Source organism: Lipophrys pholis (assembly GCF_963383615.2).
Source record: "Lipophrys pholis genome assembly, chromosome: 10".
NCBI lineage: Eukaryota > Metazoa > Chordata > Actinopteri > Blenniiformes > Blenniidae > Lipophrys > Lipophrys pholis.
This window is the reverse complement of record NC_137640.1, coordinates 13,856,746-13,997,426: the sequence shown is the minus strand read 5'-3', so window position 1 is coordinate 13,997,426 and position 140,681 is coordinate 13,856,746. Positions and strand designations below refer to the sequence as shown.

Here is a 140,681-nt window from a genome sequence, read left to right as displayed (position 1 = left end):
GGTGAACTGCTGTTCCTCCTCCATTCAACAGGTCATGTGGTCTGTTCCCCTTTGAAATAGATTCTGTATTTTTTTCAAATAAAAGTCTGGTGAATTTAGTACAGAACTGTTTGCATAATTAGCAAATGATTCCGTCACTATGAAATGGATCATATACGTTCACTTTTTTGCATTAACTCTGTCACTAATATTTTCAGAAATCTTTATTTTTCCAACGCTCACCCAAAGACACTTAACCTTAACTCACTGTCCTCAGACATGAAGCTGGGCAGGAATGTGGCTCGAACATTTTTGGACTACTACAAACTCAGCAACCTCATCAAGGACAACAGACCATCTCTCATTCAATGGTGAAAAAAATATATCTTTAAGATAAATAAACATTTTATTGCTTTATTTGCTTCTGATGTGTGTGTGTGTGTGTGTGTGTGTGTGTGTGTGTGTGTGTGTGTGTGTGTGTGTGTGTGTGTGTGTGTGTGTGTGTGTGTGTGTGTGTGTGTGTGTGTGTGCGTGCGTGTGCGTGTGCGTGTGTGTGTGTGTGTGTGTGTGCGTGTGTGTTTCACTTTATTCTCTGAACTTTGTTCCACCATATTAATCAATCATAATGATGTTTTTTATTTTCCAGTCCTGAGGTGACATCCCAACCAGCCAAGGGTAGCGGAAAGGGAGGCGGTGTTGGTAAAGACACAGCGGACAAAGAACAAGAGCTTGGATAACATGCAAAGCATGTGGCAGGACCATCCTTCACACCTTATTGCATTTAGAAGCTCCAAATCTCAAAGAGACTGTTTGTCCCCACCACACATTTGTCACAGTGGGAAGACTGGAAACATTGGACTGAAATCTCAGCAGTTTCACTCCCGGGTTGTTGCATGGCAATTCAAAAGTATTGAAAGCAACAAAAACACAAACTGGTTTTCCATGTAAACACCATCTGAGAAATCCATTTGGCATCTCATTTCTTCTTATTAAAAAACATGTGCTTCCTCACTGATTTTGTCATATTAGAGAGTGTTACAATATTAGCATGTCAGTTTTTCATTAAACACTTGACCATTTATTCATGGTGTTGCTCTCATTGCCTTCTTATCACCGAACTGAAGACATTACCAAACCTACATTTACAAGCTTAAGCAAAACGATATATGAAGAATAGTTTGACCGTGTTTACCTAAGTTATAGCTGCAGATGTGAAAACTTCAACTCAGGGGTGTCAAGCTCATTTTGGTTCTGCATCTGTCCTTCACTATCACTAATAAAAAAGGACCTCAGGGGGGAAATTATTAGCAGCTGTAATTTTTATTGAAGAATGTCCACGCTTTTCAAAAGTTCTCCCATTGGCTGGATTGAACCCTCGGGCAAGTCATTTTTATTTTAATGGACAAATGTTTTACTTCCTTGCTTGAGATGAACGTGTGTGTGCGTGCGTGGATGAGGGGGGTTATGATTGGTTGCTCCTTGGTCACGTGACTCTACATCCGCTTGGTGACTGTTGCTGTTGTGATAGCGCGGTGTAAAAGTTGAATGGATGGGCTCACGCTAGGAAAACGATGTTTTTATCCTCCAACGAGCCCTCAAAGTCTCTGAAATGTACCGTTTTCCTGGAGATTCAGAAAGTAAGTGTTGCTGTTTTAGGTTGAAATTCAGTGTGTCTCTCGGAGCTTGGTCGATGACGCTAGCTCGAGCTCGAGCTCGAGCTCACATCCTCTTCTGTTTCCCAAACTAACCAGACCGCAGTCAACACTGCTACAGACACCAAATAACACACACAAACACTTCAACATGCACGTCCTTGACTGTTAACGTAGTTGTGGAGGGCGACGTGACTAATAAACCCAATCACTCGGTTTAGGTGTAACCCTTTACCATGGAAACCAACGTAACATTAAACCAGAGAGATGTGCAGCTCCTTTGGTCCTTCTCGAGTGGCTCCCCGGATCTCTCACAAAATTATACCTAAATAAACTTTTTATCTTGTTTTCATTTACACACAAAGTCATTTCCAAAAGGACTTTAACTCTTCGCTAAAAATGGTTTTATAAAAGACACAACTAAAATGAGTAAAAATAGCTAAAATCACAAGAAGTGACACACGCACGCACGCACGCACACGCACGCACACTGCTGAAACAGCTTAAAGAACAAGCCTACAATGACTAGGATTTCTAAAAGAAAAGAAAACCTTAAAAATGTGGGGGGAAATCAAAAACTGCTGAAAATCTTAAATTGTAATTGAAATATAATTTAGCATAAGATACAGTTTATGTTCATAAATCAAAACTATACATAACACTCAGAGCTGTGTGAGCCACATTGAATGTGTCTTTCAGCTTCACTTGAATTTAATTTGGTGGAAATGGTGGAAAACAGCTCCTTTGGTGGTAAAGGTTGCAGACCCCTGCATTAAACCTTCACTGTTCCCTGATTCCAGTCCAGACTGTACCCTGCCTTCACCACCAGTCAGCTGGGATTGGATTCAGCCATGACCCGAAGTTTATAGAAGAAGGATGGATGAATACTGAAAGCTAAAATAAAAAAGCAGAAAATATGTTTTTCTTTTCATGCCAGTTATCGTGTTGTGAACTTTGTATAATCTTGGAAAGACGTGGTCTGCATCCCCAGACTTGCAGACAGCAAGCCAATAACTTTCACATGTGATGGATGATGTTCCCTTTAAACACATTTCAACCTGGTATCAAATGCATGGATGTTAATGAAAAGTTGTCACATACAATCAGCTGCCATAGTTCTTATATATCCATGTGGTAGATGCACTCGGTCACAATTTGGTCCTCTGGTCATGAGGATGATATTTTGGGCACAAACAATGACCAAAGTTGCCCACTCCTGGCCTACCACTATACAACTGTAGTTAAACTCATTTTAATGGTAAATGTACAAAGTTGAACCTTCTGCAGAGTTCAGCTCGAACCAAAATACAATTTCCTTTAACATTGATTGTCTATTAGGTGGTAATGTGTCCATTATGTATTTCCTCTTATCATTCATTCATCTTCTATATTGCTTTATCCAATTCAGGGTCGTGGGTTGCTGGAGCCAATCCCAGCTGACGAAAGCAGGCCCGCATAGGTAGAGCGTGCACACCCCTCATAGAAATGTCCTGCAGCTATCTTCTCACTATGTGGCGAGAGTGCTGCTAACCACTGTGCCTCTGTGCAGCCCCTCCTTAGTATGTTAGAGGAGTTTAAGTTCTTTAATAAGGCATTTTCTAAATACCTTTTCAAATATGTCTCACAAAAGGAGAATTGGCAACCTCTATCCAACATGCTTTAATTATCATCTTGTCATATTTTCTGCTTATTTAAAGCAAAAGTTTCTGTTGTATTGAAGTTAACATACTTTTATCAGAACGGTCCAGTGGCAATGTGAAAAACAACCATTTTCCATATGTGCACATTGTCGATGTAGTATATTTACATTTACTGCATTTAGTAACACATCAAGTATTTAGATATAATAAAGGTTTGAAATATCATCTTTTGATATATCAGCAGAAATGTTCATTTCAAGTCAAAGCAACGATTTTATAACACTGATTGGATCAAACTCACGAGCTATGAAGATCGTGCATCTCAACATATTGATTCCTGCAGAATCTGTATATAATTATTTGTAACTTTGATTTTGAATGGTCTTTATCTGTTTTTGTTTTGATATCCACAACATTTTATGTGTGATGTGTGTGCTGTAATATTCTGTGAATAATCTGCATTTTTAAATCAACATTTTTTTTAAAAAGAATGCACAATCCACTGAGAAAGGAGTGAAACAGCCAGATGTTCAACACATGCCACTGTGTACAGATCACATGCCCGGGAGTGCTTCTCTCCAAGAAGAATGAGATCTACCTCAGTGTGTGCATCATGGGCCAATTCAAGAAGACCCCCTGTTTGCCTCCAGTCTTCCCTTTAGTGTTCCACCACAAAATGGTTTTTGTCAAGGTAAGAATAATGCAATTCATCACAGAAAAAAAAAAAGTCTTCCTGGGTCTGACATAGGATTGCTATTAGTTTGTGGGAGTTCTGTTTAGATTTTGCAAAAAGATAAAAGAAATGCTCATGGGTTTCTTTTCGATGCCTCTTAATGCAGTGACATTTATTGACTGTACGTGTATTTAGATGTTAACTGTAGAAGAAATATTTTCACCTTTTCTATGTGCTTTGTTGTGCACCTATTAACCAGAGGAAGTTTTCGTTTGCAGATCGGAGTCAAAGGGTTATTATGCTGCCGAGCAGCGTTTTGAAATGGTCAGGATTCTCACCAGCAACCCTCCACTTTGACCATTTCCTCACCAGGTCCTGATCAAAGTCGTTTCTCTTGAGGAAGTGGCAACACGAGATACTGGCCTGTCTGCCAGATCTTCTTATCAGAATTGATCGGCTCTGTCTGTACTGTTTGTTTTACCAGACTTTCCCCGGTGCCGTTGACCCTGCTGATGTAGCTGACCTCCTTGAAGGTAAATGGCCGTCTGGGATTTTCTCCCTCTTCTTTCAGTCCTGAATCTTATCCCATGCAGGCTTATAGGCTATTAGCTGTGATACCAATCATTAGCTCACACTCATTTTATTCTCTCCTTCCTCTTAGCTGACACAACGTCTTTTGAGCTGATTCAGTCGGTGCCTCCAGGTATGTGTTTAGTTGGTGCCGTATGGGCTTGTTCAGTCCCCACTGTATCGGGGCGTTACACTGCAAAAACAGGGTCTTCGCCTTGGATTGTGTGTGTGTGCGTTCATGTGTTCTCTTTGTGTGCGGTCTCTAGAGGGTGAAATCCTGGCCACAGTGGAAGAAAACACCAGAAGTTTCCTGTACCCTGATCCCGGAGATGGAGCAGCAGAGGGTGAAATACTGATGAAAAGGTCCTATTCCTTTTTTGTAAGCTGCTCTCTATTTATTCATTGAATCTTCATCGAATCATAGGTCGGTGGATAAAGATGTCTAGAGAGTCACCGATGTCTAAGTTGTTTTTTTTTTACATAGAGCCTTTGGATAAATGCAGATCAGTTTATACATCCTATTTTTCCTTCTCTGTGAACATAGCGGACATCCAAATAGTATACCACTGACTTAATATTCCTGTCAGTCAACATATTCAACGTGAATCAAATGTCACAGAGTGCAACGTGGAGCTCACCATGCGATCCAGCTTGATTGGCACCAGTATTACCTTTGCTCTCAATAACTGGAGGCGACTGTTGATTTTTCTCAGTGAGATTTCAGAAGCTCCACTTGTTGTCCTCATGACAGGCAAGTACACTTCCAAGACAACCAATTCCAAAGGACTGTCTTGTTTCAGACATTGCAGATTCCTCTGAACGATGGCATTTTTCATATGCAGCTGTCGACTGTCTCGGCTTTGCAGACTGGAAAAACAACTCACTCGTCATCTCCTCTATTTTTTCTGCTTCTTTTTCTGTCCTCCTCAACTTATATCATCCCTCTCTCCCTCGACCTCCTCCTTGCTTTCACTCGTCTCCCTCCTTGACTGGAGATAGCGTTTTTCTTTTCTCTCCTTGTCCTCTGAGGCACCAACTGCCATTTTTAAATATCCTAAAACACCATTTCCCTCACCATTGCTTTTATGTGTTTGTGTTTGGGGGCGACGTATCAATTTAGGTGTCCCTCTTCAAGTGCTTTATTATTTAAACATCACTGGAGCCTTTATCTTTTCTGCAATTTGTTTTTCTCAACCGAAGCATAGATGGGAGATTTGCAGTTGTAAATTGGTGTTGGAGGCGGTGCTGTTGTCTGTCCTTTGTCTTCATCTCCCTGTTAAAGATGTTGTGTTTGTTCTATTGTTCTTCTCCCTCCAGGGAATCTCCCCTAAACTAGACTTTACCACAACATCCGTCATAGAGGAGAGTGATGGGAGAGACAGCTGGGCTGCCTTACCAGTAAGTATGTCCTTTTATCACATCACATAGGTCCCGCACACACACACACACACACACACACACACACACACACACACACACACACACACACACACACACACACACACACACACACACACACACACACACACACACACACACACACACCCTCACATCACCATCAACCCTCACTGTAACCTTCACTTTAAAGTGACCTTAACATTGATCTGATTTTAAAATGTGTCATCCCATAAAAATGTGATGATCCAGGCATGAGAGTGTAAACGGATTGTTGTCCCTCTTAATAGAAACAAATACCGACTCACGCGTTCACTCGTGCAGGGAATATGTTGGTCTGGGTCAGGGCTGGACAGTCCTGGCCCTGGGGCGCCTCATTCCTACACAGTTTAAATGTGCCGTCACTGCCAACACACCTGATGACTACGCTGATTGGTCTGGGTGAATGACAAAATTGCATTACTTTGCTTTTTAGACTATCACGTCACGTCCAAGTTCCTAAAGTCTGACCCAAATCCTAACAATCAGAAACTCAGCACTCAGACTGTCGTAGGGACGGGTAAAGATTTCTTTGTTGTTGTTTTTTTGCGTGCTTCAGACAACAGATGAGCAAGCGTGATAATACCTGGCTCCTGGCAAGTCTTTGTCCAGATAGGCAGAGATAATCTACAGACAGTGTCAGAAATACAAGGAAGGCTGTCTCACTACACCTCACAATGTGACTGCTGCGACCACCTACAGCTGCTTTTTGACCAATAGAAATGCATCAAAGTCACAAAGATGAATGTGAGACTGTGTCAGTGTTCCTCATCTCCTCCACCTCTTAGCTTGGACATCAGCAACATCAGCTTCTCATCTTCATCTCACCCGTAGACAATGTCATTCTGTTATTCTCAGTGTATATTAGTATATTCAGTTTGATTTAAACTTTAGCTGTTGTCTTCTCTGATTCAGTGGACGGTGACAGTGTGGAGTCATGATCTCCAAGTTGCACAATTTAGCATGTATATGACTTTTGGCATTGCTAATATTAATCATTGTTCTGGATTACATTATATCAGTTCTACAGTTGAGGTTAGACCCCACAGGGTTAATCAGCTCATGAGTTTTGACCTCACAATAAGACTGGAAGAAGGGCATACATGCACGCACACAAGCTGTGTATCCCACTTCCTTTTAACTGTATAGTTTCTTGCTTTTAACTTCTGTGCTGTGTGTCTGTTGTTGATTTGTAAACATATTGGAGGAGCTGTTTGTCAGTTTGAAACACTTGGACTTCAATGTGATCTCTGGAGGGCTCTAATGAGTGGCATCGCTCGCTCACCATCACATTTGCCTGTTTTGTCCCTACATGCCCATCCTCTATTGTTGCCATGGCTACTGCATCTATCTATCTATACTGCCGGTGTTTCAAGGGTATCTGTTCTCTCCTTGTAAATATAATTACAGACAAGCAGATCTGTGATGGTGATAACAAAGCTCTTCTCACACGTCCGAGTAGCAGAGAGTTTTGACTGAAGCTGAAAGCCTGTTAGTTCTTCAACATGTGTCCAGACAGTGTGTTACCAGTGTGACCTTTTTGTTTAATGTCTTTCTTTTGTCTTCTTTATTTCTTGTACAAGGACCCCCGGTATTATTAATATTTAAGCTGCCGTTATGGATAGAGACTATTTTCATTTCATGGCAGGGTCGAAAAAATGCTCATAGTTTCAATATATTGCTAAAATATATAAATGTTTAATCAGTTTATCAATTGGTACAGAACAGAAAATACTCACTCTGTGTTTCTCAATCTCGTGATTGTCTTTTCTCATGTTTTAATGATACTATTAATCACTGAGAAACAATTTCACCTCGGGTGAGAGGAAATTATGATGGAGGTTTATTGATACTCTTTGACTTTATATGGTCCAAGTTGTTGCTTCAGGATCATAATATAAAGGTTAATTATTAATGAAAATATCATAAACTTAAAAAAAAAAAATACATTAGCTTAGGCCTTTGCTTAATTCAATTATGATTTTGACAATTTCATTTAACAGATGACTTAATCCGACACAGATCTGATAATACATATAACTCTATTGTCCCAAGGAGCAAGTGTGGAAATATGGAAATATTCTCAAGAGCAACTTGGAGAAGCACACGACTGTTGCAGCATTTGAATCTGCGACCAATTCTGACACTTTGACTGCTGAACCGTCAAGCTCAACCAGCCTTTATTTAAGACAGTCAGAGACAGAGACGGAGACGGAGACGGACTATTCTCTCTCAAATCGTCCTGCTCTGGAAAGATGGAATGAGATGTTATATGTATCTAGATCACCTTAAAGATAAACAACATTTGGAAATCATTCATTTGATCAGTGTGTAGCAAGATAGTGCACTCTGTACCTAAATACGTCAATCCTAAATTAAAACTATGATGATCACTGTCTTTTTCTGACAGAATCATTTTCTGTCACTCAAAGTGTCCTCTCTTCTTAACCGCTGGGATGAAAGTTACTCTGTGTTTCACTTTTGCATCAGTGTGGTGAATTGGAGGAACTCTTGTGAAAAACTCTTGCAATGTCTATTTGAGATGGACCTTCGTCAAAAAGAGCAGCTACAGTTCGCCCGTTTAAAGGTGTTTAACTGGGGTTCAGCGTTCATATGAAGCATTCCATTAATCCAGTGGAGTAAGGCTATGAAATGTGAGTCTCAATTCATGTGGGCTGGAACAGAAGGACACTCATAGAAGATAGTGCTCTAATTGTTGCCAGAAAATCTTCAAGAAACAAGATGAATGAAAATGTTTCACAGACAGTCCTGTGAGTCACATTTGATCCATCACACAACAATGAGCACGTTGTGTCGGAAACAGTACCATACATTTCCCAGGTGCGGTAACCTAAGCTAAGCTATTTGTTTAAATGCGATGTCACTGACAGCCAGGCAGATTGTCAGAGTGTTCTCCGGGTCCCTCAGGGGGACGTCTGGATCAGAGCACCACTGTGGCTGTCAGACAGTCGAAATAATCCATTTTCTCTCTCCTAATGGCTCCTCGGCAGAGGTATTTCCCTACCTGCCCACCGGCTGACAGTTTATGTCCTATTCTGAGAGAGATGTAGTGGGACAGCAAATACTGCAAAAGTTCTAAATCGCTACCAATAAATTTGTGGTCCGACTCTGGCAGTGTGTTATTTTTCAAGAAATGCAGGTTAGTGATGTTGTGTTCAAAGATCGTTCACATTAAAGCCACCATCAGGTTTATGTTTGCAGCTAAAAGTAAAGTCATTGTGAAGGACGTTGTGAAATTTTGTCACTGTGATATTTGATTATTTGTATTCATGTATTGATCATAAAGCAGTACTGAACAGATTTAATCAAAGTTCTCACTTATGGGGCTATCGATACGCTTCACACCACCGCCAGTTCAATCTGATGTCAGAGAGACAAAACTGCATGTGCATTTCAATAGTATCTGTGGTTAGGAAATTCCTTCAACAGCAGAATTAATTATTAGACATTATGCAGAAAGGAATTTTATTGTTGGTCCTTGAGCCATTTCAGACTTTCTTCTGGTCTAATTTATGTGATATCTGTGTGTATTTCCACGTTACCAGCAGGCACAGTTAGTCTTTGTGTCCAGTGACATTTAGCAAACATTATCTTGTGAATTGCAGTATCACTGTCATAAATACTGCAACTGCCTATACTGCTTACATGTTTGCTTCCTGTGAGTGCTCAGCATCTTCATGAGTCATTATGCTGATACACCTGCATGGCTGTAGACAATTAGCCTTGTTGTTATTTATCAGCATCCCGCCCTTTCGTTGAACTGAACGTCTAAAACCAATACTTAATCACCCGAGGCCCCGCTTGCTGGTGACGGAAGAAATTTGTCTCAGTCTCTCAGTGTTTGTCCAAGACTTGAAGAGAGAGCCGAGCTGAAGGAAGTAAAGAGATGTGAAGGGATTTGGGGAAGAAGGCTTACTCTTCTTAATTCCATTAAATGAGATCGCTCTAAAATGGCAGTCTCGGCGTGGCTTTATTCATCATCGTTTTTCTTTATAAAAAAAAAAAAAAGAAATGTTTTAATGTGGTGTGATTTTCCTAATTAGCATTTAGATTATCTTGGTTTTACAGCCCGGCTATGCTTCTTTATCATATTAGACTGGAGATGGACATCAAATGCAATTAACATTTTACCTTAACTTATTTATCTCCGCTTGGCATTACCTGCAGGAAGTGGGATATTGCATTGGAGAATAATGTTAGGCATCATTACAGTTATTGGGGTAATTCTGCAGAGGTTGTCTCCATGGCAGTGCTGACTGTCGCTGCTGTAACGCTCAAGCTGAATGATTTAGTTTATGCTTTAATGGCTCTGTCCACTGAGAGTGAGTCTGTGGCTAAGAATGGCTGACACTGTTTGAAGAGATTACACGTAAACTATTGAAGTGCTGCGTGTCGACTTAAAAAGGGAAGTATGAGGACACTTCACCAGGTTTAAACAACATGTTCTGTTTTTGCTTTGTTCCCCCAGACCTGCAGCCTTTCTCCCGTAAGGCCGTCTTTAACCCCGTCCAGACAAAGTTCAACAAGGAAGCCTCCGCCATCGACTGGGCATTTCATCAGACCAGGTGGCGGAAGCAGAGTCTCTCTGAAGGGAAGGAAAGAAACGTTAAATGTTGAGTCGAGAATTACAGACTGTGCCCCATTAGCGACATCCAGACGCTCGGCCCTTTCATCGCCGTCTGGTCGTAGCCCTCAACGAGACGGCAAAGGAAAGCGACGCGGTGTTACTAGAGCTTTCGCGGACTGCGGATACCAGCAGCATACAGTTTCTTCAAGGGCACGAGCCTTGTCCCCTTACACCCACCGCAAGATGTGCCAGCTCTCCGAGGACACCAGGCAGAGGCTTAGCCACCTTCAGCTGGGGCCTCACCACTTCAGGAAGGAAACGCAGAGTCAGCCGCCATTTTTGGTAACGTTAGCTGTATTCTTCTTCGCCAGCGTGTTCAGCGCTCTGCGATTAGAAGATTAATAAGGTCCAGAGTTGATGTACGGTAGTTCAAGCCTCTTTGGGAGCGTCCCAAAATTGTTCTTAATCTGGTTGGCAGATTAAAAGGAAGGCATAATAAGAGAGCAGGGTTTAATCTTTCTTCCTGAGCCGTTAATGGGTTTTGACGTCATGACAATGTTTGCATGTGTTTGGAATATGGCTTATTATCCTCACTGAGGGACTCCAGCAGGCTCTAATAGCACACATCCTGTATTTGGGCTGCAACACAGTCATTTGTTAACGCTTTAATTATGACTGTATCACTGCAAGGAGATATTTGCATATAAAAGAGAGTGATTTTCTGATCACCCAGCCTTGGGGAATGTTTACAGTCGATGGACAGGAACGGCGCAGCCTCGGGTCCTCTGCTCCTCCCTCGCTAAGCTCCCCGCCGTATTTTGTATTTCTGCCTTTTCATTTACATCAAATCTAATCTTGAGGTATGAATTTCAAATTGTACTTGCGAGCTTGTTATTGTGAGAAACGATTAAGTGCCGTGTTTGTTTTTGTCACACATATGAATGGAGTTTGACTGAAGACAGGAGCATTGCTTCACCGTCACTAGATTTCCTGAGGGAATCTTCTCACCACAATTAACCCTGATAATTGAGAGTCAAGCTGCAATTAACAAATAGATACCTAATGAAGTAGTTGAGCCCAATGGTGAATGCATTATGAGCGCATGCTTCAAGCCTCAGCTCCTGCTTTGTGTGTGAAGGGAACCCCGTGTCTATAAATATCAGAGTCTCGGTACGCGGGCGAAGGCTTTAATGAAAAAGGCTGTTATTGTTTCCTTCGTTGTGATTTTCTCTACGAAATGACTCGAGGTTGAGATGACAGAAAATTACTTGACGGTGAGGTTCTACTTAAACGTGCTCAGGTTGAAAGCGATGATCCATTGTGAATGATGTTGACTTCATTTATGCAATATAATGGCAAAACCACTTGGTAAACTTTTGGACCAATTAGCAGGTCAAACTGAAGAAAAGTGGGTTTTCGGCCTCTTTCAATCTTTTCTAATCGGTATAAAATAAGTTGGAATTGTAACAGTAACTCCATTAAACATCTTTTTGCTGTTCTGCCAGGTCTCTCGCTGCAATAATCCCTCTTCAGTGGCGTCTCCTTCCTCCTCCACACTAAATGGAAGTGCACTTCGGCGGTCTGTCAGCTTCTCAGCTGATCACAAGGGTAAATTACCAGAAATAAAACATGTAGCCCCATTTGCATAACAGTGTGAGATAATTTTATGCAGGAATAAACTTGGCTTCAAATTTTCCAGGACCAGATGACAAGCTGTGGTTTGTTTTTTTGTTTTTTTTTAAAGGGCAGCCAGCTGAAGTTGCTCTTGTTGTGGTCTGGTGCCTTTAATAACATCCTGATGATACCATCATTAACCGTAACTAATGCTATTATTCATCTCTGTTTTGTTTGGCTTGTTAACAGAAATCAGTCTCGTTACTAAGATGCTGAGATTAAGGTTTTTTTTGTTGTTGTTTTTTTCAATTATTTCGCTGATCTCCAATTTGCCTGGTTCTGTAAACAGTTGGAAGCCGTTAAGTTTACCTGTTAAGTGTTTTTTTTTTTGTATTTAATGGTGTCACTGTGTAGGCTAAATACTACTCTGAACTTTCTTCATTCATTAAAAAAAAAAAAACCAACCCTTGTCTTTGTTCATGTAGATTCTTCTCTCCGGCAGAGTTACAGACCAAACTCAACAAACGTAAGTCCAGTGATACGATTTCATTATGAAACAAGTTTTTGTTTTGGTGCATCCATATTATATTGGCGATTGTACCTGAACAATGAACTTAAAGTGTCATATTTCAAGCTTAACTTCAGTCTTTTCTGCACTACAGCGTGTTTGTTGGTCAAAGTAGTGCAGCATCAGAGAAATAAATGACATGTTACCTGCTGTTAATATGTTGTGCTTCATTAACTGAAACGGATTTCGAGTCCCTGAGGAACTGTAAAATGTCTTAAAAGCGAAAAGTCTTAATTTGTGATTATAAGGTTGTAAGACTATATTAAAATGTGTTAAACTACAATTATTGCAATGCAGAGTGTATACGCATCAGGATTTTCATCAGTTCCTTTTAGTGTATGTTTCACATGAAAAATACTTTACTGTACTTTACCTGTACTCTCTCTTTATTTTTGTGTTGTTGACTATCATTTCATCAGGGTACTTTTATCATCTGTACTAGTTTAACTTGTGTTGATGTTGAGGACTCCCTCCAGCAAGTTTGTCAGGTGGAGTTTGTTCAAAACAAAAGATGATATCAGCTCTCAAAAAGAAGCAAACTATTTTATCATGAAGACAGTAAAACAGGATAATAAAGAATGATACATTCTGGACAAAACGTGTCCAATCATGGTGTTATTGGGAATTTCTCTTCCAGGTTGAATCTGGCTCTGCCTCCGTCCGATCAGCCATCGACTCATCGTCCAAACATGAGCCGCAGATCAGAAGTCCGACAAGACGTCCGTCCTCGGCTCACGCCAACTTGTCCAGAAGTCCTTCATCGGCCGTCAGCTGTTCCCTCCGAGAAAGGTCGCCACTTACTGCTTGGAGATTTAACAAAAGTAAAACCGCAAAATGTGTAATGTATTATATTCAATGCATAATGCAATTGAATTGTTTTTTATAAAAAGTTGAATATAGTTAAACAATGCGTACCTTTAGATGACAATAAAGTTTAAAGTAAAAGAAAATTGTACATAAGATGGTTTTGAAGCTTTTGCATATAGACCCTGTTTTTTTTTTTTTTTCTTTCTTTTAAACAGATAAAAATAAATACTTCTATTCCAGACGAGAGAGTAAAACTATGGTTTCAGTCCATGGATAACTGAGGAGCTGATGTATGATTTATTTCCTTACAAGTTTAGCTTTTGAGTAATGAAACATGGTATATTCTCAAAAAAATTTAATAATTAGATCATTATGATCTTATGAGCTCAGCGATCAAAAAGTAAAGGTCGTCCAATAAAAACTAAACATTTTCACCAATTCTTAAAGAGAAGTTCTTCGTCTGTTCAAACCAGCCTGCACTAATTTGTCTTTTCATAAGCTTTTTATTGTTATTGTTAATGTAGTGGTCAATATGGCCTTGGGTTAAAAAACAAAAGGAAAAAAGAAAGACTTTGTGAAATATTCTAATATTTTGATATTAAGCTCAGATAAAGTATGATACTAAAAAGCTTGAAACATTTCAGTTCTATATACTGAATTCTTACATAAGCAATCTTTACGTCTGTAGGCTAGATAATAAATGTTAGAAATTAGTGAACTTTGTGTTTTCACTTGCACTTAAATCTCATAATCAGCAGATATTCACCAGCCAAACTCTTTCAGAATCACCTCTGAGATCTGAGTTTGACTTTATTGGCCACAAAACAAACAGCTTGTCCTCACACTCTCGCAAGAGCAGGAGCGAGCTTAATCCTCTTTTCTTTTTCTTTTTCTTTTTTTTTTGTGGTGTTTGCCCTGAATTTATCCGGATCCATCTGTGTAAATCGTCGTGTGTTTGCTGAAAAGATCTTAAAAGCAAAAGAGACACCTGTATGAGTTTCCAATTACAGTCCACAGCAAATATATGGAAATCCCCTGAGATGTTGGCCATACGCTGCTGCTGTTGCCATCGTCTGTTTGTCTGCATGTGTGTGTATGTGTGTGCGTGTGCGCGTGCGTCCTTGTGTGTACATACACATCCAATCTTTAATTCTGATCACACTCGACGGGCAGGATAAATTCCCCTCCACCTTTTAAATTACAGAAGCTGATGTCTTGTCATGTTTGTTCATTACGGAGGGAGAAGAGAAAACAAAGAGGAAAATGGTATTGATTTGTGTTTGAGCTTGAGACTGATACATTTGACCCGACGCACACTTTAATACATTCAGAGAGACCTCGTCATCGATCACAGCAGCTGTGAGTGGAACACAGCAGCGGCGCCGGCGCTCCTTTGTTTGTTTGTTTCTGCTTGCCGCTCCTCTTCCCTTCTGCTCAGTCCACGAGTAAACATTAAAAATCAATGAACAATCTTAAACTGAAAAATAAATTGCGGGAAATGAAGGATAGTTTCCCCGGGTTGGAAACGCGACAGGTTCTGCTGGGTGGGAGATTAGAGCGGGCCTTTGTAGATTCCCTCCGACAGGCAGAGGGGCACGTGTTTCCACCAATCTCTGATCTATAAAGAAAATGACAGATGCCAGCGGTGACGTTTGCCCCCTAAGCCCTGAAGTCTCAGTCTATTCATGTCTCCGGATGATTTGTCCTTGATGACTTTTTGAAGCAGGTAGTGAGTTTATCTGATAACAGATGAAAAGCCCCCGTTCCTGCACTGCCAGCCCAGCCAAGACACCTGCCACTCATCTCCCCTCCACTCAACTAGACGTAGATGAGAGGAAATACAGGAATTTATTTCTGTCAGAGCAATCTGTTGTTTCATAACTGCCTTTGGCCGCCTCGCAGACACACTCCTATCGCACTGATGAAGCACATGCAGGAGGCTTCCCCCGTTCAGAAGGCACAACTCACAATCGTGGAATATTATTTGCACTAAAAAGTTAGGGAGTTGTTGACAAAATCTAAATGAATATTAAGACGGAGGCGCCATCAATTTCAGAGCTTATTTTTCAACACAAGCGGCTTGTCCTTTCTTTTCATCTTGTGTTTGGCTGCAGCACCGACTAGTGGACAGAAGTGATATTGTGAGCGAATCCTCAAAAACCAGGAAACGGCGACTCTGATCAGACTGAGGGTCACGGAAACGTCTTCCTCAACCAGAGGGCCAAATGGAAACAGACCATTTATTTGGTGGCTGAAAGTGAAGCTACTCATTTATCAAAAAGGGTTAAGAAGCAACGAGTAGCAACAAAACTGCATTTGATTGTTTCCAACAGAAAAAGCCTCGAACCTTTCAAACCTCTGAGAAATAATTGCAGTTCCATTGTGGTTAATAGACATTAGACATTCCTCCTCACATCAGCGTGCTTCGGAATGTCTTCACAGGCTGCAATGAACGGGATCCTGAGCTGAAAACAAACCTTCTTTAACAACACTGTTCATTTGTCAATAAAAACAAAAACTCGAAAGATGTTTTCAAAAGTAAGAACTTAAATTTTGAGGTTCCGAGAAAGTTGATCAGTAATTTAAATCCGTATCAAATCTGAATTCCATGGTGCGTAATAACATATCAATTTAAGATTGGAACGCCGTTACAACATTACAGTAACTATATTCAGTTTAGAGCCTCTCAAATGTCTTTTAAGGGGTGTTTGGCTTCTACTTTGATATTTGGTATTTTCATTGCTGTGATGATTCAACGTGTCCCGGCCATTTCACACTTTGACACTCAAGTCAAGTTCAACATAACGTTCATTCGTAGATTTTTCTTCTCGGGGAGTTTTAATTCTCTTTTCTTGTTTAGATGGTCGTCTGCATTAATGTTGAGCTCGACTACAATATATTCTAATGTGAAGAAGAGAAGAAAACAGACCCAGGTCTCATTTATATCACACTCCAACTCAGTATCAATGGAAACGATAACCGCAAAAATAAACAAGAGTTGGACGTGTAGCTCCATTTATCGCCCCTCCTGGGTTCAATTTATTGGCAATTCTATCAATCACTTTTTAACTCGTTAGTTTTTGTAATAATTTGATGTTTTATTCCACCTTTTTTGTCACTTTTCATAATCTATGTTGACCAGCAGTTCTCCCCCTTTTTCCCTCAACCTTCACTTTTGTCTTCCTTTTGGCCAAGAATGTCTTATATGATGTTAACTTTATCTCAGGGATAAAAACTGGATGTTTAACTACCGTAGATGTTACTGATGACCAAGAAGCCAAATCTAAGTAAAGAAAAATAATTGTATAATAATTAATATTTCAAAAATATTATGTTGACTAAAAAAAAAAGTTCCACAATTAAAAGACACCGATGAGCAAAATACTACAAAAGAAAATACATTTAAAGGTTTTCTAACGGTTTTATTTGAGATTCTATTTGGGGACGAAGGCGGTGGGAATGACCCAAATAGACGTGCAGGGGACTCGGGTTTGTTGCAGACGGCAACAGTGCAAAAGCAACATGTGAAGCGTGAACGCGCCGTGTGAAACCAAACTTCATGTTAACGACTTTGTTTTTGCTCCGCAGGCTTCAGCCCAGTTCGTCCTACGGGGAGCAGATCCACAGCCGGGTCCAAAGGATTTTACAGACACACAAAGCCAGCAGAGACCAGCCCTCTGACCTTTGACCTTTGAGCAATACCCCAATGTATTTCATATAACACAATATTCACTATCGAATAACTAACTGTAATGATGCATATTTTAATGTTAATGATCAATCTTTGGTGTCGTCTGTGTAAACACTCGCACTCACCCTCATGGTTTTACCGTTGGAACAATTCATGTTCATCTCACACTGATTAAATGTTGATTTTTCAAAACTCGCTGAGCCGCAATTCGTGCTTGTTCTTCAAAGAGGCAGGAAACTTGCCGGGTTCACATTCAGCAGCACAGACCATCGGCTGGGCTGCATTTTAAAGAGACTTGGTTTAATTTCTCCAAAGCTCTGTTTGAAACGGGCTTGGATAGAAACGAGCAACATTTATTTATTTTTTTTTAATGGTGTGTGTGGGAAGTGGATGTAAGCTGCAGCTGTTAAGGGCTCATCTCTAGCAGAACAAAAGAAACAAGAAGGTAGCCCAGAGCCACCGGTGGGAGCCAGGGGCTACGAGAGACTGAGGAGATTTGAGAGGGAGAGAGAGAGAGAGAGAGAGCGGAGGAACTAAAGTAATCCTGAATGAAAGAGCAGAAGACTCAGATTTACTGAGAGCAGGAATGACGATACACAAGTGTGTGTGTGTGTGTGTGTGTGTGTGTGTGTGCTGCTGTCGGTGAGGTCACCGTCACTTCAGTCATTTCATACATTTTACTGTACTTTATGGAGCAGAATCACAGCTTTACCACTGCTATATAAAACTGCAGCTCCGCACAGATTAGCTTTGAATGACACTAAATATAAGACATCTCCCTTTATATGAGGGCAATAATTTACACACTTTTTGACGGTACCTTAGACGACTGAGTAAATGTGCAGCAGGAGTCTCATTAGCTATCAAACTAGACTCATATTGATCACGTCTGTTCAGAGGACAGTCTCATTTTTTACAGTGTACGTGTTAAACATGCTCCAGAGCTATAAAACGATGCACGCAAGATATAAAAACAGACAATGGAGAGGAAAAAACCGTGACACAGCACTGACACTTCTAAAAGAAAAAAATATATATATTTGTATTTCTTTTAAACAGCAGGCAGTCTATTCAGAGAAGATTACTCATACAATTTGTAAAATGCAGTATTCTATGATTGACAAGATTACATACCTCAGATTAAACAGCAGAGCAAATTAAGTGATGGGCCGGCCTTTTTTTTTTTCTTTTAATTAAATGCAAAGGAGAAAAGCATAGATTAACAATATTTAAAGCATAAAGTGCTGCGAAAGAGTATTCTTCTCAAACTCTATGTTTTCATACTTCCCCCACTTTAACGTTTAAGATCAAACAAATGTGAATATCAGACAAATAAAGTAAACAGAAAATGACGTTTTTAAATAATTTGGTTTAAGGAAAAAACTAATCAGAGCCACCTCGCCCTGTGTGACATACTACTACTACTTGACCCCTAAAGCTAATAACTGAAATCCAGCGTGTTCCATCACTCTAGAATAGTTTGTCTCACTTCTTTGCAACATTTAAATGTTTAAGCATTAACAGCTTTTTTAAAGTCGTACTACAGCATTTCAATCAGGCTCAAGTCCGGCCTTTGACGAAGCCACTTCTGAATGACCTACAAAAAACAAAAAGAAGTGGCCTTGGTGTGTTTTGGATTGTTGTCCTGCTGCAGCTCGAGCTTCTTGAACCGATGACCAAACATTGTGGTCGAGCAGAATTCATGTTCCCGTCGATCAAAGCAGCTCCAGACCGCCACACTTCCACCACGTTTGACTGTTGGTCTGATGTTTCTTTTACACCGGATGTAATGAGACACACTCCTTCCAAAAACTTGTGTCTCGTCAGTCCATAGAATAATCTCCCAAACGTCTTGATTGAGATGTTTGTTTGCCTTTATGGTTGTTTTCGGTCAGCAGTGGTTTTTACCTCGAAACTCCTCGTTGTGTCTTCCTTATGGTTGAACCATGAACTCTGACCTGGACTGAGACAGGGGAGGCCTGCTGTCCTTTAGATGATGTCCTGAGTTTGTCTGGGACGTTTTTTTGTACTAGATTTTGATTGACTATTACAGTTTCATGCTTGTTACACTGCCCCCTACAGGTTTGGCTGCTCATAGTAGCTCTGCATCAGTGTAAATTACGATTTTTAATTTTTTTAAATGTAGAAGGGGAAATATCTGTTTTTGTAAAAAAATTTAAAAAAAATTTAAAAAACTGGAAACGTGGAAACATGGCCTCAGTGATTTCTTGACTGAACACGTTAGGAGAGTCAATTCATGATTTGTCGATTGGGGCAATTTCTTTTTCACACAGGGCCAGGCGGGTTTGGACAGCTGATTTCCCTTAAAACATTCAAATCATTTAAGAACTGTATTTTGTGTTCACATTCGTTGCCTTTTTGTCCAATTTTATTAATTTGCTTGATGGTCTTATACATTTAAGCGGGTGAAATATTCCAAGTAAGAATTTGAGAAGGGGGCGAATACGTTGTCACAGCACGAACAGCAGACTGGCCCTCTGTCAAGCCCACATCTGCTTCTGTTCTGCTGAGAGTTCCACTTCAAACGAGGTTCATTCCACGTTTTATTTTCCACAGAGAAAGAAAAACTTCACAGCTTTCCTTTTCGAGACCGTGAATCCATAATTTACAACAAATGTTTGCTAAAATAATCCCTCAGTAGTTTTTGTATCCAATTTAAACAGGAGGCTGAATATTGTGAAGGAGGGAGTCTTAGTTACATTTGGCTGCTGGCCTCTGCCATCGTCGCTCTTATTAAAATTGGTCATTCAGATACATGTTGGCTCCGACTGTGACCGATCATTTTGGTGTACAGCTGAACGAATGTCTAACGATTCATCTTCTTACTCCTCTTGCTCGATGCTGCTCTCTCCGAAACAATGTGCTGGTACTTCTTTTTGTTGTTTCTGAGGAAGGAAGGAAGCAAAAAAGGAGGGAGAGAGGGCGAGAGATGTCAGTTACACATTTGTTAATTCTTAAGGACTATTCTGCAAGAAGTAAAAGATCCGACACAAAAGTCAAAATCTTTTGTTTAAAAGTCAGCAAAGTCTTCAGAATATTGACTTCAAATGTCTATAAATTAACCCAAATATTTTGTCTATAAAACTGTTCAATATTTTGGTCATTAAAAAAAAAAAAAAAAAATCTAAAATGTGGTTCCATATCATTGCATGTATGAAATATGTTCTAAAATACTCACAGGCTCAAAAGGCAACCGGATGCATCAAATTAATACTGTAATCAGTCGTAGACATATTCTGAAGACTGAAAAAAGAAACGCCTGCTCTAATGTGTCTGATCAATTTCTCTCTTTTTTTTTTTTTAAAGCAGAAAAACTGCAAAAATACATTCTTATCTGAATGTAAGACATTACCAGACATTCTTATCTGCATTATATACCTCATCTAAGTTTAATAACTGAATTATGTGTTTGTTAAGTGATATTCATTCAAGTTTTACTGTTTTCAAATGAGCAGCATTCGTGTTTTTCAATGTTTCCCTTCTTGGATATTATTTGAACGCTCTCTATTCCACCTTAATGACGTCTGAACAAAGTAGGAGGTGGGATAATGAAACCCTGGCGGAGACGTCGAGTCATGAAAACACCGCCAGCGGCGGCGTCGTGTTGGACTCACTGTCTGAACTCGGCATCGGCCAGCAGCTCCTCCACCATTGTGCGCTTCCTCTCCTTCCTGGGGATGCGTGAATGAAAGTCCACTGCGCTGTCCACCACAGTACCAACCTGTGACGCACAGAACCAAACGGGTCAGGCTTGTAAACTCGCCGCAAAATTCCTGGAAACTTTAGTGAGGTCAACGACCCGAGTGTCGTGTTTTCTGCAGTACAATGACGGTACTACTGACCTGGAAGTATTTCGGGAAGCCGTCCCTGTCGTTCTTCTTGTAGAACCTCTTTGAATCCAGGGAGCCTCTCATCTTCAGAACTTGCAGGTCTTTTTTCAGTTCGGGGGTGAGCTCCGGGGCCTTCATGTTGAACCAAGCCTCTCCCGTTGACTTCGCTCTTTCCGCCTGGGGGGTGGGGGGTGGGATTGCAAGACAGTGTATTGAATGGAAAATAGGAAATGTCATCTTTTTCAAATGTAATGTACACAAAGCATCATTTTCTAATTCGCAAAAACTCACAGATTTGAAGACGGGTTTGACACATTTTAACATGTTCTAAATTCTGGTAAACTGTGTTGGAGAGACCCAACAATAAACGGGTCAATTGCAAAGAAACATTCTGGAACGCCTAGAAACTCTATCTAGGCAGTGAGACAGGACATTCAGCAATACTGCAACGTCCAACTGGACAAAACCGTGCCTCTCCAGTCTCCACCAGTCAGTTCTAACTTGTTCAACGTGCCGTTATTTACCTGGTTTTACGCGACAGCCTGCGTTATTGTGCCACATCAGTTTCAGTCCAAAGCAAAATATGCAAATCGATTATCCTGCACGAAGTCAGGCGACTGTAAAGCCAAACTGCAGGACGCTTCTAAACATAAAACAGATCAGCGATCATCTGAAATCTCTTTGTGTGCTCAAACTCGTTAGATTAAAAACACATGTAGTACTACGAATTCAGATGGCAGCGTTCATACTTCAGTCTGGTGTTCAAAAGCACGTCTGCTGTGTTGACAAGTGCCGCACCGTTGAGTTTATTTTAAAATGAGATGCATAAGGAATCAAATCCATTGTAATCTTGAGGTCTTTGGATGTATAACCTGTTAGTGAGCTTTAGAAATGAAAAATAAAAAAAACCACAAAGATGATTCAACTGTTACCGAGTATACATCTTCGTTTTAGAGGTTATATTTCAGCTAATTAAGCTCTTATTGTGACATTTGGTCTCGGTGGTTTCAAGTTGATATGGATCAACTTTTACATTTATGCTTATTTTGTAAGCCAGCGGGTTGTTTCTATTTTAGTTTGTTTTTTGTATTTTATATCATATCATTATGGTGAGAAAAGTTGAATGAAATAACAGTAAATAACAAGGAGGTGCCGAGGGAAAACTTTTTAAACTTTGATTGGACCAATGAACAACACCTTGTCTGTCGGCACTGCTTATATATAATCAATTGATTTAATAAACAACAACAACAACAACAACAACAACTCCACTTTACTGGTCTTATAGTGTTAACTTTGAAAAATAAAGTTGTCCTGACAGCTGAAGATGGAATAAACCAGTTTTCCACACAGCAGACAAACTAATAATAAATCCGTTTTGTCTAACTCACTTTACGTTTCGACTTCAAGGCTTGTTTGGATTCACTGTATGGAGGCACTGCGTCCTTCTTCTCATAATCTGGTCCAATCACACTCTTCTTCATCACCTGTGGACACAAGATGACCATGTTAAATAACCAATTCTACAAATGGTAAAGAAACCATCAGAATAGCAGATGGATTGATTATTTAATTGGATGAATATTAAACTATTCATCCTGGAACATGAATTTGGAGGGAGAGAGAAAAAGAATAAGGGTTACATCATCTTGGCTCTTCTTTTCCTTCTGTTGTTGTGAAGAAGAGCTGCCGGGTTTAGATGAGCTGCCATCAAAAGAGATGTAGAGCCTCCCCACATCTTTGACTTTGATGCCGGGGTCAATCCTGCTGGACAAGTCCATCCTGAAATAATAAAAAATAAATCATTGAGGCTCCTTTCTCACTGAACCCAGCAGAGTTCAGCTGTCTTGCTCGTCAGGACGTCATAATTACAAATAAACAGAAGCAACGAGAAAATGTAACAACAACCAAACAAGCTTTGTGTCCTTAAATATCATTTCAGTCCGATTCCACTAGAAGCCATGTTTTTTTTTTTACTACAACCCAGGATGACACTATGCAAAAATTTAAATTCTACTTTATAGCGAAATACAGCAGTTTAAAAACAAATGAACTTACAATGTAAGCGCAGCAATGTTGAATATGGAAAAATGTTTAGCCAATAATGGTTTACTGAGATTGACAGCTGTGCTACCGTGTGTTCGTCCCCCTCAAGCTATTTTTTTTTCCCGCCGTCTTGATGCACACCTATAAAGACGCGGCGGCAGCAGGAAGGTGTTTGATGTACATAAAAGTGTTTTGAATCCACACTGCTGCGACGAGCACAGACTGATGTGTTTAGTTGCATTTGCCATTCAAACCTTTATGTAAATGTGATACTTACAAATGAGAGCGTCTCCTTGGGAACAGGACGAGCGCAGTGTCATCATCACCATCATCATCTCCTTCCTCATCGACAAACTTGTCTTCTTCCACAACTCCTTTACTGGAGCGCGCCTCTCCTCCCTCCCGCCCTTCCTGGTAGTATTGAACGTCCACGTCACTCCCCGATCGCGTGTCGATCATAAACAGCCCATCAACAGAAGCAGCAGACACGTTGATTGATCCGCCTTTCTCCTTCTCTTCAGACACTTCCATCTTTGCTTCCTCTTCATCAGATTCCTCATCTTCATCACTGCAGTCCAGCAGACTGATAATCTTTGTTTTTTTAGGCGCAGACTCGGCTACGGCGTCGTGCTGTTGGTCTGGTGTCACATGAACAGAGTCTAGCTGGAGCTCAACCACCTTCTGAGAGTCTCCTGCTGACGGGCTGATCTCCACACTGGGCTGGATTTCTACAACCTCAGGGAGAGGCCCGACGCTCTGTGCTGAGTGGGCCTCCTCGTCAGCTCCATCCTCATTCTGCTGCTTCTCTTCTGTGTCCACTGGGATTTCAGAGGCCCTCTTACATATTGTTACTCTCACAGACTGGGCAGGTTCTGACGGCTCTCCTGAAAGGACCAGTTTCTTCATTTCTATCTCTGAGGTGTCCTCGGCTTGGTAATCAGCAGGTGGCTCCACCTGCTGGTCTTCCTTGATCATGACAAGCTCAGAAACGGCTCCTTTGCTGCAAGCTGGAACGTCTTCTGACAGAACCACTTCAACTTTTTTTGAATCTGCATCAGCAGGCGTGAGCTCTACGACTACTCCTTCAGACATTGGGATCAGTGTGCAATCTGAAGAGGAATAGTTTGACGCTTCATCCTCTTTGACGGCTTCTACAGCATCATCAACAACAGTGGCGCTCCTAACTGAGCTACTTATGGACGGAGCGCCACAACTGCTGTACCCCGAGCCTGTGCGACTGCTGCAGGGAGTCCCTTCACCTTGCGTGGAGCACAAGCTGCCTATAGGGGAATGCACATCAGTCAGCTGAAGTTTCTTCCTGGATCTCGTTGATCTGCGGCTGGAACAATCCGTGTCTGAGACATTGCTGTTCTCACTTGAAGACACCGACTGCTCAATGTTAGCTTTGGCCCGGGACAGAGCGAGAGACATTTTCTGCTGACTCCTGGTGACTCTGTGGCTAATTGATGGCACAGGAGTGTCACAATATTGCCTGCTTCTGGTGGTACGTCTGCTACTTCTACAAGATACAGAGGAGGCGCAGGAGTCCACCTCAGATTGAACAATGGGGCAGGAGGGAGTCGAGCATATTCTTTTTGAAGAGATGGCAGAAGAAGATGAAGCTCCTTCATCCGAGTTGTCGGAGGTCTCCACACGGGCATGATGAGTCGAGTCATCTGCTGGTTTAGGGGCCTCAGTGGTTTTTCGATCAGTGGAAAAAGTAACCTGTGGAGGACACAGCATTCGGTATTAATCATAAAGCTGCATTATCACAAGAAAGAGCTGAAGTGATGATGGCTTTGGCCACTGGTAGAACAAATAAACTTCAGTCTGTGCACAGGAGAAAAGACCAAGAATATTTTCTCTTAATTGACAACAGACAGGATAAAATTAATTTCCCCTTTGATTCCCTTTCAATGTGTCAAATACATAATCCATACTGATGCTATGGTCATTTGCAAAGTATTTTTCAGTATTCAGTTTGTACAAAATCAAGTAGTCGTCATAAATCATATTGCTGTAATAAAAGAATATCCCTTTATAGGCATTTTTCCAAGTCTAATTTTGCTTATTATATATATAAAAATAAAAAAAAAATTGTATTCCAAGTTACAAAAGCTTAGACCTTAAAACATAAAAAAAAAGATGGCAGTTTAGACTAAAATCTATCCTTTATGTGCTAATATTTAACATTCAATATATAATCTAGACTAAATTATTGAGACAACAATTAATGCATAACCATAAAACTACAAGTTTAACAGACAGGAGCAATGTTTGACCTGCAATTGACGTTCACCCATTCTCAACTCAGTTAATATAGCAATATCTCACTGAAACCAGTTGCACAATATAACCGCTATGGGTTTGGTATTTTTTTTATACAGAAATACATCTGTTTCTATTTGGCGTCTCCAAGTCCAATAACTGGAGTAATGCCATACGTGGTTTAAACTAAAATGCCTGTTTACATCGCGTATTACGGTAAAGCAGTCAGAAGCCAGGGAGCTTCATGGTGCGTTCAAGAACAACCTCAATTGCGAGCATAAATCACAACAGTACTGTACAGTCGTAATGTAAGAAAAATTCATCAAAATTTGAATTGTTTTCAGGAAAATCCATGACATTCTTGTTCTACAGGCTCCCGCTGTGCCCATTTTCAATTAGAATTACTGTCGCATTTTCTCACAATTACACAATGAATTCACAACAATATATATCTTACTGTACATCCATAAATAATAAAATTGTTTTCAGCAAACTCCACCACATTCTTGTTCTACTGGCCCATAGGTACCTCTGTTTCTCAGTGTCACCCTTTCCTTTTGCAGAATTTGGTTTCTTTAAACCATTTTTGCTTGTACTCCATTCATAGCAGTCCAACTCAGCTGGTCATCTCCATCCTCTCTGCAGCTCATTAGTCAATCATCTGTTTACCAGTCAGTGTGACGATCTGAGAGTCTGTACCTTATTCTCATGCTTGTACGCTCTTTGTTGTTGTCATCATTTTTAAATCAGATTTATTTTAACCTTTGGCTGGTTTTGGGGCCACCAATTCTTCATCTGAACCGTCTACTGTATTTTGATGTTTGGGGTATTAAATACTTAAATTCTTGTCATGCCTCTGCCAACAACAGGTACAGAAACAATTAGATTTTCTATGAATTTTTTGACAAACCTGTACAATATTGTTTGTATTGGGTGTGTTTTGAGCAAGGTACCCGGGAGCCTGTAGAAGAAGAATCTGGTGAAGTTTGCTGAAAACAATTAGATTTTCGATGATTATTTGTTACAACACACCTGTACAGTACTGTTGTGATTTATGCTTGCAATTGAGGTGTACTTGAACGCACCATGAAGCTCCCGTCAGATTCTGACTGCTTTACCGTAATACGCAACGTAAACAGGCATTCTAGTTTAAACCGCGGATGGCATTACTCCAGTGTCCAACATGGCGGAGAAGTTGGTCTCTTTTCAACAGGGCTCCTCAAACATTACGATTTCTTATCTATTTTCACCACATCTACACTAAAACCCGATTCAGAGTCTCAAAGTCGGAGACAAATCGGCTCCAGCATTGTTACCTTTGGTAGTAATGTAAAGATATGCGGAAGTTGCAAAGCATAGTAACTTTAGATCATGTTATTAATATTATTAGGTGGACTTTTAAGTGGCCAAACTGTACAAACGGAACTCATACGTCAAGCTAGTTTGCATCGTTGCTTCAGTGTTTTTGTTTAATCAGAAGCCAGAAGGTTTTCAGTTTTCAAACAAACGTGGAGAGCGTTTGGTCGGAGTGAGTTTTGATCACAGCCCCGCAGCGGTTTGACGTGTCAGGACGTCCCACCCGCACGGAGCTGTCACGCCGTAAAACTCGGTCTCGTTCACGCACTCACCTGAACACGAGGAGTTTTTGTCGGGGTCGATATATCTGTGGAGCCCACGCGACCCGCTCTCCTAGTGAGCACCATGTTGCACGCGCTCTCTTGCTTTCACTTCCGGTATTTGTGTCATATCCGGCGTTGAGGGCCACAGGACAAGCAGACGATCGCAGAGCACCACTCATCCAACGACTTGTTGGAAATGTCGTAATAAAATACCTCAGCTGAAGTTGGAGAAGTGTATGAGAATGTAGCCGCCAGTGCGGGAAGCAGGGTTACACGTCAGGACAGGTAGATTTAATCAGGCAGGTAGAGAGAGAGCTGTCTGGGGTCCTACCTGGAAATATGTGAACACACTACCAACAGTGAGCTTTGAATGAAGCTTTTGTGAGAAAAGCTCTTAAGACTGAGATGCACTGACAATCACACACATAAGGGTGACAGAAAACGTATGTTTGGATACTTTTATTGAGCCAATTCATGAACAGATACACTATATGACAATAGTAAATGTTTACAGTACAAGAGAGAATCTGAGGATTTGCTGAACTCAAACTGGAAAAAACAAACATGACTCATAAATAACATCTTAAATTGGGTTAAATTATTTTTAAACACCCAGTTGTGTGTAGTTTCAAGTGCTATAAAACGCTGGACTCAAAATAATCTCATAAGCAAGAGTGACATCCACGTAATGATCAAATTAAATTAAATCCTGTTTAACTGGATAAAGTCTGACAGAATGTGTGTAGTACAATATATTCAGGTTTGAACTCATGGATCAGTCTTCTTGATTCAGGAATGTGGATGGCTTACTGTCCAGCAGGTTAAACAAAGATCTGTTCCATGAATAAATCTGACTTTTTTTCATTTCATACTTAAAGTGGTTCCTCCTTAATTTTTAAAATGTATTTATTCCTGCATAAAGGTTTGTCTGGTTTATATGTACTTGTAATTATCTCACTCTAATTCATTATAATTCAGACCCAGGGGAGACAAAGCAGGAATCAGAACAGAAGGATAAACAAGTGAGAGGCACTTTACATTATAACATGTTCATGAAACCTTCGCATAGAATCAAAGAGTAGCGGCAAACATTGTCCTTCATAGTGTCAAACCTTACATTGCTGATAAGCTGCTTATCCATCGACCATCTCACAAAGACATCAATCTTTCTCTCTCCAACTGACTCTGGACTTCATCTCCTGCTTTTGGACCTCAATGCCGCTACGGTAATGAATACCTGCATCTGATAAACAGAGTGAATCATCTGTGAGATAAAACAACTTGAGGTGATTGGTGGCTTCCATTTTTAAGAGTTCTTACTTGACATGTTGTGTATTGACTGAAAATGTTGGGAAATGGCTTTGTCCCTGTGTCTTTTTTTGTGCTCTGCCATTCGGCTGCTAGGGGCTGGCCTTTCTTGCACTGACAAGGTAACCCTTGGACTTTATGATGCCTCTGCTCTTGACAATAACAGAGTAACGCAGGACCCACTCCAGCCTCCAGTCTCCGATGTTTAGGTCCTGCACACCCTCCTGCACTGCTTCCTGGAATGTTGCTGCAGACATGAGCTCTAGTAAGGGGAAAAAAAAAAATAAAATATATATATAAAGACAAATATAAACATGAACATTTAGAAAAAGAAAAAGAAATAAAAAGAAAATCACAGACTGTTGAACCACAGCCAGGAACATTTGCTTAGAGCTCAAATCAATTCAGACACTTTTAACAAACCAATCATAAAAGAAGCAGAAATAAACACAACATGAAACATACCTGACAGAAGTCATTTAGCAAAAGTTAAAAATAATAGCAAAGAAAAAAACAGAAGTCATTAAGTCATTATTATATTCTCGTCAGTTGCATTATTCAGTCTGAGTCACATGACAATCAGCAAGAGTCATTAAAGTGGATTCATTTCTCCTATTTTGTTTCCCCTGCCGTTGCAGAGCAGTGTGTTCCTTCTTTAAACCGCAGACATTTTCATGTCATGGAGACGCCTGGAATTTTGTCATTTACAAGCTCAGTGTGTTTCCAAAAAGAGTTTTAAGATGTAAAATATTTGATATTGACTTATCTGAAAAGTGATTTCTAAATTAGTTTGTATTTGATTACTGACACTACTTTGCTTGTAGTAATCCTTTAATGATACAGGATCAGTAAAATGAGCCACAAGCTTCAGCAGATTGCTTTTTCAGTTGCTGGATGGTTAATATTTTGTAATAATGTCCTTGTTTGCTGCTTTGTATGAATGCAACTGAAAAAAATGAACTATCTAACTAACTAACTTCCTCAGAAGCTGGTCAACCTCTCATTAGAAAGACAGATACATACAGTAGCACTGGATAGTATTGCTCTGACCTCCAGTACCACTGTGAGAGACTTTTGAGAGTCTGCAGGATTGCTTTTTCTTTTTTTTGCGTATTGCGTAATGTCTCTAAAATCAGAGACATGTTGAATTAAGAGTGACGCTGAAAAATTGATCCATGCATTTCTTCCTTCAAGCGTAGACAATTTTAACTCCCTATTATCAGGGTGTCCAAATGACTGCTTAAGTCAATTCAATTAATTACAAATGCTGCAGCGAGAGTCCCGACAGGAACCAGCAGGAGAGATCACATCACTCCAATAGCTTCTCTTCCTTGACTTCCTGTTCAATCGAGAATAGAATTGAAAATGATTTTAACTTCTAAAGCTCTTAACAACCAGGCTCCATCATATCTTAAAGAGCTGTTAGTCCCATATCACGCCAGAGGAACACTTCATACAGAGTGCTGCTTACTGGGCCATTGTCTAGTGAAGCTTTTATAGGCTAAACCTGCTGGCAGCGCGACACTGACAATATTACACGTTAATACATTTTGGAACACAAAATACACCGAAATCAAGCGACACACTTTCTTCTCTATGAATAAAATGAGAATAATTATCAATAACAAAAAACTTCTGAAACCGTAACAAGTAAAAAAGGGACTCACCTTTGGGATCATTGTGTGTGAGGAGCTGGATGTCAAACTCTTTGGCGAAAGCGGTCAGGTCAGGAGGCATGACACAGCAGGACGCCAGGTTGACCTGGTTACTGCTGGGCTTCACCTGGTCCGACAGAAGAACAATCTGCTGCTGACTTCAGTTTAACAAAGACAAACTGCTCAAAGGAAGAACTCTCAGCTCCAATCATGCAGCACAGTGCATCCAGAGCGCTTCACTTTGTCTTGCATTTTGTTATGTTACAGGCTGATTTCAAGATGGATTCAATTCTACACACAATACCCTATGATAACGCGAAAAAAAGAATAATTTTAGCAAATTTATTAGAAATACAAAAAGGTCTACGAAGTCACATGTACATAAACACTGACAGCCTTTGCTGAATATTTTGTTAATGCACCGTTGACATAAATTACAGCCGCAAGACTTTTTGGATACGTCCGCTGCTGCAGTGTAAAAACTCACTTCTTTTATTATTTTTTTTTTAAATAGATTAGGTGTTGTCACGTGAGACGCTGTTGTGTAAACGGGCCTTAGACACATTCGTGAACAATATTTGAGAGAAATAGGCCTTTTGTGTACAAAGAATAATGGGAGCAAAAACTAAAGTGTCGGGTTTTTATTTTTGTATAATGCAGATATATTTTATTTCGCAGTGTAATGGCTTTACACACAACCAAATAACATTGATTTGAAAACGTTGTTTTTAGACACTCATTCTTCTCACCCTATTGACACACTCATTACAGTTCCCATGGGTCCCGGGTTAAAACTGCAGAGGATGGATGTTGTGATGTGATCAAAAGGCACGTAGTTTGCCGTCTGGTTTGTTTGAAACTTGCTGTGACAGGAAATGACAACATGTGGTTGTATAGTCGCACACATCAAGCCAACACTGCCCTCCTGCAGCCCAAAGGAGCAGTGAGCTGCGTTCATGCTGGTTGTCGAGAGGATTTAACCTGCCTCCGAGGATAACCTCTTAAACTGAACGATTTTATGAGACGGAACAAAGTTCAGCCCCGTTACAGTGATTATAACTTCTAAAGCAACACATCAAAACACAATAAACATTTTGTTATGGCTCCAAAAAAAATCATCACACAATCAGACTTATGACACAATTTCACTTCAAAAGTCTTTGTGGTTAACGACTCTTGGGATGCATCAGACGTTACGATATCGGTAATCAATGTAAAAAGAAGAAAAAACACTCGGTGCACTTCAGGATTTGAGACTTGTAGATACAAGAGTCCCACTGACCTGAGCCCAGTTGTGGAGCTGCTCCAGCAGATCTTTGTCCAGGTCAGAGGTACCGATGGCAGCGATCTGTTGGCTCCTGACGAGTGTCTCCAGCTGCTCCCAGGCCGGCTGAAGGTGAGCCAGAGTTTGGTTGTCATCCTCCACGGACACACAGGGCGCTATTATGACCGAGTCCAGCTGAGACACTGCCAGCGTCTGGCAGGCTGAAGAAATAAAGACAAATACGGCCAAATTATAGAAAAATGGTTAATATTCAAAACGCTGTACCTCACATTCTGATTTAACGCGTTGCTGGAAAAACAAAATCTCACCTAACTCCACTGCATCTCCGATAGACGACTGATTTGACTCACAAAGGAACAGCTTCACTGCAGAAACAAAGCAAATATCAACATATCAAATTTGGAGAAGTTAGACAAGGAAGCACAAATGAGCACCAAAACACAAACATTTTCAGGCATAAAACAAGGACAGGAAGCATTTGGAGATTCAGTCTCAGATTCTTCACAGATTTCCCATCAACATCCCAACCGACACTGACCTGATACCTTCACCTCCTCCCTCTCCTCAGGTGTGATGGCATCTGTTGCCTCAGTGATGAAGCAGTCCAGCATGTCTGGAAGATCCTGGAAGGGCCAGAAAGCACTTGGATTTGAGACTGGAACAGTGGCACTGCAGTGTTGTTATCATCCAGATAAACCAGCTAAAGGAGGTGAACGGTTGCGATAATTTATACAGGCTGTAGCACTAACTTCAGATGATTCTGCAAACGGAACCTTTGCTTTACAATCATTCAGAGGGAGAGACTTTCTGTGGGAGTAGTTCAAGGTTTTGTCAAACATAATCAACATGCACAACTGCAATCAAACAGAGGTTGTGCAATTTTGTTTATTGTCAATCATTCTTGTCAGCATTACGCTGACACAGTAGAAACCTAAAAATGTCCGTTCATATTACAGACTACTGATATATTAGGTTACTAAATATTGACTGAAACCATGGATGGTCCTTTAGCAGTAGAGCACAATAGATTAGTACAGTGTGGTGGGATTTTCTTCCTGGTGGGCACATCAGGACCAAGAGTTCCCACAGGATCTCATCTCACAACAGGACAAAGTCATTTCTTTTTGTGTTGAAGTAGTTTCCTGATGAAACTGTGTTTTTTTAAAAATATTGATTGGTGGAGCTCAAACACGGCTTTAATGGAAACAGATTATTTCTTAAATGTATATTACAGTATCATTTTGTCATACAAGACCCATGTCTTTTTTTCTTCCACCCCATTGTCGAAAAAACTGTACCAATAACTCAAACATGCCATTCTCACTGCAGCCTTTGTAGTTCAACTTTACGACATACTGAAATACGTAGTTTAATATTACTACCTTTTGTGATAATCACCCTCTCGGTCCCACGTTGCAGTTATTGAACAAAACATTCTTCACTAAAGTATGTACATCAAACTCCATCCAGCCCCGCCAGGCTAACAGACAGATGCACATTGGGAATGGCGCCTTTGACAACCAACATGGCATGAACATTCAACATGACAGCTTCTTTTCAGTAAGCCTGCGAGTTTCTTTGATGTACCACTGCAGTTATTTCACTTTCCCATTCATTGAAATCCTACTGAAAGACCGTGTGGCAGCAGTACTGAGCAACTCATTCATGTCCTGCTGATCTGACCGCATTAAACACCGTCAATACAAATCTACGCCACTTATTTCACACAGTTACAAAACACACAGGACAATGTTTGATGGTGCATTTTGCCATTGAACTCGGGAAAAGAAAACATGAGTCAAACTGTAAATTTTCCCACCTTGGTTGAAGGTTTGTTCGTGGAAAACCAATTGTTCAGGGTGGCCTGGATGCAGTCTCGAAGCTGAAAAACCAACACACATCATGGTGGTGTTTAATGTTATTTCCATTAAAGTTTCTGTTGCAAATGTGTACAGTTTATGTTTCGCTGATGCAAGATGTTTTTGCCCGTCCCTACAGATGGAATATATTATCATTGCCATTCCTAAAATGCACAAGAAATTGAGCAGTTGACTTAACAACAGCATTTACATCCCTGTGATATGCTGACTGGGAGATGGACAAGTCACTGTGAGTTTTCAATCATGAAACCAGCTGGACTGATGAACCGACAAATAAAAGAGTGTAATTTCAAAGTAATCTGTTACCAAAAGGATAATGAATGAGTACTGGTCTGCTGTATCATCAGTTTATTGATGAGTGAAATGTAGGATCAAAAAATGGACATGTTCATTGTTGGACACAGAGAGAGACAGAGCAGGACTGGCCACAACAATTATAAGTCTTTAATTGGTGAGAAACATGCCTCATTAAATTTAAAGTAACTATTGTAGATTTAAGAAGGTACTTTGATGTGTACAATAAGTGTATGCAGGATAAGTACAGACAAACAGGTTCCTAAACAACTGACTGCAGCGTGTTTATTTGCAGCATTCAGGGTCTATGCGAGCCCCAGTGGATCCTTATGATTTGACAATGTGGATTGAAACGGTTTAAGGTGTACTATTCACAACAAACCATAATGACAAACAACTGTCAGTGCAGAGACCACCGAGTGAAATCTTTAGTAATTGCTGATGAGCCCACAGGTTTTTGACAGGAGGGTTCATCAGATATGCACTATATAAGATAAGATAAGATATCCCTTTATTATTATTTATTTATCTCGCATGTGGAGAAATTGTGGTAATCGTGTCTGGTCTGATCACACAACACAAAGTGTAACGAGTGTCTGAACCTGCTGAACTGTTTCTGGTGGATGGCGTTTTACAGAGGACAACTTGACGTGAGATACTGTTGGGGTCTGATCGGACCCAAGACACCATTTTTGTTTGTTGAGAAGCTGTCTTCAGTGATTAGAGTCAATGTGAGTCAAAGGTTTATTGTGTGGGTGACAATACCCAGTACACTGATTGGTGAATTATTTTGGGGCCCATGCAGACCCCAGGTGTACAACAACATAAGTTTGGAAAGATGTCCCGATGAAGGTTAAACTGAGGGATTTAACTCATTTTAAAGTTAAATCCAGCATTTTCTTGTCTGCTCATACTAATATTTCACCAGTGTTACATCCCTTTTACAAACAAACAGAAATGAAGGTCTGGACACTAAGCACTTTCCTCAGCTGATGATTGAAAGTTGCCAAACACAATTATACAAACTTGAACCATTAATCACCACTGAGGTGTGAGGAGTAATTCTTTATTTTTTGTAAAAACACTTGTTAGAGATTTGAACGTGGTTTTGTTCAGGACTGGAGGTAGTAATAGATTACAAATACTCAAAATACTGAATACTTTGAAAAGTCTTTTTGGTCACTTCGACTTTTACAAGTATAATTGTATTTATTTATAAGTAAGTACAATTTACACCATGTCCTCTGCTTTTCAGGTTTTTTTTCTGTTTTCCAGAGAAATATGCTTAAAAAAAAGGTAAACATTTATTTTATGCGACTTGAATAACTATTATAAACAATGCCATTATATCGACTGAAAACAAGAGTAGTTTCAAGAAGTAGTTATAGATATGTAACTTCTTATTTTTAACTAACGTCTTTTTTACAGCACTAAAAGCAGCAGGTGGACTTTCCTCCGCAGCTTGGTTCGTCATTACCAATAAACAACAACCATTCGACACTGCCTGTAAACTATTTACCCCACGTATGGAAGTTGTTTACACTGCTTGGACATTAAACTACCGGTGTTAACCGGAGACAACACGTGGCTGCTCGCAGGTCAGAGGATGTCGAGGAATAGTTGGACCGTGTTTAGGTGTGGTTCCCTCCCGTGTGTTGGTGAAGTTAGCAGGTTAACAGTTAAACCAGGTAGTTCAACCTGCGGGCTAAGAGCTAACGGGCTACAGGAACCGACATACGCCGCGGCGCTGGATTAACAGCTTCCCGGTTCCTCTAACCTCCTCGCTGGGAGAACCGGGACACTTCTTCTTCAGCCGGCTCCGGTTCACCAGGTTCCCGGTGTGCAGCCGCAGAATCCCGGCGTGGCTCAACAGCATCCTCGCCTCGGTGCTGGTGTTGTGGGGGTCCATGTGGTCCGTCGGTGGCTAAGCTAACGAGCTGCTCACACAGCGGGTGTCTGTGTCAAGATGTGCCGGCAGGAGTGTCTCTTTCTTGGCGTCCCGGACCTGCTGCTGCTGCTGCTGCTGGAATGTCAGTGAAACGCTGTAGTCAGGATGACTTGCACTCAGAGGTGCTGACTGACTTGACTTGCTGGTTTGTTTGTTGCCAAGTGGCTGTTAGGGAGTTAAGCTTGTGGGACACGCCCACGTATACATGCACGGGGCTGGTTAGCAAACCTGGTGAGGATCACCCGGAGCGGTAACTCACGGTGAGCCTCTGACCCTGGACCGGATCACTGGAGCGGCTTCAACACGAGCGCTCTAGTTTGACCGCGAGATGGCGCCTCGCCCTATTTTTCTGTTTCGTTAGTGGCAATAAGCACTGATCTGGGTTCAAATCTCGGCACGGCCTTTCTGTGTACAATTTGCTTGTTTTCCCTGTGTGATCGTGGGTTTTCCTCTGGTTGGTGACCCTAAATTGCTCTTTGGTGTACATGTGAGTGTGTATATGATTGTCTGTCTCTGTGTGTTTGCCCTTTGATGGACAGGTGACCTGTCCAGAGTGTATCCTGCCCTCCTCATGGGATTGGCTCCAGCGCCACATGACCCTGCATAGAATACAGGATGGCTGGATGGATGGATGAATGGATGAATGGATGAATGGCTGGATGATTACCAGTGTCATCTCACTGTGAGGAGATCCCTGGCACAAGTTTTGACCTTTGAAAGTGCAGTTTGCATGCCCTTCCTGTGCATTTGGGGATTTTTTCTGGTTTTCCTGTATTTATGATGCACACATCGTCAAATCATCAGTGAAGCAACCTCATCATATGACTAAATCATTTGCATTCAGGCTGGCCTGAGCTCAAACATTTCTTTGTTTTTGTAACAGACAAGCAAATACTGTTCATGACGCCTCATAATTGTATTATAGTGTCATAAAATTGCTATTAACAATACACAATGCTGTCACTTCACCTTGAGTTCACAAAATCATACTTTAGCATACTGCTGAATACCTAACATCTTTCCTTTTAATAAAATATTTGTAGGATTCATTTTCTTTAATGATATGTTTGGAATATTTTTAATAACATGGCTTGATTTGCACTGAAGCTATTTATTACTCTGGAAAAGTTGTCATTAATTGCAACGGATAAAAAGATGCTGCAGAGCAATGTATCCATAAGAATATTTCCAGCCTAACTTTGACAGTGGAGACTGAAGAAGTAAATGTATACTCATTCCAAAGAGAATGAAATAACTTACTCTGATCCCCCAAATTTTAAACTGAATAAGCAAATTAAATAACTGAGTTTTACGTAATCTCTCAGTGACAGCCTTCAGTTATATCACTCTCAGTTGGCCCCAGTGTTTTAGTGTTAAGTGAAAACATGATTTGTCATATAAATGTGAGCAAAGGTTCCCTCTTGTTTAAACGGAGGGTTTCTAAAGAGGCGACCCGCTGGAGGCAAATTCTCAACACATGTAAAATGCCCCGCCGGCAGTTCTGCAGAGTTCTGCCACAAATCCTTTTGTTGATATAATTGGGACAATTGATTTCAGGTTTTCATTAGAGATAATATAGATTATTTTGTCACCCAAATTCTTCCAACTGCGATCAAACAGAGATCCTTGTACACTCTCTGTAAGCATGATTATGTTGGTCACAAACATGTAAAGGGTATCTTGACCCGTTAAACGAGGAAAAACATCTTTCATTGTATTTGTGGGTGTTGTGGTAATGAAAGTGGCGCACACATCCATTTATTTAAAAAAAAAGAAGAAATTGTCGTTATTTGTTTTCACTGTAGAGGAGTCTGTTTCCTGTTTCAAAACTATGGTGTGTGGTGAGAACAAAGCAAGGTCAACAAAGTCAAGTTTTGTTTCTTGTGTTAGTGGAAACATTTGGAGGTTCTCCATGAAGCCATGACCCAATCTCCATCCATCTCTGACTCCAGGCCAAACCTGACCTGTGCTCCTATGTTCTTTCAGAATGACAGGAAAGAACAGCAATCACACTTTAAAATCTCTGAAAAAAAGAAACACTTTCACAGCAGCATAACCCCTACTCATATGATGAAAACATTATCTTAAACCGATTTAATATTAACCTGTTAACCTCCACTTATAGCCATAATCCCCACATCGCTTGTACCTCTACACACTTATCCAAACAACAGCATCTCCTCATATGGAAAAAAAAGAAAAAATACATTTAAAAACCAGCAGAAACGAGTAAGAGTACCAACGCAGGCAAGCAGTAAAAATGTAGTGATACACAAAGCAGCCAAGAGGAACTTCAGGGTGGTCGCAGCCAAACTCTGGTAAGAGCTGCACTTCATTTTCTTGTCTCAGGGGAGGCTCCTAAAACAGTGTAACATTCCTATTTAGATCTGAACATCAGTTACACATCACTTGCTTGTTTCTTCTAATTAAGAAATTAGAGAGAGAGAGAGAGAGAGAGAGAGAGAGAGAGAGAGAGAGAGAGAGAGAGAGAGAGAGAGAGAGAGAGAGAGAGAGAGAGAGAGAGAGAGAGAGAGAGAGAGGCAAGACTCCTAAAACCATCATGACAGCCACCGGCTCAACAAGCTCTGCGTCAGTTTCTTAATGGAGTCAGGGTAATCAGATAACAGATGGAACAAATAGTAACATAAGCCATCCCAGAGAGTGGGTATATGCAGAAAATATGAATACTATTCTATATGGATACTACTATGGACACTTTGAAACTTAAGATTGATAGTAAGAAGCATCTCGGAGCACAGTGTTCTAACATTTGTCACTGCCAATTAATACCACGACTAAAGATCAGTTAACTAGAACAAAAATGGCGGGAGATCCTCGTCAGCAAAGGGAGGCCACCATCACACACATTTAGGAACCAAGATATGCACAAGTAGATATGCACAGCCACAATGACAGAGCAACTGACTTGCTGAAGTGAATACAGTCCTGAATACAACACCGACAACAACCATCACTGAAGCCAACATGCTTGTACACAGTACAGCAACAGTACTCCTGAAGGAGCTTGGACACAGGATGGACACGGTACGTGGGAACCAGCACCCTCCATGGAATAGACAGTGGGAGGCAGAGACACATAAAATTAACTTTCCAACTTTTCAAGGCACTTGAAACTGCTAAACAGAGGTTAACAGCTCGAGCCACCCAGCTGAAGAGATTTACCAACCAGGAGAATAAACAGGATGTTTCCCAGTGAACATGCTGTGTATGCTCAATGGCAGGAAAATGATAACAGCAACGGATCAGATCCACTAAGAGTTTAGATGGACAAGCAGGAACAGGAAAAACATAAAGAATAGAGAAGCATCACACAACAGATCACACACAAGTATCAAGAAAGAATCAAGATTCTAACAATGTTTGGTTAATAAAATAGTCATCATGGTGGCCATGTAAATGCTTACAGCTGTAAAGTGACATCAAGAGTGTGATAAGAGATAAGAGATCGATTAAAGAAAGGGTAAAATGTGGTTAGCTTAAGTACTTTAGTTTGTTTGAAAAAAAGTATAGGGACAATGCAGGTAGAAGCTGAAGTCGATCACTTTACACAGACAGAGTTTTTATATTTCATTTCATTTTTAATGTGTAACATTTTCACTTTTTCTCCCTAAAATATAAACACGTGTCGGTCAAGAAGACAACAATCAGAATGTGACACCACTTGAATCCTACTGGCTACTCAGAATGAGACTGAAACAATCTAAGTATACTTGTATTTAGTAAACTTATCTCTGTACAGAGCTGATGCAGGGCCAAAGTTGGCCCCAAAATGATTAGTGTGCATAAGATATGGGTTATATAACAACATTTTTATTAGGGGGGAAAAAAACAGTGAGATGTTGGATGCCAGAAGAAGACTTTTTTTTCCCTTTCCCTGAAAATTCCCCCGAAGGAATTCAGTGATCAAATTTCACTCCATCTGAGCAATTGTAAAACGTGGAGCCGTGCCAAGTCAGAGGAGGTGTTTCAAAGAAGTGTTCATGTCAGGGGAGGGCACATCTCACACACTATAAGACTACAGAGCCACCACGAGTTGCACAAGACCTTCTGCTACCCAGGACACTTTTTTTGTGAACTCGTGGATGTGAGCAGGTATGTTTCGCATGCATACGAGACAGTTCCTTTGAGTCACTCTTAATGACTCTTTAATTGTGAATTTGCAAAGAAGTTGCTGTCTGTTCCCAGTTTTAAGCTTGTCCTGGTGTCCGTGAGACTTGTTCTCACTTCTGGAGTGTTTTTGGAAGAAACAGCTGCAAATCAGAAACATTTAAACTGTCTCAAAACACAACATTTTTGTTTCACAAGAGCTCAGAAGAAGGGGTTTGTGATGGAAAACATTAAATGAGTGTCCAACATTCGCAAGCTGGGAAGGATTAGGTCTGTTTCCGATTTTCTGTTTCGCTCCGCTCCCGGGCTCACTTCCCTTCTGTCTTTGCAGGGAGCAACACAGCAAGATCAGCAGCAGCCATGAAGTTTCACGCTCTTGTCCTCCTTCTGCTCTTCACCTGCATGTATGTGAGTCTGGCCCAAGGTAAGTTGAACGGTTTAGATTTGTTTCATTCCAATCTGCATTATTTATTCCAGAGCAGTGATGTTTGAACAATTCAGATGCAGACTCGCTGACTGCACATTTCATAAAGGAACCCAGATGCTGTGGATACTTGCATTTATTTTATCAGTAGATGCAATCTGAAAATAAAATACATAATAATCTTTGTTAAAATGTTTCACTTCAACCAACTTTTGAAGAATTGCAAAAGTACTATGATTTAAAGTTGCAAAGCATTTCCTCTTTGAATAGCAATTATATAAACTATACTTTCTGACCATGTCAGCGGTTGCAGACCACTGTTGGGATAGAACAAAAAATGACCACAATACAGTTTAATCAATTTGAATCCCTCATGTTTTATAAATGTTTCTCTGTCAGTTCACCAGCAGTTAATTCTTTATTCTCTTGTTAAATCAATAAAGACAAGTTCTGATTATATTTGTAAAAGATCAGTATTGTGCAAACACTTATTTAACTGGCGTCATACAGCGGATCATTGTGGCGCATAAATATTTCTGGGGTGTTGTAAGTACTGAGATGCTGATGAATCAGATGTAAGTGAACTTGAAGCATTGTAGGCAGGGGGTCTGGGACCAGACCGCCATAGCAATTAGTCCTCAGTTAATCGACAGAAGATGCTTTTAAAAAATAAAAACAGCAAAAGTGAATTTCTTTTCTTAAACAATTTTCTTTTTGCATAAATGAACAAACAAAACTGAATAAATAGAGTCGGAAAAAATACAAAGCGCTTTACAAATTTTAATAAATTAGTCTCCAAAAATGTGACAATACTATTGTGATGAGTGACAAACCCCAAAACAAAAAAACAAAACAAAACAAAACACATTCAGCCTGCTATAAGCAGCAAAACTGAAGATAAGATGCAGCCACATGGTCCATGGTCAGTTTGTGTGATGTGTGTGTGGATGTGCACGCGTGTGCTTGTGTGTGTCTGAATTTATATAATTTGGTAATTGTGATCTTTAATTATTCAAAATCAAGATTCAAATTGACTTAACAGGTTTGTTTTTGTTTAACAAAATACTTAAGCACATGATTTCTATTCTTTGCACACACACACGCACGCACGCACGCACGCACGCACGCACACACACACACACACACACACAAAAACACTTGCTTTTTAAATGTTTTTAATGTCTTTTTTAATGCTTTATACTCTTTCTCTCTTTCCTCAGGCTCATATGAAAACTGCTGTCTCGGGTACGTTGTCGAGCTGCCTAGAAATGCAAAGAAAAACATCGTAAGTTACACGATTCAGGAAACAGATGGTGATTGCAACATCACAGCTGTTGTGTGAGTTGCCTCTTTTTTGGTATCATTTATTTGCCGTGTATTGTTAAAATTCTTCACAATAATAAACTGGATCAGAGTATTCCTTCAATAACATCAAACACTGAATCTGGTGTGTGTGTGTGTGTGTGTGTGTGTGTGTGTGTGTGTGTGTGTGTGTGTGTGTGTGTGTGTGTGTGTGTGTGTGTGTGTGTGTGTGGCAGGTTTCTGATGAAGAAGCGACGTGGACATAAAAAGCAAAGGACGGTTTGTGCCAATCCAGACGACATGTGGGTCCAGCGGGCCAGGGAGGCAGTCGATAGGAGAAAGCAGAATTAGGTAGAAAAAAAAGATCTAAACTTTAATTTTTACACAGACAATCATCAAGAGTGTTCTTCATCATGATACTTGTGTCTTCGTAGATCACTAAACGGAGAAAACAAAGAGAGGGGACAGCGGCTGTTTCACCTTCCTGTCAGGCATCATTTATCATCTTTAACAAGGTGGATTGTATTTCGGTAGATGAGGTATTTCCTGTCGCTGACAGTGCATGTAAATCATTTAGACGCTTCTTTATAACATAAACATAGAGCACTATCGCCGCACTCATGTAATTGAGCCATACTGTTCATTTGTATGTGAAATGTAGAGCCTGCAAGGTTTGAGCCAGTCTTTGGCAGCTTTTAAATGTGAATGTGTGTGTGTTTTTTTTATGTGACAGATTTCCTTATTTTTGTATTGGCACTCAAATCTTACATTGTATTTTCCTACAATGAATAAAGAATAAATGCAACAAAAGCACTGGATTTTACAGTTAATTGTTTCTTCGAAACTCCTGATTAGAACAGGGAGAACATCCCCAGTTTCATTCGGAGCATGGGTCCTTTCTTCAATCCTAAGGTCTCAGTTGTCTCCAGATTGATCATTGGTGTGTGAGCTTGTGCTTTTTTCTCTGCGTTTGACCTTTGTTGAATTGGTGAATCGCTCCATCTAAGGTTGACAAATAGATCAGCTTGATCTGATCTGCTAAGCTCATGTTTTATACCAATGAAAGACGGCAGGCATAGCTTCAGTCCCTCTATCTCTCTGTAAGATTCTGGCATCATCATCACCAACTGAAAACATGATCTGTCTGTCAACATTAAAAAAAATAGGTCAAGACAAATGTTCAATAGCACAACGGCAGACTTGGCACAGAGCCACTGTTCACTGGTGAATGTTTGAGGCGTGTTCGTTTCCCAGCCTTTCAGTCCAAACGGATTGGATTAATGAATCATGAAGACTTAATCGTTCGTGTCTGTTTTACAATAGCAATCAGATGCTCCTGGGTGGTTGAAACAGGATGATGCTTCACTTGAGATTTCAAAGTCAATCTGCTTGAGGTTGCCATTATTTTCAAGTAAAATTGTGAATGTTTTTGTGCAGAGAATATACGGCATCTGCTGGTGAGATGGTGAGACAGAGAAAACACAGTGAGGCAGACAACGACACACTCTCATATTCATGTTCACATTCACAAGGACTCTAAAGCTACAAATCGACCTCAAATAGATGTTTTTGAACAGTGTCAGGAAACCAGAGTACCCAGAGAAAGCTCACAGATCTTTGGTGTGAACATACAAACTCCATATCCACAACTGGGCATCGTTTTGCTGTGAGGTCAGATCATTACCCACAACCATCACGCGGCCCAGCTTAAAACACATTCAAGTTAAATCTAAAATAGAGTTAGAGATAAATGTTCATGCGGGTCAACTCAGCAAAAAGAATCTTAAATTCTCTAAATAACAGCTTACATCTTTATGGTATTTTTATTAAATAATGATATGACCAAAAATGAACTATGAACTCAGACAAGTGGGCCTTGGGAGCTCAAGGGCCTCAGGGTGGCCTTATTTGGCAGCTTTGCAAGTCCAGTGACATCTGGAGGGAAACAATAATTTGTTTCCTTGAAGATGGATTGTGAAACGTCCTCAGATGGTTTCAGTTTGTTCACCAGACATCTTCGTTGCTGGCCCACATCATATTTCACATTTATTATGTGTCTCAGCTAATGAAAACATGCATGAAACAACAAATCCTGCTGCCGTCGAACCCATGTTACAGGAAAACTACATTAGCATTGACTGGTTGCACTGTCACGGGTTAATATCTGTGACAAACAAAGCCAACATGTTTGTTCATTTTGTATTAACAGGAATGATGTCAAACTGAAACATCTGTCAAACATCAGTATTTCAAGCAACAGCTCATTAAACTTCATAATCAGCCAGTAACATGCTTCTCCATAATTGCATCATCAACCATCAAGTGATTTGAGTTATTAACCCAGCCGTGTCAAGGAATCTCCCCTCCTGGAGTATTGGATACCAAACTATCAAGTTAAGCTGAACATATAAACCAACTTTAATTCGATGATGTTGAGATTAATATTTCATTTCATGATAAAACATGTTCCAACACGGATTACAATGTGTGCTGGATCATACTGATCTTTGCAAAAATGAAGGTGCCTTCTGATGTACCATTCTGCAAATATGCGTCTTATCTTCCACCGACACACAAGGTCCGCATGGCTGTTACTTTCATACATGGGTTTCCCGTAAATCAGGTTGTTTTTTTTGTTTTTTTTCCCACATCCGGTAAAATTCCGCCATCACAGGGTTGGACATGAATCCTCCTAAGTCTTTCTGCCATGAATTTGTGGGCTCAGATATAGTTACATACTTCAGCGGTGAAGTGTTTAACGACGAAATTGAGTTCATGTCAAAACAACAGGGACGATGAGCCACACTGTGAGAGAAAACACAGTTGTAGTCAGTGACTACAGACCACATTTGATTTTGGTGGGGGGGTTCACTGGAGTGAGACTGAAAACAGCTGCAGTCTGCAGCTTTTGACTGAAGCTCTGAATGTGTCCATCTCCTTTCCTGTGACTCAGTCAATGAAACATAGAACAAAGGAGAAAAAAGACTAAAAGATAGAAACCAATGCATGTTTACAGTTTGATATGAATAATAAAAGGGCACTTTCACTATTTAAGATGTTACTCATTGTAGGTAGTAATAATGTGGCAACTGGTGGCTTCCTATATGTATTCAAAACTGAAGTTCATGGCCCAGTTTGTGCCGATATCAATATTAAAGACAATGACCTCAACATTAAGGCACTTTGAGTATGAAGCTTGAGTATTTCATTTCATGAGACTTTATTTAGTCAGGAGAATCACACTGAGGTTAGTAATCTTTAAGTGTGTCTTGGACAGAAGCATAAACGTCTGGCTGGACAGATGCTATAACATGATCACTCATTGCCAATAAGATCCCCTGTGAGCAATACAACACAATATTTCTTATATTTCCTGTTTTCTTCAAAACCGCATGTGATCATGTTGTGTTCCTTGTAAAAGAAATTGTCTTTTTCAGGCAAAGCAGTTACTCTTTCACAACCACGTCAACCTTTATGACCTGCATGGATTTGTCATTCATCCAAAGCTCAAGGCTGCTGCTTCACTGCCAAACACAATTACAAACAAATGCTGGCTTGCTTCGACTGCCAATAACTTGAATCCTCATGATTATCCCAGAGGATGAGGAAGCTTATGAGTAAAACAGAACATGGTTTATATGAAGGTAAAACATGAGATTAAGGAATAAATGGGTTCAGCTTTACTCACATTCCTTTGTTTTTCTTACATATTTTCACCACTTTCGAAGCCTATAAAGGATTTACACTTTAATTCGCATTCACACACGTTGGTGAACACGCCTGAGGACATTTTAAGACATCGACAGGTGAGAATCCTGACATTTCGGAACAAACTGTTCTACTACTCTCTTTTTTGCTGCCTGGATCAATCCTGTTCATAATTATCTTCTAAATACCCATACTTTATTAATAACTTTTGTAAAAAATTCCCTTTTTTCCACCTTGACCAATCCTATTTCTAGGATACAGAAGTGCAGCCACTTTAGAGCACTTCAGGGAGCTGATGGGGGCCAGGGGTCTTGCTCAAACACCCACAGTGGATTCAAACCTGTGAACTCCTGATCTCAAGTCTGCTTCTCTGACCTCAGGGCCACCACTGCCCTGTACAACCCATACCTCATACTATGAACCCAGTGCTGTGTCCAGGGAGCTGTTAGGGGGCTCGGGGGCCCTCGTTCAAGGTCTCACAGTGACTTTAGCGATCAAAGGATTTGTACCAGCCACTTTCCAATCAACAGCTGGTATCTTTAACCCTCCAGGCAGTGGTGCTGTCTGCATTTCATGAATTAGTTCATCTTAATGTTTCTGTAAGGTGCTGAAACAAAACTATACATCAGAAAGAAAAATACAACTCAAACAAATCTTTCTGTTTTGTTGAAGGGATGCATCTCTCAATGTTTAATAATACTTGTCCATATATCATGGACCATTTATAGATTAATATTACTTTATTAAAGCAACTTCCATTTTTCACATCAACTTGTGTGCATGTGACCTTAGGGCGATTGTTTCAAAATATGCACTCGTGATTCTTCTTTCTGTTTCCCAGTTCAATAAATAGTTTTAGGTGGTTCTCAGTAAGAAAGGAGACAACTGTGGTTTGTGGTGTTGAGCAAGAACAGGAATCCTAAATAAACAGCAAGTTGAGACTTCTCCCTGGGTTTCTTTTAATGAGCCTCAGTGTCAGCTCCTGCCCACACAATGTGTTCACATTTTGTGTGTGAACAAGCTGCGGTTTGAGGGTTCAAAATCTTATTGCAAAACATAAAGCTTATCATTTTTCTAAAGGCTGATCAGAAACAGAGCAGGTGCTTCCAGACACTGGTAGAATTGGCATTAAAATTTCAAGGTGAGAGTGATTAATGGTCCAATGAGGCATTTCTGCACTTGAGGCCAATTCACATGTGACAGGTGAAGACGAACTGACAGGCCATTATGTAAAGAAACAGGTCTACTCTAACAAAATTCACCTGTCAAAGTTCACCCCCCAGGTGGAACAAAATAAAGTGTCTGAATCATGGAGAAGTTAAGTAAACATGAATGCATAGAGCTTCATATTTCATAATCAGCTCCCTTACGGAAAATGCTTGAACTGAGTCCAAATTCACTGTTCCTGTCATCAAGCTCAAGAGTCAAAGTTGCACTGCCTTTTGACGCCAACAAGTGAGCAAAGAGTAAACTGTTTTGTAAACACTCAACATCCACACTTTTGGATTCGGATAAAAAAGGCTTTGTATTATTTTTTAATAACACGTTTCCTGTTTACACAAGAAGGCCAGAAGAAGTTAGAACTTCATTGCTGATTCTGGCCTCGTTGAATTGCATAATTGCAAGTACAGAATGGCTTCATGTTAAGCGTTTAACAACGTATTGACTCAAAATATATTCAAACATGGGCACAGTGTACAGTTGTACAGTAGGTATGAACAAATATCAAAATTGTACAAAACTTGTAAACTTGAGAGTCTTCCAAACATTTTTTAATCACATCATGGATATACATTTCATCTGTGGTATCATTCTACTGTCCAAAGAATATTTATTTTTGAAAAAGATTCCTTCTATAGTTTTATTTCTGTCCTGTCCAACAATATGCTCATGTGGCTTTCTTGTTAGGATTACTGGCCTCGGATTAGTTCAGATGATCTGTATTCTGACTAAAAGGGATTGGAAGATGCTGATAATCATTCAATGATCGATGAAAGTTTTGCGTCAGTGAGCTTACAGCTTCTGTTGATGTAATCAGTATGGATAGCCATAGCTATTCATTAAACGAATGGTCCTGCAGTGTATGAGCAGTAAACTGTCTCATTGAAAGGGGGGATGTTGATGACCCTGTACTTATCTCGACCCCTGTGCAGGACTGTTAACCAGCTTATAGGCATTTACAGGCATTTGACAAAGTAAAGACAGAGACAAATAAAGTTGCTTTTCTTAATATAATTGTTGAATCAAACAAACAATAACCTTTTACTCTATTGATGGCTTTCATGTCCAGTTTGGACATAGTGGGTTTTTATGCCTCCCATGCAAGTTAAATTAGTAAAATCTCTTTCTAATTGCAATTGTATGCACAAAGCTGCAAGGTGTTGCTGTGACAACATTTTGGGGTAACTTCATTTTACATTAAATTAATGGTTTTGGAGCTGGGTTTACTGCAGACATGATAAAAAATATTACAAAATTGGAAGTTTATGAGAACTGTGGTTCAAAATGTTGCCTGTATCTTTGAGAACTGTTTTGAAGAGGTTCAAATACTCAGAGGTGGTACAGGCCTTTTCAAATGTACATACAGCAATTGTACATGTGTTATAAAGTGTCAGTGCTGCACCTCATTTGGGAGCAGTTACTTCTCACTATAGTATAGCACAGACAGCAGAGGGATCGTGTTTGTCGACTGATGCAGACATGTGGAAGGAACTCCTGTACTCATCAGGTCGAAGCAAAGAATAACCCACAGCCTCAACTGACCTCCTCTTCTGCACCCGATGGAGGAGGATTCGGTAAGTACCCGTCAGGGGGCTTTTAGAGTCTGTGCAGGAGTTATTTTGGAAATGAACTGTCACAACACCGAGATCTGCCAGGAGACTTTTTACCTCTTCCTCCTCCACAGACAAGGCCTTACCTTTCTGGGCAAAGTGGGCAGGACAGAGGGGCAACAGTGCGTATGCATGCGGGTACTCGATCCCTTTCATCCAATGGCTGTTGATTATGTGAGTGAAAGAGGAGCGATCTGCAGGCACAGGCCGCAGCATGCCTTTAATGACCAACTGGCATGAATCGGGTACATATGCAGGGATGGTGTAAGCCCCCTGGAGGATGCACCGCTTCAGCCTTCCCAGGTTGTCCCCGTGAAAAGGTAGAGTTGCAGTCACTGTGAAGTACAGCAAGATGCCTAAAGCCCAGATGTCTGAGTAACGACCAGAGTAACCTTTGTCCTTAAAAAGCTCAGGAGCAGCATAAGGTGGTGAGCCACAGAAGTTGGTGAGGAGTTCACTGGGAGTGTTCTCAGTGCTGAAGCCAAAATCACCAACTTTGATGCTGTAACTGGTGGTGTAAAAGACATTCTCTGCCTTAAGGTCTCTGTGGATGATGTTGTTGTCGTGCTGAAATATCACACAAGAGATTAGAATTAGACCAGGAGAAGGCTTAGCTGTAACATCTTCTTTTTAGCAGAGCATGTGATGAACTGTTGAAAAAGGAAATACTGACAAATGAGTGAGAGAACCTGGATGGTATAGGTTTGACGTTGGTACAATAGTAATTTTAATTTTAATCATCATGCAAATATCAATGTATCAGCAAACTGTAATGCAAATATTAGATACAACTGTGTTTAGAGTAAATCAGCAGGAAATGAATGGAAGTCAATAGAATCTTCCTTGAAGGATGAAAACACATATTTATGTGTGCATATGCATGTTCAAACACACATAAGTGTGTACTCATGCAAACATAAATGTCCGTACTGCTTTGTTCAACCGCACGTGAACATTAAACTATATTTTATGTCTATATTTTGGGGAGTCCTGGGCGGGGATGTGGGGGGGGCTCTGCTCTGGGCCGGGGTCGGGCCCGCTGGGGCGGGATGGGGGGGCTGGGCGTCGGGCCCCGGCTGGGCTGTCGACTGGGGGGAGGTTGGGGGCGGGTTGTCCGGGCCCTGGGGGTGCGGGGCCTCCCCCTTCCCGGTGGGGGTGCCCGCTGCGGCGCTGGGGGTGGGTCCTCCCTCTGGCCCCCTCCCCCGGTGGGGCGGGTTGGCCCCTGCTGCCGCGCTCCGGGTCTGCCTCATTCCCGGATTGGGGGGAGCGGGGTACGGGGGGGGCTCCGGGTTCTGGATGGACGGTTAACTGAGAGTGACCTCCAGGGCCTGATAGGGGTGTGCGTGTGCGTGTGAGTTGGGGTGTGTGAGTTGGGGTGTGTGGGTTGGGGTGTGGGGCTGTGTGGAGTGGGCGAATGAGGGGGGGTGCCCTGGCCACTGGCCTCCGGCTGGGCTCGCACTGGGCCCTGCGGGTCTCGGACTCTGCTGTCTGGCCGTTGGGTGGGGTGGGGGCTCCCTGCCCGGGTCCCCTTGCGGCGCCTTGTTTGGGGGGGTGTGGCCCCCCTGGTCCTAGGCCGGCCGCTCGGGGGGTGGGGTGGGGCAGCGCGGGGGGTCCAGCTGGGCCAAGGTCCTAGCGACGGGGGGACCCCCTCCCTCAGAACCCTCCCTGCCTTACCTCACCTTATATTACCCCACAATAGGGAAGAGTGGGGCGGTGCCTAGGTGGGGGGTCCAGGCTACTTAATTGCGGTCTGGGTCCTCCCCCGACTTTGCACCACCCACAATTTTAACCACACTTAGTCATGCAGGGTCTTGAGGGGGTAAGCCGCTTTCGGGGTTCTGCCGCTTGTCAGCGGTAGAACGCCCGGGCCCCGCTACCCCCCAATTTTAAACCGCACCATAGACACACACATCGCATCCACCTTTTCAAAACACAAAAACACACCCTTACATACATCCAACACACATATAGGGCAGGGGAAGGGCGGGAGACGTGGCTCCCCCCAGCACCTCCCGCTGGGGTCCTGCCCCGGCCCGGGGTGAGTGCGGCTGGAGTACGGGGGGCGCGCTCCCTCGGGCGCGGCGCTTGTGGGGGGGCTGGGGTGCGGTGCTCCTTCTCCACTTGCTGTTGGATTGGTGGAGGTTGGGATACCGCGGTGGCCGGGAGGGGGCCCGGCCGGCGGCCTGAGGGCGCGAGAGTCATCACTCCCCCCCCCGTTCCGTGTGTGTGTGTGTGTGTGTGTGTGTGTGTGTGTGTGTGTGTGTGTGTGTGTGGGGGTGTGGGGGTGTGGGGGTGTGTGGGTGTGCGGGGTGGGTCATGGGTTGGGTTTCCCAATCAAGACCCGGGGGGAGGGGTTATGGGGCGGGTGGATTATGAGGCTCCTGGGGGTGTAGAGTTGACTGTTCTCCGACCGGGGCCTGCGCCGGGCTTCGCTTTCCTGGGTCTGGGGGCGGGGCTGGTCCGGGGCGCGGCGGCTGGGGCCGTCTCTGCCTTACCGGGTTGGGGGGGGCGGTGGGTGGGCCTGTTCCCGGGGGTGCGGTGGGACTCGCCGCCGGGGTTGGGGGGGCTCTCGGCCCGCTCGGCCCGGGGGCCCTGCTCCGGCCTTTTCTCGGCTTGGCGGCTTGGGTCGGGGCCTGGGGCCCTGTGCCCTTTGTCCTTCTCTTGTGGGCCCCTCTTGCCTGGGGGGGATTCCTCTCTGCATTCTCCGTCGGGTGCTTTTTGGGCGGGGGCGGGGCTCTCTGGGGTGGTTCGCTGGGGTCTCCCCGGGCCTGGGGGGCTTCTGTCTGCCGGGGTGGCGGTGTCCGGGCGCGGTGGCCTCGGACCCCGGGGTGTCACCACGGGTCCCCCCACAACAGTTCCGGCCACACCCAGTGGACAAGCCACACACACTCACATACACGCACACACACACACACACACTTTCACTCCTCACGAAAGGTGCTTCTGAAGTTGCTTGTTGTCTGTCATCATTTGCTCAAACTTTAAAAATCATGTTCCTCTTTTGTTGTTGCCTCTTTGTTATTTCATGTTCCTGCTTCACGTTACTGTCTAGATAGAGCTGCTCAGGCTGGTTAAATCTAGGAAATCATCTTACTGTCTAGATAGAGCTGCTCAGGCTGGTTCAATCTAATAACAGTTGGAAAGTATTTGGATGAGTGTGATTATTGCAAATAATATATGTAGCACAACAAGGACATTGTATGTTATCCCCTTCCCCCCACCCCCCTCCCCCCTCCCCCCTCGACTTTCTTCTCTCTCTTCTCTTCTCTCTCTCTTTGTGCGTTCCCCCCCGGTCGTGTACGGCAGCCATGCCAGCTTCTGACGGAGAAGGCAACAGGAGGAGACTCCAGGTCTCTCCCTGTTGCAAGACCAAAAACTGTTCTGACTCCGAAGGCTCTCAATCACATCATATTGTTGGCCCAAGCTGCCGAACAGGACAAGGGCGAAAAAAAAAAAAAAAAAAAAAAAAAAAAAAAAAAAAAAAAAAAAAAAAAAAAAAAAATAAATAAACTATATTTTACTATCTGGAGAATGTCATATAATTAAAAATGGATTTGGTCAAAAAAGTATATACAATTGATCATTTCCTGACATATATGTGAATCTACTCAAACTACATGTGGTAAATATAAAGTAGTGAATAATGAACATTGTGAATGAGACAGACACCCACACAGTGCAATAAATGGCTATTAACAATGAAGCTCACCATGTGTTTAACAGCAGAGATGATTTGGGCGAATACCAGCTTGGTATCCACATCGTTGAGTTTCCCTCTGGTGGTGATTCGACTGAAAAGATCCCCTCCACTGCCATATTCCATCACCAGATACATCCTCCTGCTGCTCTCGATCACCTCATAGAGGCGAACTATGTTGGGGTGGCTCAGCTTCTCCATACAGCTGATCTCTGAAGAAGTCAAAGGCTTGCTCTTCTTATCCAGTCGCAGTTTTTCCACAATTTTGACAGCTACTCTCTCTGAGGACGAAGAGGAAGGGGAGGCTTAGCTGTCTTTAATAGATTTAAAGAGGGGCTGATGGGGATGAAGGCAGGACAGAAATAAACTTCAGAGGTTTAAGCAGAAGCAAAACAAAAACTGGGACATGATTTTAGAGAAATATTTTGCCAACTAATATAATTAGATGGTTGCTACAGCAATCAGTATTTGAAGCTATGGCGGAAATGCTGATAAGAACCAAGCCAAATAAACAACATGCAGATGTTTTTTTCAACATGCACATCATAGTTATAAACAACTTATCAGCACAAAATCTACAAAGATTTGGAGAAGACATTAAATTGTATCCATGAACCCAAAAGGTATTGGCAAACATGACGACAATCCCCTCTAATCTCCTCAAAGTCAGACTATACACCACAGAAAAGGTCAAACACAATTTGCAGACTGGACAGAAGAGAGTCAATAAGTCTAGAAATGAACTTTGGAAAGTAAAGGAATAATGGAGTCTTAATAATAAGAATAAAACAAAAAACACAAAGTTAAGTCTGGGGTCCTCACCTTTGGTCAAAGCGTGAATGCCCAGCTTGACTGTAGAAAAGTTGCCCTGCCCGATCTCTCCTCGGAGTTCATAAAATCCAGCCCTTCGACCAAGCATCAGGTCATTGACGATCTTCTCGTTGTGGGCCATGTCATAGACAACCTTCTCAAATGGAGAGTGCCTCATTCTCTCCTCCTCAGTCAGCGGTGGGATTGCAAAAGCCACCAAAGGCCTGTCTCGTTTTTCCACTTTCACAATCTCATCCTTGGATTTTGGGCTCCTTTTCTGCTTTGGCCACAGACGTGTTTTGATGCCTAAAGACAAGAAAAATGGTATTAAAAAGAAAAAGCCTTACAAGCCCCTGTCAAGGTCTGACGAAATGTGGCACCTCGACCACTTGTGTGTGAAGCTGCGTGGGACGGTAAGTAATGCGGCTGTTCAATGCACAGAACATTGGTAATGAGATTAACCATGTACTGCTTTGCCTTGTAGAGGATCAACTGTCTGTCAGCTTACGCTCCCTATAGACTGTTACATACATACATACATACATACATACATACATACATACATACATACATACATACATACATACATACATACATACATACATACATACATACATACATACATACATACATACATACATACATACATACATACATACACATACACATACACATACACATACACATACACATACACATACACATACACATACACATACACATACACACACACACACTATAACATAATACGTTGATGTCTATTGTGGTTCTGTCATTTGAATCATTGCTCAGTATCTAATTACTTTTTAGGTGACAAGACGCTTGTGATCTCAAGATCATGACTTTTAGTTTATTGGTTGTTTTAGTCACATGATACAGTTTGCATTGTGTCACAAATATTTTAGTTTTAGTTTTCAAATTTACATTTACAATAGCAGACAATAGAGCCCTGTGATGGCCTGGCCAGTTGTTCAGCGTGTACTCTGTCTTCCCACAAAGTTAGGTAGGATCAGCTGTGGTGCCCTGTTACCCTAAGTTGAATGAGGTAAAGTACAATATAGAAGACAAAAGCAGGACATGTTGAAATTTCAGTTTCTTATTCCCAGATCTGGGAACCTCGGGATTAGTCTTTGGATGCAACCTTCAGCAAATTTTAAACAGCTGAAAATGCTCTTTTATTTCCTAACAATGCAATGTTTGAACTTACGGTGAAAGCTTGCATGGGAGTCCTTTTGTTTTGTCAGGAAACTATTGAATGCAGAGTCAGTGTTATATAAAATGCAAAATAAAAAACAGGTCAAGTGTCAGACAGTTTGTCAGAGTTTAACTCTTGTGTGGAGTATAAAAGAGCACATATAACCTCCTGAAAGGACTGCAAATGAGATATTTCAGTTAGTATTGATGGTAACAGTGAATGATAATCAAATTTTACTATTTACAGAAATTACATCTTTATAAATCTTTACTGAGATGTAATGTGCTTCTTCTTCATAGTAGCAGGTTAAATTTAGCTGAGGTAAACTTGATCTAAGAATGGACGGATTACTTCCTTCTTTGAGAGTATTAGTGGGTCACTTCTGAACGTTGAAGGCTATTTAAAGGATATTTACAAAGGACAACTGTACTACCGGAAGATGAAATAACAGAATGGTATTCAAGATCAATATGGCCTTGAATGTTATATATGTCAAGTCAAGTCAAGTCAGCTTTATTTATACAGCACTTTAAAACAGTTGTGGCTGAGGCCAAAGTGCTTTCCAATAAAAGAGTAAAATAAAAAGGTACAGTAAAGAGTAAAGAGTAAAAACAGTGAAATACAATAAACAAACAATAGATTGGCAACAATAAAACCAGGGACAGAGTCTCAAACATGGTTAAAAGCCAAGGAATAAAAGTGGGTTTTAAGATTAGTTTTAAAAGTGGACAGTGAGGAGGATTGTCTGACGGGCAGTGGTAGCTCATTCCACAACAGAGGGGCTGCAACAGAAAAGGCCCTGTCCCCTCTGAGCTTTCGTTTGGACCTCGGTACCTCCAGAAGAAGCTGATCAGCTGACCGGAGGCACCGAGCAGGGGTGTAGGGGTGGAGCAGCTCAGAGAGGTAGGGCGGGGCAAGACCATTCAGAGATTTAAAAACAAATAAAAGAATCTTAAAACGAATTCTAAAATGCACAGGCAGCCAGTGGAGAGACGCCAGAATGGGTGTTATGTGCTCCCTCATACGTGCTCCAGTTAGAAGGCGGGCTGCAGCGTGTATGTAATATAGATGAATGTAAAAAAATACATTGAAAAAAGTAGATTAGATAGATAGATAGATAGATAGATAGATAGATAGATAGATAGATAGATAGATAGATAGATAGATAGATAGATAGATAGATAGATAGATAGATAGATAGATAGATAGATAGATAGATAGATAGATAGATAGATAGATAGATAGATAGATATCCAAAATGAAAAATCACTAAAGTTAAGATAGAAATATTACTCAGTAATCATGCTTACAACAATAATCAATCTTACAGATGGTTTAAAACATTAAAAACACAAAGCATGTCTCATGTCTTCTCAGAAATTTTATATATATATATATATATATATATATATATATATATATATATATATATATAATGATATATAATGACTAAATAGATATTGATGAATTGCTGTGAAATCTCAATTTAATCATAATACTGCACCTTTCTCACAAGTAAAAACCATATGGTATAAAACCAAAACACTGTAAAGCAAGATAAAGTGGCCGTTTTACCTGGGAACTGTGGGTCCTTCATGTCTGTCACTCAGTCTGTAACACTGACTGCCACTGAATATGTGAATGGAACCTGAGACTGGGGAGCTCCTCACAATCCTATTAACACAGTGTATTAGAGGAGTCCTCATTATCTCCTCTGACATGGACTGACTCAGTGGAAATGCTGAAGACACACCTTCAAAGAATAAAACAATAATTCATTGTCACAGGGGCTAAAACTGAATACAGTCTATTCCTAATTATATTATATTATATTATATTATATTATATTATATTATATTATATTATATTATATTATATTAATACAATAAAATACAATACAATACATAGAATACAATAGACAATGGATGAATCAATAGTGTTAAAGTTTAGTTTATTTGATAACATTTTACAAAGGAAAGTATGTAAGTTGTTGCCCTCTGGTGAACCACCGATTATTATGTGATAAAAGCAATAAAAATAGTTTGCTGAAAATTGGATTTGGGTAAATATGCTAAATGTTGACGTAGTCGATATCAGGTTGGGCTATGGGACAATGGTGAGAACAATGTGTGTGTAGTTTTCTGGTACTTCTGCTTCCTGACACAACATGAAGGCATGCTTGTTCGATTGTTGTGTTTTCAGTGTGTGTTAGAAATGATTTTCGGCTTTACTGTGTTATTCCATCTATCCATTGCCATACACGTTCTCTGCATGTACACGTTCTCTGCTTTAAAGACTCTGTGGATGACTTTGTTGTCATGTTGAAAAACTACAAGAAATTACACTTTTAGTAGAAAGTGTAGCTGTAACATCTTCCTTTGAGAAAAATATGTGATCTCTCAAGAAAGGGAATACTGACAAATGAGTGAAAAAATATATTGTATAGGTTTGGTGTTGGTTGATGTTATGACTAAAATGTTATTCATATCCATAGATTAATGTACAAGCAAATGTTAATGCTGGTTTGTTTGAGTGTAGTGACAACAGCTGATATGCTGCCTTGAATGCAAAGGGGTGGTCTTTCCAAATATTGATGTCTCTACTGCTGCTAATTCACTTCGCAATTTACTTTTTGTGAGAACATCTAACTAAAAATACATATTTTTTTGAAGCACTGTTGCATCCTTAACATTTCCACAGAGCTGCACAACTCTAAATGGCTGGGATTGGATTAATAGATAAAGCAGGTGAGAAGGCCAACAGCTTCTTTATCAGGTCAATGGGGAGGGCAACGTTTACTGACTGTTTCTACTGCCCCCTGGTGGACAAATTGTGGACAGCGATATAGTTTCACCTTTTCCAGCATATGTTATTGAACATGGATATTTTCAGGAGGACCTTCTGAACAAATGTATTGTCATATAATCATAGACATTACGCATAGAATATAATATAGCTTTTACTAAGTACCACACGTTGTATGCGCGTGGTGGGCGGCAGTGAATTTTGACTGATGTGTGGTTTTGGCCAATGGGAAGAGTCCGAGTCATAGTCTGTCCAATCAGCGACGAGTATGAGTTGGCGGGGCCTGCACCAAAAGGCCGGAAGCACATGGTGGCGCGCGCTGCAGCTCGTGTTGTTGTTGTCTGTGATATGTGACCAGAAGTATTCATCTGTTCTTGTTTTTTTTTTTAATTTGAGGAACTTTTGCATAATAATCTGTGTTGAAAACGACCAGAGGATGGCGGCAGCATTGGCAGCGCCCATTACCCCGGCGGAGCACGACCCCAAACGGTGTGTGGGTGAGAAGGAGAGCCGCGGGGCTGAGGCGGAGGACAGTAGTCCGCGGCAGAAAGGCCCCGCTGCTGCCGCTACTGCGAACCACAGCCGCATCTCCAAACTCCCGCTGGCCCGCATCAAGGCTCTGATGAAGTCCGACCCAGACGTGTCCCTCGCCAGCCAGGAGTCGGTGTTCATCATCGCCAAAGCCACGGTAGAGGCGGTCAGACACACTCAGGCTGGATCCACACGCAGAGCAGCTGCTGCAGCGCAGCCTTCAATATGTGTACAAAATATCAAATATACATCAGATTCAGTCAGTCCTCTCTTGTACTTCTCAGACCGAAGCTGTCCGAGCATATTTAAACTTACCTTTGTTAAATACCTATTTAACTGAATGGAACTTCACTAGTATTCTTCCATCACTTTGACTTCATGTATTACTCTTAAGATTCCCATGATATCCCCTTAAGTTTTATTTTCAATTTGCATTTGTGGGACTTGCCCAAGACAATGACATTTAATTGCATTCTATTTTATATATAGTCTAATGTATATAAAAGGTTTTTGTGAAATTGCACCATGATTGTATCTGAAAAAGAAAATTGCAATATCAGTGAAACTTAGAAGTGTTGATAGTTATTTCTTCACTCACAGCGCATAGACTAAAGTTTAAATGTTAACACCAAAAATTCGTGTGTGTAATTTTAGAACATTTTCTAATACTTAGATATATACTACATTTTTGTTTAATTTCCGTGAATCAATAAACTACAACGATAAAGGGTAAACGGGATAAAACATCTATGCTGCTGTTTACAAAATGACAACACCTGCAGGGCAGTAGACTGTTTACCTCGAGTTGTTCTGTCACATTCACCCATTCAAGTACACACTTGCACAGTAATAGTGGCATTTGGCTTGCAAGGTGCACCACATTTGTAGGAAGGTAAAGCTACCAAGATCAATACAATCAATACCTTGTTGTTATTAAACATGTAGCAGTTAGCTTTATGTCATGCTGCTTTCAACCTGACCTTGTGTTTGGGAAATTATTTAAATTCATCAGTTTCTCCCTGCATACTGTTAAGCAGGGGGATTCATGGTGTATACTTGATACCAAATTAATCTTGCAGATGTCAAATATATTTTCCCTGTTATCTGGAATGGTGGACAGGCTGTCATTGTGACAGATTCAGTCAGTCATGCTTTCTTAATCCAACATCTGTCAGTGTCCAAGATGATTTTTAAATCCAGGTTTCATCATTGAAAATGGTGCTTGTTGATTATGGTCTCTTTGACTGAGAAAACTAGTCATCACGTGACTGAAAGTAAAGCAAATGAAATGGACAACAGCAGATTGACGGAAGCAACAACAAGATTTTATATATATATATATATAAGTCATTGCTCAATGAACAAAAAAACTGTAGAAATGATCACTGACTAGTTCGATTCACAATTAAATCAGCTGGAGATCATCACCAGTGAAATAGAATGTGGGATATTTTGCATGTAATATCACATTCTCAACCCACCAGTTATCCCACCACCAGGGGGAAAGCCGGAGGTTAGTGCTTCATTGAGCTGCTTGAGTGACTTTTATAACTGGCAGGCGACTGTGGACTGATAAGAGACAAGCCAACAGAACAGTGCAGACCATGACGGCATATTAATGGAATGTTTGGAGCCGAAATTGGCTTCAGGTGAGGAGAGGAGTAGCTCTCTGTTCAGCAGTGCTTTTGAGTTAAGGAAAGTGACGCTGAACAAGTTTCTTGCGTGGCACCTGAGAGGAGTGTGTGTTAGAATGAATGGCTGAATGTGACTGATTGTGGAACGTGTATTGAGAGATCGTTGAAATGCACCATAAAAGGAAACTGCGCTTATCATTAAATTGGAAAGGCTCCCATGATGTGTGGAAACCCCCCATAAGGGTCCGGGCCCGCTCCAGATTACATCTTGTGTGTTTTTCTCTTCTTTCTCCAGGAATTATTTGTTGAGATGATTGCCAAAGATGCTCTAGTGTACGCCCAGCAAGGGAAGAGGAAAACACTGCAAAGAAGAGACTTGGGCAAGTGATGTGAATCTATATTTTGAATGCTGTACTTTAAATGCATTTTCAGCATTATTGTTGAATCCTAATAACACTGGCTGACCGACATGACTTGTTTCTTTTACCCTGACAGATAATGCAATCGAGGCCATTGATGAGTTTGCATTTCTTGAAGGTAAGCCATGTGCAAAGACAATAAAAAGAAAAAGTCATCATTAGTGATTAAATGTTATATTATTATAGCCTATATTTGCATAATAGCATTTGGCATCCTTTAATGCAAACTGAGTTTTGATTTTGAAAACTTGGATCACCACATGTTGCACAGGAGCATTTTGTACTAATTACTTGTCTCCTGCCAGGCACACTGGATTAAAGACTGCTTCAGGAGACCAACAGCAACATTGAATATCTGCCTCCATTCAGAAAGAAATCTTCATTACAAGATTACACGACACAGTGGGAAACCGTCCGATACTTTTTCAAGCCAGACTCGCAAATGGGACCTTTCAATTCGTTTTATACACGTGGCTTTTAACGTTTTTCAAACCCAACTTCAAAAACACAGATGATGTACAATTGTTTGTAAATATTTGTGAAATGCTACTGTAAAATCAAATAAATGTGCCTTTAAAAAAAAAAAAACATGCTGTCAGAATTAAAGACATTTTTCTCAGTTTTCAAGTCCTGAATTTCACACCAAAGAAATATAATCTACTATTAGTTGTCAGGGTCACAAAGTGGGTTCATTTTGAAAAGAGAGGGTAATTTAAAGAACAATAACATTAAATTGCTAAGTTATTAAACAGGATATTTGTTTAGTTGTTTTCTCACCTGATCTTTGATGTTGTCTTTGTGGCCAGCGTCTTTCAAGCACTGGCAGTATACCCATTCTCTATTTTGATTGTGTCCAGGTAAATACCTCAGCTCACCTACACCCTCTGAATAAACAATCTGGTGAGAGAACCAAACAGACAGTCAGATGTTCTGAGGTACTAGAAAGGATACAGATTAAATGAACCTTTTGAAATTGTAACGCTCCGCCGACAGATTAGAAGCTTCCTATTGATGACTTGCTCCCTGCATCAACCAACACCAAGAGCTCAATATAATTAGATTTTTGTCACAAGTTGGCATTCCACCTCTCCTTCTAATTTACCACTTTATTTAAGTTTGTAGTCGTGGGTTTTGGAGCTGATTCGTTTTACAAGGTTACAGGTGAAGGTAAGGTACACCCTGGAAAAGTCACCAGTACATAGAGAGAGAGAGAGAAAACCCACAGATGCATGGGGAAAACATGGAACCTTCACACAAAGAGGCCCCAAATCACACATGAGCCATGGACATTATGGAGGATAGAACATAGCTCTAGGTACCTGTAGTGGGACTGATCTCTCCCATTCATATAAATGTCAGTGTACACCAAAAATCTTGTTACAGACATCTTGTCCTGCAGACAAGATGTCTGTATGTGTTGGCACCAAAACCAACAGTCGTACTCACACCTTGTCTTTCTTTGCATGACTGGTAAACAATTTAAGATGTTGTGGGTTAAACTGCTGTCCAAGGTGCTGAATCAGTGACGTGGGAGCTGTCCATGGTGTTGACCTTGTGACGCGTTTAAAAAATAAAGCTTAAATGAAGAACCGTATTGACATCCATTCACTTTAACTAAGGTACAGTTATCACTACTTCATGCTGTTGTAGTTTTTCTGTCTGAGGGGAGATGAAGCTTTTGCACTACATCGAGTTAGTATACTGTGTATGTATTATTAAGACACAGGTATGTTTGTCAATACTACTTTTCAACAATAGAAAAACATCAAAAATGGTATATTGAACTTATAATTTTGTGTCATTATGTGCACTGAGTTGGTCAAAGTGAAAAATACAATTAGGTACTTAATGTTGCCATGAATAGAAATGACCAGCATAGTTTTCCATGTTGATTCTTCTCTCGCTCTTCTGTTTTACTAACCAGTGTCTATGTTTCAGACCAGTGTATTTCAGTGTGTATCTTCTGGGTTTCATCTTGGATAAAGGAGAAATGTCGTAGCCAGTTTCAAGTATGATCTTGAAATTTATCGGCATGTTTTTTTTGTCGTGTTCGCACCCGAAGTGAATCAAAGTATACATGTCATTAGGATTTGTCTCAACACTCAGTTTTGTTGATGTTTTTTTTTTAACATCCATATTGTACAATTGAAGCCTGTGGTAAAATGTTGAAGGTCAGATTTCTTGCTCAACATGATGACATAGAGAAAATCACACAGAGCTTCAAGCTTGCATTAGGAATGTATGTGAATCTCTGCAGACCCAAGATGTGTGTTGTTCTTCCTGGCAGCATTTGTTGAACACTTCCAAAGTGTCCAGTTTCCCACTTGAGGCTCCTGCAAGAGCCCTTGAGTTTTTGTAGTGGGGATTTTCAAAATAAATGCCGGCGTGTATTTAAGCCTATTATCCGGGTTTAGTGTTTCAGGGGGTAATGAAACAGAGCTGTGAGAAGTACAGATGTTTGGTTCCAGACTAGCACCAGTCAACTCCCTGCTGAGGAATGCCTGACTGGCACAGCAGAACACGCAGTGCTCCTTTCTAATAAAATATAATCACATGCTGAAGGATTGGACATCATTTTATTTCTACAGTCAATAAAGACATTCCATTAAGGAAATCTCATGTGAAAAGAAAATGCAGAGCTTTCCCCCTGTCCAGAACACGAACCGTGTGACTGCTCGGATGTGTTGGCCAAAAGTTTTCTTTCATTCTGATCAAAAACGGCAAGTAGAAAGCTTTGATCTGTGAGCTCTGCTTGTGAAAAGTGGGCATAAGGATTTACTTTATGGTTTAGCCATTTCTTTTTTTGTGTGTGATTAGAAGCTTCTCTGTTTTTCCAACAACAACAAAAAGCATACGTACATGCAAACAATCAACACTGAAATAACACCTGTGTGCATGAAGTACTAACATGCACATATTTATGTACAGTTATGTATGTACATACCTTAAAGAGAATATACAGAAAGAAAACGGCAATAGAAATATATATGAAAATATCTAAGTAAATAAATGAGGAGAAAGAATAAAGATTACTCCAGTAGTTGTGTGCAGCTTGTTATCAGGCCAACAAAGAGGAGCGGTAGTTCCCCCACTGTGCATAATATTTCTCCGTCTGGTTGGTTAGTCTACAACAGAACTCCATGTGCTGCCACAATGCCCAGCTGTTAGAACTGGTGGTAGAGTTGTCCTCCTCCATCGAGGGAAGTTTCTTTCCCAACACGAGGGATGTCTGAACCCATTCAACTTGAGCTGAAGGGAATGTTTTTAAACGGAGAGGATCGCTGATAGGACGAACAGTCTCGGGCAGAATGGGATGTTCGATTTGAGGACCAATTTAATGTTTTCATGAATGGCTGACCAAAATGTTTGTACAAGTTGGCAGAGCCACAACATGTGGAGGAGTGTACCGTTACTCCCCTCACGTCTCCAACAGTTCGCAGTATAGGCCTCTGGTGAGGGTGGATCAGGCAGGTGACTTTATTCAGTGTGTTGGTCTTAGACAGGATCTTCTCATGAAAGCTCAGCGGTGAGCTCGGTCTATAACACCAACAACCTGTTTTTTTCATTCTGTAAGATAACAGTAGTAACTGCCTCCATCATGGATGGAGGAAGGGACCCGGTATCAAACACCTCTGTGTAGACATCAAGAAGTAATGGTGCCAGTTCCGGAGCATAGCACTTATAAAACTTGGCTGTGAAGCCATCCAAGCCCGGGGCTTTGCCAGAAGATAGACTCCTAATGACCTCCACGATCTCTTCGGTATGGCTGCATCTAAATGATCTTCTTGTTCTTCACTTAGGAACTAGTGAGGTAAGGTCTAATAACATCAGTGCTTGCCTGTAGTTGATAACTATATAAACCAGGGTATTAATATCTAAACTCTGCATTAATGTCTAGGACTGGTCACCAGGCTCCCCTTTGCTATTTCTGATCGCTGGTATGACGTTCACATGCTCTTGCTCTCTCTGTTTAATGCATCTCACCAGCTTTCCTCCTGCCTTGTCCCCTTCTTCAAACTGTTTCTATTTAGCTCTGGGCAAATTCTTCTCAGTAAGGATTAGTGTCGTATTTTGTTTGTGAGCATTCTCAGCTAACAGAAAGTTTTATTATAGAGGCAGATGTTAACCGCAACACGAGCATGCTCTGAGATGGGAAGACTTTCTAAGCTGCACAAGACTGTGGACGATATAAGGCAATCAGAGACAAAAAAAAGTAGTTCATCCTAGACAGAGAGACATGGGCCGGGTGAATAGTATGTATATTCTGAAGGCTGTACTGGGAAAGTCAAGCCCCAGAATATCTGGAATCACTCATGTGAGAAATGGAAGGAGGGCGGATTCCCTACAAGATACGGGGAAGCCCACAAAGATGAGGTTGTTCCAGCAGCTCCTGTGGGTCCGCTTTTAGCGCCTCATCACTGTTTTCCAGAAACTCCAGACAACGTTCTACTTTGGACAAGTGTGAGGCTGTAGAGGTAAATTTGATCTCCAAAGATGTGATGGCTTGGTAGAATTCATCCAGCTGGTTGTTTTGTCCACTCGGGATTTCCGAGAGTTCGTTGTATATTCTAGTGACGTCCGTGGCTATTGTGTCTGATTCAGACTTTAGCTGTAGCCGGTGTTGGTTTAGGACAGTTGGAGCTCTTGGTGGTTCTGTAGCTGGTTCTGCCGCCGTTAGCTACACTGTTAGGGCAGAACCCTTAATAGGATTTCTCTATAATAAGATTGTGAACCAGTTTTGTGACATTTACCGTTTGCAAAATAGGAAAACTGAAGCGGAAGAAACATTATTGATCCCTCAACTATCAGAGTGAAAACAAAATAAGCCACTAGATATCCAACAACCTTTTAATAATTTATCCACTATTTTCATTCAAATTAAATGAAATACTGTTGGAGTGAAAGGTAGAAAGAAATGAGGAGATCCAAGGTCTGTTGATCCAAAATGTCCTTTATATTAATCACTGAAGCCATTTTACCCAAAGCTGGCTAATTAACCTAATATTGAACCTGGACAATTCATCAAGTGAATGTGTTATACTGTATTTGATTTCATTATTATGAAGATCAACTAAACTGACCACCTGATCAATAAACTGACTGAGCACCAGAAAAACTGATTAACTGTTCCAAACTTGTTTCTGTTCATTTCACCACAGAGCTTTCGGTGTCTTTTCATAAACGTCTCCTCTTGATTACTTTAAAAGACTATATCAGGCTTATTCCTCAGACGCTTCAGCGAGATAGACATTATTTGGTCGCCCTCGCCAGTCTTTTCTTTTGAATTTCCCACATGTTTGTGGGTCTGCACACCTCGACAGGAGATATTTTAATCACTGCAAAGATATGCACAAAAATTACCTGGCTCACCAGCAGACCTGTAGTCATGCGGAAGGTATGTTTTTGCAGCTGAGATTCCAACCTGACTTCTTGGGTCACATTCTTGAACAGCTAACACACACACACACACACACACACACACACACACACACACACACACACACACACACACACACACACACACACACACTTCATATTTTTGTGGGCCTTGATCATTAACATAATACATTCCTTAGCCCATCACCCCACTTTAACCATCATAACCTGATTCTAAATTCTTGAACCTTGTAACGAACAGGCCAAGCCCAGATTCTAAAATCATATAAGAATTCTTAAACATCTGTAAATACTTAAAGTTCAGATCCCACAAGCCTGTGCGATCCCAGTTGTTGGACTTCACCAAAAGAATGATAGAATACTCAGTGTACATACTACACATTTTTCATACTTGGATCGAATGAAGACGTTTTCACCGTTTCAACACTTCTGAACTTTTTCCACCAAGTGTTTCAGAAGCCAATGGATAATTTCCCCAGTGTTAGATCTGTAGTGCCACTATAACTAAAGCAGGTCCATATTGATCTAACCTTTCAAAGTCTGTCAATTACACCTCCCACATCAGTGTCCAAAGCAATATTTGTCTTGCTGAGAAATGACTCATGCTTCCAGTTGTGTCCTGCCAACATACTGACCATTGCTCTGTTTTTGTTCTTTGTTCAAAGCATGATTTGTCCAAATCATTTAAACTAACGAAGGGCGAGGAGTTCTTTAAAGCTTAATTTATGTAACGATGTGGAGGAAATTGTGTTTTCCTTTAATTATATCAGCAAGATTTTTCAGTGGATCCACCCTGGCAGTTTTACTGACACAGGTATTTAAGTCCAGTAATAAGAAACAGAACAAGACAGCTGGCTGTGATGTATCATACATTCCCATGTCCAACCGCTTCAGCAATCTATCTTGCGTCTACCTGCAGATAAGCGGTCAAATCATTAAAGGGGGGGAGGGCACGGGGAAACTCGGGACAGGGACCGACAGGTCAGGGAACACGGGAAACTAGAGACGGGGGGGGCGGGGGGGACTGGAGGCCAGACTGGAACAGGTCCCTGGGGAACAGGCTGGACAGGAGGAAGTCACAGGGTTTCTTGAAGGATTTGTGCAGAACTGGTGAGTCCACTGGGTCCATAGGAGTCAGACCGTTCAGTTAGGGTTATGCAAGGGGGACCCAAACGCAGACTCAGCCAGTTCTGTAAAAACCGGGTTTATTAAAGTAAAGTCCAGGGAACACGAGGAAACCGCAGTGACACATGAACGAGAGGTGAGACATGTTGATGAGATGATCAGACCAGGCCATCACAGGGAGAGGGGTTTAAATACACAAGGAAGGGGTGGACACAAGTGGAACATTGGTTAATTGGAAACACGAGGTGAGACACACAGAGGCAGACGTAGAGACCTGACAGTATCTGAATGTGAAAGATGAAATACTTAAAGAAGAAAGTCACACATTCAAAGACATGAATGGAGTAAAAGGCCTGTAAAGACTCTGCCTGGTGTATTATCTGCAATACCATGAAATCCTCACAAAAAATTCCACCTGACATACGAAGTTACAAAAAAAAAGACATTTACTAATTATCTAGGACTAGAATGACTCACTGCATCACTCTTTAGGTTATTTAATACTGCAGTGTTGTAGCATTTGTGTATTTGACAAATATGATCCGGCCTTGAGGAATCCTTTTGTTGTTGGATGTGTAATTCTGGCATATGTGTTTGTCATTTTTCTCCACCACAAAGTTGGCTCAAAGCAATATCTTTGCAAAAAAGAAGCAAACCTGAATCAATTCCTCTGGTTTTTCTTTGTATAATCAGGGCCTGATACCGTGTTCTGTTGGGACCTCTCTGTATTGGACACATAGTATATGCTTCACTTTGAGACACGGCCTCCAGCTTGTTCTGCGGTGTTCAGTTATTGAAACAAAACAGCATTTTTTTTTGTCATTTATGGGCAAACTGGGAAAGGCTACAAAGACATACTGTATTAAGTTTGTGTTTTCATGCATTTGAATCAATTTATTGGGCAAATAGCGTACGTTTACTGATTACAGTGATGTATTTGCATCAACTAAGCTGGATAAACCAACCCCCCCCAAAAAATAAAACAGGTTCCAAATTGCTGCCAGTTAGTAATGCTGTAAACGTGAGATTTCGTCAAAAAGGGGCAAACAAAAGAATATAAAATTCTGTTGTTGTTTTTTTCAACATTTGTTAAAGTTAACACTGTACTTTGTGACATGTACTTTAAAAAAGCTGCAGAGTGAATTTTAAATCAGTTGCACTGTGTCTATAATAGTCCAGGATGTGTGTAAAAAAAAAAACGAGCTGAAGGATGCCAGCAACCAGACCCTATGGAACATCTTTCGAAAACGACTGATAAGAGAAATCTAGGGATCCAGAAAGAAAACTCATAATGTATAAAAACTAAACATGCTTTATTCCCACCATACAGCAAATATAGGGACATTAAAGAAAAAAATTGACAACATATCAAAAAACCCGTTTATATATGTGAAAAAAGTACCCATTGAAATATGAAAAACAAAAACAAAAACACCAAAGTGGTCAAATTTGGGACAAGACATTTTATCTTTTCAGAGATTTTACATGAGTAGTTTTTTTTGTTTTTTTTTTGCTTTGTGTGGATTTGAAATCACATGTTTATTCTTCTGTTGAAATTCTGATGTGTTGTTGCCTCTTAGCATTTAGGGGCTAAAGAGCAGTTTGTCATGGTTTCTAGATGTGTTCAACAATTTGTTGGGAATCCCACAAAAACAAACAAACAACAAGAACAACAACTAGTGATCCACATACACAAATCAGACAGACTTGCTGTTTACAAGTTTCCACAGTTACATGAAGGAACAGTAAACTAAGGTTAATTGAATGTTATTTTTGGTATCTGGAAATGCTACATGAATTTGTACTATTTACAAGTTAAATAACAAGACTGATCTTGGGAATTAAGTAGAACGGTGCTCAGTCATTACATCTAAATTTCACCCCTTTGATCTGCTTCAGTCTTGAAGGGAAAATGTGCTAAAAAAAGAAAAGGAAAGAAATGGTATGGAGAAGGAATTTAAAGCCTCAAATGAAACAAATGAGGCTTGGCATCCTGAGTGAGGAGAAAAGAAGGGAGAAATGAGTGAGAGGTGAGATGAATGTGGAAGAAACAGAGAATGAGGGAGGGAGTTTAGACGAGCGTGAGAATGACTGAAAATGGATCAACAGAGGGTGGGAGGGAAGGACGGTAAGACAGAATAAGAGAGGTGGTGGAAGTGAGTGAGTAAGAGATGGGCAGGGAGGTATAAAGAGAGGGAGGGAGTAATATAAGAGAGGCAGCCATAGAGGGAGAGGTGACAGAGTAGATTATCCTTCTCTCTTGTCCTCCTCTCTGCCATCGTCATCATGTTCATGCTGCAGATGTTGACTGTTATTTCTCTGACTGTTATCTTCTTGGCGTCTGTGGAAGGTAGGACACAACCGTACTTTGCCTGTGCACGCGTGCCGATGTGGGTGTTGTTGTTGCATGGCTTACATGCACCCTGCAGGTGGACAGCGTATCACACAGAGAGCGATGGCGATGACAGAAAAGGAATGAAGAGGGACAGAGGGATAGCAGCAGCAGCAGGGAGGGAAGCATGGATGTAAACAGAGGGGCAGAGCACAGGAGGACGAGCATCTGAAATCACACAGAAAGCAACTGTGTGTCCGGGCTCAGCCTGTGTGACGGTGTGGTGTCGTCTGCTTTCTGAAATGTGGTGACAGTGCTTGAAGTCCATTGATGTGCCTGAGGACTGACTCAAAATCATCTGTGGCACAACAAAGCAGCACTGTCCTATTTAATGGCTCCTATAGCTCCTGCTGCTTCCCCTCACACTTAAATTCATTTACAGATTTGCTTTGGATGAAGCAGCATCGTGGAAAGCCCTGATAAACAAACAGACACTCCTCCTCTCTTTCTCTTACTTTCTCTCATTCTGCTGGCATCCAAGTATGTTTTTCAGCACAATGGGATACCATTGTATTTCCTCTGACATTTTCCTGTGTGTGTGTTTGTGTGTGTGTGTGTGTGTGTGTGTGTGTGTGTGTGTGTGTGTGTGTGCGTGTGTGTGTGTGTGTGTGTGTGTGTGTGTGTGTGTGTGTGTGTGTGTGTGTGTGTGTGTGTGTGTGTGTGTGTGCAAGTGTGTGCAAGTGTGTGTGCAAGTGTGTGCAAGTGTGTGTGTGTGTGTGTGGATCCATATGTGTGTGTGTGTGTGTGTGTGTGTGTGTGTGTGTGTGTGTGTGTGTGTGTGTGTGTGTGTGTGTGTGTGTGTGTGTGTGTGTGTGTGTGTAGCTGAATGGTATGTGAACAATCTGCAGGAATGATCATTTTCTCTGTCCACAAAAGCTGCCAGAGCCTTTGGCTCCAGGCATGGCAAAAATAATCAAAATATCTTGTGCAATGCTAAAAGATGATTATAACAAAAAGTTGATATAATTTCTACAGTTTAATATATTTTCAACAACGGATATCGATGCCTGCATCTTGAAACTTTTTGTGGATAACGTGTTCTTGCAAGATGTTCTCTTCTCACTTTAATTTTTTTTTTACTGACCTAACTTTCCAAACTAAAGCTGATGTATTTATTTATAGAGGTATCAAGCAAGTGAAATTAAGACAAGATGATTAACTCAATTGTGCACAAGAAAACTTCTGTATCATCTTCAGCCAGTTTTCTTAGAGAGGCTAACTATTTTCTCCTGGGTTGTCTCTTTTCCTGTCCAGCCAAAGGCGTGCAGATGCAAAGGGATGTCCAGTGCTGCATGTTGTACTCCCAGGGCAAGGTGCGTACCAAAGACGTGTTGCGGTTTGAGGTGCAGACAGAGGGGCCCGACTGCAGTATACAAGCCATCATGCAAGTATTTCAACAATCCGCTCCTGGAGCTAAAGAGTACACAGCAATCTGCAGGCATGGAAAATATGCCTCTCTTTGGAGGAGGGCAGAGACGGGCTGAGAGGCATTGTCATCTTTCCAGGTCATGTTGTTATGGCAGGGCTTGGAGCTGTAATTGCCAAGGAAGTAAGAAAGGAAATATGTGGGAATAACAAGCCATCTGAAAATACCTTCCAAGCCATCTGAGCCCTGCCGCAGCCACTCAGTCAGAACAGCAGGGTTTAGTTAAGTAAACGGCACTCTGATACCTATTGTTTCCAGCAGGTCAAAGAAACCTGATGTAGCTGGGGAATGAAAGGCTTGCTTTCTCACATGATCACATTTGCAAACAACACGGAAGTTTGTTTTTAGTTTCCCACTGGTGCAAATGTTTATGTTTGTCATCTCTATTTTAGGTATAACCGATTTCCAATTAAATGTTTCTTTCTTTCTTTTTTTTTTTAAAGACCTTTTAACTGTTTATGTCTTAAAGTCTCTGCAGCTTTGCAACATGTGAAAGACTTTCTTTCTGATTAATATTGTTTTCTGTGCTTCTTTGTAACCAGTAGCTTCATATTCCAGCTTACTTTGAAGAGTCCCACCTGTGAAAGAATTCCAGAGTGGGACAATATTTCGGAGCTTTGCACTGCCCTCCTGTGTTGTATCAAAATAATAGTTTTCTGCTCTTTTTCTAGTCTTTACACAAAGAAGGCGGTGAAATGTGCAGACCCCAAAGACCGAAAGGTGAAGAGGTTGTTGCGGAAGCTTCTCCAGAGACAGAGAACTAAGGCTCACCGGACCATGTGGCTCCTCCCTCATGACAACTTGCCCGTCATGTCAGAGGTTAGACACAGGCTAAGTTACAGCTTATTTACAGTACACTGAGCAATAGACGTTTTATAATAAAGACAAGCGTTATTAACCAGATCACAGGTTATACGATTAATGTTTCTTTGTCTTGTGATTGTCAGGACAAGAAAGACAACTGGGCAGTTCTCAATGTGGAGTGATCAAGTCCCATCAGAAAAAGGATGAAAACTTGTAGTCATAAGTAAGACACTATTGAATTGGAGGCTGCCTACACACGTTTGAGCAATCGTGACTAACCTCGGTGGAGGTCTTATCTACTGTTTGTGCATTCCTTTTATTCTCTCTCTTTTTTTCTTTACAGGCCAAGTAAACTCTCAGCAGCCAAGATAACTTTCAGCGGCCAAGCTCACTGACTCAACAGTCATTTTATGTCTTTATCTACACTATCCATCTCCCCAGGACCACACCTGGGCAGCAATACATATTTAAATGGCTTTAGATATTTAAACATGAGCAGCGCTTGAGATATTTCCAACATGTGGCTGGAACAGTTTCAACGGAGGAGTGTAACTTGTAAGATAAGTTGCATTAATATTTTTTTTTATGGCTTGTACTGTTATTTGCCGGAGTCTGCCTGGAAGAGTGTTCCTCTTTGACAGCATAACTACTCGTGGCTGAAGTGAAATCAGTGAACCAGTCCTAATGAAACGAGCAGTGATGTTAATATTGTATATCAACTGGATACCCTATGCTTTTTTTGTGACTTGTATACCTTAAATGTGTAATGACACTTCACACAGTTAAATAGATGAGGTTTGTCACAGAATAGTGGGAAATGTGTCTCTAGATATCTTTTTGCACCGTGATTTCCAGGCTTGGTTTTTAGCTGTAACAAAATTTAAAATCCATATTCAGGTTGTAGTTGACTGTTTCTCATATCAAAGTGGGATCTGGAAAAAAAAAAAAAAAGAATTGTCACACATCCAGTCTTATTTACTACATACAGAGCAAAATTGTCTTGATATTTTGTCCAGTTTGTAAATTAACAGTTTTTAAACTGTGCAATACCTGAGTCAGTCTTGTAAAAGTAGGCACTCAGGCACTGACGACAGATTCAAGTCTCAATATATAGTTTACATTTATGGTCTCATTAATAGTCTGACATCAATCTATGCCAAAGTCTTCATGATTGAATTCATTATATGGCCAGGCTGTTAAAACTTAGAGGGCTCAACCGTGTGTGTAACACACACACACACACACACACACACACACACACACACACACACACACACACACACACACACACACACACGCACGCACGCACACGCACACACACACACACACACACACACACGCACACACACACACACATTGTATTGTAGAAGAATGCACTGTATGTTAACACAGTATCTCAAGTGAGCAATTTTATAAATTAATCAAAAGTAATAACTGGAACTTCTTTGGTGTCTTTTTCTTGTGTGTATTGGCCTCATTTATTCTCATGTAGCTTTTTGTGGAGTACAGCTTGATCTGCATAACTCAGCATTGATTCATCAACCGTTATAATATTTTATTATCTCAGCAAATGTTAGACAACATAAGCTTTGTAAATATGTTTGTACTAAACTAGAACCTTCTTTTGAGAAAAGACTGTTGATGTAGTATCATGTTAAAATATATAGGCATGAACAGCTCATTTCTTTTACCTTCTTCCCAAATTATTCCAGTACTTTTACTGCAATAATTTGTAGTAGTAATGTAAAAACATTACTACAAAGTATTAGTCATTCTAAGGGGATGATATAAGATGTAACTCTCCAACTGAACTTATGGTATAAAGAACTAATCCCAAAGCTGTGCTGTTCTCATATAAGTTTCACTAAGAAGTGATTTGAGAGTTCATAGTTATTCTACAGATATCAAGTGCAGAACATTGTAATTGTCACTATCTTTTCTGGTTGACTGAGTTCATGAGAGGTTGAGTCAAGCTGGGATCAGTGTTCACCGGTTCATTAATGTCAAAATGATTGGAAATCTAATACTATCATTAAAAGCAGCAAGTTAACTCATAAAACTCATAAACGTTATTAGTATCACCATTTAAGTGCTATCCTTGTTACAAGGCTAACAAGACAGTAACGAGGTAGTCGCATCTTATGATTTTGTGAATGAAAAACAAGTTAATTGTGTGGTTATTTTTGATGAGTGGGGTTGGGGTGTTTTTGGAAATGAGTTTGATGCAATATTAGCCATGATAAACTGATGTACTTGAAATTCAGAGCAGAGTACACTAAGACAACAGCTTCTCGGCTGAAGCATGTCCTCCACAAGGGGCTGCCACAATCACAATAATGACAATCACAATTCAGTTCCTGAGACATTTATTTGTCACATTTTTCAAACGCTGTCCATCGAAATGGTGAGTTACTCCAAGAGAAACAAGACTTTCACTAAGAAAAACTGCTATCAAAATTAAAGTGAAATAGGCAAAAAAGAAGCACAATTGAAAAATGCAACATGATCTATAAGTCTATATTTCTATAACTATGCACAACACTTTTTATTCTTAACGTTTGACACCAAAAGCATCTTTGTACATTCAGCTTGTCACAGCAGTCACCAACTTTCTTGTAATCCTTTGCAGTACTTAGTAAAAAAGAGAAAGAACAACAACAACAGCACTACTAATACTCCTAATAACAACAAAAACAACAACTAATAATAATAATAATAATAATAATAATAATCATAATAATCATAATAATCATAATATCTTTGAGTTGACTGCAATGGATAACTGCATTCAGGATACAACAAAACTAAAATTATATGTGAAGTTTACTAGACATTACCACATATGTTGCTGAAAATGCAGGTGTATATTTGTAGATATAGCCAATACATGAAATAAAATGGTTTTGACCCACACACAAAAAAAAAGCCAAGGTAAAGCAATAAACAAAACAGTAATAATTCAGAATCTGATGAGAGTTGGAGAAAGTACAGAAAGAGAATTAACAGTATTGTCAGTTATATTATATTCCAGCTGTTTCTGTGAAAATAGTGTAGTACAGTCCAGTTTCATTGTTCAGGAATCAACAGCACTCGCAAACACAAGAAGTGCACACAAATATTAATAAGAGAACATTGAGTGAAAAAGATAATCAAACAATTTACTTAAAATATCTCAACTTGAAATTATTAACAACTAAGTTTCCTTTTCATCAACTTCCATCAACAGTCAAATACATTCAAAGGTTTACAATTTCATGGTGTTGGCATACTTATATAACACAGAGTTACATCTAGAAACAAAGCAATTCTGACTCAAATGTATTTACATACAACTGAATGTGTTTTATTTTTGTGTGGCTCAGTAAAACAGTCAATATCAAAGGTATCAGAGGTAGTCAGAATGAAAATGACAACAACAAAAAACAGTGTCGACAAAGGAAACGATTGTAAATATTCACTCATGCAAAACTGAAATTTGCAAAACATAAATATTTGCTGGTTTTCTGATCATTAATTATCAATTGATGATGTCAATTATAGACAAAACTGGGTTCCTACAAACTAAATGCAGATATATGTGTAATATTGTGTCTGTGTAGTTTTTGTATGTTTGAACATAGACTGAAGATTTGACCTGGAACTGCAATATATATATATATATACTGTATATATATATTCAATTATCGCTTGCTGTGTGATAGCCTCCAAACAGCATGTGCACTTAACTTCTTGTCATCACCCTGCCACAGGATGCGTTCTGTTGTGTCATTCTCTAGATAACATTTTGTTGTTGGAGAAAAAAATGTGCAGCAGCAAAAACGACTCCCTGCGAACCACAAACTCTAACTCAGTCAACCAAGAACTGTTATTTTCGGCTGGACCACTCCACTTCACTGCATCTTTTCAAACCAACTTTCTAGCTGAAGCACGCTTGTCATATGAGGTCCACTCAGAGGAAGTGTTAGGGTTTACATTGTGGTCTCACTGTTAAGGTGGTTGAGCGTGTCGTTGTCCTGGCAGATAAGCTGATAGGGTTTCTCGTTCTCCTCGATGACGGAGTTGTGCATCTCTGTATTTTGATTCTGCAGCTCTGCAAGGGAAAGATGCTCCACAATGCCAGCCCCCAGCGAGTCGCCCAGTACGTTGGTGGTGGTGCGCAGACGATCCCTGGTGGCAGGGCCAGTAGAAAGAAGCGGTTAAAAGAGGAAAAGCGATGGACAATTGGACAAACGCAGTTCAGAAACATTAGTGAAAAGCTGCTGTTAAAAACACTTGCAGGCTTTCTCATCTGTCTCTCTGCATTATGCATTAATAACCTTTATAGTTGCGGGACCTCTGGGCTCTCTGAAGCTTTAAAATGACATTTAGGTTGGCACAGTCCCAGACCAATCCCCATCAAGCTGACATTTAGTGGGAACTCACAAGAACCAATCCACAGCGATGATCAGTGTTATGTCCTCTGTGGGCAGTCCCACAGATGTCAATACGATCACCATGGTAACCAGGCCAGCCTGAGGGATGCCTGCTGCTCCGATGCTGGCAGCCGTTGCTGTGATACTGAGTGGGCGGTGGGAGGGATGAAGAGGGGAGTGAAGACATTTAATAAAGGGAAACAAACAAACAGCACATGTGCAATCCTGGCGGGAAGTAGTAGAGTGATGACGGCATATGAGGAATTATAATAAGACTGCCATATGTCCTATTACAGTTTCTCACAGAGTTTATGTATCATTTACATATCAGAAGCAAATGTTTTTAAATGTTTATTTTTTTACATAAATTATCTTTTCATCTGCAAATATGAATTGTTTTTATTGTGCGCATGGTTGTCATGTATTTACCGGGTTTAAATCAAGAATAAGAAAACAGAAAACTTCACTTTTTTATTGAGATTTAGTTTGCATTCACAATGACATCTTTAATGTCAGATTAAAAGGATGCTTTATTAATTTTCATTATAATTTTTGCTCTATTTGAGAAAAATCTTTCTGAACTGAAGCTCTTACTGGGGTTATTTTGGCAGTTTTGCCATTTGAGAGTTCCGTATTGGCAACAAAATGTACAAATGTAGGAAAGCTATGCTTATTTACACAACAGGATTGATTCAATACAAACATAATATCGTGCAGACACTGATCATCTGTTTGATCTGTTTAGGACCCTTTGGTCTTTCATACTTCAATCTGCATCAGAATTTATGTACATGCAGTCTGAAATGTGATCCTCATATAGTTGCAGGTTTCTTTTCAATGCTTTCCATGGTTTGGGTTTGTTTGCACTTCCATAAGTGAACTGAATAAACGGTTATTTAAATCGATCAGCTCGGACAAGTGTGAGCCCGTTTGTGTGGGGAATCTCACAAGTCCTTATCTTCAGAATAGAGAAGAGTGATCACAGATTAGCCATCACTGGATCAAGAGAAAGAACAGATGTGAATGGAACAATAACACTTTGATAATTAGATAGCAAATCATCAGATAGCAAAAGTGAAAAGACAAAAAGTTAAGTGTAAACCAACGCTTAAAACCCCCCAAAAATAATTACCTGATGGTGAGAATCTGACCAAAGTTTAGATCCATGTCATTGACTTGAGCAATAAAGATGGCTGCCACTGCCTCGTAGAGAGCGGTGCCGTCCATGTTAATAGTGGCGCCCACTGGGAGGACAAAGCGTGTCACTCGTTTATCCACATGATTGTTTTCTTCAAGACAGCGAAAGGTGATAGGGAGAGTGGCAGAGCTGGTTTAGGAAAGTAGAAAGATAGAAAGAAAATACAAAATGTAAAAATACTTTCTATTATCACACACCACAATGGGAATACTGACTTAGACGCTGGTTGCAGATTCTAAGTCACATCATGAGGCTGATTTATGCATGAAAATATTCACTGATGTTGCTGAATATTCGAGGATTAGACCCACCTAGAGGATGTCCCCAGAGCAGTGATGAGCGCCTGCAGCAGCCCAGCAATATAGCTATATGGGTTTCTCCTGGTCACCAAGAAGTAGAGCAACGGCAGGACAAAAAGTCCATGAATGAGGAGGCCCACTATGACTGAAACGGTGTACATCCCCAGCTGACCTCCAACTTCTGCAAGATTCTTCATCTCCACAATTTTCCCTGCAATCAGGAACATGATGCCAACCGGAGCGTACCTGAGAGGTGACATGAATCAATTTGGAGAGAGAGAGACGGCCATTAACACAAACACACACCAGACATATTGCTTCTGCACATCACAGAGAAAGGATGTTGGATATTGTTCTTCAACTCTGTAAAATATAACTTAACACAGTGAAATTCACAACTTTATAGTATTTTCTTTTGAAAGATTGGAAGAAAAATATGTAAAAATGCATGTTTAGTAAGTTGGTGTTGTTTTGACTTTTCATAAAAGGAGTCATCAAGATCTAGACAAAGTTTTCACATATATAATTAAAATATTTCAGTTAAATGCATCCAAACACAGAATATAGAGTCTTAGGAACTTTCGCTGGATGCCTTTGTTGAATCTGTGGAATGTCTTGCTCAGGGACCAACAGCAGTTGTGCATCGGCAATAAGATTCGAACGAGCAAACCTCTGGTTACAAGCTTGCTTCCGGGACCTCAAGGCCACTACTGACTCTAACTACTATACTGAAGTAAAAGTACAAAAGTACAGATTCTGAAATGTAACCAACAACAAGTAAAAAGTCAAAATTAATGTTTAACTTTTCAGATTCACAATGATTCTAAAAACGTTCTCTTTTTTTGATGATTGGTGGTAGTGACGGTATGTGAGGGTAATCTGTGCATGCATAAATATGCACGTGTGCTCATACACATTTCATAACTATTCTTGTTATAATACATGTTTTATGTGTGGATATACCAGCTTAATCATTAATAATGACATAAATTATGAGTCCGTTTGTATTGCAGTTTTGAGTGAGTGAGAAACTAAATGTATTTCTAAAGAGATACAAAGAAAAACCGGCATGTATTCAAAAATAATTCATTTGGTGACTTTCATGACTTCCTTCTGCTTCATTATGGACATCTGTTACCATCAGCTGCTTTGAGCCTTTAAATGTTATAACAGTATTAAAAATTGGAGGACTAGAAACTATACTTTAAAATGATTTCTAACGTTCCTTTTGTCTGTTGTTTTTTTTCTGACATACTATTTTTGTAAATTAACATGGGCAAGAAGATTTATTCTCAGCCTTTTGTTTTAAAATTTTCTTTTTAATCTTTCAATCCAAGCATCAGCCGGACAGAAACCGAGAAGTATATAAAACATCTGTATCAAGCTTTTAAAGACCAGGTTTACAACAATGTTGATTAAATTAAACACCTAAAAATGAGTCCTGACATTCAATTGTTTAGTAACTGTAATCTGTGCAAGGGCTTGTGTAACATTATAATGTTAGATTCTACGAAATTGTGTGAGTCTTACTGTGTTAGCAGCCTTGAATGTAGTATGTGATTGATATCTCAGGTTTAACACAGTGTTTGCTGAGGTCGACATAACTTCTGCATTTGGCCAGCAGCCACTCTGCATAGTTGAGTGAAACGTGTGTGTGGTTGGAGTACTCACATTATTAATTTAGTTCAAAAACAATCATTGGTATCTGCAAATTGCATGTCGGTGAGAATGTGAGCGGGTGTGATTCTCTCCCGATCTGTCTTCGAATCAGCTGAGATCAACTTCAACTTCAAAAACTTGTCTGAATATAGATGGATGTCACAGTACCAATCAACCTCTGCTCTGTACTGACCAGATGATGATGGCCACCAGCCTCATGATGGCTTCATTCAGACAGTCGAAGAAGTCCCTGAGAGCCTGGCCCTGCTGCTTCATGTTGCCGATGACCAGACCAAAGCACATGGAGAAGACCACCAGACCCAGAGCGTTAACGCCACTAGAAGAACCCGACACAGGGACGGTCTCCTCCACGGTCTCCTGAGAGGGGAAACACACGTGTCAAACAAATTGAAGAACACAGATAGTATTATAATTGTTAAATATGGGGTATTTAAATCGAGTCTAAAGCTGTAAATCAGAGGATGTATTCCGCCCACCTGTATAGTGTGCAGCACCCTGCTGAGGTTCACGTTCAAGATAGATTCAGTGACATTGAGCGAGTCGGTGAGGTTGAGGGTCACCGTCACATTCCTTGTGTGAACAGTCTTCTTGTACATGGTTTTGTACTGCAAGGGCAATAAAGATCAGGTATGTTTCAAGATAATTTAATTGAGTATGGTGATGCATGTGATTTCAAAATGAACAATAAATTAAATGTGGTTTTTTTCAACACGCTTTTCTGTCATTTTCTTTGAATTATTTCTTTTTGCAACATAAAAGACATGTGTGGACAAAAGCCTCACCTGTTTGAAACAGGCTTCTACCAGATTGGGTGGAAACATGTTCCTGAGATTAAAACAAACAAAACAAAAAGAGAGAGAAGGAATAGCAGATCATTAAGTCTGTAATACAACATTTAGTTAATCAATACACATGTTAATCATCATGTTCAAGAGTACTCAGATTGGATATTTCCCACTATTGTTGTTAACAAATTCTCATAAAAATGTTTGCACTTTTTATGTCAGTCCAGTATGAAACAATAGCGAAGAGCTGAGTGGCAAAAATTAACATGAATAATGCAAGAAAAGTTTAACAGCGCCTCTCAAGCTGATTTGTGAACTTGAGCAAATTAACAAGGATCGTGAAGTGTTAAATCTTATTTGTAAAACTGTTTATTGACCATGCATGAGTTACAAAACAAAACTGGTTGCTGTTCTGTTATAGTTTTTTTTCCAATTAATCTCCTTCACTAAATGAGACCTCCACCATCATATACATCTCTTCTTTTAATAATGTGAACCCAACTATTGTGGTCTGCAGAGACACAGCAAATCAAGCTACAAATGGAGAAGCACACAAACTCCTACTGAGAGTTACTGTACACGTAACTGCTGTTATTATTGTGAGTCGTTACCTGATAAGGTCTAGAAAAGCATCAGCAGCCTGAACAGGTTCAATGTTTCCACTTTTGTCAATTGGACTGTCTCGGCTTCCTTTTCCCGGCTGGATGATCATGACGATCACGATGCCGATAAACACAGCGATCAGGGTCGTCACCATGTAGTAGGCCACGGCACGCACACCCATCTTACCTGAAGCTTTGCTGTCCAAAGAGGAAATACCTGATACAGATTGATTTAAAAACGCAGATTTAGATTTTTCCAGCGTTCATTCATGAATGGCAGATAAATACTAAATGTGTACTACATTATTACTAGGATATTTCTTGAAGGTTGATAAGTATCTTGAAAAACCCAAACTGTAAATTAACATAAATTGCAAAAAATGCATTTGTTATCAAGCCAAACTGAATCAACATGCAAATCAAGTAGCCCCCGGACTGCTGGATTTAAAGTAACTATGATATTTTTTGGAGGGTCTTGGCTGTAACTTCATTAAAAAACTCATTTAAAAAAAAAAAAAAAAAAAAAACAACAACAACATGAAGTGTGTTTGTTCTTCAGAAACCAACCTGTGACCAGACTAGAGATGATGAGAGGCAGCACCAGCATCTGCAGCATCCTCATGAGGAGCTCCCCGGGAAAGGAAAAGTACTTGATCTCCCTCAGGGACAGGTTGTGAGGGCGAAGAGCAAAGCCAAGGATGACCCCTGGATAAATGGGGGAGAGAGAGAGAGAGAGAGAGAGAGAGAGAGAGAGAGAGAGAGAGAGAGAGAGAGAGAGAAAGAACAAGTCAAATGGAGTCAACTGAGTGCCAAAAACCTCATGTTCAACCCTCGCCAGGCTCCACTCACCCAGGGCCACAGCAGCGATCGTGAACAAAACAAAGAGGTTTCTCTTGAAAACACCTTTGACGCTGCTGGAGCTGATGTGGCTAATCCTCTCCTTCATGCTGCTGGCTTTTCTCTCCATGGCCCTTCGAACGCGTCTCCTCAGGTCTCCTCCGTCTGCAGCAGGCAGTTTGTCTGCGTCCTCGTTTAGAAAAAGACTCGTGCTGGTGGGAGGCTTCTCGTTCATAATAAGGTCCAGCACCTGGTCCAAGAGGCAGGTCTCGTGAGAAACTACGCAGGGAGACAAGGAAGAAATAAAGAGGCTGGAACACTTTAGTTTTTTCTGAAACGCAAACTCCGGCCCACATACTATTCTGGATGACGTTTTTAATAACATGCAGAGAATGAGTGTACACAGTCATATTGTCTGAGGAGCTGAAATCATCAGCACATGATGGAATACACCGGTAAAGAATGAAAGATAACTTATGAAGAGGAATCAGGAATGCTGCATGAAAGACGGACACACATGACTATTCCTGCACATAAAAACAAAGCCAAGCTGTCACCATGATTAACAAGACTGCATTAGCAGTTTTGCACATTGTATTTAGAATTTAGAGTCAGCTAGTTAGGTAAAACAGTGTAAACACAGACAAACAAAAATACAAAAGCACAATTACATACATAAAATATAAAACTATAAATGTTTTGTCGCTCATCAACTGCCAACAATTAACCATTGTTGAACAATAATACTTCCAGCTCAACCAGAACACATACAGTCATGTCATTATTACAAAACGCCAGTGCACCAGAAATGGAGGGAAGTTTACTTATCAGAGCCTATGCAGACATCTTATTTCTTCATTCCGCCTTTAAACTGTAAAATATATTATAAAAAAAAGTTTGATAGTCTACCAGTGTCTTTATTATCCAAATACTTTTTCATAACTTTATATTGTACTATCTAATGGGTAAATATCTGTGGAATGTAGAGAACTACACGAAGACACAAACAGAAGCAACATATAATAAAAGAAAAAGAGGCTTTGCTACTTCTAGAAAAGAAGTTTAATGTAAACATTGGATTTTTATTAACATTTTATTACATCCTGCATGACCTTGAATATGCAGTAAACTACAAGTCTAGTTGCGGATGATTAAAACACAGCTTGTTTTGTATTAAAGCCTGTAATCCAACAACAGCTGAGGTTTACAGACACTTTTCTGTAATCATGTTAATAGTTTCAAGTTGAAACATGCCGTAACAACTGTAAATTACAAAAAAATATTGATCTCTGGTCGTCTTACCGTGTTTTCCTTCCCTTTGTGTGCCACTAACACGTGGCTGTTGGTCTCACTTCTTATCTATCCAGGCTACAGCATTTCCTTCTAACCACCCTCAGTAAACAGACTTGAAGCCCCGCACTTGGAGTTCACTGTAGTATGAGGTCAGCCGTCTCCTTGAGCATCTAACAAAACCAGCGTGAGCTGACACACCTCTGTCTTTTTATTTTACCCCCGAGGAGGGTAAATACTTGATGTAAGATCTTGGCCCTAAACTCAATGGGACTCACTTAAATAAAAGTTAAATTAAGAAATAATAATTAAAAAAAAGAACATACTGAGTGCTGAAAGCACAAAAAGCAGCTGAATATTTTATAAATTTTTCAGGTGCAAAGGTAAGACTGACATTATGTTTGTATCTCTGTAAAACAAAAACAAAGTGCTTCTGGAGACTTTTTGAGTTATGGTCATGGATGGACACCAGTGGTATTGCTGGAATCGTCACACTCTCGACTTTCATTTGATACCATGTTTGTGCATACAGCACGACGGCGCAGAGCACGAGTGATGGAACTGTGGCGACTGGTTTGACCAGGTAGCGCTTTACGGACTTTGATCTGTGATAAATAATCTGCTTGGAGTTTTTCTCATGTAATTTGATGTGCTATGTGACTCTATCTCTGCAGGAAGATCTGGCCGAGAATCGAAACCCACAGACATTTTACTATGAAGAAACATTGCTAAACACATAAACACTGTGCAACCAATTGGGGGGGGGGGGGGGGGGGGGGGGGGGTTAAAAAGTGGTTTAATCCTGCACCTCTTCATTACAGTATTTTAGTTTTTTTTTTTATATATATATTTTTTTTAAATTCCAATACTGTCTTGGAAATTACAACGCTGTTGTGTTTGCAAAATATTGAGAAACAGTCCTCAGTCCCACTATAATGCACATTTTGCGAGTGCATTCATATTCCAATGTGTTTATCAATAAAAGAAAAATACCTGGAACAAATATTTACCAATTGGTCCCATTCTTTGCTATTTCTTTAAGGCCCAATCAAAAAGACTTCCCACAAGTGGAAAAGCTGTGACATGAAATGAGAAGTGACCGAGTGAAGACATCGTTTATCGGTGGTAAGCGTTTGTGTTTGTAAAGAATGTGAGTGATGATGGTTCCTCCCAGTGAAGAGAAGCAACAGTTGCCCCTGCAGTCACATCAAATGAACCACAATAACAACTCTAGGCTGTGTTAGACAATAAAAACCATTTGTTTCACTATTATTAATACATTAAATAACACCATGCTCTAAAATGCAAACATGCTGATCACAGAAAATCAACCACAGCTCGGCCAGAATCTTGTCATTTCAGCCAGATAGCCTTAATTTTACTTTCAGCAAAGTTCAAAAACAAAGTTTTGTTGCCAATCCAGAGGCCTAACTTTTTTTTTCTCTCTCCAAATGACACCAACTCTGCCTCACACTGGTCAAACGGTAGATGTCACCCTCTTGGTTGACGACCCAAACATCCAACAACAACTGAAAGGAAAACAAGTGTAAAAAAGTTCAACATTAAGCTCATGGTAAAGAAAGGCCTTTCCAGGAGCTTGTTTAGACATATTCTTTTCATGATAATAAGCAAAAAGTAACTAAATGTTTCTCTTTTAAATCTTGCTCTCAGTCCAGAGAGGTACTCTCCTGGACAAAGGAGCCTGCAGCCGCTCAGGCAAGGCGCATTTCACACTTCAACAAGAAGCCACTTCAGACTACCATGTTAAAACACACTGGAACACTGAGATCCCGACTCAAGCCGCAGTATGTGCTTCATTTTCTCATGTGATAGCTTTGATTTATCACTATAGTATACAGTTGAGTTGTATACTATACAGTTGTAGCTTTATGTTTAAATGTACAGAAATCCCAACAGTCCAACAGTCAAAACATAAAGAAATTACAAATATCAATAATTATTATTTATAAAAGCAAACAAAGTGAAAACATGTGAGCCTCTAAGACTTTGCAAAGTTTAACTAGCAGTTAACTGAATACTCACCACTCATGGTTTATGGTCAAATAGTCCAATCAAGGCTCAGGTGAAATACAGAGTTGCAGCGACACAGACGAGGGCCAGAACGTGTGTGTGTGTGTGTGTGTGAGCGTGAGCGTGAGTGTGAGTGTATGTGTGTGTGGAGCCGAGCGACTCTGCCCTGCTGACATGAAAAGGCCTCTCATATGATCTGACCGTCTCACACACACACACACACACACACACACACACACACACACACACACACACACACACACACACACACACACACACACACACACACACACACACACACACACACACACACACACACACACACTGTCCATGACAAGTCCATGAAAGTCAACTTCATATACACTCCATTGATTGTTTTGCAGAAAATGTCATGCAGCAAAGCATTCAAAGCATCGTGCCTTGATATAATCTCAGATTTGGACTTTATTCCTGCTGGTGGTGAATCACCAGTTGAAATATGTCTTGAATGGACGCTGGCTGAGTGTGAGAATATATTACCTGCATGATGTCATTGAAGCAATTGCTGCTGCATTTTAGGCACTGGTTTTACACACTGTGGTGCGAATTGCTTAGAGTAGAAATGAAAATAGAAAAACTCAAGACAAAATAGGACTTTTAAATTTTAACAGTAACCCACATCAAGCAGTACCAATGCGGATCATCAACTGATCAATCTTCTAGACTCACTGGAGCAAACCTCCTGACATTGAGGGTACACCCTGTGCAGGTCACCAGTCCAATCACAGAGCAAAGAAAGACAGGCAGCCACACAATCACAATCACACTAACAAGCAATTTAGGGTCACAGGAAAAACCTCATATGTATGTTAATAGACTGTGAAAAGTACCCGTGGGAAATCCATGAACACGGTAAGTTCATACAAACTCCTAGCACACCGAGAAAGGCCCAGCCCATACTCAAACTCATGATCTAAATCAAACTCAATATGAGGGGACAGAGCTCACCACGACTGTGCTGCAAATGCTGAAATCATGCATAAATTCACAACAGTTACTGAAGTTACCAGTTGACAAACTTTTCTGTTAATATCTTTTAATAATCTGCTGAGCATGCTTCCAATGAATCTGTTCAAAATATACCAAATCCATTCCACCGATGAAAGTACCTTGAAGAAAACAGGAAAAGGGTGACCTGTGCAGTCAGCAGTCCATCAAACAGGTTTAGAGCATCAATTTAAGAATAATGACAAAGCATGAAACATATCATCTAGTAGTAAATAGATCATTTAAACAAATGGTTTACTTCAAGGTTAAAGCGATTTCAAAGTGTTTCGGGGTATGAAGAACCTCAATTTTCTACAGTTAATTTTTTTTTTTTAGATGAGTACCAGACTTCAGATTTTCCACATCAAAATATATTATTGGTAACAGCTGTTGGGCCCCCAGGGAAGACCTGCCCCACAGTTTAAAAAAACACAGGGGGAGATGATGAGAAATGGAGGGTAAAAGTGAGGACAAACTTAAGACATTGTGTTATTCTATAATCATTGCATTTATCATCTTTGGAATTTTGACGAATAAATAAAATAGATAGGTAAGTAGATAGATAGATAGATAGATAGATAGATAGATAGATAGATAGATAGATAGATAGATAGATAGATAGATAGATAGATAGATAGATAGATAGATAGATAGATAGATAGATAGATAGATAGATAGATAGATAGATAGATAGATAGATAGATAGAATGAACCAGAAACTCTTCAATAAATTCAATAAACATGAAATCAGATACCCTGGTTTGTGCCTTTGTTATCGGTCAGGCGGTCATGAGGAATTTGATCCTTCCAGGTGTCGGTCGTCCTCCCCGAAGGCGCTGCAATAACACAGATCAAAACTTCAGTCAATCGTCTGCGCAACTTTCTCCCCTGACTACGACAGACATGTTAACGACTTACTGTGCGGATGCAGAAATAAATGACGGACTATTTACAAAGAAATTATTACGCACCTCTGTGCGTCCAAGACGATCCTCACACCGCTATGTGGATGCCTTCCTCTCCACCATACAGCCGATAATGAACTAGTGTTGCCTACACTGTATCTTCCACTATCATCATCATCATCATCATCATCATCATCATCATCATCATCATCTGCTGGTTTACTATGAAGCAGCTCGTGCTTTCTCTGCGCGCCTCTGGCGAGGAGAAGCGCTTGAGAGGTGTACGTGGGCGAAGGAGAGGTCAAGGATCCTTCAGGAGGGAGAAATAACAAAACACACAACCCTGGCCGTTCGCCACTATCAAGCCCGAGTGATATCTCGCTAACGCTCCAATATTGTTTCAGAGGATTTGCTTCATGCCACATGTTGAGGTAAACAGCCACTTTTGAGATGAGGTGTTTCCCTTTCCTGCATAATGAAGCTGAGGCTGAATCCACTTTTACGCATTTGGCTCCTATCGGAGTCACACTGTATAAGTACACATCAGATTGCTATGACAACATGCATCTGCTCATCTCTGAGCTCTGGGGATCTCATGTATTAGAAACCCCGCTGGCATCCAGCTGCCCTGCTCTCCACTCTCACACCCACACATCACATCCATTTTATTCATGTTCAGGGAGTTGGAAAGAAATTGAAATCGCTTCCAGAATCAATGTCTTCTTAACGGAGCGTCATGAAATAATAGTTAAAAAATAATAATAATAAGACACGTTTTGTTTCCATTGTAAAAGAGATTAAAGACTTCAGAAATCGTTCTAAAATATAAAAAAGTCGATTTTAATGAAGTATACCAGCCTCGCGCAGCGTCAAAGAACAACACAGGGAAGGTTTATAAAGTATACTGTGACAAGGTTAGACAAACAATAAATAAATAAATAAAAAGATTCTCATGTAGTGACGTGTGACCTGCTTTTCTTCTCATGACTTCGCTGTGTTGTGGTCATTAGTGCTGTCACCTCAGATATTAACCACAGTTCTCTGTGTTTGCATGTTTGCGTTGCATGATTTCTCCTTGAGGCAGTACAGTTCATCACTTCACAAACAAACATTTATGGTTAGCTGACATTTATTAATTGACTTGGTGTGTTTTGTTGTCTATCTCGATGGATAGACGACATATTTGAGGTGTACCCTACCTTCCCAACTGTACGGCTGATATTGCGACCCTGAGTTAGACAAAGCCATATCGAGATGGATGCATGGATGGATATAAACTACACCAAAAAATAAGAACATTTATGTTTGGTAGACTATTTCTTTGTTGTAACAATGTTGGAAAACACGATTTATTTCATTTTATATGGTGACACAATTGCATGGAATAGGTCAGTGGTGAAGATGACTGTGTATCACGGGAGGCAGGTGCTGAAGGCTAATATTCAGCTCCCACCTGAAGCATGTATTTTCTGTTTCACCAAAGTCCAATTTAAATAATCTAACAAATGAATGTGAATAAAAGATCTTCAGAAAAAAAGACAAAATAAAGAATAAGGTGGAATAAGATTCTGCAAGTTGTGTCAATGAGTGAGTGGATCTAGTTTTTAATGCCACAAACTTTGAAAGAAATTAGATATTGAGCATTGGAAACAATGACTATTGTGGATAATGATGTAGACATACATATTGACAAATATAAGTTGCAAAGTATCCAATAGAGGTCCAGTTATCAGTGAAATGAGTGAATATGGTGACATTACACACTATAATAGACATTACTTTTACCTCTTCTTCTGCTTCTTAAAATTACTTTCAAATGATAGAAATGAAAAAAGTGTTTGATATAATTGTCATAAGGCCATTTACACAGAGGCACTATGCGTACCATGAGTCAACCTTGGCTGGCTACTAAAAAGGGGAAAGAACAAAAAATTAAAGATGTATACAGTATTGAATGAATCCTCGCACACCCATGCATGTGGGAACACCGTGCATGTTGAGGTTTGGGGCACGTAAGAGTGGGATGGAAATCTGGGCTAGCAATATTACGTCTAAGTGTCAAAAATGTCCAATTCTGTGACCCCATAATGATCATATGGCTGCAATCAGATGTGGACTCTCATGCAACTTGTAAAGTTTCACCCAGAACAGAGCATGTACACATGACTTCCTGTTTCCAGCAGGTGGCGCCAAAATCCGGCGCAATCTTCAAAATAACCGACTTCCTGTTGAATTTTCAGGTCTGTATACTTGAACTTTTTTGTGCGTATAGCTGTGTAACATATGTGTACTAAATTTTGTAGCTCTTGGTGAAACGTGACGCGTCGGCATAATCGTCTACATTTTGTAGGTGGCGCTGTTGAGCCATTTTTCCAGTCACATGTGAATTTTTGCTGCAATACTAAATGGCTTGCCAGGTCTGATGTGTTTGCAAAGTTCTACTTCCCACTTTTTGTGTACATTGAGGCCCTCAAAAACGTGTTCGTGACAGATTATTTTCATTCCTCTGAGAAATTCCAAAAGGAAACTCATGCACCGTTGATGCTCGGCTACTAATAAGGTACTGCTGAAATTAGAGTATTACTAATTGAGTGTGTGAGCTACATCAGTTAATGTACATACGCGACATTGTTTTTTCCTCTCTGTCTCTCTGTTCGTCCGTCGCCACGACGAGGACCATCAAATCATTGGTTCATCTGTGGGTATGCAGATGGCTCGTGAGCCCAATCTGTGCTCTGAAGGTTCTTGGGCAGTGTGAACAGGGAATTGAGGCAGCTGATGGAGACCTGTTTGTGCAGTTCTTCCTAATCTGCTTCACAGGATTTGGCACGGTTTTGAACCGCAAGACGCCATTTAGGAAGACCATCGGATGAAGAAGATGATTGATGACTTGCGTGAAGATTTTGTCAAGAGTGGGGAAGAGTTGCGCAGCGTCAACCTTGTCGAAAATTGTAGCTCTAATTTTGGATATAATGGCATAGAAACTCGTCGTTTCAATTTCACAAACAAAACTGACATTTGGAAATTAAACTAATATAGAAAAATCATCTAGACCTATTGATTTTGTTTGAATGTTTTTGTTTAGTTTTTTTGTCTGGGTATATAGGTCTATTATAATCAAAATTATAATTACATGATAGAATTGTGTCATCAAATCTGATGTTTCATGTTTTTAATGTACTTTCTTTTTAACAGCAATATGAAAAATTTGACATCTATGCAAAGTTTTGCATCTGGACATTTTACATCATATTCTGACATTTTGAACAAGGCTTGTTCACACAAATGGAGCTCGGCCCAACATCTAAAATGAAAGTTTCCTGATCTCAATGATCATAATATATATAATTTCCTTCGTTGTAATGTAAAATAGTTTAATTATAATGAATGAAAATGTGGACAGCATCAATGTGCTCACACATTCACTGCCATTATCATATACACTCCACTTCTTCATTCATTTATTGCTCCAAGCATAGGCGGTGGGCTTCCCTCTGGTTCCAATCTGGTGTAGGACCAAAGTGATAGGAGCAGATTGCATTACCATGGCAACACAATTATCTTGCCATAACGTGGGAGGCATGGATCATGTATGATCTACATTTAGATAGTGTAATTATTCACCCCGCGTGCAGACAAGAACATTTATCTGCGTTGTCTTTCAGGTGGCACAGATTGAATTCTTTAGGAACAACATGACAGGTTTGGTTCTGTCTGCTGGGAGTTTCAAAGTGAGTTTTTCTTCTTTTGAGCATTAATCAAGTAAATCAATTCATACAAAATGATTATGCTTGAGTAGTAATCGGCCGTCTTATCATAATACAAATTAATTAAACCAATTTGATAGCTATGGCAACAAAATTTTAATTATTCACTTTCATCCCTAAGTGCTGATTATATTACAGCGCGCAGCACTTCCTGTAATGAAGTTAGGTGCTCATCTCCCCACTTATAGCTGTCCATTACCCATTACCCAGCAACACGTGTAACTCGTTTCTAACATGTAGATTTTTATTGTGGTTTTTAATGCAAAGCACTTTGTAACCATGTTTTAGAAAAGTGCCATATAAATCAAGTTATTATTATCATGTTGAAATTGTGTTAAGAGCGAACTCAAATTGTGAATCTGAGGGCTTGTTCTGATGTTTGTGTGATCACAGTATTGTCTCATGGCGTGGTATAATAGTATTAAGATGCCCAGGTAAGTGGAATGGAGCGTGCTTCCCCGTCTCTGGAAAACAAACAACACACATACACACGTACATACGCACATGGGAAATGCAGCATTGCTGTTGAAGGGAGTCACTTGTTGACATAAGTGTTTTCCAAAGCTCTTACCTATATCTTTATCACAGGTCTATCACCTAACCATCATGTTGTGTGTCCAGCTTTTAGGTTCCCACAAGGTAGACTGGACCGCACACATAGAGTCAAACACATTCACACACAGCTTGCTCGTCAATTATTCATCAAAGGGGGGATTTCGGCTGAGTGTTGCCCCAAATCAACCCTCTCCCATGATGTGACCAGATGTTTTTTTGAACACATGACAAATTATTGACATCAGCATTAAGTCTCCACTGAAACAAACAAGAAAAGTACCGGTGGGGCCATATCAACCTGACAAAAAATATACAACAGATGCAACTCCCAACTGCATTTAATAAATCAAACATGCTAAAATGTCAAGAAACAAAAGACAAAACTTTGAGAAATCTGTTTTTCTTTATATGTGTGTGGGGTTTTTTTTTATGTGTTTTATGTTTCATATGTTCCCAGTTCTGGATGACTTTACTCAGAGTCCTCAGTTCAAAGGCATTTTATTGGTCCTGAGCTCAGATGATAAGGAGATGAAAGTACAGACAGGGCTGTGTATCAAAATGCAGAAAGGTCAGAGAATAGATTCTTTGCTTTGAAATGTCAGCTGATTACAAGTGGCAACATGGAGCTATTTGAAGGGTCTGTCCGTTTAAGAGTGGATATATATATATATATATATATATATATATATATATATATATATATATAGTGAACTTTGGATCATACTGCGGTAGATATTTATCAATAAAAAGTGTCAAAGGGCAGACTTTGTTTTTCAGTTATGATATATCTGACCAACGTGAAAAACTGTTTAGAATAAATTGGGCATACATACATTTATTGCTCTAAAAGCACAATGAGGCATTTTGAGTCCCTTTTTTTTTGGTCTTTAGAATGAAAAACTGAATATTATCGAACAAAATGCTTCTCTTGAGCACACACATACATGCAGCATTTCATAAACCAATAACTAAAAAATAGCCGGAAATAAGAAAAGAAAAACCTTTTAGTTTTGTGAACCTGTAGAGTACAACTTGTTCTTGCCCGTCTCCCCCGTCTCAGTTAATGAAACTACAAAATGGTTTCCTTTCTTCTTTTTTCTTGTGTGATAGATTCCAGCAGGTCACACAGTCACTGATGGTTCAGCTTCACTACAATTTACTTTGGTCTGATGACTCCGGGAAGGTCTGAGGAAAGCTAAGGAGCACAATTATTCTCTACTCTAGTTATCGTAGGGCGGAACCATCCCTTTTGTGGCTTTGCATACACGTAATGACCAGTATGTAATAATCACACAGTGCAGGATCATCTAATATGTAACATCAATAATTCTAAACAGTTTAGACTGTAAAGAAAAACAGAAAAACGGCACTTTGCTTGGCAGTAATGGATCGATCAACATTTCATTACCTCTCTTTGAAGGTGCTTATATGTAACCTACATTTCCTAACAAGTAAAAGAATTGCATGACAGGATTTAAGTCTCTATAATACAGCTATTATTAGAGCCAACTTTGCAATCACTAGTATATTGTTTAGTAAACGCTCTATTAAGAATAGGCACATCAGCATAATCATGGAACAAATAAAAAGAAACACATGAATAGTTAGTGGTATGGAGTGTTCATTTAAAGATGCACAGTCCAAATGATTAAACATTCATTGTGGTTTGGTTTAGGTTTACAGTTTCCATTCTGGCCAGTGACGGTAAAGAGCTGCAAGACATTTTACAATCAATGTGAATGAGATTCCAGTGTGACACTGCTCTTCCAGCAAAAACAGCTAATTAATGGCGGGTCATCTTTTTCTTGGAGAGTTCAGCAAAAGTGGTGATAATCAGGAAAGAATAACGTTGACATATTTTCGTATAAAAAGGCATCTTCCAAAATTAGTTCTCGCCACTGAACTTGATTTTAGAGCATCGTAGAAAAAAGAAAAAAAAAACATTTTATTTTAGAAGTAGAAGAGAAAAGCTAACTTTTACCACATAAAATCAAGCAAATGCAAAATTAACAGAATAGAGACATGCATGTTAACTGATAATTAGTGAAAACAAAGTATATATCAAAAACAGTGTATAACAATATTATTTTGTACTGTATGCTGTATCATTATTGAAGAACGAAAACCCTAAAACAACTTCAAACAAAACATTGTATTACATTATACTGATTGTGTGGCAGGGCATGAACTTTCACTTTGGCTTCAGAAGCTGCAACTTTGACAACAAAATATTGGTTGAATGAAACGCAAATCTAACATGAAAGAGATCATCAACAGCAATGCACTGTTGTTGGTGTATCCAGTGTCCCGCTTTGGTCAAGTAAAGGTGAAAAAGAATTTGAAATGGTTCTGAGGAATGATCCGAACAGCTTATGTCAAAAGAAAAGAAAGCATTGTTCCCATATCTCCGATCTCAATGTAGAGAGGTTAAGTCAAACAGTCGTTCAAACTGAAATGTATCAATAAAGCACGTTTCCAAAATAAGATTCAGTCCGACATTGGTTCCACCCCCAGTTATCCCAAAACAAACTCTAAACGTTTTAAACGATCCAAATGTCAGCAGTTGCCTCAGCTTTTCACCAAGTTCAGCTTTCGTGTCAGTTACAATTGAGCATGTTAAATGAAAAGGAACTGATTATTACTGTTCCCATTAACAAAACTAAATCTGTAAGAATGGATACAACCAGATTCAGAACATTTTGTAATGTATATGATTCGGAAGACTTTTTTTATATATTGTTTTTGCATCGATGTAGTCATAAAGGCCACGCTTCAAACATCCTCTGAATACTGGGGAGTCAAAATACTGTGCAAGTATGTGTTCAGTCCCTTGATATTGCTTGATATTCTTTTATGAGCTGTCGTACCACCACATCACTGTTTGGGATAAGGGCCTATAGAATGTCTGACAGCTTCTTCCAAAGACTTTCTGGTCACCAGAAGACGCACCACATCCTCATTCTTCTTTGTGAGTCTTTTACGAGCCTGGTCATGAGTCATCATGGTCATATCCCAACCGTTCACCTGTTACACAGAAAAGATTTTGTTTGGGTTAAAAAAAAAAAAGAGTAGAACTTTCAACAAACCAAAATAAATGAAGTACTGTAAATAACTGAAGCTGGATGAAGACGCAGCTCCTGTGTGGCACTTGGGAGGACACAGCGCCATCTTGTGGATCCTTAATTTAACAAGTTTAAATTCACTGCAATACCTGCATTATTTTGTCTCCCATCATCAAGCCTGCAACTTCAGCAGGTCCTCCTGGTGATATCCTGGTCACATAGATGCCCTTTAAACAAGACAAAAACAATTATTGTTCGATCTAATAAGAGCTGCATAACTTACAGGGACCCGCCGTATAAAAAAGGCTATCCAAGCATTGAAAATAAGAAAAGGACATGTCACAGATAGAAACTGGTAGTTAACAAATACGGTATACTGAACAACTTTTTACAGCCAGTGGACGTTCAACATAAAGAGAGCAGAATGTGAGCTTGAGGCGCACAGCGTTCTGACTGCAGCACTTGTCTTTTGGCTGCTGCTCAGCCGGCAGGTTGGTCACATTCAACTTGTGTAAACTTGCAGTTTCTATTTCTATGATTCAGATAGTTTATCGTGAGTTGTTACCCCCTGAAGTCAGGATTGTTGTGTTCTGACCTGTTCTGAAGCTCATTTAAATACTGTGCACATACGACTGTGCTTCTCTACATGGATGTGACGGGGAACACGAAGGTGAAAATCTTAATAAAAAGTGCCCAGTTATAAAGCAGTGGCTCTCAACAGGTCTGGCTGCAGAACCCAAAAACACCCTCAATGAAAAGCCGGGACCCAAATCAAGAAAATATTCACTTTATAAATCGACTGAACTAAAATAGGGAATAATTTAATCCTGCAGTAGTCAAGCAGATTATTCTAGTTTATTGTTAAACTTTGTTAGTCAATTGGTAAATGGCTAAATGGCCATGAGGACGTAGAAATAGAGAAATATTCCCTGTTATGTCGAATTTGTTTAATTTTCCAAAACTCTTCACTTCAGTAACTTAAGCTGTTTTTCAACAGTCTCAATGTTTTGATCCAAATATGAAATAAAAATTAATTTCTGAGCTGGAGCTTCAAAATGTAGGTCCAAATGTCACTTCTGTATTTATGGCTTCATCCTTTCACATGCCAACTGTTTGGGACACAAAAGACAGTTATTTCTATCCTGATAATAATGAAATTCACATCACATACTATATATAATCATGTATTCTTTGTTGCACCTATGTTTTAATGTAAAAAAAAACAACAAACAAAATAAAAAAATACTCATTACAATTACTAACCACAGACTGTTGAAGATGATGCGTCATGGTTTGTTAGATGACGCGTCATGGTTTGTTAGATGACGCGTCATGGTTTGTTAGATGATGTGTCATGGTTTGCCCACATATATTGATATATTTTGTTGTCTCGGCTCAGGACATTCTGGATCGACACCCACCAGTTGAGTAGAACCTCTACAAAGTAGTTTTCTATGAAAATCTAATCTGGGATCTGATCATTCTTCTGTTTAACTGCGTCCTAACAGAGACTGTAGCGTCCTGCAAACATTCATTATCCTGATGTGCTGATCAACACAAACATGAGTTCAATAAACTATGAAGAAAAAAGGACATTTGTGTTTTGTAGAGGATTCCTTTGTTGTAACTTTTCCTTTTTGGAAATAAATCTTTCATCACATGAAAGGCTGATCCTTTAAATTTTGAATGGCGCCACATTTGCAAGGAAAATGTATTTGTGGGATGAGCAGCAGACCTGAGTATGACAGATATTTATCAAATCCTTCCTGTCTGCATCTTTTACTGGACTCTGGTTTTGAGCTTCTGGTACCTGCAGGTGTTGACAGTCAGGCCTCTGATTGGTACCTCTCAATGGTAAAAGATATGAAGAGGAGATTCTGCAACCAGTGGTAATCCAATACCTCCACAATATGAGTTTTGTTTTGTTCTGAGACTCCTAGAATTTAGAAGTGGGGAGGACTGGATGGCAGCGCTCACTTAAAGCCATTTAAACACTTGTAGGACCAGCTTGATCTGTTGGTGCAACCCTGACTGACCTGCGACAAATGTTGGTTAAAGAATGATGAGAAGATATCCAGGCCGTTGTGGCTGTGTATACTTCCTCCACATGCTACTGAGGTTCTTGTTTGTTGAACAAATACATTTTAAAATGGCAGGCAGATCTGGTTTCTTGTAACTTCAATCGTCCAACCCATCACAAAAACACGACATGAGTCAACCGGGGAAAGAAGCAGGTTTTTCCAATGGTGTGAGATTTATTGCCAAGAAGCACTGCTACAACAAACAAACAATCTACCAAGCACAGATTGCTATCCTTTAGGTATGATGTGTACTTACTTTATCAGCCTTGTCCTCAGAGAAAGGATTCTGCGCGGGGTCCTGATCAATCCCTCCTCCGATGCTGAAGCCCAAGATCAGATGATCTCCTTGCCGCAATTTTTGGATCTCGATTCGTTGCTGTTCACCAGAAGAAAACAGAATGTCAAATCCAATGAAACACAAGTTCTTGTTTAGAGAAATAGTGAGCGGTGGATAAACACAGTCGACGGTATATTACAACTACTGTGGGCAGAAGAAATTCCAGATCTTTTGAGATCTTTAGTGTAAAAGCTAACTGTGCAACAATATCCATCTCACTGGGATGGACAGTTTATTAATGGTGCCCAGCCCTTGACACTGACATGCAACTGCAGGCTCATACCAGGACCAGATGACTCTGATGGAAAGGCGTCTCAAGCACAAAGCCTGTCTCTGTGTGTGTTGTGAATAATCAGTCTGGTGCCGTCAGTAGAATGAAGTCTGAGGATGACTGGAGCTCCGTCTGGGTGTTTGTCAGTCAGACGGGATCTGCCAGCACTACAAAACTTTCCTCCTCTTCCACTTTAAAAAGTGGTGCATGAACCTTACCGATGTACGTTTAGTCGCACTGTACATGAATATGCAAACCACCAACCCAATGAGTTCCGCTTATCGGGCATTACAAAGTATGTTTCTCCATGAAAACCGAGAGGGATTACTGCTTTGAATGACAGTGAAGATTAAATCCTGCACAGAGGAAGAAAGCATGGAAAAATGATGCTTTCTGGCTCCCTACAGCAGGATCTGACTGTTGGAGTTTGTCGCCTGCATCATGCCACCATATCTCATAAAGCACGAACGAAGCTGGACACCAGTTCATCACTGAGTGACACATACTTACAGACCAATACAAACATTGCCATTTGCACTTACAGTTCATTTAGAGTGACCTGTGTGTTTTGAACGTGAAAAGCTGGCAAAAAAAGCCAAGCTGAGGGGAAAGCAACAGATAAAACCCTGTAATAGAAGAGTGGAAATTCTTACCTCGTGAAACAAGAACGTTAACCAGGACCCCACAGTGGGGACGAGATAGTAATAATAATTGATAGACTTAATGTAAAGTTCGATTACATTTTTAAAAACCAGAAAAAAAATCTTGTGACCAAAAACATTAGATTTATTTTTATTTTTTTTAAAAAGAAGAAAAAAAAAAAGCGATGCTGTCCAATCAAATTACTCACACAGTTCTGATGAGCCTTGGCAGATGGGAGAGTGTAAATTTTAAAACAATACGAGGAACAAATATGATGAATGACGAGAACAGTTTAACTCATCCTGTGTCCTGCTGTTCCACTTATCATGTTCCAAATAAAATAAAAACTCTTGCAGTCCCAGCTCCGCAGGTCCTTTTACCCTAATCTACAAGCCAAGGCTCTTCTCGGGGGGAAAAGTCAACAATCAAAGTACTTTTTCTTTTCAGTAACGTTGCAGCAGCTCGACCAGGAAAACCGACCCGCGGCAGAGGCGACGCCCATTTTTCACTAGTTCGCTGTGAAAGCATTTTAAATCATTCAAAGTCACACAAAGTCGCACTTTATAGTAAAAGTAAGAGTTTAAGTTCAACCATCGTGGATTTGACGGGTTGTTTAGTTTAGTTACATGGAGCGACGCGACGTGGAGAGACACGTTCCACCGTTTAACTTCTATCTAAAACAGTCTCGGTATAGTGGATATGTGCGGCTGGCATAAGTTCATAGGTGTCACGAGGGACTCTAACTATGGTTTTAATTTTTAGTTGAAACGGTCAAAGAGTCGGACCGCTGAACAATAGAGTCCCGTCTGAATAGAAGCCGCCGCCTCTACTTCCAAACTTACCGTAACAACAGTGACCGGCTGCCCAGGGACGAACGACATGGCTGTGGGCTCGCTGGGCTGTTCAAGGCGGAGAAACTCGGAGGTAAACTGTATTCTTACAGCACGAAATAACGAAAAGCAGGGCGTTTCTCAGGGAAACAACTTCTCGACCCTCGGCATCGGTAACGTGGGATGAACCCGAGTGACGAACCAACTGCTTCCCGAATGACGTCACCTCCAGTTACGGCTCGGGGCGTTTGCCCGTTTCCCTACACCTTGGTAATCTGGGCGGGCGGTGCTTAATGGCTGACCGGCGCCCTACTTTCCTCTGTAGAGTACAGATGAGATTCACGAGAGCAGGATCTCGACGAGCCGTATATATATATATATATATATATATATATATATATATATTTTATTTTTTTATTTTTTTTTTAATTTATTTATTTATTTATTTATTTATTTATTTATTTATTTATTTATATGTTTATTTAGAAGTCAACCAGCAGTAACTCATTTTTACCAAGGAAACAATCACTTGTAGCACTTATAAGAATCCAATGATCAGAATTCAATGTTACACATCCCACCAATATATACTCTACTGGTTGGAATTATTCTGAACTATTGATTATAACTTAATTTGTCCAGTGTTTTCATTGGAAAACATTCCATAAGGTGGTGCCATGTCCCCATGCATTGACAAGGAGATCACAAAACTATGCAGACTACAGATAATGTTCATGGCAATAGGCTCTACCTTGCATGTTTTCCACCAGACAAGTGCATCCAAATGCTGCTACATTATCTTTGAATCTGGCCCCGATAGAGCAGTAAATGTGGTTCCGTTCCAGTCTCCAGTCACTCGTCCTCCTGTAAGTTGGATAAGTTTGCAGAATTGGTCCAACATTTCTTTATTTCTTTATTTATTTTTTTTCACTTTCACTTTCACTATTTGCATAATTGGTATTGAAGAAGGGGTTTGTGTTACACAGCATTCAAGGTGAAGTGCATCATGTTTGGGGGTTTGAAGTAGTCACGGGCCTCGATGATAGTGTGAGGCATACTGACAGGTATGAACAGGTAACTTCAGGAGAGGACAGATATGGTAAGCAAAGGGTCCATGTTGGAACAATAGTTAGCATTTTCAGCTTAAAATACCAGGAGTTAGATTCCGTGTTTGAAGTTTGTATGATCTCCCTATGACAGTATTGTCTTTGGGTATTAAGGTGTCTTCCCACAGTCCAAGACATTTAATCTGTGTTCGCTGGAAATGGCACTCTTTGTCCTTTGTTTAGATAAAAAGGGTATAGAATATGGATGGATTTCAAAATACCAGCAAACCAGAGGTAATAATTTTTATTTAGACCTGATGATGCATGTTTAACCATCTAACCAACAGTACTCTTTAAACATCTGGCATGAATTTTATATGATTGTTCCTCATGAGAAATTTTTTTTTTATGAGTTTGTTATGAAGGGTCAATATACTATATGAACAATGCTTGTGACTCCATAATAGTACACAGAGCGGTGATAATGGTTCCTGGTTTAGCTGGAGTGTCTGCAAGCTATTGCATCCAATCAGCACTCGGAATATATTGCAGAGTGAAAGCTTCAAAGTGCTTTATTCACACAGTTCTAGCACAAAGTTAAAATATGCATTTGATAAACATTCACAGACATCATATGTTCCGCAGGCTTCACATTACTTATAGGCGCATTACAAAAGTAGGACACAATGTTTGTGGAAATCTATAGAAATTCTGTCTGTGTTGATAAAACGTTTAAAAACTATATTCGCCTGAACATTTCAACTTATGAAAAGAGTTTGACCACGACCAGAAATTGTTTCTCTGCCATCCAGCTTTTCTAATCTGATAACAGATCTGACTGTGATATCACACCATGGCTCCTGAAAAAGGGCGACTGTTGGTCCTGATTTACATATGATGTTCAAAACTTCCTCCTGCTGCCTTTTATACTTCAAACAATCTCATGTAGCCAACATTATTATTTATTTGAAAGCCTGTCAAGTTAAGCTGACAAAATATAGATTGACCTCGGTGGTTTCATCTTCAGAATGCATTAAAATTATATTTGTTGCACTCATTGAAAAAAAAAAAAAGAAACATTTTGAAGCTTTATAATGTGCACACATATTATCAAAGATGCTCATAAAGGTTTGAAGGCATAGTTTAAGATTAGACAAAGTAAGATATGTTGTGGTGACGCTTTATCCCTTTTTTCATAATTGTCCTCACCAGGGTAGGATAAAACTATATCACCCCTGTATATAAATATATATATATATATATATATATATATATATATATATATGCATTTTCTAAGTAAAGCAAAGCTGCCTATTCTCACCCATTAGGAGTAAAATTAACTCTATTTACTCTAAACCCACTCTCACAACAAGTAGCAATATTTGTTTGAATTCTACAATTTCTTTTATATTGACCAACGAAAAAATAATATGGCTGATTCAAGGATGTTTGGAAATTTAGAGGTGAAGGCCATAGTGTATCTATGCAGCCCATGCAACTCACACATATGTTATTGTTCTGCATTTTAGATGCTGTATATGATATCATTACCTTTTGGCACATTATGCTTAGGTAAATTATGTACAATGTGCATGTTACTTCAACCAAATTTATAGTATTTCCATCAGTGATAAATGTATTGCCAAGTACACAAAATCCCAATTAATTGCCTGGGTTAGTCTTTTTATTACCTTGTTGGCTTCTGCCACATATAGCATACAGCCATTTGATCATCCCAATGGCAAAGTATTCCCAAAGAAGGATACCCCTTTGTGTACCACATTGTGTTTGTTCATATTTATGAGTAAGAGTTAGAATATATCATAGTTCAAGCCAATCAATGGAGATATAGCCGGGGAACGGTAATGGGTTCACCTAAGTAGTCTTTCCACTTGAGAATTTACTGAAAGCAAACACATCTGACAGAAAATATCACCTTTAAGACAATATATCACCCAGATTTTAAATTCTTCTTTCAATGTATAAGCTGCCTATCAGTATTCTTTGTGTCATTTTTGTTTTACTTTACCTGAGCAGGGTGTGATGGACATATCCATCCACTTTCCTCTTCCCCTCATTATTGGTGAAGTCTCTTAACACAGTTCCAGATGAGCTACAAAACCCATTCGTCATTGCAATATGTACCATAACGTCTTACTAGGACTCTCCCTGCTTTGTATCAGTGGCCTGGTGCAAAAGGTGGGGGTGTGAGGTATTCTTGAGGTAAACCTTGGTCAGTCTGTCTAACGTTAGTGGACGAGTCAGACAGTGCTGACCCGCTAAAGGCCCGCCCCCTTTCAATCGTCTGGTACTCATTCTCAACATTTCCAACATGGGCAGTTTCTGCCATGTGAAATTCTGCATAAACAATATTTTGTGAAATGCTTCTCTTCCTTTGGAATTTCTTTTTGAGGTTCCTGAAGTTGGTGACGACCGACACCTTTGCCTCCTGTTGTTTTCCTGGCTGAATGTTGGCAATTACTGCTTGCTCAGAGGCTGTGGAAGGACTCTCAACTGCAGACACTGTTCTTGTGCAAACCTGGTTCAGCCTCAGAGGCACACCGCTCCGTGAAGGGACCTCAGGAGGTTGGCTGGCTGAAGGGTTATCGGCTATATATCTCTTCCTGGTCATTGGCACAGGCTATGGATCATGAATGTGAAAGAGACAACAGATAAACTTGTTAGAAAAAAAAGCTTATTTTTAATTGATGGGTTAAGATTTTATGACCCTGGTTACTAAACTTGGTGGATGATCTATGCATAGTTTCATGGTTTTTGCACATTCTGCCTGAAATATGAAAGGAGGTACACAACACACCACCTGCTTTGTTTATTTTACCTGAGCCCTACATGCTCACCTTTATCCTGAGAAAAGGCCAAAGATAATGAGAAATGCTCCATGTGCAACAAAGATAATGTTCTCACACTTAGTTTGACAACAGCTAAGATGAGAAACATATGTTGAATATAAATTGTTAAGTTTGTTGCAAATATGAGCAAACAGTTACTTTAGAGAATGGCTATAGTTTCACATATTAATCAAGTCAAGGCATGATAAATAAATAAGAAAATCCTACATATCAAGACTCGTACTCCAAAAAACAAACCACCCGCCGTAAAATATCTGAATTGAAGCTAGATCCAGTTGCAACCTGTTAAATGTTTTGAAATTCACATTTTAGCATCTTCTAATGTCATAGGATTAGTTTATACCTTATCAGGAAGTGATGTGGCGGGTTGTGTAGACTCAATATCCAAACAAGGGTAAAGCCTATTTGCAGAAAGGCCTGTAGAGCTGGTCAGGTTGTTGGGTCGATAAGGAAGAGCTGGTGGAATATCTTCTTCTTCTGCGGCTGTTTGGTGACTCGTGCTCGGGAAAGGCAGGTTGCTCGGAAGCAAACTGCTGTTTGGTTTTGGATGCGTTTTTGGAAACAGCAGTTCTGCATAGTCGGTCTTATCGTTTGAGGACTTAAATGAGACCAAACAGAGAGACAAAAGAGAAGGCAGGTGTTTATTCATTTTGTGTTTTCTTTGTGGGTGCAGCACAAAAAAAAGAAAAAACAAAAAGGGGGATGCAGCCATTGTGGTTTCAAATGACCAGTACTCAATGAGAAATGCCTGTTGCTGTCCTGATGTCAGACTATAGTTTTAAAAGGATTGTTTTTCATTGTAACCTAAACAATATATTTGAGTATCAAGTGTACTCGTTGCAATACAATAAAACAGAACAAATATTTAATGTATACCACTGTATAAATGTAAAACAGCAGACACAATACCTTACCTGACCACAGGCAACAGTCAGCACCTGTGAGAACGGCATGATGGGAGTCCTACGATGATAGTCCACGAGGTCCTGCAAATACTGGTGGCGGCTGTTCTCTCCCACAATTTCGTATTGGCCGTCCTGCAGAGCATCAATCATGAAATGTCTGCAACGATCCTCAGCACTGAAGGGTTGCAAAAAAGAGTCAAGATTGCAGGACTTTGAACATTAGTACTTGATGTGAGTATAACACTTTAATCTCCTTTTAGCCTGAAATCACTCACCGGTATGAGAGAGTGTAGCCGATCCTGCTCTCACTAACTCTGATGAGGAAGTAGCCAGGAGGGTTGGGCATGAGCTGGTCTTCTGCTGCCCTACACAAATGACCACAAACAGCTACGGTCATACATCCACTTTAACCTGGGAGTCGTTCGGGGAGGTCATCTTTTCTGTGACGATCACAGTGGCATTTTGTCATGTTTGTATGTGAATGTATTGAAATGTATTTCCAGTCTTTCATGCTTTTGATGGTCCAGCAGCACAAATACATCTAATCTGTTTATGTGGTGAACAAGAGCTTCCTAAAAACATTGGCGGCACAACTTCCCAAAATATCATTTTGGAGCATTATAGAAAACTTATGTCCTGTTCACACCTCATTAAGGTATATATTTCTACCTTCTCACTGCTGTATAATCTTCACTTTTATTATGGTAATGTAAACTTTGACATCTGTTCTTAAACTATTCTATGCTATGGGTTTTTTTTTAAAGTCTTTATGTTTGTGTTTACAACGACTCAGTGTGGGCTGTTTTAAATTGCCCCTCTGAGATAAATAAAGTATTTTGAATCTTGAATCTATTAATAATACATCCATAATGTTGCTTTTTTTTAAAACAAACACTAATATTATCATGAAAACTATGGGGTGTACAAAAATAGCAGCATAAAAGTCATTTTAAACATCAGAAATACAACATGTGCGCTTTTCACATTTCCAATTTAGACTTTTCAAACCACCATCCTCATTGATCTGTCTGGTATGCTCCTCTATTAATGGATAACACTGAGGGAATTGGAAAACTTACTTCCTGGAAATAATCCCATGAAACCATTCTGGAACAATGCCATTGTTGATCACGGACTGGAGCTGGTACTTTGTGAACCAGGTGACAGCATCATGTTGTCCTTGTGAAGACGGGGTCCAATCCATCATCATGAGGAGGGGATCAAACCACTCCTCTGTTGGGTTTGATGGAGAATTCACTCGGCACAAAGACCTGCAATTGTATCATTTACGCCTCATTAAGTTTTAATAGAAGACAGGTAATAACACAAAAGACACGAAGCACATACGGCTGTATGAACCGTCGTCAATATCAATGGTTCCTTTTCAAGGTGTGGTATTCAGAGTGACATACCAATAACATTGTTCTGCAGTTAATATAGTAACTCTCTTGCATTTACAACTACAAATATTTGGCGGATTTTCTATTAACTGTAAAAAAAACAAACAAAGGAGGATACAGTCAAAACATAAAAATCGTCTCGTTGAATAATCTGAAATTTGTATTTTAAACATACAGATAAAGGTAAAGATGAGATATTGATTTTTGTAACAACAAATAAATTATGCTACTTATGAGGTCTCTGACTGAAAGAGCTCACAGCAGAAGTTAACTCACCTTTCCTGGCAGCTCTGCAATGAAATGACACACTGAACTTCCTCTCCAGAGGACACCTGTTCAGAGGGAGGAGCCCAAACTCTAACAAGTGGAAGGAGATACTTGGAGAAGAAGAAATTACTGATAGGCAATTTAAAAATATTCTATAACAAGGGTGGTTTAGTCATAACAGTAGATCTCACAGTAAGCCTTTATTCCACGAGATAAGAGTAACTGGATCATACAGCTATATATTTTTTCATACACACACACACACACACACACACACACACACACACACACACACACACACACACACACACACACACACACACACACACACACACACACACACACACACACACACACCCTTATAGACAACAGGGTTCAGTAAATATTAATAGGAAATTAGACACAGATGAAGCCGGACACTTCAGTCCTGGCCTGTTATATGACATCTGCTTATTCCGATAGACCAGAGTCCACAGTACAAAGTTGCCGGTAAGATTATTTGATATCTCTCCTGTGTCGGTAAAATCAGCACCTGACTTTCATTATGATCACAGACTGTTCTTGAACAGTAACGACACATTCTGTTAGTGATGTATTCATGTTTCCTTAATGACACGAGCCAACAATAAGTCCCTTTAAAAGAACAAGGGCACTTTAAAGGGATTGTCCCTCTCTCAACGCATTTATCAAGGGGAAATAAATCCTGAAAGAAAGGTCAAAGTCTTTCAACCATGGCTCGCCTCCACCAGTATTTGTGAAGCATATATAAAGTCCAAAAGTGTCAATTTTCTTCTACTCTATTCACACACTGCCACCCACCACCTTCTCAAATAACAGCGTTTTGAAGAGCACTGGGAATTTGCACTCAAATACATCTATAGTCATCATGCTCAAATTGTACTGAATTACAAGTGAAAGTTCAGATGTTTAAGAAATACTCAAATAAATGTACAATATACTCTTCTAACAACACAAAGTATTAGTTAATTTTGAACCTAATTTAATTGCATTCTCAATGGACGCTCAGATCAGTTCAGATAAGTGTACATAACTATATATATCCTATGAAGGTACTGTTCCATACACACCAGTCGCAACAAAGGACCACAAATCCATCTTCAACATCAACAGTTATGAGGTTGTGGCACTGTGGCCACCCAGGAGAGAAAAAGACATATACAGGTTGACAAAACTAATAACAGAGGAAGAAGTATGGGAAGGCTGTTTTCCCAGACAACTTACCAGTAGAAACATGAAAACGTTGAGGGAAATTGGTTGTAGGGCTTCCGACAAAACAGTTCAATCCTGAAGTGAGAGGATGTCAGAGGAGTGGAGAAGTGTATTGATCTCAATCTTCAAGAACAAGGGAGAGGTTCGAGGCTTTGGTAAGTACAGCTGAATAAACGTGATCAGTCATAGCAAAAATGTATGAGAAAGTATAAAAGAGGCTTGGTTAAGATTAGCGGTGCAGATCAGTGAGAAGCAGATGGATTTCGTGCTGAGAAAGAGCATTACAGGTGTGATTTTCTGCTCTGTGAATGCTGATGGAAAAGTAGAGAATAGGCCGGGAGCTATACTGCCTCCCTGTGGTTTTGAGAGAGGTATGGACAGATGCCAAGAGAGGAAGTGTGGTGTTGCATGAAGTAGTCATGGGTGAGACATGCATGAAGGGAAGTCTGATAACGGCGTGGTTTGCTGATGGTGCGACTGAGGTGGGTTCGCACTGAAGATCCGCTCTGAGCCCTTTCTTGTTTGCTGTGGCGAGAGAGAGAAGCCAACAAGATGAAGTCAAGATACAGGAGTGTGCATGAATGTTTGCTGATCTGCAGAGCTGCGCAGTGGTAAAGGCTGCCGCTCTCATCTCATAGTGACAGCATCCCAAGTTGAAAGTTGGAATAAAAAGGCAAAGACAGTGACGAGTGAGCTTTTTTTTTTTTTTTTTTTAAAGAATCTCATATTTAATAAATCATCAAAGTAACACATATCTACAAAAAGTGTAGATCAATAAGATTTATGAAACTACAGTACAATCATTGTAGCTCTTATTTACAGTTGCTGAAGTTTGGAATTTCGTTGACATGAAGTCCATCAATAAAACGTTCATATTCAGTTTAAGGAATGCTGAAGATATATGAACATAAAAGAACACTCAATTCAAAGAGTTGTTTTTTATTAATCATGAGGAAAATCAAAACCCCCAAACACACATTTTTAACAAGCTGCAATTTGGTTTAATTGAGAGCGACCATACCAACCATGAGTCCTTAAATCAACAGGTTTACAGGTTCAATGGATGTTCAGCATCACTACAAACTACCTGGTGGTCAATTCAAAAACATCCAATGTGGTTTTAACCAGATTTCAAAAGTTTTCCTATCATTGTCCTCTTGGTTTGGAGTGATGTCAGAAAATAAATCAAGACTCTTCGGCACATTTCTAATCTCAAATAAAGCTTGTTAAGTCAAATGTGCAAAGCTTTTTGAGGTTTCTTTCTTTTAAACGCCCTAAAAAAAAATGCATAGTTCAGACGACTGTGACACTGCGTCAAATTAACACTTAATATCTGGAGAGAAGCTAAATTAAAGGGCGTCGAGGTTCCCGGGAGCATCAATGAAAAGGCAAAAAACAGAATAAACATAATCTCAATCCTTCAGTGGGAATGTTGTGACAAAGACATCATGGAAAATAAATCCCTGCAGCACATGTCTCCAATCTTTAATGTGCTAACTAAAAACAGGTTTCAGTGCTTGGATGTTTCGAGGAAGCCCAGAGAGAATATATAAGAACATCTTGTGCATGAATATTGTTTTTCCAAGACTCGCAACAAACACAGTCAATACATGTTAAGAACTTCTTTGTTTTAACAGAAAGAACAAAAGCTAAAAAAAAAAAAGAAAAGAAAAGAAAAAGTGCATAAGGAATAAGAACAAAAAAAAAAAAAAAAAAGGGCACTTTGTCATTTTGGTGCTATGTTTTGTTTCACTCCATAAATACTGCTACAGCACAGCCCCTATCCAAGGCCCCAGAAACAGTTGTGCGCGTGTTCCCCCGTTGGAACAGACAACTGGAAGAAGTAGAAATGCAAAAAAACAACAACAAGGATTTTAACATTGCTGCCATTCCTTCTGCGCCATGCCCGTGTGACCGAGTTGCTTCCAGGTGGTTGCTTCACGTATTGCTAGTTTACCTGTGGAGCTGCATGAATACTCGTTTTGAAACAAACCACTCGTCGAGTAGAATAGCAACAGTTAAATGACATGGAATGCAAACAACAAAAGTGAATTGTGTGCTTTCAGAAGAAGGAAGATTTGACATGAACCCAGCCTAACTGCAACCACGGGAATACTTGTAATAGGCCAACTGGGGCTCTGCATACATTGCACATGAAGAGTTCGCAAGAACACTGGAATATTTCAGTAAATGAAATCAAGAGCAGACATAAGTAGAAAAGGAAGAAGAGTAAACTCACTGTCGATATGATGAACACACTGGCATTATTACTTCATTTGGTAAAACAGTCAGTGACACCTATTTACATGCATTTACATTATGTCAGTCCAAACATGCGGTATTAGAACAAAAAAACGAAACTGGGATTGTAATCTCATGACTTTGCAGACATTATCCGGCAATAATAATGAAATTAGACTTATTCTGGAAGTATGACTTGGGCTACTGTTGCTTGTAAGGATGTAATAAACAAGACTTCACCACGTGACCCTGACAACATAATTAATACGATAATCTGAAGGCAAACGTCGACGCAGTTTAATTGGGGGGAAAAAGAATGTCGGTGCCTGCCAAGGATGAAGTCGTTGAAAATGAAGGATTAGTCAGGAATTAAAGTCAATTTAAATCAGATTCAACACATTACAAAGGCCACAGTAGTCAGATCCACAGGCATCGAGGGAAGACTGATAAACCGAGAGAGCAATAACCTTGTTTTTAAAATAATCACAGGGCAAAACCACATGAAGGAGTAGAAGGGGGTGGCAGACAAATAAAGACGGGTAAAACAGATCAGAGCTACTCGGTCCAGTTCTGTCCAGTGGGGGACACAGTTAAGGCAATGGTGGATACCAAAAATCTCCCATCCGCTCACAGAAGCACACAGCGGAAGAAACTGCTCTTCTTGGGTTGTTCTGTAATCTTTACTCCTTGATTGCTGCCTTGCGGGTTGTTGCCCTCCTAAGAAACAAAAAGGCAAAAGACAATTTAAATGAGAAGTCAAATGAAAATATGATCAAACCATACGTCCTTGTAGTTGCCAGTTTATTAGCATTATTCTTTCCACTGTCCAGTTTCTTACCAGCTTCTTGTCCATCTTTGTTTTAATGTCTCTTGCGAGGGTTAAGAAGGCCTAAAGACAAAAACATGACAACAAAATCAGCACCATTCTGATACAAACTGAACAATAATTCGAATTTCTGCACGTCTGATTATATCATCTCCAACTCAAGTGTGTTTTGTTTAATGGGTCCACCGTCCACGGCAGCAGTTGATAACCAACCTGCTGATATTATATTGTAAATAAAGTTATATTGTCAGTTGAGCTGATACTGTGAGACGAGCTGCTTCAAGCCCTCATGCTGTTTTAATGTATGAGAGTTGTGCAAATCATCTTTTCTCAGTAAGAAATATCTTGAAATGTTGCTTTGTGCTGTTTTTGAGCTGAAAAACAAAGATTCTCTGAAACATAAAGGTTATCTATTAAAACATTAGGAATTAAAAAAAAAAATGGATGAGTGTTTCAGTGTGAAAAGTACAAACGGAGCGAGTTGACCTGCTCAAAACAACTGTACTCAACTCTGGGGAAAAAAGAAGAAACTTACATTCTCCACATTGATATTTGCCTTTGCACTGGTCTCCATGAATTTGATGCCGTACTCCAATGCCAGCTGAAGGCAAGAGAACAGAAACAGAATCAGAACCAGGATTCACAAGACAATATGGATCTGTGTTCAGAGAATAATACACTTTTCACCACATTGACAGTCCAGTTCAGTGTTTTTTTACCTTCTCGCCTCTGTCTTTAGACACCTGCCGCTTGTCATTGAAATCACATTTATTGCCAAGAACCATCCTCTCCACATCTGCTGAGGCATGCTGTGAAACACAAGCAGGAAAGAAGAATAGATCAAAAGGTGGTACCGACAACGATGCACTTAACTACATGCATAGTCTGTAGTGTGTATAAAAGATGAGGAATAAATAGAAAACAATTAAATCTCTAAAATGCACCCCGAAGAGTCAGGACAGATAGAAAGGAAAGCAGTGCTATAATGCGTTACCTCTTCTATATTCCGTATCCAGTTCTTGATGTTGTCAAAGGACTTCTCGTTGGTAATGTCATAAACTAGCATGATGCCCTGCAGAGATGATCAAGAGAGAAACATCAGTCAAAGACTTTTTGAGGAGATTGAGCATCATGTGGCTAAACCCTGGTGCCGTTGTGCAGTGGAACTGAAGAGGAAGAGAGGAACAGAATGGCAGGTCAGTCTGAGTAGAGAAAAAGGATTTGATGGCGAGAGTGGTGGTGTTAGTGTTTGTTGTTATAGTCGTAGCGGTGATGATGATGATGTTTAATGTGATGACAGTAGAAGTAGTAGCAGTACTGTTCGTGTGGCGTTTGTGGTCTTGTGCATTAAATGAAGCATTGCTGACATGTCACAAATAAAGCAAAGAAACCAAAGTGCAGAAAAACAGATGAACTGAGGGGGAAAAAAGTGTTGTAAGAGATGAGAGAGACATGCAGGTGAATGTCAGCTTAATATATGGTTAATTATATGTTTGTTATTTTAAGATAATACACTCATTTGTATCTCAGAATAATTATGGATCAATATAGATTGTCCACTATCTGGGATGCTTGTTTGTTGTTTTTCCTGCTTTTCTTAAGGAGTGGATCCAAAACTTTGGTTCCCTTCACTCTTTTCATTTACTTTTGATCAGTTCCTTATGTTGGAAATGCTCAAATATAGCGATTAGGGGTTAGGGTCTTTTCTACTCGTTTTCCCAGATGGTGAACTGTGAAAAGTGACACTTTAGAGTGTCTGGCGGCAGCTTCAGATGTGTTATAGTAAAGTTTATGAGTTTTAAATGGAACAGCTTCCATCGTGCAACAATGTCAATATGCCTCATCTCAACATAGAAAATTAAAACATTTTGAAAAAAAAAAAAAAAAAGTACTGCCACATGCGACTCACAATGTTGTAAAAGCCAATAGCTTTGTTGCACATGAACAAGCAGACAATCAAAAATTGAAAAAGAAACACCCACCCACCCACCCACCCACCCACACACCCACACACCCACACACCCACACACCCACACACCCACACACACACACACACACACACACACACACACACACACACACACACACACACACACACACACACAGCGTGTAAAAGAGCTACATCATCTAATTAATGCTTGTATTGTTATTGTTGACAACCTTCTTTCACACTGCATGTGTCCCATCTGATGTGCTGGAGGCCTTGAACTGCCACTTGTACCAGCAGTATTCCTTTAAATACTGCTGGTACAAGTGATGCCATGACAAACTACTAAATCCAATTGTAAAAGCCATCAGCAAGGACATCACCATCTATGGCTGTGTGCACACCAAGATCTGTAACACATCAGCAAACCAAGGGCATGATAGAAAAATGCCACAGCAAAGATTTTAATGATTTCCCGGGACGAGCAGCTCAAGAAGACATATTCACTCATATGGTCCTGTAACATTGTAAAAACTGCCTTGAGCTCATTGTTATCTGAGAGCTCAATTGGCATCATTATCAAAGAGCTGATTATGCCATGGGGGACATCTTGAGGTAGGCCAACAAAAAAAGGACAAAAATTAACAACTGTCAAATAAATAGCAGAAGACGATATGCATGCCCACGAAAGCAGACCGCAGAGTAATTGTGGACCTCTTCACAAAGCCCAAAACACACCAGGCAGAACAGGCGTAGCAAGAAGTAGAGCCACTCGGAGGCTGAAGGTGTCTAATGGTGAAAAAGACCATAACCACTGATCAACCCAGGGTACATCACCGATGATTTGTTCAGGAGCAATAGAAAATATATTCAATTTCACTTAAGTTATATCGGAAAATAATAGTTTTATTGATACAGAACTTCCTCCAGGCTGAACAGACGGGTCAGGAAGGCAACATATTTCCTGGGGATCCCCCTGTAAGACCACAATACGTTGGGTGGCAGGAGGGTCTTAGCTAAGCTGAGATCAATCTCTCACCCCCTCCATGACACTGTGGGAGCTCTGAACAGCTTCTTCAGTGTCACACTGCTACAGCCTCCATCCAGGAAGAACCCACCATAGATCATTCATACCCTCTGCAATCAAACTGTATAACACTGCTGGTCCACAATAATCCACTGCGATTTAATATAAATATTTTTCACTTTTGAAAAAGTTTCCAGTGTGTTTGTTAGTCAGTTATTCATTTATACATTTCATGTTGTAAATACTAATATTTGTTTTTATTGTAAATTCTTTTGTGTCATTTTAATGTGAAATACTAATTTTACTATCCTTATTTTTTCATAGAATTCGTGTAATATGGAGCTGCTGTCATAACCAATTTTCTCCATGTGGGCTGAATAGAGACTTGTTTTATCAGAACCTATATAATAGCTGTCAAGTTATCATTAAATTATTAAACATTATAAATGGTGAGCTGAGGACACATTATATACAATAACCAAAACCCTTTATGAATGGTATACATGTAGTATTTGAATGATGTATTAATATTGGAGCAAGTAGTTAAATGTCCAGAGGCGAGAAAATGTTTTTGTAGTTTTGTATCAAGCTCACAGCAAATCTATAACTGGATTTGATAATTGCCACTTAAAAATAAAAAAAAACATTTATTTTTTTTTGCGATATTTAGGGAGTAATTGCAAATGAAATTGGATTCAAATGTGGTTAATAGACTTTCTTCCTTGCGTGACCATTTTTGGAAACTACATCATGTGCCGCAAAGAACACAGCTTTTGATGTCAATGGTAAGTATACTACACATACTGTCCTCTCAGCAGTAGAAGTATACACCTCAATGTCAAAGGCGACAATAATCAACTACATTTCTGAATTGCTACAAACAAATGAAGGCATGCAGCTAAACCTGAACTGAAAGAGAGGCTAAAAAACACATCACAAGATGTACTGAGCGCACCTCAACTGTCCCAGGAGTGTACAACATCAACAATGTTGGGCGTGGTCCTGGTAAAGGTTTCTGCTGCCATGTTTACACCTTGGATAATTACCCTGCCACAGTTCCCAGCACTGACCTACGCGGTATATGGGAAGCCGACAATGTAACTTACCATGGCTCCTCTGTAGTAGGCTGTTGTGATAGTCCTGAATCTCTCCTGTCCTGCTGTATCCCTAAAAGGCAAATTAAGGTTTTTAACTTGGCGTAGCAGAAGCTGTGCTCAATCAACATTAATACTGCCCCGAAACCTAATGCATTCATGAAGAAAAAAAGAATCATAAAATCTTAAAAGTTCACAACATCGACTTTTACATTGTGTGTTATTGGATTGAATTCATTGTCACAAAAGACAAGTTTGAGGTTACTGTCAGATGGGGCCTGAAGCCTCAGGTTATGGCTGTTGTTTATTAAACTCACATACAGACACAATGATGACCACATGTTGCAGTCTAAAAAAAATTATGCTGCAACACATAGCAAATTCAAAGTTTTAAAACAGAGACGATGTGATCATATAGCTCAAGGTTGTGATATAAAAGGTGTTCATTGCATTTTGGACTACTCCGTTTATAAAGTTGACCAGCTAAATGTAAATATATTTATGTTTAACAAATGAAGATAGTTTGTCTCTTAAACAAAACCTGGCCACTTGAACACTTATAAAGTAATGGGACACTGAACAATTATGACAACTGTACTGGTCAGTAGAAGTACAGATTGCTCTGTTATAAACAATGCAGACAATCTAATAAGACAGAAGATCTGATTTGACGTCTTCACTGGAGATAAACCAGGCACTGAGACGTACTTACTGTTCGAAATTAAAAAGTGGCCCTCTTAAAGACATTTCCTGTCAAGATCAAATTTTTTTACATTTACAAAAATGTACAGAATATGCAAGCGACAATTCAGGCAGTAACAGCGGTGAGTTTTCAGTGACGTAACCACTTAACTAAAATACAGTCAGGCTCAGTACAGTGTCAAACCACTTGTAGGTCGTTACTTCCTTCCTGTGTAAGGCGAGGAGTGAAGTCTATGTTTTAAAATCAAAAAACAATTCCGACATAGGGCCCATCAACACATTTGGAATGTTTCATTCTCTTACCATATCTGTAGCTTGATCTTCTTTCCATCTAATTCTATTGTCCTGATTTTGAAGTCAATACCTACAAAAACAACAAACAAACAAACAAACAAAAAAAAAAAAAAACACTTTACAATAAAACTACTTTTTAAATCAACAAAGAGTCTAGTTCAGTATCTGAACCACAGAAGCAAATGGAGAGTTTATAAACGTAAGGGCGGAGATGGTGAAGATGTTGTATGGAGTTGGTCACAGTGCGAAGTACAGAGCAGCTGGGTCTAAAGGGAAATGACAACTAACTTCACTTAGCACCTTGTAGCATGTTAGCTCTTCTTGCACTGCAGTCATTAATACAAATGTCACCACAGAAACACACCCTCGTCAGACAGCACATGTAGCCACTTTAAGCCGTACAAGAATATGTCAAAGTGACTGAATGTCCAGGAGAAGCCCCCCGAGACAAGCCGGGTGGGCAGCTTCCTGACAAGAGCAGCAAAAGTTAGCAGCACATTAGCATGACGGGATGGGCTGCTCCTTCACCGTTTTTCGCTCAAGACGGTGGCGGGCTGACGACTTTTACCCACCTATAGTAGAGATAAACGTCGAGTTGAAGGCGTCCTCTGAGAACCTGAACAGCACGCAGGTCTTCCCGACGCCCGAGTCGCCGATTAAAAGTAGTTTGAACAAGTAGTCGTAAGTCTTCGCCATGTTATTTAGCTAGCCTGGTACTACTGCGGATATCCCGCCCGGTGTGGAGTCAGAGACGTCACTGCTCGCGAACGGGCTTTTGGTCAAATCGAACGTCACTCTTCTCTGTCGTCGTGGCAACGGAAGTCCGCCGCTGTCACTGTGGGTTGGTTCGTTTTGAACGCGGTCACGAACCGGCGCGCTCAATAATGTATCGCTTTTCAATGTGCAGAAATTTATTTGTTCTTCGCCGTGAACGCGGAGCAGCGATGTTTTGCAACCAAATCAAGCCACATAAAGTGTTTACTGCGACTGGTGAGAGCTCACCGGCAGCGGCCTGATGGTAGTTTCTGTTTCGTATGTTCAGGAAACCGGTAACTTCAGCTATGAGTGTAAGGAAACACCACGTTTTCTCCAGTGAGCTGCTTTCTTTTCAAAGCTCAACTACTGAAGGCACCTATTTCGTATACATAAATACAGACGTAAATGAATAATTAAATATGTACAAACATAGAACTCAGAAAGAAATAATAATACACAAAATAATAACTGCAAAAAAATTACCTTTGTTTTGTTAGATTATTTATTAGTCATATGATGGCTCTTTGGCACTAATTAGCACACAGTTGGTGAGTTTGATCTGTCTATCTATCTATCTATCTATCTATCTATCTATCTATCTATCTCTTGTGTTTTTTATCATTATATTTGAATTATTAATAAATGCAGGCAATATAAACTGCATTTGTAATGCATCAAACTGAATTGTAATAGTAATCTGTGAAATAAATGAATGTCTAACACTTCTCTTTGTTTGCATACTGTTTCCATGTACAGATTTTAGTTGATGGAGTTATCAAGGATGTGTTGCAGCACCATGGTGCCACTGTTAGCCTCATACCGAGAAGGCTGTGGGTTCAAACATGGGACAGGCCCTTGTATGATGAGTTTGCATGTGTGGGGGTTTTCTCTGGGAAGTCTGCTTCCCCCCAATTAAAAAACAAAGATTAATTAGTGACTCTAAGTCGTCCATAAATGTGAGTTTCTGTGGTTGTTTGTCTCTGCGTTTGCCCTGTGATGGACAGGGGAACTGTCCGGGCTGTTCCCTGCCTTCGTTCATAGTTAGGTTTTGCAGAACCCCGGAAGAGAATAAATGAAGGTTGATTTACTGCTTGTTTTAAGATTTTTCAATGGCTAATCTAATTTTTTTACTGGATTTTGGATTTACATTTGGAAAATTGTGGCCATCTGAGTTTATATATGGGAAATGTAAAAGGATTTCACCTACATAGCCCTTTTCCATTGCTTGAGCGACCCCCAAAGCACATCACACTGTTAATCACATTCACCATTGATGCACGAGAAATGAGAAAAAAGCTGATTCAGACATGGAAATTTCTTGGTCCTGTCTTTTATTTGGTGCATGTCATTGTAGAGTACTCTTAGTGAAACAAACATTTGCCCAGGTCCCTTCTTTAGAGACCTGTGAGCAGTTTTGGTTTCATTATCTTGCTTAAGGAAATTTTGACATGTGAACCGGCAACCTTCAGATGGAGAGACAACCACTATCCTAACTGAGCCACATGAACTTGTATTTAGCATTGTGGAGGTTCAGTATGCATCACATACTGTACCTGTAGTTAAAAACAAACAATTGATCTCACTTTCATACATGTTTGTAAATAAATTAAAGAAATGCAGTGGTCTTTAGATGTAATTTTTGCCTCTATGTATATCATATTGGTTGTTTTTTACTATAGCCTGTTTGAGGACAAAAACATTTGTTTGCTAAAAATGTTTTTAATGAGATACTAGGTTGCACATACCAAATCAAACTGGTCAAGCATGAGGCAACATATTTTGCCCAGAATTTTGTTAGCAGGTTCGGATCCTACATTATAATCCAATCAGGAGCACCAACATATATGACACAATAATAGAAGTTATTCTGTACATAATGGTACAGCTCTTTAGTCATTGAAAATCTTTATATTGGCCTAATTGAGCAGCATTTGTAACTCCAAAAGAATGTGAGTGAATTGAAAGATTGTTTTGGATATATTTTATTAAATAATGGAAAATGTGGAATCTGAAGATTTCTGTAATTATATTTGGTTTTTACGTGTAGCAAAATATAATATGAAATCGTCTCAAACAACCAGCAGTATTGTTAGCCTGAGAAAAATATTCAAAGTCTGTCCAGAATGTTTTGGAGATTGGAAAACCAGAGAAAAGGTACAATATTGTTTCAACATCTTGTTACCCAACTGATCAGTAGCTGTAGTGACTTCAACTAATATAGAAATCACAGGGCTTTAAATGTGTGACAGGTGGAAATGCCCCTTATCCCCTTTTTAGCTAAAGGGGAAATTAAAATTGAGCTTAATAGTCCTTCTGATAGGAGTAGCCATGGCTTTACGTCAATGATAACCAGGGTGTAGAGTATGAATATCAAACCGATCAGTTCTGATACAGACTTTGACTCCCATTGCCCACAGTAAGATTAATTAGCTTTTTACTTTGTTTTTGATTATTCATCCACACATCATACATACATACAAACTAGTTTTTACTTATTTAATAGCAACATTGATGTTATTGTTTGCTGTTGACTTGTCCCACCCTGTTAAATGATTTAGATGTATTCATGAGGGACCAGCTGAACCAGAATTATCTGTTGAGCCTTCCCCTCATCACAGACTCCGCCTCCATATTCAATTGTCTCACTGCTCCTCAGACCAACAACAAACCTCAGGTGGATCTGTTGTGAGACTGTACCTTGCAGTGAACATCAAACCAGCAAGAAACAAGATACGTTGGGATACATCAGCAAAAATGCCTGTAAGTGATCATCTTGTGTTCATTTTATAGTTAGAAGTATTAGAAATTGTGTTTCTTCAGAAGTAAACTGGTTAAAGTCTGTACAGATATTAAACATAATATGAAGATAGAATTGGAAAGTTTTTGCAGCACTCGAATACAATGCAAATCTTACAATGTGTTATAATTTATGATGCTCAATGTGCTTATTGTTTGATCTTTAATTGCTCATTATATAACTGCCTCAGAACTGATGCCTGGACTTGTCTGAACATGTTTGTCTTTGGATGACTTGCACTTCAGTCATCAACCAGCAGGGGGCCTGATGCAGTATTACATGTATTCTATTACATTTATACAGCCCTATGGCTTTAGGCCAGTATTTTATTTTAAAAAGACATAGTTAACTCGAGTTCCAGTGTTAATGGTTGTTCTGGTCTTCGCAGCTTGGGAGAGATCTGCTTCACCCCATTTTGTCAGAGGAGAGGAGGAAGCACAAGAAGAAAAGGCTGGTCCAGAGCCCCAACTCCTTCTTCATGGATGTCAAATGCATTGGTAGGGATTGCATAACCAGCCCACACAGCATAGTTCATATAAATCACTGCATTGTATGAATCGTTTTTTAAATGTATATAATTGAGTTGTGTTATGTTTTATTTCCACAGGCTGCTACAAGATCACCACTATCTTCAGTCATTCCCAGACAGTGGTACCTTGTTCAGGCTGCTCATTGATACTTTGCATGCCAGGAGGGGGTAAATGCAGAATAACATCAGGTAGGGGGAGGGTAACATTCCAAAAATAGTTAGTATTTTTTGCAAGCAAATCAATTGAGTGTTTGATTTTTACCCCTCTAGGCTGTGCCTTCAGAAGAAAATACTCATGAACCGTCATCTGAAGAAACACTAATGACCGGCAGCAGATTGGACCATGGATAAATGAGTCAAAGCCACACTCCCGTTTCATACAAACTCAGAAAGCACCTCTGTTAATCTGTACCTTTATATTTGGAGTGATATCTCCCATTGCTTTCAGGGCACAAGATCGGCTATTAAAGTAAGCAATGGACCAAATGTGGATCGTGTACATACCTCCGTGTTCACACTGTACTGTAAAATCAGAAGGGGACAATAAAGCAATTCACTTGAAGACAATTGCACTTCCTTTATAGCAAAAGTGTAACAGACTGTAAAAACAGGCAGTCACAAGACACGATTCCTGTAAAACAATTTTTATTAGGGTGACGTAGAGGGATGGTGAGAATTTTTTACTTTAAAAGAAAAAGAAAAAAGGTCTTGATCAAATGTAAGGCGCTTTCCGTGGCTCTTGGCTTGAGATGACGCCACAAGGACCATTACAAAGAAAAAAAATAAAACATTTAAAGGATTAATCGTCTGTGTTATATGTGTGTTCTTTGGTCTTGAGAGTTCCCCTGGCAAAAAGTGGTGTGAATGGAAAAAAAGAGCAATAAAACTTCTCACATATCTAACATTATTCTATTATATACAATAAGTATCCATGGTTGGTAGAACTTGATTGAGCTTCCAGTGGTTTGGGGTTTAGCTCCCTCATGTAATAGAATATATTGTAAATCCAGTAAATGGTGGCTACATAATGGCAGACTGTTAGCAACAATGCAGAAGGTGTCAGTGGTCAGGTAACGGTAGTACAAAACACCATACATGCACATCTTTTAGGGTTTGCTGATTCCCACATCAGTGAGTACAAAAGACCAAATGCACTAAAAAATATCAAAAATGTCAATCTCATGATAATCAGAGATGGACTAACGAAACTTCATCCTCTATATAAATGCTGAGATATCTAAAAGAATCTCTGAGCAGCAAGTGCCATAATTATTTAGTTAAGACTGTGATATTTCCATCAGTTCTCTGTTCCAGTTGATATTTGTGCAGTTTAAGGAGCCACGGGTGGGATTATACTACTGGAATGTATACAGATTAATGAAATGGCTGCTAATTTTATGCCTCTGTATGATGGGAAAACACAAAATACATTACAAAATTCTTGATATAACTTTATATGACCACTGGGTGGCGCCTAAGAGCCAAACTAATCCATACTGAGCAAAACCCATTGTCAACTGTAGCCTATGCATTACAAAAATAATCAAATGCACAATATAGGTGCACAAAAAAAACTGAGCCAGTTTCAGTGGAATGGGTGGCCAAATATGAGGTTTGTTTTCATGTTCATTGCCAGTTTTGTTTCTCAACAAGTCAGAAATAGTTTGAGAAAAATTTTGCAAACACAGCTGGAGAAAAAAAAAAAAAAAACATCAAGGGAAAAGCATTAAGTTAATCCCCCATTTTACATGGGGAATAAAGATTTTACAGCTCAAAATGTGGAATGGATTCGAACGTTTAATGGAATGTTAATGACGATCTCATCCTGTGTGTGTGTGTGTGTGTGGGTGTATGTGTATGTGTGTGTGTTTATAAGCTGTTCAGCTCCTGCAGGGTCTGGTCGAGGACTTGGTGCATGCCCACATTCTCCTCTTTGGCACTTGATAGTTTCTCTGGAGGGGAGAAAGAAACGTGACATAGTGAACCTTCAACCGACAACTAATAATACTGTTGAACAGTCATAAGCAGATTAAATCAACTTGACATCATCAACAGCATCCCTGGAATAACTGCACAGAGCACTATTTTACCGGACAGATGTTTCGCATCCCTAATTTGGTTAAGTTGTGCCAAATGCAAAGAAAACACAACAAAAAACCAACAACATCACAGTGCCTTTCATGCAAAAACTGTTAAATACTACTTCTACTACAGGAAGGCAGTTAGTACAACCAATATAGACTTGGTAACAAACTTGTGCGCTGCAATATGGAGTCATTCAGTTCCAATTTATGTACAAAGGGTTCAAATGTACATTTGTCAGAAACTTGGGGACTTGTAAGGATCACAGAGGATTGAACACTATTAATTCACACCAAAAGCAGAGTAACACACACGTCGAAAGCGCTCACCTTGCACAACTGATAAGCAGACGAACAATGTACAAAAGCCACCAGTTGTACGATAAAACTGCTCGGTATCTAATAAATTAGGCTCCAAATGACATTTAATTTCATACCAATAAGCAAGAACGGGGACAAAATCTGCCAAGTTGAAAAGAAAAATAGGTTTAATATTTTTTGGGGGGACAGGAAAGAGGAGCAGAAGGCACAAATGGTACACAAAAGTTAGAGCAAGAAAGAGAATGGAGGCGAGAAGCTGAAAGAATGACAGACGTCCGCATCTACAGAGATGTCATGTCATTGAGGGCATGGTCCAGCTCCTCACTAATGGCCTTGTACTTCAGCTTCTGAGCATACAATTCATCTGGATGGCCAGAGGTCGGCAGGAAGGTGTCAAGGACAGCAGCAACACAAACAAGCCCAAAGCAGGACGAGAATGAGAGACAGATGGAGGCAAAGAGCAGAGGGAGGAAAGAAGACAAAAAAGAAAAATAGGTCAGGCTTTTTTTAAGATGCAGAAATGCTTGAAGGAAAGAATGATGCACATCTTTATGCGGTTTGCAGCTTTTTTTTTTTTTTTTCTTACTGAGTGAGCTTTGGCCATTTGAGGCTTTTCTGAATGACTTCTGAAATATAATGTCTCCAGACAAGTTATGTAGTTGTCGAACCACAAGCCGCACCTGACTAAATACATGCCCTCCATAAATAAGGGTCCACTATTAGCTCGTCTTAGCTGTGCCGTTTTCACACAGTTGGTAAAGAAAACTTGTTCCACGAGAAAAATGTTAAACATGATGCAGAAATAGGACACGTTTTGTGGAATCCAGGTCACACTGAAATCAACGACTTTGCCTGTGTCCACCCAGTCTGTAAAAAAAACTAAATAATCTAATGAGACGTTAAACACAAATGCATTCTAAGATGGAGATGATCACAGGGTGACATTTTTTCTTGCAAAAACAAAATTTACTGCATTTTAAGATGAGTTAAAATGTTCCCGTACCTTCCAGGTCATCAATGGACTTCTCCAGTTTGGCCACTGTTCTCTCAGCAAACTCTGCACGGGTTTCAGCCTGGCAGGAATTTAGACACCGTGCGTCAGCAAACTCTAACAAATGAATCCAGCGAGGCTGGAATTGCAATGCTTTTAAAAGCCGTTCTGTTCACAGTGAAATCGTGATGAAGATGAATTGTTCCACATTCTTGTTTTAGAGCGAAAAACATATGAATCGGATGGATTTAGATTTAGATCCATTGACGGTGAATCATGACATCCTTGCCGAGTACTTTGTAAACTTTCATAGGCATCTTACTTTAATCTTAACATTGAGGGTTTGTTTCACACTGTACAGAAAACTGATGAAACTTAAGTTATCAGTTTGAAAATACTTATATGTTTACTCAAACCAGTAAGATCACCCACTCTTGCTAAGGATCTCACCTCCTTCAGTTTGTCAGTCAGAATTTTGATCTCCTCTTCAAACTTGTCTTCTTTTTCTGAGTACTGTGAACAAACAAACAAACTAATTAGTGAGAGAACTATAAATACGTGGTCACGTGATTGTGCAAAGAGACACAATGTAAACACAGACACATTATCATCTGGGGTTATAATTTCAGCAGGAAGTACGGTGCCACGCCCTCTGATATGTGAAGGTGGAGTTCTAGTACAATGCAAGCAAGCTGGCGGTGTGGCCTGGGAACAAGTGGTATTGTAATACCTCCCATAACAAAGCTTGACTAAACACTTCAGAAGTGCACAGTATTGCCAAAAGAGCATGATGATGTGGTAAACTTGGCATGCCGCTGCGCTGCATGTCTGTGCCTGGGGAGGAATGTCGCAAAAAAAAGAGGAATGTGCAGCAGGTCTCTCCAGACTGCAGTTTGACACACATTTGCTCAAACACCACCAGAGCGACTCACTCTGCGCACACAGAAAGAAGTGGTAGGAGTCCGTTTGAGATAGACATGTCAAAGTGCAAACAGACCTGAACAGCTGCTTGTCAAACCAGTTCAGGTCTGCTGCTGAGCTCATTTGAACAACCCAATGGTTTGGCTTAATGATACACAATTTACAATGGAGGTGGTGAAGAAACAATACTTTAGTGGAGCCCTCTTTAAAGGCAGGGTCACTCAAATTACTGTCCACTCCACCATGAGAGCAGCCTAAATGATGAGATACAAAGAAGTGGAGATGAGTATGTGTTGGACGCCAAACCTCATGTTAAATTGCTGTATATATATATATATATATATATATTTATGTTGTTTTGTGTGCGTTTGTGAAAGAGAATAAATCAGCTCCATAAACAGTTGGTCTGTTTAGCAGCATTAAATAAGTTTGAATATTAACTTATGCAACTGATCTCACTCATCATCGCACATTACAGGAAGTTTGATTTTGTGTATTTTTACCTACTCGATCTACACACCACCTTACGATTATATTGGCAATAGTAGCAGTTCTCCAAAACCCTTTGCAGTTTTTGGAGTTATAAGGAAAAATAATTCAAAGTGGCTTATTAAAAAGCCTAAACTAGAAGAATCAAATGCGAATGTTTGACATCGTTTCCGTTCGAGCCATACATGGGATGTCACTCACCTTCTCAGACTGGGCTTCTAAGGACTTCAGGTTGTTGGTCACATTTTTCAGCTCCTCCTCCAGGTCACTGGCTTTACTGAGGAGAGAAATAGATGCATGCTTGGCTTTAATGAGAGAGTAAGGCTCCCCTCATGAGGACATATACACCCCTAACTTAAAGCTGAAAGTCTGTCCTTAAAGCCAATCTAGATTATTCAATTTTGACTCCATCATGGTAGCGTACAAAGCTGAAATGCTTAAATGATTATGTCAGTGTCCAAATAATAATACAATAACTAAATGTAAAGCTTGACTGTAGGTTTCTGGGTTTACCATTCTGAGACTTCCGCCCTCTCTTCAGCTCTCTCCAGGTCTCCTTCTAGGATCACCAGTTTACGGGCCACCTGAGAGCAAAAACAATCAGCAACTAAGCAGGAAATTCTCTGGATTAAAAAAAACACACAGACAGTTGAAAAATTGCATGCAATTTTCCTTTTTTCTAAATCAGAATGGATGTTGCTGTGGAAATGAGGGATTTCTTAAATGCTTTTTCAGGCCAGTGGAACACTCGTATCAGAGAGGAGCAGGTATGATTAAAGATCGTGAAGAAGGACTTTCCATCTTCACCCAACCTTCTCCCACTGTCAAGAGACTCACCTCCTCGTATTTGCGGTCAGCCTCCTCTGCAATGTGTTTGGCCTCCTTCAGCTGCATCTCCTGAATCTCCATCTTCTCTTCATCCTTCATTGCTCGGTTCTCGATGACCTTCATGCCTCTGATTGGACAGGATCATATACAATTTCATACTTTCTCGGACAGCCTGGTCTTTAAATAGATGGGATGAAATATGATCGGATTCTCTGGCACTTTCATGACAGGTTTTTGGAGGAAAATTCACCTCTCACTCTCGTCTGCAGCTTTCTCTGCCTCTTCCAGTTTCTGCAGAGCAGAGGCCAGTCTCTCCTGGGCTCTGTCCAGTTCCTCTTCCACCAGCTGGATCCTACGGTTCAGACCTGCTACATCGCCCTCTGCCTGGGAATTAGAAAGAGAGAATTCTAGTTATTCATTCATTCTGCTGCTCTTCATTGGAGCTGGACTCACATCCTTACTATCTTCTGCCATAAATTAGGAACACGAGAATCAGACAAAGAGGGCAAAGAGGGAAGGGAGAAAGTAAACAGCCAAATAAATTCACAAACAGAAAGAATGACAGCTGCACATTTAATTGGAGCTTCTTTTCAGTGTTCTGTCAACACCAGGTAAAGAGAGAGTTCATGCAACTGTTCCCTAGTGACAGTGTGATCGCCCGTCAACACAGTAAGAAACACAAGGGATGTTTTCTTTTTCACCATAATGTCTGACCAAGTTCCTGATATTACAGGTGCAACTTGAAAAATAATCTGGTATAATTGATAACTTAATATACACAGCAGATGAACCAAAAAAATATTCAAGCATTTTCAAACATCTTGATTATGTTAATTACAACTGCCAGTTAAGAACATATGACTTACTTTAATATTCTAATATTTTGAGACATTTTTATCTATATTCGTGGTTTGTGACAAGCTAGAACTATGGAGAGAACCCCACCCCCCACCCAATATTTCAGTTTAAGTGTAATAAATTCAGATGGGGATTTTACAATTGAAATTGAATTATGTGAAAAAATTTACTTTAGATGAACCTGCAAATATGTATCGTCAATGACAACAACCTGAAGTGTGCATGTGATCGATTTCAAGAACATTTGTTTAATTTCTGAGTTACAGGCATGTATTGTCTCCCTGGTTTGTATAATTACATAAAAAGTGGATTAAAATAATACAAAAATCCATTGTGTCACATTTGTATGTCTGGTGTTACCAAGCAGACAATATGGAGACATGCTATCAAAGAGAACCACACCAACACAAGGTGAAATGTGCATGTGGGATTCTCATGCTGAGAAAACATCTGATAAGCACATTTACATACAATCATCCAAACACAGTTGTGCTTCTATAACTACAGGGGATATTTAGCCTCGTCATTGTGTCACGCTAATCCTCAGCCACTAACAGGTCAGACCAATGCAAAGAAATCTATCCTCAGCTGAGCTACAGAACACTGTACCAGCAGTAAGAGAGACTACGACGTCGTATAGAGCGCTCTGAAACTCATGTTTCAAAAATCGATAGCAAATTTAAAAAAAAAAAAAAAAAAAAAAAGAAGGCTGAAATAAGAGGCAGCTGGAGGTCACTGGAGTTTCTTGTGAAGACAATAGAGAGGCAATAATAAGCTGCCTCAGAAGAAGCCCTGCCTGGAAAATATAATCCTTCTTAAATATCTGAAGATCACACAATTCTAAATCGGAATGAAACAAAAAAACTCAATATCCGGTGGTAGTGAGTGCAGAAACGTGCCAAGCACTGAGGACAAATGTGCTTCTTCTCATCTGCCCTCAGCACACAAAGGCAGGGAGAGCAAAAAAATAAAGCAAACAGACAACTGCACAAGAATTTCCTTTGCTGAGCAGGGAGCTTATCCAACCATCATCTCCCGGTGAGCTTCATTCAAAGTAAAAACCAGTTAAACTTAGTCCTAATAAAACACAAAAGAGGCTGGCCATTGTTAAACAGCATGTTTACAACCAGATGGCTGAAATAACTCGCCATAACTGCACCAAATGCTTCATTGAAACCCAGCGCACTCGCACATGTTTACGCTCCGTTTTTAAAAAAAACAAAGCGGCTGGAGATTTCTTAGACTAAGAGACAGTATTCTGTGCAGTTTTCAGGGCTCCAGTTAGTAGGTCAGTGACTCATTAGTTAGCCATTCAGTCCACAAGTCAGTCTGTCCACCAGATCGACAACAGGAGTTTCTACTGTTCAGTTTTCCGGAGCACTCAGTGAGATAGCAAAACTAAATATGAAAAAATTGACGGAGCAAGTAGTAAGAGGTAAGATACCAAAACTAATCAATGGAAAAGAGCCGTTATGTCTGTTTGAATAAATACAGTTTTATTCCAGTTCAGGTTTTCTTTCTCCTGCTTGTTGGCAGCAGGCAGACTTTTGCTGTAATTCTTCTCCATCTTGTCTCCATCTCATCTCAGACTGCTGACTCGCCAGTTTCTTTCACCGCTGTCTCTCCCTCTCTCACATTTCATTTTTGCACTCCTCAAGGTCTTTCCCAGCTGCGCCCAACGCCATCAGGGGAGGCCACAGATACGAAACAGGAAATGTCTGTCCGGCAATCGATGACGTGTCTTACAACAGGCAGAACTTAATAGAGGAAAACCTGCCCGACACAGAATGAACGCAAAAACAATGATAATAATCATTAAACATAACCATTAAACAGTAAAATCATCTTGAAATCTTTACAACAACATTCATTGCACAGGTCGGCATCTGTCTGCACAGCATTAACCCAGCGAGCCGTGCTGCTCAGAATAAAACCAGACTCTGAAATAACAGATAATGTTACTTCCTGCACCCTGAATGAAGCAATGTGCTGTGAAGAATACCATCTGTACACAAACAAGCATGCTATTCATGGGCTTTAGGTCAGCCACAGTAGCACATCAGACGTCGCACCACACACACGCACTGAATGCAGACACTCTTATTTTGCCAATCACGGCCTCTGACTGAAACGCACCCAAACACAAATGAGACATTACCAGCTAACAACCAGCTCACTTCCTGCCCAATTGAATTTTTGCAAAGTAACAGGCAAAAACAAAAACCAACATCTGAGACAATAGTATGGTGGTGGCACATCTTTGCTCACAATCACATCATGTGTGCAACCTGGCGCATTGTCTGTCATCGGATCACAATAACACAGGGGGGGATTCCCTTATGGACAGAGACAGAGACAGCTTTGTGTCAAGTAAAAAAGCTGACGTACATGCTCTCATTCCTCTGAATCGCTGAACCACGACTGAAAAAGAGACAAGTTATTCCTGTAAACCTTGAGACGGTTCTCTTCTCCAGTTTCAGAAAATCATTTGAACACATTTAGGGTAGCTGTGAAAGTGTTTTTATAAAGACAACATTAAAGAAGCAAGGTTAAGCTTGGTCACAGAAAACAAGGACGTTGCTTCACAAATGAGGATCTCGAAAAAGGTGACAGGAAGTCAGCTGCCCAGCCTCCTTTCATTTCCTCCCTTTGACTGTTCTTTCTTTCAGAGCTGCAATTCCCCCGCCATCTCTCTGGCCAGGCCCCTTCCTCCAGTAACTACTTTGCATCCCGCCGACGGCCAGGGACGCAAGCTGCCTTATATGGTAAAGCAAACTATGGAGAATGTTTGCGGCAATATATCAGGAAGAGTGCAAATAAAAGACGAGTAGCTGCACTTTTATCAACAAAGATTAACATGTAACACCAGCTTTTTTTCTCCGAGCGGTAACTGGAGCTGATTTGACAGCTCCACTGAAGAAGCTAATGCCTTGCTCACAGGCACTCAGCTCATTGAGGTGACAGACGTCTAAAGGTTTAGTTCAACGTTAAACACTTTTTGTGCATATAGGCTACCAGCAGGCAGTCAGCGCCACATAAAGGCAGGAGGAATTTTCTGCTTGGTTACAGGGTGAGATCTAAGAACAGCCATTAAAAAAGCTAATTTAACAGCACATTTTACGTTGTTTGCTTAAGCTGCACAAAAATAAACTATGTAAAACAAGAAGAGCTTGCCTCTTCAAAGATCCTGCGGTCACACAACTAACAACAACTATCACCGTGAAAGATACTGTGAAATATTTTCTGAATTCTTCAATTGTGATTAAAAAAAATATACAAAAACATCCCAACATGACGCTTGAATCACAAATAACAAGAAATGTATCTGAGGTTAGAAAAAAAGCTTCAGACTGTAAAAGGCTACACAATTGTCAGTGAAAGTAGTTATTGACTCCAGTGCTCTTCATTCTTTCCAACGCCAACATATTGTGTTAAGCAGTGTTGACATTCACACTGCTTTGTTGCTTTTGCTGTATTTTTTCTAAACGTCATCCTTCTATAAGCATTTAATCAAAGTATTACACAAAAACTACGATTGAGGAGTACATTCATTCACCCCTGTGTGAGTATATGGCTTTTTAAGATACATGCGCCACAGAGGAAAACAGCCTCCAGCATGGGCCGAAGATACAGCACAGTTCTGCTGGGAGAAACTTAAGAAATACCTGAGTGTATTAGAGACAAGATCAAGGACAAGTGAAAGAGGAATCTAATTACAGGCTGATTTCAGGGCAGTGGGCTAATGAGCTGCACAATGCTGTTGGGGTCCAGGGTAAGTTATTCCTGACACTGCTGCTCACTACTTTCAATGTCGACGTGTGTTTGTGTGAGAGGGAGAGGAAAGTGTGTAATCGTTCCTCCATAATGACCTGGCATGGAAAAAAAAAAAACTAAACAAAAAAAAAAAAAAAAAAAAAAAAACAGCATAAAGTCATAAGCCAGTCTGTCACACAGCTTGATATGTAAGAGAAAGTCTTTAACCATTGAGACAGGCATCACAATGAGCGCGCTCTGTGCCAAATCTAATTTGTCACCATTAAAAAGGATCTGGATTTAGGCGGAGTCCATGGCTCAGGGTGCCTAATCCCAACCGCAGGCTGACTGCAACACATTCATGAAATGCCCTTTGAGGAATTCACAAAAATAAGAAAAAGCGAATGTTTCTAGAGACACTATAGTTCCTTTCTTATGTGTGGATTTTAGAGGGAGCAAATAAAAAATAAAACTTTGTCTCTAAAATATCTCGTCTCTCAAAGAGCTGGTGATTTAAATGCTTGCTGGTCAAGTAAACGTCCCAGCAACAATGAGTACCAATTCCATTTTGCACTGCGAGCACTGATCCAGTAACAGATGTCATGAAGCCCCTCCAAGGTCTCACTGAGCTTTGCACAAGTCAGAAAAGTCAGAAATCCTGTCTATTTGATGTCGTAAGACTAAAATCCCCTTTCTATGGAGGCTATTAGGTGGCATTATAGCACATTATAGCGCAGTACCAGCATATTATGGGAGTGTTCCCCAGGATTCTATTGACTGCCAAACATGTGGCCGTTATATTTGTAAAGTTGGTCTATTCTCAGTGAGAAAGTCCAAAGACAATAGTGACACCAGGAAGTAATTCTTTCCACAGAGTTGGGCCCGACACGATTGGAGGTCAACTAGAAAAACCTTCAAGCTCATTGACCACTAGAAGCAGCAAATGGACGACACCTTTGACTGTTTTAGCCTGAAATTGAGTGTGACTGACTTCATGAGAAGCACTAGTCCTAAAGAACTTGCAGATGTGACCTCACCTAACTACTACAGTGCAAAAAGACGTAACGGTCTGACATGGACGTATGATTTTGTTGAGGTTGTTTGGTGCCGATTAAATCTAAATACAAACCGCGTTAACAGAGCAACTGCTACAAGAAAACTTAAAATGAACTAACAAGAGGAGATGCAAATATTATCAGTGATTCTCACGTGAAACGAGCCCACAAGTATTATCTGATTTCCCTACATTTTACTTGTTCGAAAAAATAGTCACATTTCAAATTTGAATTCATTAATACCCAATGGTGCTGAATGTGCTTTCCACACCTTCTCTTGTTCAAGTTATTATCCAAAGCTGGCTCTGCCAATAATGCAGCGGAGAAACATGCAAAGCTGCTTATGCTTTACTTTTGGATAGAAGAAAAACAAACAGACATAAGACTCAGAGATTTGACGTTTCAAAGAAGGTCAAAAGGGAGATTTTTGGTGTGAAAATACTTGACTTATTTTGGCAATCACCTGTTGCAGATCAAGAGATAAACAGTGAGCTTGCAGACACAAACTGGGGTAATGTTTTTTTTCCACTTCACAGGATCATTCTGTCAGGGATCAACAAAAGAGTGAAATGTTCATGGCACATGTTGATCTTCCTGTTGATCGGGGCTGGTGCTCCGTGACAGGAAGTGCTGGAGTAGAAGCAAAGGAAACACTGGACCCGAGTCGGCAGACGACATCCTGGGAGGGGCGGCTGATCAGAAGGGCAGCGGGTACCTCTAAAAATATTCAAGCCCAACTTCCCCTTTTTCATTTGATTTTAAGGATGGATGTGCTTGCCACAAACTGCAGTTCTCCATGGCCTGAGGTGACGCACCAGTCGTCGCCACAGCAACTGAATGTTGTTTGTTAACAACATAATAGTTCAGCTTCAAAAAAAGGAAATACTTTTAATTCTGACACCTTAGTGTTTTCTACTGTCATAAAAGGGTCATATCATTGTAAAAGAAACATGATTTTAACAATAAATCAGGTCCAAATAACATGCACTGGGTGTCCCACAGCAAGACCCTCAGCCCCCCCCAGCTCTCCAGGACACCACTTGTAAAAGAGATTATTAATCTCAATGTAGTTGTCCTGGCTAAATAAAATAAAATAAAATAAACTCTTATGTATGTAAACCAGGACAAAGACCGTGCAAATATTGTTTTTTTAGGGTAATAACAGTAAAAATCCCTTTCTATCATATTCTAATGAGAAATTAACATCTCAAGTCTTAATGTGCCAAGTGTCATTAGGTTACTGTATTGTAATTGGTGGGTATATAATGAAAATAAACTGAATTGAAAAGTAATTTCTGTATGTAGTAAAAGTAAATTCATATGGCTTATTTGTGGTTCTTCCAGGCACTTGAATAAAGTACAGGCAATGATTTTCAGTCAAACTCTGCATAATAACGTGCTGCTATAAACGCTGAGCAGCTCGTTGAGAATAATCACATCCCATAAGCCTATCATGAGTCTATCCTGCCTGTATGAACCTCCGCATTATTCAGTAACAGAGCTGTCAAACCCACACAACCCATACCATGAAGCAATTAAAAAAATAATAATTCAGCTCCAGGTTGTGGCCAAATAAATTTTTTACCTCCACGTTTCAAAATAATGATTCATTACACTCAGCAAGGATCCTGTTTTGATCTCCCCATCCTTTGATGAAAGAGTTTTTTCTGCCATGGAGTAACTCCAGGTTGCCCTAATTATTAACATCTGGGCGCACACTGACCTCGCCACACAAACACGCAGAGCTGTTTGACTTTTGAGTACACGCGGTGGGAGATATGCGACACCTGAAATATGTCTTTGCAGGCTAAGCTTGACAGGAAAGATAGTGAAGAACTTGTTCAACTGGACTTGTAAGAGACCCGTAGGACGCTGATGAAAATTCCCATTTGCGTACTTGAATTGACCTGGAGTAATAAAACTACATTATACTAAGCACTACATTTGTATTACGTAAAGAGGAAACAATGTGGATGGATGGTCTGTCACTCACTTTTTTATATCAGGCTAACTTTGTTGTTACTCAAGCCATTGCTGTTATCTCCATGTTGCTTAATATCATTCAAAAGTGACGTTTTCCAACACTTTGTCCACAAATATTGGAAATGACAATAAACACATTTTCCATCTTTTGAAATACTTGTTTTTAACGTACTTTTGGCTCTTAAGTAGCTTCTGCATTCATGTTTGTCACATGAATTTCAAGATGTGCTATTTTTGCAAGTTCTGAATACCACCATAAGTATGTTTATTTGCTGACGCATGCTATTCTTGTCTGGCCATACGTTATTCGATAAATCCAACAAACACATTCAAGCATTCATACAAGTGAGGAAAATAAGAAATATATCAAGCAAATGACAAGGCTTATTCACAGAAGCACTAACCTTCACACTTTTAACAATAACTTTGTGAGTCTATGACACAATTATTGCCCACAAGCAGAACAAGCACCCAATTTTCTATTCAAAAAGGTGCCCTGTTACTTAATAGGTAGTCTGTCACAGAGAGGTAAGTCCTAAGCAGGCTCAATCCTTTCATCACCAAGGATGCCATATCTTTACAGCCACTCCTTACCCTCCCACTCTCCTTGAATTTTACACATGTCCTGTCATTAAAACAGCTACTATGCAGAAATATATGGCATCATGTACCATAAAGCAGTGTGTGAAATAAGTCAAGATTGTTAACTAACTTGGGTGCTTGGCATTGCCTCCCTTCTGCCTCTACCTTTACTGTGTAAAGTCATAAAAGTCGCATGTGGGCAGAGTCAAGAGACAAGCAGGTGACAGAGCCGGACAAATACTGAGTCACTCTTGGCACAACCGAGTGTCTAGTTTGATAACAATTGTGGAACTTCAGCAATGACCTGTGCTGAATATCTGCCAAACGTTTTGAAACCCCTGTGACAACTGTAAATTCAAGTGCTGAACACAAAAGAGTGTTCAAATCAGGCTTAACTTGTGAAATGAATAGCATACACAACCAATCACATATGAGTTATATTCAAAAGTCTTGTACGGTCCAGAGATATGTTACAAGACAAAGAACTATGTTAACCTCAATCTACATCCCTGAGATTTAAGTGATAAAAATCAGTAATTCAGAGTAAAATAGCAAACACACTTTACAAAGCAGTTTCCCGGCATCTGTAGAGGAAGGGATGACTGAAGCATCTGCCCTCCACCACACTGCTTCACCCACCCGGGGAAAATAACAGGAGTAAAACATGAACTTCCTCTCCAGCTTCCAAACACTGCCCCATTAATCTCCTAAAGCTGCTAAAACCAGATTAGAAAGGAGTTGTGGTTATGATATAATTGGTCATTGCGGGTTTTGTTTTCATTGGGCCAATCTGATAACTTTATTAGATTAGAAGAATGAGGTTGAGAGTGCTGTCTACGTGGTGCACATTATTCACAGTAGCTGTACAGAGGCCTGCCAGTCAGGCGGCAGTGCGCATGCTCGCAGACCTGCAGGACTCTAAACTTTTTTTTCATTAGACCAACGCCTTGCATTGTGGCACAATCACGCCCGCCAATGATTCAATGACATAAACTAATTACAGTTTTTTGGAGCCCGAGGGGCAAAGTGTGAACGCAAAGAAAAACCACCTGCCAAGTCCGACTGCGCAGCGGCGAAAGATTGGTGGTTGCAAGCGGGAGAGAAGCGTTAAAGAAAAACATAAATAGGATAGGGATTGTCTCACTTTCTCTCGGAGCTCCCGTTCACAGTCCAGCTCTCTCTGGAGGACCTGAGCTCGGTCCTCTGCGTCGTCGGCCTGCTGCTGCAAACACTGGATCTTCCTCTTCACCGCATCCAGGGAGTTAATGCTTGCCATGCTTTACTGGGTTTATTGCTCAATTTAAGACTACACGTTAAAAAAAAAAAAAAAAAAAAAAAACCCACACACAGGACTGGTTCTGGGTTGTGCAAAATAGAATAAAAAAAGTTTTTTAAAGGACGCGTATTGTGCTGCTGCTTAACGTATTTGGTCAAAAAAAAAATGTATAACTTAGAAGAAATGACTTGGAATGGCGACTGGAGGAAGAAGAAAAAAAGTGGAGAAAATGTCGTTCAGGGCCAAAGTCTTCGGAATGGAAAAGAGTCGTTCAAGTGCAGTAAAAGTTACACGACAAGGAAGCGCGCGCCCAGGTGGTCTCCAAAATGCGCCTTCAAGGTTTGTAGGAATGGAAAGCTCGCGCGAAGGTGCGGGGTAGTGGTCCTCGGGAATGTTGGTGGCAGTTTTTTGGTCCGGGCGCCGGGAGTTTGAGGAGGATCGGCAGAGCTGCGTGGTGAGGAGAGCGGAGAGAGCGGCACAGTGCGCCGGAGGAGGAGAGACAGGATCCGGACGATGAGGTCAGAGAAGGAGGGGCCTGTACGAGCTGATCTGTGTGATCTCTGCTGCGAGACTCCAAAACAAAAGAGGAGCCAGGCCGAATTACTCGCGGTTATTGTATAAGTGCGGTGCCCATTGTTTTGATGTCAAACACAAAGCCATCGTCTTCTAAACTCCATTTGACTGATAGATTTCCTCACAGTCTGATTCAATGTGGAAGCAACTTTCTTTTCTACAATTTCCTGAAGATACAAGCGTTTCCATATGTCCTGAAATCACTGCAGTCAAGTGTAGGGAAAAAAAAGAAGCCTCCACCCTTTATTGACCAATACACAAAAACCACTACAGCACGTGACACAAACAAAAACTCAAACCTTAGTCGAGCACTACATATATGACATGTGAAAACCATGGGTACTAACTGAAAGATCAAAACCATTCTTCCAAATAACCTTCGACATAATTGCTGACAGAAACATCGGTAGCACTGCTTCCATTTGGTTTATTTTCCATTGTCTGCTGTCAAACTCATTTTAGTTCATGGGCCACATGTAAAATAGTTGCACAATAGCCTCGAAATTCAACCTTTTTCTTGTCGTTTGTGTCTTGCTTTTCACTGTATAAGTTTTAACAGTCTACTTTTTCACAAAACCAAATAATTAGGACCGAAAATTGGTACAATTTCACCATAAAGACAATTCTAATGATACTTTCTGGTGCAAAATACAGTGAGCTGTGGGAGCATCACTGATATGTCAGCTTGGGTTTTAGTGCTGTGTTTTGCCACAACTAGAAAACTAGGTTAAAAAGTTGATGTCTCCTTTTGATTTCTTACTTGGCCACTGGCCTTATGTTTGACACCCGTGGCTTAGCTATTTTTAATGTATCCAGTTATAAAAATGATTTTGGAATAGAATAGAATAGAATAGAATAGAATAGAATAGAATAGAAATACTTTATCAATCAAGGGGGAAAATCTTTACAATGTTGCTCCACACAGAATAGATTATTAATATGTTCAATGATAAGACTTAAATAAATATAATACAATGTAAACATGGAGAAGGGCTTGACAATAAAAGCAACTGTTCACAAAGAGTATAAAACTGTGACGGTCACAGGAAGGAAGGGTCTCCTACAACCCAGCTGCACATTTGTTGTGTGAGTCTATTGATAAAGATGCTCCTGCTGTTGACCAGGACATCATGGAGGGTGCGAGACGTTGCTCAGGGTGGACCTCAGTTGGGACTGGATTCCTTTATAGACTCTGTGTCCACCCCACCATGTCACTGGCCACTCTAATCAATTTGTTGAGCTATTTCGCTCTGTGTTTACTCTGTGATGGACTTCTCCAGGGGGCACACTGTCTTCGCCTATATTCAGCTGTTGTTGACTCTGGTGCTTTGCGGCCCAAAGTAGGATAAAGCAGGTTTTGCTCCTGGCTCAGGCCTTTCTTGGATGAGTTTATATGTTCTTCCTTTGCCTGCCTGGGCTTTCCCCGGGTTGTACAGCTTCCTCCCACAATTCAAACAGGTGACTTTCATTAGTGAAGCTCAGTTAGTTAAAGGTGTAAATGTGCTCATCATTGATTTTCTTTCCCTATGATAGCCCTGTCATCGACTGGTCCAGGGCGTATCTGGATCTTAACCCAATATTAACATGGATAGGCTTCAGCCTGGAGATTCTAAGAAGGCGTAGAAAATAGATTAATGGGATTTCATATCTATGGGCAATTTACAGTTACTAATTAACCTAAGCACTATTGACAAATGGCCATGCAGTTGGTTCCTCAAAATGTGTTTGTACTTGTCATGTCTAATGTGACTAGAGCCAGCCCTGATGTGATTGCTCCATGGGTCCTTCTCATTGTGAGTGTGAACTTTACTGTTGAAAGTCTTGGCCACATTAAACAATGCAAACAAATCTGAAGATTATTTATCTGTCTACTTCCAGATGGATTTTGTTGTGGGCTGATTGATATCCAATTAAAATCTGGGGTCTCAGAATCACAAGATGTTTGCCAAGGATCACTGTTGATGTGCTCAATGCTGCAAAAAATCTCAGTCACATTAGTGTCATCAAATGTCATGCCCAGTCTTTTTTTTTAATTGGGTATAATATTCTGCTTATTCAGCAAATGCTGAAACTGGTGTCAAAAGGCATGACTGTGGCTACAATATGTCACACAAATGGTAGTAGATATAATATAGTATGATGGGGATGAAATTCAGATAAATAATACCAGAAAATTCAGATTTCATTACAAACACATTTGTTAAAGTGTCTATTATTGCACATCAGGTCTCATTAACCATTTACATTTAAACTTCAGTGTTGAGTTTCAGATAAAGTCAGATCCATGGATAAAGAGGTCAAGCTCTCGATAGTGAGATTTTGTAAGTTAGTGGTGACACTGTTCCATCTGGTTAATTCATGCATTCATCTTCAATGAGACCTGAAAACAAAGTTTCACAATCAGCATGAAACAGTTAACACTTTGTCCTGATATGAACCGTGATCGCTTTGTTGTGGTTGTTAAATATCAGTTTTCTCCGAGATCTCTGATGGAGGTAAAGAGGCCAACTTTTACCTTTTACATGACATGTTTTAGGCATGAATCACTTTGAAATAAGCTAAAGGTCGATTTCAAATCCCTAGTTTAAAAGTTTAAAAGGTGGCTGTGTATCACGTAAAGGTGAAGGAGATAGAAGATTGTGTTTGTTGTTTAAAATACATTTCTATATTAAGGAAGAAGATGGATGTCTAAACTAAACTGTATCAGCTATAATCAAAATGCCACCTGTTGCACTGTCCTCAGTCAGCATAAATAAAGTCGACATAAGTAGGTATTTAATGGATCTTTACATAAGTGTAAAATATAAAATTTCCACCATAAATCTTTATTGATGTCAATAAAGTATTTTTCTTTCGAAGCAATAAGCAAACAGCTATTATCTCCCACCTGTCTGCTCATGTATGGGATGGACTGTGGGTGTGAATCAGATTTATGCTTCCTCTTTCATGTTTTGCTGCTCGTCCTGCCTGTGTTTGCTCTAGAATCCTCCCATTCACACAATCAGCTCGAGAGCAAACATGTTGGGTGGATATGCAAGTAGGCTGCAAATTTGATCCCAGCTCAGGTTCAGCTCAGATTCACTCATGCTGTTCACAGCAAGAACAAAATCTCCTACAATGAGTCTCACGTGTTGATTGAGCCCCTCTTTCTCTGATTTGCCCCTTGCACCGGAAAAGCTGGAGGCATTGATTTCATTAGACACAGGAGTTCAGGGATTTCTGTTTGCCTTAGCTGCATTCCTTACATACCAGAGCCCCCTGCCTATTCTCTGCTCGCTCTACTACTGACCAACTTTCCCCCAGAACTGTAACGCTTGACGCTCCGAGTGGTTTTTTTTTTTAGCCTGTACCTTCATCATTCTGCACACACCACTTTTAGTTTTCAGCATTGTGTCTCAATCTTTGATCTAATACTAAAACTAGTACGAGTACTAATACTAACATCCTCTGACTGCCTGAGCTGGCAATAAACAGCAATGACGCCTTTTCCCATGAATCATAACTGAATACTTTGTCGGGCTGTTGGTTCACTTCTCTGTTTTGGATTTTGCCTCCATGTTTTCAATCTGGTCTATGTGAATTCAAATCTATATTGAGTTGACTGCTGCCTCTAATAAGCCACACAGAGAGAGAAATCTATGCATTTAAAGTATGCTAAAGCTCTTCTATTCCTGATTTTTTGTATTATCATGTCCGTGTGAATGAAAATACAACTTACAGTAACGGCATCATTTCAAAAAAACGTGCTTTACTTGAGTTCTCGTTCCAGAAACTGCAGGATATGCATGAGTGGAAACTACACCTGGTCAGACTTAAACCTAAACTTCAAAAAATACGTTTTCCAAGGCCATACTTGACCCATTTTATGTGTGAGGCTTCTCAGGGCTGTTCTCTCCTTTTTTTTTTTTTAATCATCGTGTGAGGATTATCCAGCACGTCTCAGCCCTCAGCTCTGTGTCTTTAAGGCAGACACTTCCTTTTTCTTTGTGTGTAGTAAAACACAGCATTTCCTTGGGATATCCTCCATGAGACTCAAACAATGCCACATCTTGGTGCAAGGTGGTCATGACAGTTCTCCCGGTGTGTACTCAATATGCTTAGTAATCCAGCAGGATTCACTTCCTGGTTTCGTACTTGAAGTTATTAAAGTGCCAGTTTACTGATAATCTGGCTGGAACAGTATTTATCTTATTACCTTTCTCTTTCAACATCTCTCTTGCTTTCTCACACATACACACAGTGACACGCAAGTAGTTACACAATCACAACTGTGCACACATGCTCCCTAGCGCAGGAGGAATCACTACTGAAAGATATACAACTGTAGTTTGTGCTGCTGCCCGTAATCCAAAATGTCAGCATTTTTTTTTTAATCCCAGATTGCAGCTGATTAGCTGCAGAAGATCTGCCTGTTCTAATGTTCTGCAACATTTACTAAATATATTCACATTTATTTGTCAACAAAATTGTGCTCAGAAATGTATCAGTGAAACTTACAAGTTCAGAAAAAGCAAAGACACTGATTAAAAACTTCTACTTTAAGCATTTTACTGGTCTGCAGATATGTTTTGATACACTTGAGTCAGCCGTTGTTATAGATTACAATCTTTGACTGAGACACTAGATATCACTTAATGGGGAAATTCCATGAATAACATGATTTTAAAAAAGAGAACAACTCAGGCTTTTGTTGTTCTTTTCAAATTGAAAAGGTTGCAAATGTGTTCATATGTTCACACTGTATATTAATGTAACACAAAATATTTTAGAAGTGGTAAAAGTACGCGCCTTAGCTATGAAGGATAATGATATTTTGATGTCTGATGTGAATGACGCGCGTGCACACACACACACACACACACACACACACACACACACACACACACACACACACACACACACACACACACACACACACACACACACACACACACACACACACACACACACACAGATTACAGTTTAGCCATGTGTTCATCTTTCAGGAGTGGTTGCACAAGAATGTAACAGCCTCTGAAATGCTCGAAAGTATTCACAGTGGATCAAAGTAAAGCCACAGCTGGTGCTGGTACTGAAACATTCCAGCTGTGAAATAATGGCTCCAGTGTTCAGTTGTGCCAGAGTAATGCAAAGTGTGTATGTTATATTTGCAAAAAGCGAGTAGGCGATGAAATGAACAAAAGCCTCTTGTCAATATTCAAACTCTTGCAAAGAAGTTGGTATGAAACAGAGCTGCATAATTGTCATTTGTCACATTTTTAGCTCGATGAACTGGAGTGACCCCCGACCCCCCCGTGTATACTGAATGTGTGGTTTGTCACTCACATCAGCAGCTGTCTTCTCAGATAGTTCCAGTTTTTCCTGAGCATCTTTCAGGCCTTCAGAGAATTTGTCCAATTCGTCCTCTGTCTGCTTCATTTTCTTCTGCAGGTCAAGCAACTCCTCTTCCAGCTGTAAAAGAAAACACTGTTAGCCCTGCTGTGCTCTGATTTTACACAACGCTTTCCTCCAGTCCAGCATGACAAGCTTCTGTGCACTGCTGTCTTCTGTGTTACTGGTAAAATTGCACTGGCGGGGGGTAGACACTTGGACTATTCTTTTGTAGTCCAAACTACACACTTGGCGAAGGTAATTACTACCAATTCTGTATAACTTTTCTTTGCTATTGACTCTTGTTTGCTGGATTGGGTGATTGAAGTCTGAAGACCGGACAGATTGTCACGTTAACAATTGCCAAACAATTGTGTCATTTTAACAAACAGGCGCTTCAATAGCTTGTGGAAAAATCCTTTACATCCACAACAGCCTGCCACATCCTCCTCATGGTCTCCAGCCTGTTGTGGGTTGACATCCCATTCTGCAAGTCGTATATGTTGCAAGTGTGTGTTGGTCGCTTTGGCTTGAGAAGCATGTTGATCTCATAAATCATCTCCAAATTTTGGAGGGTAATCTCTGAGAAACTCTACTCTGTGGCAGTGAGCATTGTCATCCCAGAGGATGTTTGGTCCCAGACTGGGTAGATTTTGGATTGTCACTCGTTGCAAAATCCAGTAGTGCCTTTTATTTGCATTGGAAATGCCTTCATTGCTGACAAACGGCTCTTTCCAGTGGAAAAGATACCACTCCACTCCATCACACTGCATCATTCAAAATAATGGTGCAACAATCAGCGAAACCTTGATAGTTGGTCAGCACTATTAATTACTCAAACCTGCAATGCTATGTGCTTGATATATCCCTCGTTTTTTCTGTATTTTCAGTGTGTTTGTGTTGCCTTTAAAACAAACTGTGAAGTGAGACAGAGCCGCTGATGAGCTCTGCATGGTTTGGCAGTGTCAGCATACTTAATATTTGGGAACATTTAAAGGTTAATGGTTTACAATCAGTCCCTCATAGCTGGAATGCAGGTATGTAAAACTCATTCCTCTCTGTCACACATACACACAGATGTGTACACACTTGCAGAGTTAAATGTTCCGGTCTGAGTGTATGAAGTGCCTCTGATAATCCCACTGAATTCAACCCTGCTGTTCCCTCATGGTGTCTAAAAATACTGCTGTTATCAGAGAGAACACACAGCCTGGATACCTCTGTGTGTGTGTGTGTGTGTGTGTGTGTGTGTGTGTGTGTGTGTGTGTGTGTGTGTGTGTGTGTGTGTGTGTGTGTGTGTGTGTGTGTGTGTGTGTGTGTGTGTGTGTGTGTGTGTGTGTGTGTGTGTGTGTGTGTGTGTGTGTGTGTGTGTGTGTGTGTGTTACGTCCCGGGTGTTGGTGACAGTTGTCAGTTGTCTTCATGAGGGATGTTAGTGGGACGCTCTCTTAACTTTCTTTAAAGTGGTCATCGGGGAGGATGGTTACCACTCCTTCCTCCCCAAAGAATAAGTCTTGATCCTGGGTGGTCTCATCACCTGAGCAACTCGGTTTCATCATAACCTCGCCCAGATTTCCCTTTGGGCCTCAGTGTAAGCAGCTCTGAAACTAACCTCAATCCAAAATTCAAAATTCCTGTCAATCTCTTTCTCTGATTCAGCAAAGTGCCTTTTTCTGTGCTGTACGGTGTCAATGGAGTGATCAGCTTAAGGACTTGATAGAAAAAAATCCTTTAAATAAAAGTGCACAGGCTGGTCTCGCAATAGATACACTTACTGTGTGATTTACATATTTTCAATCAATTGCAACTCAAAGGTGACTCATTTACCAAAACTCTGTCATCCACTATTTAATGCCAAATTTATTTGTCTTTTACTTTAATCCCACTTATGTAGAGTTGTATTACTGCTGTTTATCGAAATGTTACCTTCTATGTTATATCTTACCTACAAGCAGAAGCATCCTTCATAAGCTGTCCATCATTTCCTGTCCTGCTCATTCGCGCTCACCTGCTTGGATTTGTCCTCCGCTGCCTTCATATCTGTCTCCGCTTGCTCTGCCCGGTCAATGGCATTCTCCTTATCCAACTTCAGCATCTGCATCTTCTTCTTGATGGCCTCCATGATTGGTTGGTTATTTGAGCTTTCTTCTCTGAGATATATAAAGTTAAATCGTGTTGCCTTTGGAAGTGTTGAGGGTCGAGAGATTCAGCAGCGCATTCACGGTTGATGAGAGCCTGTGTCCAACAAACTGCAGTGAAACAGAGGGAGCGATGGAGAGAAAGGGGAAACAGAGGGAGCGATGGAGAGAAAGGGGAAACAGAGGGACGCAGACAGAGAGAGCTGTGATCAGAGATGATCTGAGTCCTATATACCTAAAGCAGAACCTGACTGCAGTCTCCTCCTCCTCCCCTTCCTTCTCCTCCTAATCCACCACGTCTCATCTTTTCACCCAACCTCCACCCATTCTTCCTTTTTCTCAATTATCTCCATCTCTGTCAATTCCCCCTTTCATCGCTCCACTCACCACTCCGTGGCCACTCCATCCTGACTCCGTCACTATCAACCCTCTCGTTCCACCCTATCAGACCATTCATCCAGACTCTTTCTAAGGACTGATCTGGCTGCTCCACTCCACTCCACTCCCTCTTCAACCATGGCCGAGCTCCTTATTTGGGCTGTTGTGTTTGCACAGCGAGAGACAGAGATCAGATGTACAGGTTCTGTTTCCACTTTTATCCTCCTGTCAATGGCTAAGAGCCCTGCTGGCACACAGCATATCACACTTACTGAGATGAGAGAGAGAGAGAGAGAGAGAGAGAGAGAGAGAGAGAGAGAGAGAGAGAGAGAGAGAGAGAGAGAGAGAGAGAGAGAGAGAGTTCCCATGTTGAGATCCCTCTTTTCCTAATATTTATACATTGAGGCTGCAGATGATATAATTTGAGGTGTTGCCTCACTATGTGAAGCACACTCTACCCAGCCAAACAGATGTCATGGTGTGGTTAAAAAAGAGGTTGGGATATGGAGACATAATCAGGGATTACTGTGAAATGAGTCATATTTTCTAAACGACCAGTCGTTGTCA

General features: G+C 40.1%; 14 protein-coding genes across 25 annotated transcripts in view; 6 read left to right on the top strand and 8 right to left on the bottom strand.

The window, feature by feature from the left end:
- Positions 1–1,060, top strand: part of agbl4 (AGBL carboxypeptidase 4) — a 303,990-nt gene extending 302,930 nt beyond the window's left edge. Inside the window, exons 12-13 of one of the 2 annotated variants that reach the window (XR_013935717.1) lie at positions 257–350; positions 626–1,060. Coding sequence is in view for 1 of the 2 variants with exons in the window: in XM_080473410.1 (XP_080329536.1) it covers positions 257–350; positions 626–716 (185 nt within the window). In the remaining variant the exon portion in view is untranslated. The remainder of the gene's footprint in view (positions 1–256; positions 351–625) is intronic. The other variant, XM_080473410.1, reaches the window with a different exon arrangement.
- Positions 1,061–1,468: 408 nt separating this feature from the next.
- On the top strand, positions 1,469–17,411 carry spata6 (spermatogenesis associated 6). 5 transcript variants are annotated; one of them, XR_013935741.1, is made up of 12 exons: positions 1,469–1,616; positions 3,825–3,962; positions 4,429–4,477; positions 4,606–4,647; positions 4,781–4,893; positions 5,832–5,912; positions 10,438–10,878; positions 12,042–12,144; positions 12,281–12,352; positions 12,636–12,676; positions 13,356–13,507; positions 17,114–17,411. XR_013935741.1 is itself a non-coding variant. In XM_080473807.1 (12 exons), exons 3-12 carry the CDS (start codon positions 3,885–3,887, stop codon positions 17,211–17,213), a joined length of 1,200 nt encoding a protein of 399 aa, XP_080329933.1. In that variant the 5' UTR covers positions 1,492–1,616; positions 3,040–3,090; positions 3,825–3,884; the 3' UTR covers positions 17,214–17,411. The 5 variants fall into 5 exon arrangements, 3 of the variants coding, with proteins under 3 accessions (XP_080329932.1, XP_080329931.1, XP_080329933.1); XR_013935742.1 differs by having other exon boundaries at positions 13,356–13,539; XM_080473807.1 differs by lacking the exon at positions 12,281–12,352 and adding an exon at positions 3,040–3,090 and having other exon boundaries at positions 1,492–1,616.
- Positions 17,412–18,233: 822 nt separating this feature from the next.
- dnttip2 (deoxynucleotidyltransferase, terminal, interacting protein 2) lies at positions 18,234–27,122 on the bottom strand. Its single transcript, XM_080472740.1, has 7 exons — positions 27,010–27,122; positions 23,391–24,838; positions 22,711–22,849; positions 22,459–22,554; positions 21,080–21,244; positions 20,852–20,958; positions 18,234–20,122 (listed from the first exon to the last, which is right to left on the bottom strand). The coding sequence occupies exons 1-7, from the start codon at positions 27,082–27,084 to the stop codon at positions 20,044–20,046; spliced, it is 2,109 nt and encodes a 702-aa protein (XP_080328866.1). The 5' UTR covers positions 27,085–27,122; the 3' UTR covers positions 18,234–20,043.
- Positions 27,123–27,433: 311 nt separating this feature from the next.
- Positions 27,434–35,573, bottom strand: gclm (glutamate-cysteine ligase, modifier subunit). 2 transcript variants are annotated; one of them, XR_013935739.1, is made up of 8 exons: positions 35,200–35,573; positions 33,068–33,130; positions 31,787–31,871; positions 31,557–31,613; positions 31,246–31,448; positions 29,976–30,090; positions 28,321–28,570; positions 27,452–28,243 (listed from the first exon to the last, which is right to left on the bottom strand). XR_013935739.1 is itself a non-coding variant. In XM_080473716.1 (7 exons), the coding sequence occupies exons 1-7, from the start codon at positions 35,329–35,331 to the stop codon at positions 28,401–28,403; spliced, it is 825 nt and encodes a 274-aa protein (XP_080329842.1). In that variant the 5' UTR covers positions 35,332–35,573; the 3' UTR covers positions 27,434–28,400. The 2 variants fall into 2 exon arrangements, 1 of the variants encoding a protein (XP_080329842.1); XM_080473716.1 differs by having other exon boundaries at positions 27,434–28,570.
- A 3,820-nt stretch (positions 35,574–39,393) lies between these two features.
- Positions 39,394–42,027, top strand: ccl25b (chemokine (C-C motif) ligand 25b). Its single transcript, XM_080473715.1, has 5 exons — positions 39,394–39,483; positions 39,830–39,922; positions 41,143–41,260; positions 41,461–41,575; positions 41,659–42,027. The coding sequence occupies exons 2-4, from the start codon at positions 39,859–39,861 to the stop codon at positions 41,573–41,575; spliced, it is 297 nt and encodes a 98-aa protein (XP_080329841.1). The 5' UTR covers positions 39,394–39,483; positions 39,830–39,858; the 3' UTR covers positions 41,659–42,027.
- A 4,413-nt stretch (positions 42,028–46,440) lies between these two features.
- Positions 46,441–55,144, bottom strand: LOC308115882 (serine/threonine-protein kinase NIM1). Of its 2 annotated transcripts, none has more exons than XM_080473712.1 (4): positions 55,041–55,144; positions 52,283–52,576; positions 51,473–51,741; positions 46,441–48,330 (listed from the first exon to the last, which is right to left on the bottom strand). In XM_080473712.1, exons 1-4 carry the CDS (start codon positions 55,060–55,062, stop codon positions 47,581–47,583), a joined length of 1,335 nt encoding a protein of 444 aa, XP_080329838.1. In that variant the 5' UTR covers positions 55,063–55,144; the 3' UTR covers positions 46,441–47,580. The 2 variants fall into 2 exon arrangements, with proteins under 2 accessions (XP_080329838.1, XP_080329839.1); XM_080473713.1 differs by having other exon boundaries at positions 51,473–51,672; positions 55,041–55,096.
- Positions 55,145–56,546: 1,402 nt separating this feature from the next.
- On the top strand, positions 56,547–61,411 carry pole4 (polymerase (DNA-directed), epsilon 4, accessory subunit). Its single transcript, XM_080474044.1, has 4 exons — positions 56,547–56,958; positions 58,731–58,815; positions 58,931–58,972; positions 59,160–61,411. The coding sequence occupies exons 1-4, from the start codon at positions 56,707–56,709 to the stop codon at positions 59,171–59,173; spliced, it is 393 nt and encodes a 130-aa protein (XP_080330170.1). The 5' UTR covers positions 56,547–56,706; the 3' UTR covers positions 59,174–61,411.
- A 5,990-nt stretch (positions 61,412–67,401) lies between these two features.
- Positions 67,402–71,836, top strand: ccl44 (chemokine (C-C motif) ligand 44). The gene is made up of 5 exons (XM_080473714.1): positions 67,402–67,726; positions 69,023–69,152; positions 69,866–70,013; positions 70,142–70,221; positions 70,342–71,836. The coding sequence occupies exons 1-4, from the start codon at positions 67,663–67,665 to the stop codon at positions 70,178–70,180; spliced, it is 381 nt and encodes a 126-aa protein (XP_080329840.1). The 5' UTR covers positions 67,402–67,662; the 3' UTR covers positions 70,181–70,221; positions 70,342–71,836.
- A 2,130-nt stretch (positions 71,837–73,966) lies between these two features.
- slc1a6 (solute carrier family 1 member 6) lies at positions 73,967–80,085 on the bottom strand (the record flags this gene model as incomplete). The annotated part of the gene is made up of 10 exons (XM_080473711.1): positions 79,824–80,085; positions 79,542–79,679; positions 78,984–79,191; positions 78,370–78,412; positions 78,064–78,192; positions 77,760–77,944; positions 75,920–76,153; positions 75,543–75,737; positions 74,421–74,555; positions 73,967–74,165 (listed from the first exon to the last, which is right to left on the bottom strand). Exons 1-10 carry the CDS (start codon positions 80,044–80,046, stop codon positions 73,967–73,969), a joined length of 1,689 nt encoding a protein of 562 aa, XP_080329837.1. The 5' UTR covers positions 80,047–80,085.
- Positions 80,086–90,267: 10,182 nt separating this feature from the next.
- tax1bp3 (Tax1 (human T-cell leukemia virus type I) binding protein 3) lies at positions 90,268–96,847 on the bottom strand. The gene is made up of 4 exons (XM_080473434.1): positions 96,621–96,847; positions 94,785–94,904; positions 92,597–92,674; positions 90,268–92,409 (listed from the first exon to the last, which is right to left on the bottom strand). The coding sequence occupies exons 1-4, from the start codon at positions 96,657–96,659 to the stop codon at positions 92,260–92,262; spliced, it is 387 nt and encodes a 128-aa protein (XP_080329560.1). The 5' UTR covers positions 96,660–96,847; the 3' UTR covers positions 90,268–92,259.
- Positions 96,848–99,521: 2,674 nt separating this feature from the next.
- hsh2d (hematopoietic SH2 domain containing) lies at positions 99,522–103,120 on the bottom strand. Its single transcript, XM_080474046.1, has 6 exons — positions 103,106–103,120; positions 102,509–102,700; positions 101,705–101,794; positions 101,439–101,604; positions 100,868–101,122; positions 99,522–100,295 (listed from the first exon to the last, which is right to left on the bottom strand). Exons 2-6 carry the CDS (start codon positions 102,637–102,639, stop codon positions 99,834–99,836), a joined length of 1,104 nt encoding a protein of 367 aa, XP_080330172.1. The 5' UTR covers positions 102,640–102,700; positions 103,106–103,120; the 3' UTR covers positions 99,522–99,833.
- A 1,920-nt stretch (positions 103,121–105,040) lies between these two features.
- On the bottom strand, positions 105,041–113,240 carry LOC308115649 (ras-related protein Rab-8A). The gene is made up of 8 exons (XM_080473269.1): positions 113,010–113,240; positions 112,447–112,507; positions 111,454–111,514; positions 108,388–108,465; positions 108,113–108,202; positions 107,929–107,994; positions 107,406–107,456; positions 105,041–107,284 (listed from the first exon to the last, which is right to left on the bottom strand). Exons 1-8 carry the CDS (start codon positions 113,131–113,133, stop codon positions 107,195–107,197), a joined length of 621 nt encoding a protein of 206 aa, XP_080329395.1. The 5' UTR covers positions 113,134–113,240; the 3' UTR covers positions 105,041–107,194.
- Positions 113,241–115,846: 2,606 nt separating this feature from the next.
- On the top strand, positions 115,847–117,359 carry LOC308115575 (small ribosomal subunit protein eS27-like). The gene is made up of 4 exons (XM_080473143.1): positions 115,847–115,953; positions 116,379–116,487; positions 116,598–116,708; positions 116,790–117,359. Exons 1-4 carry the CDS (start codon positions 115,948–115,950, stop codon positions 116,816–116,818), a joined length of 255 nt encoding a protein of 84 aa, XP_080329269.1. The 5' UTR covers positions 115,847–115,947; the 3' UTR covers positions 116,819–117,359.
- tpm4a (tropomyosin 4a) lies at positions 117,148–140,219 on the bottom strand (the record flags this gene model as incomplete). Of its 5 annotated transcripts, XM_080473139.1 has the most annotated exons (10): positions 140,124–140,218; positions 139,607–139,847; positions 137,556–137,681; positions 122,401–122,534; positions 122,160–122,277; positions 121,836–121,906; positions 121,524–121,599; positions 120,363–120,425; positions 119,925–119,994; positions 117,148–118,471 (listed from the first exon to the last, which is right to left on the bottom strand). In XM_080473139.1, the coding sequence occupies exons 2-10, from the start codon at positions 139,718–139,720 to the stop codon at positions 118,389–118,391; spliced, it is 855 nt and encodes a 284-aa protein (XP_080329265.1). In that variant the 5' UTR covers positions 139,721–139,847; positions 140,124–140,218. The 5 variants fall into 5 exon arrangements, with proteins under 5 accessions (XP_080329265.1, XP_080329264.1, XP_080329266.1 ...); XM_080473138.1 differs by having other exon boundaries at positions 139,607–140,219; XM_080473141.1 differs by lacking the exons at positions 117,148–118,471; positions 140,124–140,218 and adding an exon at positions 119,203–119,285 and having other exon boundaries at positions 139,607–140,099.
- Between the last annotated feature and the right edge of the window lie 462 nt (positions 140,220–140,681).

Coding starts and splice junctions, on each gene's coding strand:
- tax1bp3 (XM_080473434.1), bottom strand. CDS start 96,659: ATGTCGTTCGTCCCTGGGCAGCCGGTCACTGTTGTTACG. Junction 94,905..96,620: donor AGCCGGTCACTGTTGTTACG/GTAAGTTTGGAA, acceptor TCTGGTGAACAG/CAACGAATCGAGATCCAAAA. Junction 92,410..92,596: donor TGGGAGACAAAATAATGCAG/GTATTGCAGTGA, acceptor TCTGTGTAACAG/GTGAACGGTTGGGATATGAC.
- dnttip2 (XM_080472740.1), bottom strand. CDS start 27,084: ATGGTGCTCACTAGGAGAGCGGGTCGCGTGGGCTCCACAGATATATCG. Junction 20,959..21,079: donor GCTTCCCGAAATACTTCCAG/GTCAGTAGTACC, acceptor TGTGCGTCACAG/GTTGGTACTGTGGTGGACAG. Junction 20,123..20,851: donor GCCGATGCCGAGTTCAGACA/GTGAGTCCAACA, acceptor TTCCTTCCTCAG/AAACAACAAAAAGAAGTACC.
- ccl44 (XM_080473714.1), top strand. CDS start 67,663: ATGTTCATGCTGCAGATGTTGACTGTTATTTCTCTGACTGTTATCTTC. Junction 69,153..69,865: donor TGCAGTATACAAGCCATCAT/GCAAGTATTTCA, acceptor CTCTTTTTCTAG/TCTTTACACAAAGAAGGCGG. Junction 70,014..70,141: donor ACTTGCCCGTCATGTCAGAG/GTTAGACACAGG, acceptor TGTGATTGTCAG/GACAAGAAAGACAACTGGGC.
- spata6 (XM_080473805.1), top strand. CDS start 1,551: ATGTTTTTATCCTCCAACGAGCCCTCAAAGTCTCTGAAATGTACCGTT. Junction 4,648..4,780: donor GATTCAGTCGGTGCCTCCAG/GTATGTGTTTAG, acceptor TGCGGTCTCTAG/AGGGTGAAATCCTGGCCACA. Junction 12,677..13,355: donor ACAGACCAAACTCAACAAAC/GTAAGTCCAGTG, acceptor TTTCTCTTCCAG/GTTGAATCTGGCTCTGCCTC.
- pole4 (XM_080474044.1), top strand. CDS start 56,707: ATGGCGGCAGCATTGGCAGCGCCCATTACCCCGGCGGAGCACGACCCC. Junction 56,959..58,730: donor TCATCATCGCCAAAGCCACG/GTAGAGGCGGTC, acceptor TTCTTTCTCCAG/GAATTATTTGTTGAGATGAT. Junction 58,816..58,930: donor ACTGCAAAGAAGAGACTTGG/GCAAGTGATGTG, acceptor TTACCCTGACAG/ATAATGCAATCGAGGCCATT.
- LOC308115882 (XM_080473712.1), bottom strand. CDS start 55,062: ATGAAGGACCCACAGTTCCCAG. Junction 52,577..55,040: donor GAAGGACCCACAGTTCCCAG/GTAAAACGGCCA, acceptor TCTTGTCTTTAG/GCATCAAAACACGTCTGTGG. Junction 51,742..52,282: donor CATTCACGCTTTGACCAAAG/GTGAGGACCCCA, acceptor CTTCGTCCTCAG/AGAGAGTAGCTGTCAAAATT.
- LOC308115649 (XM_080473269.1), bottom strand. CDS start 113,133: ATGGCGAAGACTTACGACTACTTGTTCAAACTACTTTTAATCGGCGAC. Junction 112,508..113,009: donor GACGTTTATCTCTACTATAG/GTGGGTAAAAGT, acceptor TTGTTTTTGTAG/GTATTGACTTCAAAATCAGG. Junction 107,457..107,928: donor CAAATATCAATGTGGAGAAT/GTAAGTTTCTTC, acceptor TTTTGTCTTTAG/GCCTTCTTAACCCTCGCAAG.
- LOC308115575 (XM_080473143.1), top strand. Junction 116,488..116,597: donor CATGGATGTCAAATGCATTG/GTAGGGATTGCA, acceptor TTATTTCCACAG/GCTGCTACAAGATCACCACT. Junction 116,709..116,789: donor TAAATGCAGAATAACATCAG/GTAGGGGGAGGG, acceptor TTACCCCTCTAG/GCTGTGCCTTCAGAAGAAAA.
- gclm (XM_080473716.1), bottom strand. CDS start 35,331: ATGGACCCCCACAACACCAGCACCGAGGCGAGGATGCTGTTGAGCCAC. Junction 33,131..35,199: donor CCGGTTCTCCCAGCGAGGAG/GTTAGAGGAACC, acceptor TTGGTTTTTCAG/CTTCGAGACTGCATCCAGGC. Junction 31,872..33,067: donor CGAACAAACCTTCAACCAAG/GTGGGAAAATTT, acceptor TGGCCCTTCCAG/GATCTTCCAGACATGCTGGA.
- hsh2d (XM_080474046.1), bottom strand. CDS start 102,639: ATGATGATGGATTGGACCCCGTCTTCACAAGGACAACATGATGCTGTC. Junction 101,123..101,438: donor TGACTGTTGCCTGTGGTCAG/GTAAGGTATTGT, acceptor GTCTCATTTAAG/TCCTCAAACGATAAGACCGA. Junction 100,296..100,867: donor CCACATCACTTCCTGATAAG/GTATAAACTAAT, acceptor CATGATCCATAG/CCTGTGCCAATGACCAGGAA.
- ccl25b (XM_080473715.1), top strand. CDS start 39,859: ATGAAGTTTCACGCTCTTGTCCTCCTTCTGCTCTTCACCTGCATGTAT. Junction 39,923..41,142: donor GTATGTGAGTCTGGCCCAAG/GTAAGTTGAACG, acceptor CTCTTTCCTCAG/GCTCATATGAAAACTGCTGT. Junction 41,261..41,460: donor TGCAACATCACAGCTGTTGT/GTGAGTTGCCTC, acceptor TGTGTGTGGCAG/GTTTCTGATGAAGAAGCGAC.